We start from the raw sequence: 144,179 nt of genomic DNA on the forward strand, positions 1-144,179 counted from the left end.
TGCAGGGGACCTACGTTTGTCTTTACTAACCTTTTTCTCTTTACATATCGATAGAAACTTTTGCAATCCGCCTTAATGTTCCCTGCAAGCTTCTTCTCGGACTCCATTTTCCCTGCCCTAATCAAAACCTTTATCCTCCTCTGCTGAGTTCTAAATGTCTCCCAGTCCCCGGGTTCGCTGCTATTTCTGGCCAATTTGTATGCCACTTCCTTGGCTTTAATACTATCCCTGATTTCCCTTGATAGCCACAGTTGAGCCACCTTCCCTTTTTTATTTTTACGCCAGACAGGAATGTACAATTGTTGTAGTTCATCCATGCAGTCTCTAAATGTTTGCCATTGCCCATCCACAGTTAACCCTTAAGTATCATTCGCCAATCTATCCTAGCCAATTCACGCCTCATACCTTCAAAGTTACCCTTCTTTAAGTTCTGGACCATGGTCTATGAATTAACTGTTTCATTCTCCATCCTAATGCAGAATTCCACCATATTATGGTCACTCTTCCCCAAGGGGCCTCGCACAATGAGATTGCTAATTAATCCTCTCTCATTACACAACACCCAGTCTAAGATGGCCTCCCCCCTAGTTGGTTCCTCGACATATTGATCTAGAAAACCATCCCTTATGCACTCCAGGAAATCCTCCTCCACCGTATTGCTTCCAGTTTGGCTAGCCCAATCTATGTGCATATTAAAGTCACCCATTATAACTGCTGCACCTTTATTGCATGCACCCCTAATTTCCTGTTTGATGCCCTCCCCAACATCACTACTACTGTTTGGAGGTCTGTACACAACTCCCACTAATGTTTTTTGCCCTTTGGTGTTCTGCAGCTCTACCCATATAGATTCCACATCATCCAAGCTAATGTCTTTCCTAACTATTGCATTAATCTCCTCTTTAACCAGCAATGCTACCCCACCTCCTCTTCCTTTTATTCTATCCTTCCTGAATGTTGAATACCCCTGGATGTTGAGTTCCCAGCCCTGATCATCCTGGAGCCACGTCTCCGTAATCCCAATCACATCATATCTGTTAACATCTATTTGCACAATTAATTCATCCACCTTATTGCGGATACTCCTTGCATTAAGACACAAAGCCTTCAAGCTTGTTTTTTTTAACACCCTTTGTCCTTTTAGAATTTTGCTGTACAGTGGCCCTTTTTGTTCTTTGCCTTGGGTTTCTCTGCCCTCCACCCTTCCCCATCTCCTTTCCGTCCCCTGCCCTTGCCTCCCTTTTGTTTCCCTCTGTCTCCCTGCATTGGTTCCCATCCCCCTGCCATATTAGTTTAACTCCTCCCCAACAGCACTAGCAAACACTCCCCCGAGGACATTAGTTCCGGTCCTGCCCAGGTGCAGACCATCCGGTTTGTACTGGTCCCACCTCCCCCAGAACCGGTTCCAATGCCCCAGGAATTTGAATCCCTCCCTGCTGCACCACTGCTCAAGCCACGTATTCATCTGAGCTATCCTGCGATTCCTACTCTGACTAGCTCGTGGCACTGGTAGCAATCCCGAGATTACTACTTTTGAGGTCCTACTTTTTAATTTAGCTCCTAGCTCCTTAAATTCGTTTCGTAGGACCTCATCCTTTTTTTGCCTATGTCGTTGGTACCAATGTGCACCACAACAACTGGCTGTTCTCCCTCCCTTTTTAGAATATCCTGCACCCGCGCCGAGACATCCTTGACCCTTGCACCAGGGAGGCAACATACCATCCTGGAGTCTCGGTTGCGGCCGCAGAAACGCCTATCTATTCCCCTCACTATTGAATCCCCTATCACTATCGCTCTCCCACTCTTTTTCCTGCCCTCCTGTGCAACAGAGCCAGCCATGGTGCCATGAACTTGGCTGTTGCTGTCCTCCCCTGATGAGACATCCCCCCCAACAGCACTCAAAGCAGTATATCTGTTTTGCAGGATGATGACCACAGGGGACCCCTGCACTACCTTCCTTGCACTACTCTTCCTGCTGGTCTTCCATTCCCTATCTGGCTGTGGACCCTTCTCCTGCGGTAAGACCAACTCGCTACACGTGCTACTCACGTCATTCTCAGCATCGTGGATGCTCCAGAGTGAATCCACCCTCAGCTCCAATTCCGCAACGCGGACCGTCAGGAGCTGGAGGCGGATACACTTCCCGCACATGTAGTCGTCAGGGACCCACATGGTACAGGAGGAGCATAACACCCGACCGAGCTCTCCTGCCATGACTTAACCCTTCGATACACTTAAATTGGCAACAACAATGTTAAAAGTTACTGACTGATATAAAAAAGAAAAAGAAAAGCTACTCACCAATCACCAGCCAATCACTTACCCCCTAGGCTGTGACGTCACCTTTCTGTTTCTTTCTACTTCTTTTTTGCCTTCTCCCTGTAGCTGCACAAGTACGCCTTTTATAGGCCTCTGCCGATCCCCAGACTCACCCCTCAGCGACCACGAACTCCCGCTTTAGGATGTCCTGTCATCATGAAAGAGGCTATATAAATTGGGAGTTAAACATTTTGAAATGGGAAACACGATCCCAACCCGCCCTTTTCCGGTTCTAACGAACGTGGGTCAGGCGGGGGGGTGGGGGCCGGTGTGGGAGTGGGTGGGGAGGCTGGTGACAAAACCGCTCTCAGGAGTGAATTTATTGCACTGCTTGTGGGCCATGAGAAGTGTGTCAGCTGTGGCTCAGTGGGTAGCACACTCCCCTCTGGGTCAGAAGGTTGTAGGTTCAAGCCCCACTTCAGGTGCTTAAGCACATAAATGTAGATTGACAATCCAGTGCAGTGCTGAGGGAGTGCTGCACTGTCAAAGGTACCGCCTTTTGGGTGAGACACTAAACCGAGGCCCTGCCTGCCCTCTCAGGGTAGACTCAAAATATCCCATGGTACTATTTAGGAGAAGAGCAGGGGAGTTATCCCCAATGTCCGAGCCAGCATTTATCCCGCAATCTAATCACTAAAAACAGATTATCTCGTCATTATCACATTGCTGTTTGTAGGAGTTTGCTGTGCACAAATTGGCTGCCGGGTTTCCTACATTACAATAGTTAAGTTTAAAAAAAAAAGTGCTTCATGGGCTGTAAATTGATTTGAGACATCTGGTGGTCGTGAAAGATGCTATATAAATGCAAGTCTTTCTTTTTTCCCCCTGGCCTGCAAAGCTTACCTTTTAAACACCCCGCGATGGGACCCCTCCTGATTTGCCAACCCCCATCCACCCCGCCTGACATTCAACTTCCCTCACCACTCCCCATGATGTTCCACCCACCCCATCGCGATGATCCATTCATACCCGTCGTGTTGTCCCATTCAGCCCTACGTGATGTCCCCTCACCGTCCATGATGTCCCCTCACCCCCCCTGATGTTCTATTCACCGCCTGTGATGTTGGACTTACCTGACATCCGCTCTCTGGCTACTTTCCAGTCTGACAGACTGCCACCTGTCAATATGGTTGCTTGTTGAACAGGAAACCTGTTGAAGGAATATAAAACTGTTCCTGCCATTAATTTTGGAGGACCCACAGGAAACCTTTACTTCCAAGTTTTCCATCCGAGTTATTATCGGATCTGTTATATATGTAAACTTGTATATACCTTGTACAGCCACCAGAGATCCCACAATCCCTTGGGAGCACAGGTACTTAAGGAGGCCTCACAGGCTGGAGAGGCACTCTGGAGACCTGCAATAAAAGACTACGGTCACATTTTACTTTGAGCACACAGCATCCAGTCAGACTCTTTATTCATACATAACAACTGGCGACGAGATACAGATGATGAACCCAATGATGCAGAGAACAGTGGGCATCCTGGAGAAATTCTCGGAGGGAGATGATTGGGAAACTTCGTGCAGCGACTCGACCAATACTTCGTGGCCAAGGAGAAGCGAACACTGCCAAATGAAGGGCGATTCTCCTCACTGTCTGTGGGGCACCAATGTATGGCCTCATGAAAAATCTGCTTGCTCCAGCGAAACGCACGGAGAAATCATACGATGATTTGTGCACACTGGTCCGAGACCATTTGAGCACGAAGGAAAGCGTTCTGATGGCGAGGTACCAGTTCTACACCTACAAATGGTCTGAAGGCCAGGAAGTGGCAAGTTATGTCGCCGAGCTAAGACACCTTGCAGGGCATTGCGAATTTGAAGGACAGTTGGATCACATGCTCAGAGATTTTTTCGTACTTGGCATTGGCCATGAAATGATACTTCGCAAATTTTTGACTGTAGAGACCTCAGACTTGAGTAAGGCCATAGCGATAGCCCAGGCGTTCATTGCCACCAGTGACAATACCAAGCAAATCTCTCAGCACACTCGTGCTGCTACAAGTACTGTGAACAAAGTGATGTTGTTTTCAAATCACAACGTACGGGGCAGGCCCCACATGCCTGCAGCTGTACGTCCGCAGATGTCTCAGAGTCGACCATCAAGGGTGATGAATGCAAGGCCATTAACACCTTGTTGGCGCTGCGAGGGTGATCATCGTTTCCATTCACGCAGCTTCAAAGGGTATGTTTGCAAGGGCTGTGGAACAAGGGGACACCTCCAATGTATGTGCAGGCAAGCTGCAAATCCTGTTAATCCTGCAAACGACCATGTTGCAGAGGAGGACAGATCCATGGTGGATCACGACAAACCAGAGCCTCAGACCGAGGAGGCAAAAGTATATGGGGTGCACACATTTACCATAAAGTGTCTCCCAATAATGCTGAAGGTTGAACTAAATGAACTCTCGGTGTCAATGGAGCTGGACACGGGCATGAGCCAGTCCACCATGGGCAAAAAGACTTTCAAAAAATTGTGGCGCAGCAAGGTCTCAAGTCTTGGAGTCTTGACTCCAATTCGCACGAAACTAAGAACTTACACAAAGGAACTGATTCCCGTAATCAGCAGTGCTACTGTAAAGGTCTCCTAGGATGGAGTGGTGCACAAGCTACCACTTCTGGGTTGTACCAGGCGATAGTCCCACGCTGCTCGGCAGGAACTGGCTCGGAAAGATACGCTGGAACTGGGACGACGTCCGAGCGCTCTCGTCCGCTGATGACACTTCGTGTACCCAGGTCTTAAACAAGTTCCCTTCGCTGTTCGAACCAGGCATCGAGAAGTTCCAAGGAGCAAAAGTGCAGATCCACCTAATTCCGGGGGCGTAACCCATCCATCACAAGGTGAGAGCAGTACCATACATGATGAAAGGGTAGAGATCAAGCTAGACCGGCTGCAAAGAGGGGCATAATTTCGCCGATCGAATTCAACGAGTGGGCCAGTACAATCATTCCAGTCTTCAAGATAGACAGCACCGTCAGAATCTGTGGTGATTACAAAGTAACTATCAATCGTTTCTCCCTGCAGGATCAATACCCACTACCAAGGGCCGACGACCTTTTTGCTACGCTGGCAGGAGGAAAGACATTCACGAAGCTGGACTTGACCTCAGCCTACATGACGCAGGAACTGGAGGAATCATCGAAGGGCCTCACCTGCATCAACACACACAAAGGTCTCTTCATTTATAACAGATACTTGTTTGGAATTCGATCAGCCGCGGCAATATTCCAGAGAAACATGGAAAGCTTACTAGAGTCGGTCCAAGGCACGGTAGTCTTCCGGGATGACATTTTAGGGCGCAGTCGAGCATCTGCAGAACCTGGAGGAGCTTCTTAGTTGACTCAACCGCGTGGGGCTCAGGTTAAAATGCTCGAAGTGCATTTTCCTGGTACCGGAACTGGAGTTCCTGGGGAGGAGAATCATGGCGGACAGCATCAGGCCCACCGATTCAAAAACGGAGGCAAGCAAGAACGCACCGAGGCCACAGAACGTGACGGAGCTGCGGTCGTTTCTAAGACTCCTGAACAATTTTGGTAATTTCTTACCGGGTCTCAGCACACTGCTGGAACTACTGCAGTCTTACTACATAAACAGGACAAATGGGCATGGGGCAGAAGCCAACAAAATGCCTTTGTAAGAGCTAGAAAATTGTTATGCTCAAACAAATTGCTTGTGTTGTATGATCCATGTAAACGTTTGGTACTAGCATGTGATTTGTTGTCGTACGGCGTCGGGTGTGTATTGCAACAAGCTAATGACTTTGTGAAATTGCAACCGGTTGCTTATGCATCCAGAAGTCTGTCTATGGCTGAAACAGCCTACAGAATGATTGAAAAAGAAGCTTTAGCATGTGTCTATGGGGTAAAATGCATCAATATCTGTTTGGGCTAAAATTTGAATTGGAAACTGACCATAAGCCACTAATATCCCTGTTTTCCGAGAGTAAGGAGATATATACCGTATATACTCGCGTATCATGCGACTTTTGAAGACATAAATTGTAACCTAAATTTGGGGGGTCGCATGATACGCGAGATACAAAATTTGCGGGTGTGAAGTGCTGGCCAAGATTAGGCTGTTAGGCTGTTAAGCAGACTGTATCCACGCTGAATCTCGGCATGCTCCAACAATCCTCTATGTAAAGACATTTCTCTTGGTTTCTCCTCTCACTCTCCATGATGGTTGTAAATCGAATATCCCTGGTTGATATTAGTTCCTCGATACTCATGACCAAATCATTAGTTTATGTGGAAAACAAGCCAAGTTCCTGCAGCACACCACTAACTACATCCTCCCAATGCAAAAAAAAATCCATTTGACTCCTGCTGAAATTCTTCTCTTCAGGGGAGAGAGTGTCGCGGAGGTCGGGGGGAGAGAGAGTCGCGGAGGTCGGGGGGGAGAGAGTGTCGCGGAGGTCGGGGGGGGAGAGAGAGTCGCGGAGGTCGGGGGGGGAGAGAGAGTCGCGGAGGTCGGGGGGGGAGAGAGAGTCGCGGAGGTCGGGGGGGGAGAGAGTCGCGGAGGTCGGGGGGGAGGGAGAGTCGGGGGGGGGGAGAGAGTCGCGGAGGTCGGGGGGGGAGAGAGAGTCGCGGAGGTCGGGGGGGGAGAGAGAGTCGCGGAGGTCGGGGGGGAGAGAGAGTCGTGGAGGTCGGGGGGGGAGAGAGAGTCGCGGAGGTCGGGGGGGGAGAGAGTCGCGGAGGTCGGGGGGGAGAGAGAGTCGGGGGGGGGGAGAGAGTCGCGGAGGTCGGGGGGGGAGAGAGAGTCGCGGAGGTCGGGGGGGGAGAGAGTCGCGGAGGTCGGGGGGGGGAGAGAGAGTCGCGGAGGTCGGGGGGGGAGAGAGAGTCGCGGAGGTCGGGGGCGGAGAGAGTCGCGGAGGTCGGGGGGGAGAGAGAGTCGGGGAGGTCGGGGGGAGAGAGAGTCGCGGAGGTCGGGGGGGGAGAGAGTCGCGGAGGTCGGGGGGGAGAGAGAGTCGGGGAGGTCGGGGGGGAGAGAGAGTCGGGGAGGTCGGGGGGAGAGAGAGTCGCGGAGGTCGGGGGGGAGAGAGAGTCGGGGAGGTCGGGGGGGGAGAGAGTCGCGGAGGTCGGGGGGGAGAGAGAGTCGGGGGGGAGAGAGAGTCGCGGAGGTCGGGGGGGGAGAGAGAGTCGCGGAGGTCGGGGGGGGAGAGAGTCGCGGAGGTCGGGGGGAGAGAGAGTCGCGGAGGTCGGGGGGGAGAGAGAGTCGGGGAGGGGGGGGGAGAGGGTCGGGGGGGGGAGAGAGAGTCGCGGAGGTCGGGGGGGAGAGAGAGTCGGGGAGGGGGGGGAGAGGGTCGGGGGGGAGAGAGAGTCGCGGAGGTCGGGGGGGGAGAGAGAGTCGCGGAGGTCGGGGGGGGAGAGTACGGAGAGAGAGCACGGAGAGAGAGCACTGAGAGAGAGCAGAATCCACTCGATGTTTCATGTTAAGGTCTGTATTCGATCTCAAAAAAGTGACTCGCATGATACATGAGATATATGGTAAAATCATGTTTTGGGGACGAAAATTTAGGGGTCGCATGATACGCGAGATCGCAGGATACGCGAGTATATACGGTACTAATGCATCGGCCCGCATCCAGAGATGGACGCTCACGTTGTCCGCATACAACTATGCCATCCGCTACAGGCCAGGCACAGAAAAGTGTGCCCATGCTCTCAGTAAGCTGCCATTGCCCACCACGGGGGTGGAAATGGCGCAGCCCGCAGATTTAGTCATGGTTATGGAAGCATTTGAGAGTGAGCAATCACCCGTCACAGCCCGACAGATTAGAACCTGGAAAAGCCAGGACCCCTCACTGTCCCTAGTTAAAAAGTGTGTGCTTCACGGGAGCTAGTCCAGTGCCCCAGTGGAAATGCAGGAAGCGATAAAGCCGTACCAGCGGCGCAAAGAAGAAATGTCTATGCAGGCAGAATGTCTTCTGTGGGGTAATCGGGTAGTGGGCCCCAAGAAGGGCAGAGACACCTTCATCAGTGACCTCCACAGTATCCACCCAGGCATCATAATGATGAAAGTGATAGCTAGATCCCACGTGTGGTGGCCCGGTATCGATGCGGACTTAGAGTCCTGCATTCATAGATGCAACACATGCTCGCAGTTAAGCAATGCACCGAGGGAGGCGCCACTAAGTTTATGGTCTTGGACCTCCAAACCGTGGTCTAGGATCCATGTTGACTATGCAGGCCCGTTCTTGGGTAAAATGTTCCTAGTGGTTGTAGATGCGTACTCCAATGGATTGAATGTGAGATAATGTCGGCAAGCACGTCCGCTGCCACTACTGAAAGCCTGCGGGCCATGATTGCCATGCACGGACTACCTGATGTCCTTGTGAGCGACAACAGGCCATGTTTTACCAGTGCCGAGTTCAAAGAATTCATGACCCGGAACGGGATCAAATCTGGTACATCTGCCCCGTTCAAACCAGCATCCAATGATCAGGCAGAGAGAGCAGTGCAAACTATCAAGCAAGGCTTGAAGAGGGTAACTGAAGGCTCACTGCAGACTCGCCGAGTCCTGCTTAGTTACCGCATGAGACCCCACTCGCTCACTGGGATGCCACCTGCTGAACTGCTCATGAAAAGGGCACTTCAGACAAGGCTCTCGTTAGTTCAACCTGATCTACATGAGCAGGTAGAGAGCAGGTGGCTTCAACAAAGTACATATCATGATCGCGCAAATGTGTCACGTGAAATTGAAATCAATGATCCTGTATTTGTGTTGAATTATGGACAAGGTCCCAAGTGGCTTCCTGGCACTATTGTGGCCAAAGAGGGGAGCAGGGTGTTTCGGGTCAAACTTTCAAATGGACTCATTCACTTGGACCAAATCAAACTCAGATTCATGGACTATCCTGAGCATCCCATTTTGGACCCTACCTTTTTTGACCCCCAACATACACACCAGTGGCAACCGACACCGCGGTTGGCCACGAAGCAGAACCCATCATCTGCAGCAGCCCAGCAGGATTCACCACACCAGGAAGCCCAGCAAGGCCAGCTGCACAACAGCCCAGCGAGGATCCAACAGACGATTCACCAAAACCAGCAAAACGATCAACCAGGGAAAGAAGGGCCCCAGATCGACTCACATTGTAAATAGTTACACTGTTGACTTTGTAGGGGAGTGTTGTTATATATGTAAACTTTTATAGACCTTGTACAGCCACCAGAGGGCTCATCCCCTGGAGTCCCAAGGGATCCCACAATCCCTTGGGAGCACAGGTACTTAAGGAGGCCTCACAGGTTGGAGAGGCACTCTGGAGACCTGAAATAAAATACTAAGGTCACACTTTACTTTGAGCTCACAGCATCCAGTCAGACTCTGTATTCATACATAACAGGATCCAATATACCTCAGTTCAAAAACCTTCCTTCTCCCTTCTGCCTTAGTTCTTCCAGTGAGAATTCTCAGTCTCAATCGCCTTGTTGATCAGCAGCTTTGCACACATCCCATTTGAAGGTTGTTGGCGGAGACATAAAGATGGTTGGAGAGATGGAAATTGTTCGATTTCACAGAGGTCTGTGTGGATCATGGAGTCACACCGACAAAAGGCTGCAGCCAGGTTCACTGATTACTCCCTGGAAGTCCTGGTCCAGGGAGTCAGTCCATGCAGGGACATCCTGTTGCCTGGAGATGGGCGCAAAAGAGCAGCCAGAGACACTAAGAGGGCATGGTTGGAGATAGTGGAGGAGATCAGCTGCAGGGATGTAGTAAGGTGGTCCTGGATCCAGTGCTGGAAAAGATTTAATGATCTCCTGAGATCAGGAAAGGTAAGCGCAATGCCACATTCAACTCCATCCTGATGTATAAGCCATCCCAACCCCATCTCTCTGCCTTCCCAAGCCTACACCTGCACATCACTCCTCACACAAACCTATCTTGCAGGTACACACATCCCTCATTCTCAGTGCACTTATTCACATCCCCATCTGACTAACCACCACGGACACTCACTCTCATCCTAATGCAATCATAGGAAGTAACACCACAGAAAGAGATCATTTGGAAATGTCAGACCACTCGCTCATAGTCACCCTCGATAGATGTAGCTCATTCATTCCTTACACTCATTCCAGCACTCTCACTCAAAGTTCTGTTCTTTCCCTTCTTGCCGGAGAAGAGAGCTCAGGACAACAGGGAGAGGCAGCGTGCCAGAGGTGGCCGTCCAATGTTCACCAATGTGACTCCAGCAGAGGAGCAAGTGCTACAAATCCCTGGAGTTGCAGAGCTGCTGGTGATGGGAGATGGAGTGAGGGGGACCTCCCAATAACCTGGTGATAGAATTAAATGTCATACAGCCAAATGGCATACAACAATCACTCATACGGTAACTGATGTCAGCAGCCAGTGAAATGTCATTATGTGCATAATGGTAAAGTTGCACATTCTTATCATGACTTCTAATCGATCTCTTTACTCTCCCATAGGTCCATCAAGTACCATCCCCCCCCACCCCGCAAGCCAGAGGATGGCGATAACTCCTCAGAGGAAGCTCCAAACTCTGAGGGTGCTCTGTCACTAGTCTCACCAGCACTGGTACGTGCACCTCGGTGGGCACAGCTCGACATAGAGACAGCGAAACATCAAAATCCATGGCGCGGCCTTGGACAACGTGGATCACTTTCCATACTTCAGGAGCCTATTATCAGCGAGGACAGACATCGACAAAGAGGTCCAACACCACCTCCAGTGCACCAGCACAGCCTTTGGTCGCCTGAGGAAGAGAATGTTCGAAGATCAGGCCCTCAAATCTTGCACCAAGCGTATGGTCTACAGGGCTGTGGTTATACCTGCCCTCCTGTATGGCTCAGAGACGTGGACCATATATAGTAGACACCTCAAATCGCTGGAGAAATACCACCAACGATGTCTCTGCAAGATACTGCAAATCCCCTGGGAGGATAGATGCACCAACATCAGTGTTCTCGATCAGGTCAACATCCCCAGCATCGAAGCACTGACCACACTCGACCAGCTCCGTTAGGTGGGTCACATTGTCCGCATGCCCGACACAAGACTCCCAAAGCAAGCGCTCTACTCGGAACTCCTACACGGCAAGGGAGCCCAGGTGGGCAGAGGAAACATTTCAAGGACACCCGCAAAGCTTCCTTGATAAAGTGCAACATCCCCACCGACACCTGGAATCCCTGGCCAAGGACCGCCCTAAGTGGAGGAAGAGCATCCGGGAGGGCGCTGAACACCTCGAGTCTCGTGGCCGAGAACATGCAGAAAACAAGCACAGGCAGTGGAAGGAGCATGCTGCAAACCAGGCTCCCCACCCACCCTTTCCTTCAACGACTGTCTGTCCCACCTGTGACAGAGACTGTAATTCTTGTATTGGACTGTACAGACACCTGAGAAGTCACTGTTAGAGTAGAAGCAAGTCTTCCTTGATTTTGAGGGACTGCCTATGATGATATGATGATGAGTGTTGTTGCCTGGTGTCTCACAGAACACAAGTGAGCAAGAGCAGATGGTGGAGACAGGGCCAGCAGTGGAGAGTTCTCACCGGAGGGCACAGGATGCTCCCAGCTCTGCGCAGCTACATGCAGATGCTGAGCCTCGGGGGCCATCGCGAAAGAGGGTGATCTTGGAGGAACAGTAACAAATGTGTGAGGTTCTGGCAGCTTATGCAACCGCAATGTGTGCGACTGTGCAGAGAATGGAGGAGTCCATCTCCAACATGAGCACCACCATCTTGCAGGCAATGGCGATGATGAGCTGTTCCATAGAAAGGATGGCCACCTGCATGGAGCAACAAATGCACCAGTTGAATGAGAACATGCTTACTGTGAACAACAGAGTGCAGACACTCATTGACCTCATTTCGAGGAGGAATAGCAATGTAGACTTGGCGCAGTCATTGCCCCACTTTTGTGAAGCTCAGTGCTCTCCAGCTCCTTGCTAGCAGGGAAGTGCGGGCGGCCCATGAGAGGGATGATGGTGAGAGGAGACATGGAAGTGGGGACTCTTCTCAAAGCGCTCCCATTTCTCCCCCTGTTGCCTCCCCCTCAGTCAGAGCCACACATGCCGCCTCGGATCCCGATGGCCGAGTCTGCCCCTGCACAATTGCAGGAGGAGCAGTGTTTGGTGGGGCCATCATATTCTCCAAAACCCAGAGGATGTCCACCAAAAGTGTCGAAGCAGTTGCAGCAGGGAAGTGAGCAGCCTGCCTCCACCTCTGCTGAAGCCACAGGGGTAGCTCCTCGTAGAAGCCAGCGGAAAGGAAAAAGGACACAATCGTAGATGCACAAGGGTATGCACATGGGTGTTTGTCAAAAATGTTAGTGATAAGTTTCAGTTATGTTTATGATGCACATAAAGGAATTTCTTTTCACTACTTTCCTATCTTGTCCATTTTTGCCTGTGTTGTCTATGGAGAAAAAGTCAGACTGAACACTGTGAGCTCAAAGACCGTAGTCTTTTATTGCAGGTCTTCCCACCAGTTCCTCCTCCTCCTCTGAAGAGGCTGTGCGCTTTTGCGCCTGCTCCTCCTGCAGCTCCAATTCTCGCTGCTGCGCTGTACTGAAGGGCTCCTCCGGATCTGTCAAGGTATCTGAAGTGCATTATCAGCATGCCAATTGCTTGCCCTATTACACATAGAATCACAAAATAGAATCATAGAAATTTACAGCATGGAAGGAGGCCATTTTGGCCCATCATGTCCGCGCCGGCTGACAAAGAGCTATCCAGCCTAATCCCACTTTCTAGCTCTTGGTCTTAAAGCACGTCAAGTGCACATCCAAGTACTTTTTAAATGTTGTGTGGGTTTCTGCCTCCACCATACTTTCAGGTAGTGAGTTCCAGATCCTCACCACCCTCTGGGTGAAGAAATCTCCCCTCAAATCCCCTCTAAACCTCCTAACAATTATTTTAAATCTTTGCCCCCTAGTTGTTGACCTGTCTGCTAAGAGAAATAGGTCCTTCCTATCCACTCTATCTAGGCCTCTCCTAATTTTATACACCTCAATAAGTTCTCCCCTCAGCCTCCTTTGTTCCAAAGAAAACATACCCAGCCTATCAAATCTTTCTTCATGGCTAAAATTCTACAGTCCGGGCAACATCCTCGTAAATCTCCTCTGTACCCTCTCTAGTGCAATCATATCTTTCCTGTAATGTGGTGACCAGAACTGCACGCAGTACACCAGCTATGGCCGAACTAGTGTTTTATACAGTTCAAGCATAACCTTCCTGCTCTTGTATTCTATGTCTCGGCTAATAAAGGCAAGCATTCCGTATGCCTTCTTACCACCTTATCTACCTGGCCTGCTACCTTCAGGGATCGGTGGACAAGCACTCCAAGGTCCCTTTGTTCCTCTACACTTCCCAGTGTCCTACCATTTAATGTGTATTCCCTTGCCTTGTTAGCCCTCCCCAATGCTTCTCTGGTGGACAGGTGGCTGTCATTGTAGCGCTCCTCGGCCTCGTTGCATGGCCTCCTCAACGGTGTCATCAACCAGGTCTTCAGTGGATAACCCTTGTCTCCAAGCAGCCAGCTGGTAAGTCTGTTTGGAGGTGCGAAGAGCTGAGTGAGGATGGACTGGTGCAGTTTGGAAGAGTCATGACAGCTGCCTCGGAATCCGACGCACACATGCATGATGATCTTTTTATTGTTGTAGACGAGCTGCACATTGAGGAAGTGGAAGCCTTTGTGGTTCACAAACACTCCTGGGTGATGTGGGGTGCCTTGATGGCCCCATGTGTACAGTCGATGATGCCCTGCACCAGTGGGAAGATAGCCGGAGCCACAAAACCAAGCAGCCGCTCAGGAACACTGACTTCATCAGTGGCAAAGTTCAGATAATTGGCTGACTTGTGAAACATAGAGTGATGCGTCCATGGGTGGCCGCCTGCGAGATCTTGCAAACGTCTGCTGCAGATCTCTGGAAGGAGCCTGAGATGAAGACGTTGAGGGCAGTGGTAACTTTGACAACCACTGGTAAAGTGTGTCCACCTCGTCCTCTGGGCAACAGGTTTTGTTCCAGCAAGCTACAAATGTCCGTGATGGCCTGGCATGATAGTCTGAGCCTCCTGAAGCACTGCTGCTCAGTCATGGTGAGGAAGCTCATCCTCTGCCTGTATACCCTGTGTTGGGGATATCACCTCCGGCACGGTGCACCCCTGTGCTGATCCCCTCTCTCCTGTGGAGCATCAGGTCGGTGAGGAGAAGGCTGCTGTTGTGGTTGATGCTGCTGCTGTTGTTGCTGTTGTTATTGGTGCTGGGGCTCATCTGGGTCTGATTCTGAGGTCTAAGGTGAGACAGCATACACGGCACCCATGCTGATCGACTAGATTCTAGGTAGAGATCAGAGATACAATCCTCCAATGCAGTGAGAGTAACTTGCAGTGTGGTGAGAGTGGCTTCCGAGGTTGCAGAAATCACCTGCAAACTCCTGAAAGCAAAATCTCTGCACAAAATAGTGTCAGCAAGAGCCTTTCCATTCGGCAAGGAAGCAGGTGCAAGCTGTGTGTATTTATGTGCTTTTTCCAGCTGTCACGTAATGAAGTAACATAATGGCCACTGAGCTCCTGCCTCCCCTTCACAGGTGAGGTTCCCAAGGTCCATGAATCCCGTGTGCAACACGTTAAAGTTGAAATCTGGCAATAAAAAGGCTGTCAAATGTCTGTTAACGAGCAGTTAAGTACCTCAATGAGGTCGCCCGCCTCTCCCGAGCGGATCCATGGTGTGCCTCAAAATGCGCCCGAGTTAAAGGTGGAAGGCGGCAGGTTGTCGATGGGTTTGCAACGCGCTGTCAATTTCAGCGCTTTTAACTACTGCCCCGCCTGGCAATGTGAAAACTCTGACCATTGATTTAAAAATCCTCATCCACTTTTACAATTCTCTGACTGCCTCACCCCACTTACCTCTGCAATTTCCTCCGGCCTTTCTCTCTGACCATGCAATTCTCCAGCTCTGGCCTCCTGTGTATTCCCACCCTCTCCCCTTCCACTTCGCATCCAATCCTGCTGCACCATCAGCACCAGTCTCTTCAGCCACCTCGGCTCTGCTCTTACAAACTCCTTCTTGGAACCCCAGACCTCTTTGTTCTTCTCTCCGAACGTTTAAGAATCTCTTCAAATTCTATCTTATGTTTTCCCTCATCTCTCGTAATCCTGCCAGTGTTAGTGGGTCTTAGCACCTCTGCAAAATGCTTTGGGATGCTTACTACATTCTTCTTCTTCGGCAGTCCCTCGGAGTCAAGGATGACTTGCTAACATGAGCTCTCAGGTGTCCCGTCCGTCGCTGTTGGGGTTGCCCATGAGGGTCCTGACATTCCAGGTCCCAAACTTCATTTTAAAGGATGAAAGATGCCTGTGCGTGAATACAGTGCTGTATAAAAAAATGTACATTGATGCTGCTGTTCATCAGGAAGTGTACCGCCTCACCCCAGAGCAATGCTGACAATATTCCCTCCTTCTACTGCTATTCCTGGCCTGTTCCCAACACCAGGCACTGCCTTCGGGCAAGAAAAGTAAAATTGGTGTAGGGACTAGTTGTTCAGCTCCTTCCACTTGAAAAGAACAAGGCTTTAGGCTCATATTGCATTAAGGCTACAACGCATGGAAGTCCCTCAGGGGTTCTGATTGCATCGTTGGAGTCACCAATTCTTAAGGTTTGTGTTTCTCTCTCTCAGCCGACAACTTGAAATTAAGCAAAACATCAACAGGAACAGAGTGAACAGTATATCTTTAGTTGTGAATAATTCAGAAACCTGCAAATCTTGAACAGAGTGGGTGTATGTGTGTATACGTGTCTGTATATGTATGTACATACAATTTATTACAGCTGCAATATTAATGATAATCCTGTTAAAATGCCAGATATGCCAGGCGGCAGTCACGTGACATAAATCGCTCCACCTGAAACTACAAAGTTCGGATGAAGGTTTGCCAACTTTCTTTTCAACTCACAAGCACCAAGTTGTATAGCGGGAGGTGAGCCCAATGTTGGAATAGTGTGGGCTCCCAGCACAGGGGCAACATTCGGCGGCGGAGTCAATGTCGAGCAGCTATTGGTGGATTTAGCTCCGAACTGCAACCGTCAATGCAAAGCACTTTTCTCGCGAGCTGCGAACGGACGGGAGATCAATCCTCAGTTCCGGGAGACTCCCGGCCAATCCGGGAGGGATGGTAACCATAAAATACATCATTGTGAAAATAAAAAACTGATCATCTAACTCCATTCCCAATCAGTAAATGTTTTGCTGAACATTTTTTCCTATGAAGGAAAATCTTTTTAATTATTTAAAATAATAATTTCAAACTCTCATTCCATTTCATGATGTTGCATTAGGAGCTAATATTCATAATGCTACAAATATTTTAAGTCAAGTATTTTCCCTAATGACTAATCTTGTCCATGCAGAGAGAGAAGCAGTTTCAATGTTTTTAATAGTGGGCTTTTGATTCAGCATCTACTGTATAAGTGGCAATTTTTTTCTTATCTAATATAGATGCAAATTACACATAATAGTTTGATATTTTAGCTTTTGTGAGATGTGTTGAGAAGCAGGAGGTGATTCCTCCCCATAGGCCATGAGGTCAAGCTACGCTGCATTCATTTTGCAAGGTCTCTTTCTAATGGGTAATGAGCAGAGCCATTTATTTTCATTTGCTCGTCCTTAATTACATGGATCTTATTTGGAATATTAACTCAATGGACAGGTGGTTAAAATTCCAAGGATAGGCGATGTAGCTGTTCCAGGAAAGATATCCTAGTCTTAACTAGGACAAGGCAGGAGCTGCAGCCAATCACTGTTGGCAAAAGCGTTTTTAATAAAAACGAATCTTGGAATTGACCAAACTTAGTCAAAGAAGGGCAACATACTTTTCTAAACGGGGGTTAAAGTGAATAATTTACTTGGAGTGATGGAAATTTTTCACTTGAATCGGGATCATTAAACAGATAAAGTTTCAAAAATAAAGAGCTACTGTATGTGTGGGTGGGTTGCCTGTGAGCTGATTTTCGCTTTATTTAGTTTAATTTAGCAATGAACTGATTTTAATTGATTGTTTTCACTCGGTTTTCGCAGTTTGCTTGCACGTACTCACTCACCGGGGTTTGTGAGTGATCGGGGATTAACCCTGATGGGAAAGTGTTATGGATCGACTGGAGTTGTTTATTCTGTAAATTTGTGAAGACTGTTCACATTGATCCCCTGATAAAGATGCTGTGGGTGTGATTTATAACATGCGTATTTGGATGTGTTTACATCTATGTGCTTCTGTGATCATTTGTACAATCGCTTGATCACTTTGTTCAAAAATAAGACTTGCGAAATGCAATTCCGATTGGTCTGAACTAGGAACTGGGATTCGAGTGGGGATGGGAGCAAGAATGAGACTGAATCTGTAGAAGTAAACTGGTTTATTATGGGCTGGTAGATACAAAGTAATCTTTGGTAGGTGTACACTGAGCCTCTGTGTGTGTGTGTGTGTGTATAGTGGCAGCTGCTCTTGGTGGGAGTGGTGAGCATTACTGGGAGTGGCTCATTATGAAGCTTTCTGTGCTGCCTTTCAGAGCCTTTACTTATTCATTATTCTCAGGGAGCACTGCCAGTAGCAGCTTCAGAGCTCTTCAACGCTTTAGACTACAAGCTGTGACCGTTGGGTGGAAGACTTGCACTCCTGTTAGTAACCCCTGGTTTTAAATTCTACAAGGGCAGCTTTTTAATCTTGCCAGCCAGCTGGCTGTGCGTGCGTGAGTAGATATGGACGGCTGAAAGTACTGTTTTAAGAGTTAACAGGAAAGTGTGTGGACCCTCCTCCGTTTACTATAAGGGACCCAGTTGCTGTTCTAGTCTTTATCAGCACCCCAGATCAGAGTCTGCAGTGGGTGAAGCTGGAAAGCATCAGCTTATCAGTGCTGGTCGCGTGGCTTCTTTGTGTACAGCAGCTGCTCTTGAATGCATGGGCAAATACTGAGGCTCAGCACTGGGCAGTTAAACACAGACCTAAGGAACACAGGAAATACATGTACCTCTACCTTTTCTAAACAACAGATTTAAACCACTTTATACACAATCCCCAGGGTTACATCTGTGTATTGTTTATCCTCAATTGAGTTAACACTAAGTGGATGTTAAAAAAAACATAATACTCAAAGTGGTTCATTTACTAAGGGTTGTTACACATATATATATATATATATATATATAAAACCATGGATGTACGTTTTTATCCAGCTGCTGCTGGCAACACTATTCCTGGAGATCCATCCAACCTGGACCTTTCCCAATGCTTGGGCTACTACAGCTACAACAAGGTGAAAACATTTCTTTATCTTCATTGTGTCATTCTTTACTCTTAATACTTTGTAAAGCTGATTGAATGATCTAGTATTAAATTATTTCCAGTATAGACGCTGACTGCTAATGTTTTATTTATTGTAAGCGACTCTAGCTTTTTTTTTGCTTTTATGATTTCAAATGTATTACGTGCACTTAAAGCCATCAGAAACTAACTCCAAATGGCATGATCATTATCCGCCTTTTTAGATTTCTGAAATCAATAGAAACACTGATGGGATTGGCAGCATAATCAGTGAGCCAGAAAACTGATTGCTAACCATCTTCTGAAGAAAAAAGGCATATTTAGACTCATAAAGATTACAGAGGTGTTGTTGCAATATTCTATATACACACTGAACAGTAGCAGAATATTTATTTTGAAGTGTTATTTGCTTCAAGGTATAAACTAAAATTAAACAATTCGCTCTGAATATTTAACTGCCTTTTTTATTTCATTTGTCATTTTTACTGTGACCACTCACCAGTGCACAAAATCTTTAAAAAAAAATCTGATTTTCTTTTTGGATGTTAATTTGTTAATCTTCACTATTTACTTAAAATCATATCCAAAATAGTTGGAAATGAACTTTTTTTCAAACTGCTGGACTTCACTATTTGAGCTGCTGGACTGCCATAGATAAATACAATACCAGTGAGATTTTCAGATTCAAGCAGTGTAAAAATGTTTTGTCAACTAAAAGTTTAAAACCATTTGAAATGAACTAATGTGCTATAGAATGTAGCATTTCATTGTGCTGGTATCATGCTCCCCTTGTCTCAATACAGCAGCTGTATTTGACTTTATTAGTTAGGGATACTGGATTGTTTACTGGATGCTTTACTGTCTCTGAGTAACACATTGCTCCATCATTTGCTGCTGTAGGCTTAGGGGACATCAGGTCTAATTATTGGCTAATTACTGTGAGAAAGTTTTGTGTTTTTTCTCTCCCTGCTTTCATGCATCCCATGGCAGCATTATCTCCTGATTCTCTTGTCCTGTGTATTAGAAGAGTAATCCTTTTGTGTTGTCGAAGCAAGTGTTGTTTCAACTTACTCACATGGCAGATACAGGCTGTTCCCGTAATCAATATAACAAGTTCCTTTTCATACAGTTAACACAGCACTGTTGATCTTTGTTGTTGTTGTTGATAACTACATCATCAATACTAATGGTTCGCATTTAGTTTAGTAAAGAGTATGATGGACTCCTATAGAGTTTGGCAAATCTGAAATGATTTTATTTGTGTCAGTAATGTTCTTCTGTGCCCTACTTTAGATCTGTTGAGATCTGGCATTCCACTTCATTGTGTTATTTAGCATACAGTTGTGACTCTGCTGAGGAAAAGCTTGCACATGCCCCCAGCTTCATTAGAAGGCTGGTTAATGTGTGTATGCTACCCCCCCCCCCCAGTTTTATTAATTTTTAATTGAGTTCATGAATCTTTTTTCTGAAGAGTTAATTTTTGAGCGTACATAACATAACTTTCTGAATATTGTACTTTATTGATGCCACTAGATTTTTAAGTGCTGAAACTTTGTCGAAAGTGCTATATGGTGATGTGGGAAAAGGCTTTGCCATGCAGAATAGTTCGAGCACTGTTAAAGCTTCTTTTTGAATAACTCGAAGCACCTGTCATTTTAAAGCAGCAATACTATCTTACTCCCCCATTTAAAGCAAATGTATAACTTCATACACCGAGTATTAGAAAATGAAAATATTTGGGATGAATATTACTCAACCTTGTCTTAGACTCCTCCTCCTCCTTGTTATTCCATCTTTAGTACATCATTATCATAGTATGTCATATAGTATTTGATCTGAGCAGGGTTAGCTCAGTAAGCATTATTTTGCAGAGATCATTGTCTGAAATGGCTAAAGATACATTTTCTTAATACATGAAAAGATCTGCATTTTCAATGATATAGTTTTAAAACATATTTGGAACATTCAGAATTTGCCTCAGTCTAAAAATATTGCTATTTTCACAAATGGTTCTGCAATTACAATTTTTTGAAATGTGCAAAAATGATTATACTCACAAATAGAAAATGACTAACAACTGAAATCACAGATGTTTTTAGGTATTTGGTGACTGGAGCCTGAGGTTTTTAGGTTTTGTAAGATCCACATTTTCATTGGCAATGTCTTTTATTTGAGTAATGCAGGTGCTACTGCCTTGTCAGAATTAAGAGAACTCCTTCCTTGTAACTAGAATTCCTAGCATGTTAAAGACTGTTGCTGTCTGGTACAAATCAGACAAGTTCTCCAGTTAATGACTTTAAAACATTATTATGATATTCCTAGTTTTTAAAGATAAAAACTGGTCATTAAGTCGATTAGTTTATACTGACAGACTGTGGGCCAGCTTACTCTCTCTAGCCCAAAGCAATGTTTTGTTGTACATGATTCAGCTATTAAGTGCAATCTTCTTATCGCCTTCATTTACCTACAGTTATATGTGCAAAACATTTCACAGGCAGTAAAGGTATAGGTAGTCGCAAATAGATATTAACCAAGAATCTTCCAGCTCCTGTGGATGTGAGAGTTTTAAGAAATGTTTGTAGAAGAATTAGTGCAGGAGGAAGAACACTGCAGCAGGAATGAGGGAAAGTCTAGTTGGGTACAGCACAGAAAAGTTACAGTGTAAATAGTTGTGTGTTATGCAAATAGTTGTGCAAAAGGTTCTGTAAATAGCTTTGTGTTTTACATTTGAAATTCAAAGTATATTCTGATTATTAATTGATCTGAAAGTGATCCAACTTAAAGAAAATGATGGAGTCAGGGGCAATAAGATCAGTTGCTGGTTCCATGCAAAGCCAATGGCATTTTGGTAGTTGAATGCTTCTGCCTTTCAGAAATTAGCTATATAGGAGTAAAGTAGTTTTTGTATTATATTTTGCATTTATTTTTGTCAGTGTTTGTTCCAACCAATTCATATCATTTACCTGGTGGCCCAGTGAGTATGTATCAAAGATGGTTTAGTAAGGGCACTGATTTTAACTCCAGGTGGATTCCCCGCTCATGCCTGAGATAAAATTACACTCGAGTGTCAATTATGTCATCGGGCCCCAAAATACATTTGTAAAGAAGGATCCTGTTGGCTCCGGGTGGGTGCCGGGCACATGACCTTGCTGCCTGCTCAGGAGAGCAGGTTAAAATTACAGATGCTGCGATCATGGCGGCTTTCAGACAGGGACGAGCCAAGGCAATTTTAACTACCCACCCACCAGACTTCTGCTGAGCGAGAGGGTTAAAATCGCCCCACAAAGCATTTGTCAATGGCTTTCATTCATGCTATTTGTTTCCCAGGCAATCATGAGAAGATTAGGGGTCCTCTGCAAAGACAGGTAAATGGAGTTGAGGCACAGATTAGTCATGATAGTGGTGAAACAGGCTCGAGGGACTAGATAGCCTGCTCCTGTTCCAACTTCATACCAACCCTGTGTTAATTTTTGGGGAGGAGGCTATGGGTTGAGTCAGAACTCATAAATCACATGAATGCCCATTCCTAGTATGCTTGTCAAAGTCTGCTGGGTTGAAAATTGAATCAAATTGCATGTGTGTAACTCTTGAAAAAATAAGACCCTAACTCTGATCATAGACTTTCTATAGGCTTTGCACCAACAAACAACAATGTGTATTTATACAGTACCTTTTTAACGTAGTGAAATGTTCCAAGGCGCTTCACAGGAGTATTATGAGATAGAAAATTGGACACCGAGCCACATAAGGAGAAATCAGTGCAGGTGACCAAAAGCTTGGTCAAAGAGGTAGGTGTAAGGAGCATCTTGAAGGAGGAAAGAGAGGCGGAGAGGTTTTGGCGAGAAATTCCAGAGTCACAAGCAACAGAAGGCACGGCCACCAATGGTTGAGCGATTATAATCAGGGATGCTCAAGAGGGCAGAATTAGAGGAGCGCAGACATCTCCCGGCGGGGGGGTGGGGGGTGTTGTGGGGCTGGAGGAGATTAGAGATAGGGAGGGGACGAGGCCGTGGAGGGATTTGAAAACAAGGAATTAATTTTGAAATCAAGGCGTTGCTTAACTAGGAATCAATGCAGGTCAGCGAGCACAGGGATAATGGGTGAGTGGGACTTGGTGCGAGCTAGGACACGGGAAGCCGAGTTTTGGATCACCTCTAGTTTACGTAGGGTTGAATGTGGGAGGCCTGCCAGGAGTGCGTTGGAATAATCAAGTCTGGAGGTATCAAAGGCTTCAGCAGTGGATGAGCTGAGGCAGGGGTGGAGACGGGCGATGTTATGGAGGTGGAAATAGGCGGTCTTAGATATGCTGCGGATATGTGGTTGAACGTTTATTTCAGGGTCAAATATGACACCAAGGTTGCCAACAGCCTGGTTCAGCCTCAGACAGAAGTTGGGGAGAGGGATGGATCAGTGGCTAGGGAACGGAGTTTGTGGCGGGGGCCGAAAACAATGGCTTCGGTCTTCCCAATATTCAATTGGAGAAAATTTCTGCTCGTCCAGAACTGGTTGTCGGACAAGCAGTCTGACAATTTAGAGACCATGGAGGGGTCAAGAGAAGTTGTAGTGAGGTAGAGCTAGGTGTCATCAGCGTACATGTGGAAACTGAAGCTGTGTTTTCAGATGATGTCGCAAAGGGGCAACATGTAGATGAAAAATAGGAGGTAGCCTAGGATAAATCCTTGGGGGACAGCAGAGGTAATGATGCTGGGGAGGGAAGAAAAGACTTTGCAGGTGATTCTCTGGCTACGATTAGATAGATAAGAATGGAACCAGGTGAGTGTAGTCCCACCCAGCTGGATGACGGTGGACAGGCGTTGGAGGAGGATGGAGTGGTGCAGGACTATTTCACAGTCTGAGATTTTTCTTGACATTATTATTGTTTAAGAGATCCTCTGAACACTAATGTGCAGGAGGAAGAGTTTGAAGGACTGTTTTCAGACTGGCATCACAACTGAAATTGTCATTCTTAATCAATGAAAGGATGGATTACAAAGCAATGAATAATGATGAATGAGTTGAGAATGTATCCCCAGGTTTTTTGTAGTTGGGCTGAGTTCATGCAGTATAAATAAGTTTTATCTGCATTTGAGACAACCCTGCTTTGTTATTTCACAAGAAGCTACTGAATGAATTCAGAAGCTAGTGCCTAGCAGCTGTGTTGAGTTAATCATCCAACCAGTCATTAGATATCTTCAGGGAAAGGATTTTTTTTTTATCTCTAGGTGTAATAATTCTGTTTTAATTTAATCAGTGTGGTTTAATTTGACATCAGAGGGCACGCTACATCATAAATACCGACAGGACTGAACACAATTTAACATTTCTGCTTACCATTCTTTCATATGGACCTTGCTCTGAGTTTATTTTCCTTTTCACTAGCAAAACTATTCCTGATTTTTTTTTTCTTCAAAACATCTCTGTGTATAACATTTTTAATGTTTCAGGCTGCAGTAAATTAAATTTGTTTCAACAAATTTGGTTCTGGCAGAGATTTGCTTAAAAATTTTTTTAAATAACTGAACATCTAGTTGCAGTAAGGGAATATTTAAATAATGCATGCATTAAATATGACTCCTGAGGAATGGAGCTGGGGGTTAATATAAATGCTGAGGAAACTGACAGAGAAAAAAATGCTGCTGTGCAGCAGTAGAAGGTTGTATTCTATTATTTGTAAGGACTGTGCTTTTATTGCAAAGTGCTTCAGATGTTATGATTTATTGTAGAAATGTTATAAAGCTATTGAGCAAAATGAATGTCGTAAATAAGTAGAATTGTAATGAAAAGCCACTTCACATTCATTTGGTCCAAGCCTGCTTTTGTATGCATAAAATAACAATATCCAGCCCCTGTTGGAGGGTGCAATCACAGAATAAATTAATATGTTTTATTTTCATAGTTTGCTATTTAACCAGCATGAGGTAATCAGCATCGTCTTCCAGCCACTTTCTGTGCTGCATATTTAAACAAAGAGGAAAGTGCTCAGCTGTGTCTGAGGGACAGTGTTGGAAAAACACAAGTGATTTATGTGCTCACAATCTTTTTAGTGTGTATTGATTTGACTGTTACGATCCATAAACTGCCTGTATCAACACACTCCTGTAAATTACTTCAGAAAATCTTATTCAGGGTTAAATTATATAAATGCTGTGGGAAAAGAACAGCAAAGTTGTACTGTGAAACAATATTCTCCAATATTAACTTTATCTTTTTCTGAAAAATGCTTCATAAAAAGCATGAAGGTTTAAGCTAAAGATTTTGCTCGTGGAACTCTTGAGTTTGACCAATCTGATAAAATTGTATTTCCTGTCTTTCACTCATCCCATAATATAGTCACAAATTGTGCTTGGTTCCCAAGTTCGAAATTAAAAAATTAAGTTTGTCCCATCTGCAGGGTTAAATACAATAGTGACCTGCCCCTGTAAGGAAAGAACCAATCCTATTTCAGGAAAGGTTGGATAAAATGAGGAACAAAGGTCAGCAGGTAGAATAATCAGATGATTCTACATCCTTTAACCTTATAAGGTCGCGATACAATTGGTGTAAAACGGCATGGAAAGACTGAGTAAACAATATTGGTTGAAATGGTGTGACAGAAAGAAGCTTGTAACTTGTATACAATTGAAGAGATACTTTTAAACATACTTAGATTGCACATAAGTTATATGCAAATTACAGAGCATGAAACCAGTGAAATCATTTATACATTTCAGATGTCGAGCATCTGTTTCTCACTGCCTGGAACCTAAAGTTGTTCAGTACACTTTTAGTACTCTCCAAATGCACTTGCACTGTTTCTTTGAGTATCCTATTATTGAATGTGAAGCCAGAAAAGTTTTGGAATAATTACTGTGTTGCTTTTTATGATGAAATACTTCTATTTGTAACTTGTAACGTTAAAATAAATATTAGCCAGAGGAAAAATAACCCACTGCCCAAAAGTATAAGGGGGCCTGACTTTGGAAAGTTTTATGATAATGCGCACGTTTCCCAAATTATGGAGGGGGAAGGGCCGATAGCAGTTTGATTTCTTTGTCCTGGCCCTTGGCATACCTTTTGGTAACCTTGGTAACAAAACAGTTTGCAAGAGAATGATTTGTCACAGCATGGTACTGTATTTGAAGCCACATATGCATAAGTGGTTTAAAATGGTATTTTTCTGCATCAGTTTCTCCACTGTGGTGACTGAAATGATTTTAATTACAGGCCAGTATGGAACAGTAGTAATAAAAGTACCTGACCCCAGTGTAATCTGACTCAGTGCTGGCTGTCAATGATAATGTTTACTATACTCTGTATAATTTAAGCATTAGTGGACCAAAGCAATTTCTGTAGTTGACAATTGCTTAGATTTTTTTATTCTAAAGTTCTTTTGGTTTTGCCAGGCGCTTTAGTATTTTGATCAATAATTGCACACTTGTTTAATTTTTATCATGAGTGCTTTCAGCAGTTAAGTGTGGCTATAGAAAAAGCAATTTGTTTTCAATAGGATATGACTAAAAGCATTATACTAGTAAGAAATAAATCTCACTAGAAGCCTGTGCTCTTTGAAATGGGACCCAAGATTGGTGCAACAAATAATTTTTACTGAAATCATTACTGCACAAATGAGTGGACCACAACATGGTAAACAGAGAAGGTGCAGCAATCTGTTGAAAGGACATTGTAAATTCACATACCTTGAAAACCTTCTTCGAATACACAGTAAAAGTGTTGACATGAACTGCGTCACTATTTTAACCCTAGTTCAGCGAATAACTTTCAACTTTGAATGCTGGAGTTAAAGGCTGTTGTGCATCAGGGGCTTTGCAAAAGGTTGGTTTAACTGGCTTGATATGATCTCCCGTCAGTTTTTGCCACAAAGGAAATTTCAGCACGTGCACTGGGCTGGTAACACCTTCCCACACGAGAACTGAGTCAAGGCAGAGGGTACTGTTAGTACAGACCAATGGCAAGATGGTGGTGTAAGCAGGTTTTGAAATGGTGCAGGAAGGTAGAGAGTGATTTGTCCTGCATAACAGAGACTTTGATAAATACTAAGCACTATTTGTGTCACAGCTTAACATCTGCATTTATTGGGAATTACAGTTGTATTGTGTAAAATGACTGTATACAACTGATGCAGAGTAATTTATTTCACATATTTCAGAGTAAAGGGAGGTAATTTTAACCTAACCTGCGCAGTGAGATACTGACTGGTTCAGGTCGAACACTGGCTTGACAGCCCATCCGATTTTACTCTCCACAGACTTCAATGGCGAGTAAAATGGGCTGGGCGTCAAAATGGCGTGCGGCCTGATCCCGTCCATTTCCCACTGGGCAGGTTAGGTTAAAATTATCTCCAAGGCTTCAGTTTGTTGTTCTCTGAGTGATTTGGATTGTATAAGGAGGTTCAAGTCAGGCTGGTATGAATGGCACCATTTTCTGCATGAAAGTAAGGTTCAGCACATGTGTTTGGCTGGTAATTTAATAATGCCCGGTACCTGAACGGCATCTGGGCAGCTGCCAGTATAAACGCTAGGATATTGTACACAGTTCAGATCATCCTGATTCAAACTGAATGTAGTCTCTATAGGGACCACAATATAAATAGGGCATTAGACAGGAAAATTACTGGTATTCTATCGAAAACATTTCTACAGAATTCAGTGGTTAATATGTTCAGCTATGTTGCAAAAATGTATGGAAAAATAGATAGTTATCTAATTAAAATGCCTTTGTATTTAGTTCCATGGTGAGTTTTGTTTGGTCAGAATACTGAGACTGTGTTCTACTGTTATGCTGTATGCATTAGAAAAGGTAATAAATGGACAAAGTACATTTAGATTGGTGCTGGCTGCTTTATTGTGTTGTCAGTTAATTGAAAAAAACACTACTGCCTTCTATAGTGACACTGAGCATAAATGCTTTGCTACCCAGAGTACAGAGCGGAACACAGCTTGTTTCTTTGTGATTGAAAGTACTTCAAATCCTCCTAGGCGACTGGCATTGACTTTTAAAGCCCTGGACATATGGTACAGTAAATGATTTGTATTTACAGTACTGCCAGGCCTAGGCATCATGTTTCATAAAGGCAGTATTTTGTAACAGTGCCCTGGTTTGTATTCCCAGTTCTCTTTTCAGTGTGCCATGTCTCGGTATCCAGCTATTCAGGCGGCCATTATCTTTTACAAATCATTGCATCTGTTATCTTCTCAGGTTACTATTGACAAAGGATTGAGCCTGAACCGCCTACAGACCCAGTTACCACCTTACTCGTTCGCACTACACTGGCTGTCTGACCAAATATGGCAAAAGATTTTTTTTCTAATAGTTACTGTATTCATATAATTTTAAACACAATGATAATTAAGGTTAATATACCATCTTTAAAAAAAAAAAATAATTCACATGGGTCAGCCGACATGTTTCCATTTGCTATAACTGATGTCGATTTAATTAACCCATTTAAATTTGATATTTAGGAATGAAGAAATTGGGTTGCCATGTCTAACAAAGTACTTGTGCTTTTGTGTGATTTAGTTTTCATTCCCATTTAATTCTTGTTAACCTAGATTTAGCTTTCTGCACTGGCGCAGTGCTAGAAATCTGAAGACAATACAGATTATGTTTTCTGAATTCTGAATGCTCCTGAGGAATGTCAACGTGACTATTGTTGCACTATTGGAGGCTTCTGGGCAGGAGTAGTAAATAAACTTTAATGCCAGTTGAACATCTTGACCTGTGTTTACTGGCTCCAAAGGCGGCAGCAACTATCATCATTCACCCTGCACTCTTTGAAAGACTAAATTTGAAATTACTTTATAGAACCTTATTCAGCAGTGTAAAAAAAATATAAATCCTAACTGTTATCCTGCAGTACACAATGACCTTCTTGAACAGGTTATCCTGCAGGACATTTTGTCATATGCTCATTCTAAAGAATATGGTATGTGTTTTAAATGTATTCTAAACACCCTGTTATCTTAATCTGCATAAAACCTTTTCATTTTTAATGTTAATTATTATTAGTTGCTTCCTATGAGGGAAATTTGCTTAACTTAAGATTTTTGAAACATGTAATGGTATTTAATAATAGTAAGGGCTAGAAATTGCTGTTGCAATAAAAGTGGTCGAACGAGTGACGCATTCATATAACATTCCTCAGTCTGCTATTTTAACGGAGGCATGACCCACTTAAAATAATTTAATAAATGGCTTAATGCCCGCGTTAAAATAACATGGAAAAGTGATATGAATGCATTAAGCACTGGTCTGCGAGTATTGCAAATAGTCTGCTTCTAGCCTAAAGTGTATGATCCATTCCCTCAGCATTTAAAAACAATACTGAAAAAAAAGTTCAACAGAAACGATATGAATTGCAGCACTTTGTTCATTTCATAATAGATTGAACAATCTAGAGAATTACATTTGCAGTCAGGCAAGTAATAGATATGCTATATTTTTTTTTATTGCAGACATCAAATCTAAGGACCATAATCAGTAAAAAGTGGCGTATCTGGAAATTTCTGTTCTGTAGGCGATATTGAGATTTAATTTCTGAAGGACTATGCTATTTTCACACATTAACCAGGGTTTTCAAAAATACTCTGCTTGTTGGTTTTACCATATTTAAAAAAAAAATGAAAAGTGACTTTTCTTCCAAAGGAAGATGAAGGTGCAAAGATCAGACAAACAAATTCATTAATAAAATTGATACATTTATGAAGTTTGCAGCTCTTTCAACTCAGAATCAATGTATATTAGAAATAACCATCATTATTTCAGCTAAGAATTAGCATTTTGAGCCATGCTGTAAGATCAAGAGGCTTTGGTGTGTTAAACACATCATAATATTAATAAAAAGATTTCACATGAATGCAGGTGTTTTGCATCAACTGTTGGATTTAGTGGGCATGGAAGCAACAGTTTAAATAAAGATGTTGTTACAAGATGCTTCAAATGCTAAGCACATACATTATTACTCTACATCTTAACTGATTACATATTACAAAACATCTTTGCAAATCCCTTAACTGTCTTTCTAAATGCACAAAACCAATCCTGTAGTTTATTGTTTTTATATAAACCCATAAACACATTGACAAACTGGTGCTAGTTTATTAGGGAATCCTAATAAAATATATCTTTCTAAAGCCGAAAGGCTGTCTTTTCAGTTGCCCCACCCCTCCCTTCTTTTTACATGATCTCTCTAGGAACTGCATTATTCTCAATTGTGAGGGTGCAAGCCTCTGCCAATGTTGTTCAGAATTTGGCCATGAAGAGATGCACAAGAATGGCTAGTGGAAGCTCTCCTTTGTTGTAGATATATGGTTGGAACCCCCTATGTTCATGACCAAGCATTATAGCAGTGATTAGGAACTCGCATAGTGGAGGATCACATGGTTGATGGACTTCAATAATTTTAACTGAATTAATGCTGAAAGAGAACATTTTTGCACTGGGGCCAACAATCTCCAGTCCTACCAGTGCACACCCACCATAAATCTGGTGCGAGAGAAGCAGAATAATCGCAAATTAGGCCAAGACGTAGATAACTCAGGTCCTGGTTTTCACTGACAGTTTCTGTAGGCTCTTGTTTGGAGGGAAGCCTCTGCCTGCCCAAGCATGGCCCATCATGTCATATGGAGCACGGCTGTGGGGTGGGACCAGCAGATCAGGATTTCCATGTGCCCAGCCAGTGATCCTGCCAAAGAGCCATGATGCCAAGAAAACAAAGGCATGCCGGCTTGCCCTGGCACAAGCAGAGCTCACCTAGGGGTCCAGGCCTGTGTCATGTTGTCATTTTCTTTGATCCCCTTATAAAGAGGGCCAATTGGCATTGCTGGCAGATCATTCCAGGGGGCCTCGGCAACCCCTTGCCTCTGGAGAAGTACTCCATGCCAGGATTCCTGGTCTTCCTTCTCCCTAAGATGCCCGAGATATGCCCCGAACGGCATTGGAAACCTCCATTGGTATTGTAACAAGCTGACCTGCCCCTGACCCCACATACTTCGTTGGGTTCAGTGCAGGAGGTCACTGGCACGCTGTTCCCGGCAACTAAGCTGGGAGCAAAGGATTATGGATTTTCAGGACTACTATATTTCTCACCCTCATAATAGGAAAAGAACCTCATACTTCTACAGCTCAACTAAGATGTTTCTAAAACCATGAGAATGTATCATTTAAAAAATCTCTTTATTGAACTGTAACTACACAACAACAGTTGATTTAAAGTTTGTAGTCTAGTGGGTTATTGTATGATGAAAATGAAGAACTTGGACTTTATTTGAAGGGTGACAGAAATTATGACATGCGTGGAGTTGACAATATTTATAAATTCAAGTTAAATCTAATCAAGAAAAATGAAAAGGTTTAGTGGCAACTATTGCTCTTTAGTGCTTATGGAGTTGAGAGAAAAAGAATAATCTATTTAAGTTCAGGTGCAGTTTTACACAGTGAGCTCTTAGATAATGAAGTTTTATCTATCCTGGCAAAATTTCACTATATCAGGAACTGGCTGATTGAGCTGCCTGTGGACATTAATTTACAGACAGACACAGAAGGCAAAACTAGATCAACATTTACAGAGTAAAGGCAACACATTACTCAAGGCAGCTGAAGAGAAAAGCACATTAGAAGAAGAATTATGTGTTGCAGAAAGTCAAATAAATGAGTTGTCTCAGAAACTCGATGTAATAATAAAATAAGCACTGCAAGAAGAATTGATGAAAAACAGCTTGAGAAACAAAAATCACATTTTGGCTTGGGAATGAAAAAAAACGAGTCTCCAACAGGATTGCAAATCTTGAAGTTGCCCAGAAATGATATTGGGATAAAGTTCACATGACATTTGGACATTTTGTGTGTCAGTAGTGTTCAGATGTTTTTTTAATGAATTGGGATAGAGCAATATTTTCACTCCGTTCCATAGCCACCGATTCCATCCCTTTCCCCGGCAACTGTCTGAGGCTGACCAAGTCTGTTCGCAACCTTGCTGTCATATTTGATCACGAGTTGAGTTTCCTACCTCATAATCATTCCAACACTAAGACAATCCATTTCCACCTCTGTAACATCACCCACCTCCACCCAGCTTATCTGCTGCCAACACTCTCATCCATGCCTTTGTTGCCTCTAGACTTGACTATTCCAATACACTCCTGGCCGGCCTCCCTAATCCTACCCTCCATAAACTTGTGGTCATCCAAAACTCGGCCGTCTGTTTCCTAACTCGCACCAAGTCTCGCTCACTCATCTCTCCTGTGCTCACTGATCTAAATTGGCTCCCAGTTAAGCAATGCCTTGATTTTAAAATTCTCATCCATGTTTTCAAATCCCTCCATGGCCTCGCCCCTCCCTATCTCTGTAATCTCCTCTAGCCCGATAATCTCCCAAGATCTCTGTGCTCGGCCAATTCCGGCCTCTTGAACATCCCTGATTTTAATTGTTCCATTATTAGCAGCGGTGCCTTCAGCTGCCTCGGTCCGAAGCTCTGGAATTTCCTCCTTAAATCTCTCCGCCTCTCTACCGCTCCTTAAAAACTACCTCTTTGACCAAGCTTTTGGTCATCTGCCCTAACATCTTATGTGTCTGTCAAATTTTGTTTATTGATGACGCTCTTGTGAAGTGCCATGGGACATTTCATTAATATTAAGGGAGCTGTATAAATGTAAGTTGTTCTAAACAAAGATTCACTCTCTTTTAATTCACTGAGAGTATCTCCACAACAGAACTATAAAAACACACTAATAGAGAGGATGAGTAGAATTTGATCATCTAATTCAGACAGTGACATTGATGAGATGAATTATATGTTTTGCGGCCACCAGCTAAATCCTGTTGTGCTGTAAATGTACATTTAAAGTTTGGGTGAGAGTTATGACCTGAGTGTGACTTTAGAATTTCTCCTGGGCTATAAAATTAATAAGTGTAAATAAAGGGGTTGTGGTTTAATTTTCATTTTTAAATTGTATATTCAATTATCATGCATGTTATGTTTATTGAAGATATCCATGCTGGAGAAAGGCAAATATTCCACTTGATTTAAATCCACTGTCAGCTGACACAACAATATCATATATCACTGCAGACCACCCACATCTGCCCCAGTGTATCATGCCCATTCTGTGAATTTATTAATTTAGTGCCAATTAATGAGCGATTCTATACTGTGGACTATAAGGATCTGGGCTTGGCCACTCAAAGTTACTTCAGTTTTGACATTTCTATCCAGCAGGAAAAAAACATTTTGGACTGGAGTCAAAACCAACCCTTGCAGGTAGCGCATTAGCGTTTGCAAATTTCAAGTATACTACAGACGGATTTTTGAAGTGGCTCCTGTAGATTTTCAGTTTTGTCCATTGGTTGAAATGCTGAATTTGTAGAATGGGCAATAGTGGATGTGGGAAGGGGAAGTCAGCATCAATGCAGCCAGGGTTTACCTTTTGACTTCACCTTCACTTTCACTCTGGCTCACAGCAGTGGTAAATCGAAAGCAAAGCTGTGTCTTGTGATGCAGATGTCTGGAATAGCCCCAAGAAGGTTAGCTTCAAGTCAGATTTTTAAGAATCATGTTTATTTGTAGTGAAAAAAAAGGAGCCAAATCGTACAAAGATTCCACTTCTTGTTGTTGCTCTAAATGAGAGACTGCTGTGTGCCGCACCGTATCCAAAGCAATTGCTTCTCAGACCGCACGTAATGCAATGTATAATGAATTAATGAGCTTCTGTCATCTCCATAAATTTTTTTGGGGATTTTCTGTTAAAATCTTTCAAAAATAAGAATTAGCAATGGCAGTACATCTCTGGAATTTTCCCCCAAAAGTAATGGTGATAGCCATTGTGTAATATTTTCAGATTTCTGTTGTTTACTACATTAACTGGTATATTCCTTTGCCATGACTAAGCTGTCCTGCTATGTGGTCAGATCCAGCAAATGATATTGAACGGTACTTTTATTCACCAGCAGCAGAATTCTATTCCTTGCTGCAGTACATGCTGAATAGGGGGTGAAGGGCACGTAGAAGGGGAGAAGTTGCAATATGTGTCTCACATATTTTCGGGGTCTAAAATGGGCTCAGCGAAGTCAGATTCAACAGTGCCATGTTTTGAGTGCTTGATAGGTGTCCATGATGGCTGCCTGCAATGAGTGCGGCCATCATTTAAATACAATGATAAGGGCCCTGTACCTGAATCAGAGCTCTTGTCTGAAATTGGTATCCATACACACCTGGAACATCACTTGCTAATCCCACCCAGCATGTCCTGATGGTAAAGCTGGCAAGCAGCTTTCAAAAGCGGTATTTAAAGGGATCCTCACCTCAATTAAGGTAAGTCTTTGATTTGGTGTTTTAAGCTTCTGGGGTGCTTTTGAGCCAACATTTTGGCTGGTGTGGCTACTGTTTGTCTGTTTTAACACTTTTGCAAAGTGAGTGTGCGGAGAGCAAAAGCTGTTTCACAGGATTTCCTTGCTCTGAATTACTGAACATGGGAAAGCTGCTGAGCTTAACATTGAGGCTCTCAAATCAGGAGCAGGAGCAGCAGCAAGGGACCAAAGACCTGCACAGGCTGCAGGAAGAAAGTAAAGGAGACCAGGCCGGGGGAGACATTATAGCATGTGGATATTCAAGAACCGATCATCATAGACTGCACACACGTGGCCTTGCTTGCTGCTCATCACGAACCAGCTCTGGCTTTGAACAGGAAAGGCTGTGTTCACCTTGTTTGTGACCTTAGGCAGTGACTCATGCAGGTCTGTGCCCGGCTTTCTGGCGGTATTCATGGCGCTTTCATACTGCGTCAGTCCTCAATACCCACTTTGTCCCACCCAGATCATCGGGTAGTAGGCTGGATACTGTGGGACAGCAGCTAGCCCCTCACCAACTGGCTCATGATTCTTGTCAGGAACCCGGGCACAGATGTGGAGCCGTACAGTGAGATCCGTGCAGCAACTGATGGAGCAAAACATTGGCATTCTGAAACAACGGTTCCGCTGTCTGGACAACTCAGGAAGAGACCTTTAATACAGCCGAGAGCAAGATTCGGCATTGTTTGCTGCATGTCCCACAGTCTTGTCATACAAAGGGGAGTTGCCTTGGGGCTGCCTCAGGTGGAAGAAATGGAAGAGAAAGATGGCGATGAGGAGCCTTACGATGCAGAAGAAGAGCACAGCAGTAGTACAGTGAGCTGTAAGGCTCTAAGTGGGTGGTGGAGGAAGATTGGAGTCCGGAGCTGGGGGAGATCTGGAAGGCTGGAGCAGGGCGGGGTGGTTGGTTAGGGAGATCGAAGTCCTGAGCCAGGCAATATCGGAGAGGCCGGAGCAGTGGGTGAGCGAAGTCTGGAGGCCACAAGAAAGATCAGAGGTCAGAGCAGCTGGGAGATCGGAAGGATTGGGGGGATGAGATTGGAGACCTTGTGGAGTGGATCGGGGGGGTGTCTGATTGCTTTTATTCCACCCCAGTTCGCTGCTCCATCAGTCTTTGAGCCACCGCGACAAACCAGAGGGTGGCTGCTAGGCAACAAGAACTAGCCGTTGACCCACCTGGCTCACGACTCCGCTCCGCAACCCAACCGCGAGCCATGCTGCCACCCGGAATCTGAGAGAGCACACCATTGGAGGCATCCTTAAACAATGCTTCCGCTGCCTGGACCGCTCGGGCAGAGCCCTACAGTACGCACCAGAGTGCGTCTCAAGATTCGTCGTGATCTGCTGTATGCTCCTCAACCTCGCTGTTATGAGGAAACAGACCTTGCCACTAGGCATACGGCGGACAGCGGAGGAGGAAGCCAAAGAAGAGGAAGCAGAAGGGAGGAGGCAAATCAGACCCCTTTCTGTCAGTGATCAAATCATCTGACTGTAGTACCAGTTAATGCAACCCCAATTCACCAATCAACAACGGTCCTACACTTTTCCTTCCCTCTGTTACTGACCATCACAGTGTCCTCTTGGCCACGCTGCTGAAATAAAAGCCACCACAAAAGAAACATTCAAATTCAACTTTATGCATCAATCCGTCCAACACTACATATCAACTAATCACCGTTGTGCATTCCCTTAGTGCCTGTATTGCATGTGCCTTTGGCTATCCTAGTGTTCCTAAGATGTGCTACCCCAGTGGCTGCAGCATGGCTGGTGGAAGCTGCTGACTTTGTGGGCAAGATTGCAGATGGCCTTGCAGGATGACCTCAAGCAGCTCTGGGCCTAGAAGGCCCAGCTGCGGACTGCAGTATCTCAGCATGTGCAGCAGCAGTCTGGGCTGGTTGGCTGACCGGCAACAGCAAGGGCACTGGCGGAGTGACAGTGGTGGGCAAATGCTATCATCCTGAGAGACCAGCAGCCTCTTGCTCCATGGAGCCACTGCTACTCTCCCGCGGTGATGCCTCAGCATTTCTAGTCATCTGTTGGAGCACAGATTGCTGGACTGCTGTGACACCCTGCAAGCCTCTTTCCATGCTGGTAAACCTAGTCATGATGGCAGCAGTCTGAGCCTGCATGACTTCAGTCTGATCTTCCACTGCAGCACTCAGATGTTGGGTGGCTTCTGCTTGTACTCCAATGGAAGCTGAGACATTGGCCATCAGATGCTGCATCATGGTTGGGTCCACAAGAGCGCGAGCGATCTGCACCCCTTCCAAGCTGGAAATCGTGGGCTCCAAGCTTTGCGCAAAGCCCTGTGCAAGGTTGGTGCCGGGCTCCTCCATGCACCCTGACGTTGCACTCAGGCTTTCTGGCAGGCCTGCCAATGCACCAAACATTTAATTGTGCATATCCATCTGCTGCCTTCTGTAGGACACCCCATCGAAGTCCTTGTCTGAGTCCTCTGCAGCAGAACCTGTTTCCACCTTGTCCTCCGGGGAGCTGGCACCTGTGGTACCCTTTTCCCCTGCCCTGGCTGCAGTCCACTCATGCCCAGTGATTCACTGTGTGAATATCCCACTTCTAAGATACCCTCTAAAATACATGCAATGCCATAAATTGTGGGGAACCAAGGGGCTAATGAGAGTGAGGAACTTAAAGTAATTAAGATCTGTAGAAGAAAATGTATTTGAGAAAATAATGGGACTGAAAGCTGGCAAATGCCCTGGACCTGATGACCTATATCCTAGAGTTCTTAAAAGAGGTGGCTGCAGAGATAGTGGATGCATTGGTTGTGTTCTTCCAAAATTCCCTAGATTCTAGAACGGTCCCAGCGGAGTGGAAGGCAGCAAATGTAATCTCAAAACAATAGAGATGGTGGGGTGAGGAGAAAGTGGGATGTGAGAAGGAGGATAACGTATGAGGATACTGGCATCTTGTATTCTATCAATTCTGTCGTTGGCCATGGGCTCAGCGATGTCCCTTCCATGAATGGCCAGTACCATCTTCTCCATAGGGGTGAGGTTATCAGGTGAACCTATCCCCTGCCAGTTAGGTAATGCTGGTGCTGGTTATAAGTCACCTTTTCCTGCAAGAGAAATTATAGTGTGTCATTGAGTGTGATGCAATGTGCAATTGCCTATCTACTCCCACTGCACTTTGCACTGTTCCCTGGAGGGACTCCTGGCCCCCTGTGGAAAGAAAACCCCTCTTCTCCTATTGACCTCCTGCACCAAGACTTCCAGTCTGCATCCGAGAACCTTGGTGCACGCTTTCTCCCCTGTTGTGCGATTATTAATTGTTTTTCACTGTCTATCCTTGTCAGTTCAATGAGCTGCTGCAGGCAGAATGCACCTCCCTTTTAAGAGGTGCAGACTGCCTTTAAGTAGTGGAGGCTAGCTTTAAGTGGTGCTAGCCTTGCACGAATCTGGGCCCCCAGCTGAGCATTCAGCCACTCAGCAGCACATTCAGAGTTGGGCTGAAAGCCACAATCCTGAAAATGAACAGGTGCTGCCTGCATTCCTCTGACCAGGCACGGGCTAATCATGCATCCCAATCCCGGCGACTGTTTTCGGTGGCAAACCAATTTCTCGGCCTTGCACTTACCTGTTGCTATTCCCCGTGATGCCAGTAGGTGGCATTTAATAGGATTTCCAATGTAACCTCTGCTGCCCATATCCTATCCTGCATCCCCCCCTGTCCTCGTTGACCTACATTGGCTTCTGGTACCCGACATCTCAAATTTAAAATTCTGGTCCTCATGCTCAAATCCATTTATGACCTCACCCCTGTATAAATCCAAACTGCTGTTCACTTAATCACTGACCTTTAATGCACCCTATAACACTAGAAATCATTAAAATTGCTTTGAGCTTTCAGCATACAATTGTAGGTCTCCCACCAATGATGGCGCTGTGGCATAAGTCACCCAGGTCCACCCTTTCCTGCAGATAAATTTTATTTTTAAAGTTATTTTCTCTAGTTATTTCTTTAAGTTTAATCATATATATATATATATATACCTTTTTTGAAAAAAAAATCTCTAGCTCCACTGGCCTTTTGCCTAGTCTGCTCACCTGGGGCCTTGCTTCTTTTTGGGCCCCGCTCCAGCTGTTCCTGCTCTCGCCCTGACTTCTCTCCCAGGCAGATGGCCTCCCTCAACCCAGCTCTTGCCCTTTCCCTCACCATCTGACCACCTCTGGCTCCAACATCACCCTGTACTCATCTTTTCCCTCTCACTCCTACCACTTCCTACCCGAAATACCCCAATCATCTGTTCCTTCCTGTCCTTTACCCTTTCGCTGTCCTCTCCTACCACCTCCCAGACAAAGACATTTTTAAAAAGTCTCTCAGAACAGTTTTTAAAAAAAACCATAATGGCAAAGAAGAGAGCAAACCAGCAGCGACATAGGCCAGGGTTTTCTCGTCCAGCAGGGCTGGTCTGCCCACCCTTCCAAATATGCCCCAATCCCAACCCGTTTTCCTGGAGCAGGGCTCGTTTGTGATGCTCGATGGGCTCCTGGCAGCGTTCCTGCCATAAGGAGGGAGCCCTCGGGCCAAGACCAGGGCCTTCAGCAGGTGTTTGTCGGGACCTTTACTGGCACATCCTGGGGCCTGCCGCTATCTTGCAGGGCTTTGTCACCTGAATATTCCCTCATTCTCTACCACAATCCCACCTGATTGTCGGGGGAGAAATCTCCTCCATGATCATAATCAGAAGAAGAGAGAAGCTGCAGTACAGAGACAAGTATGACCACAAACGTATGGTCTGACTTAAGGTGAGCAATGCCACGGGACACCCGCTAGTTTGCACATTATTCTTGCAACGGGTGTTACAATTGGTTGCATTATGTTGGAAGACAGTCACTAAATGTGCCAGCACGCAGCTGAATTAGACACACCATTTATTTCACTGAGTCAGCCTTTATTTAAAAAAACACTATTCTTGCTGAATTGTCCTCTGTAGGCATACAAATAGCAAACGGGACCAAAACTGAGACCCATGCATGGAGGCAGAAGGCATGGTCGAGGCACTCTACATTCACCTCCACCAAGGAAGAAAACGTCACCGTAAAGGAGGAGCCAGAGGAGACACTGGGTGGGACAAGAACCGAGAAAGATGAGGCACTAGGAAGGCTGGCCATGCCCAAAGTAGACAAGTCACCAGGACCGGATGGGACGCATCCCAGGACGCTGAGGGAAGCGAAGGAAGAAACTGCGGAGGCACCGGCCACAATCCTCCCCGGAAATGGGGAAGTGGCAGAGGATTGGAAAACCACAAACGCCACACCCCTGTTCACAAAAAGGTGCAAAGACAAACCCAGTGACCACGGGCCAGCCAGTCCAACCCTGGCAGTGGGGAAGCAAGTCCCCCAGAAACAACAACCAGGGACAAAACCAACAGCCACTAATCTTACAAAAGCAAAGTACTGCAGTTACTGGAAATCTGAAATAAAAACAGAAAATGCTGGAAATACTCAGCAGGTCAGGCAGCATCTGTAGAGCGAGAAACAGAGTTAAACTTTCGGGTCAACGACCCTTCATCAGAACTGGAAAAAGTTAGAAATGTAACAGGTTTTTAAGCAAGTGTAGGGACAGGGAAAGGGGGGAAGGGAGGAACGAACAAAAGGGAAGGTCAGTGATAGGGTGGAAGGCAGAAGAGATTAAGAGACAAAAGGGACGATGGTGTAAGGCAAGAGGAGATGGGAATGGGACAAGTGAAGAAACAAAAGATGAGTCTAGATAGGGTGTAAATGGAGATGGCAGAATCATCAACAGCTGCCATGGGAAAGAGGGGGAAAAAAATCAGTAAATAAATAAATAAAAATAGGGGTAGGAATTACGGTCTGAAATTGTTGAACTCCAGAAGACTGTAAAGTGCCTTAATGAAAGATGATGTGCTGTTCCTCGAGCTTATATTGAGCTTGATTGGAACAATGTAAGAGGCCAAGGATGGAGAGATCAGAATGGGAGTGGAGCGGAGAATTAAAATGACAGGCGACCGGAAATTCGGGTCACGCTTACAGACTTAATGGAGGTGATCTGCAAAGCGGTCACCCAATCTGCGTTTGGTTTCCCCAATATAGAGGAGACTACAGCGTGAGCAGCGAATACAGTATACTAAATTGAAAGGACAAGTAAATTGGTATTTCACCTGGAAGGAGTGTTTGGGGCCCTGAACAGTGGGAAGGAAGGAAGTGAAAGGTAAGGTATTGCATCTTCTGCACTTGCACGAGCAGGTGCCGTGGGAAGAGGAGGAGGTGCTGAGGGTGATTGAGGAGTGGACCAGGGTGTCGCAGAGAGAGCAGTCCCTTCAGAATCTTGAAAGGAGAGGGAATAGGAAGATGTGTTTGGTGGTGGGATCACGCTGGAGGTGGCGGAAATGTCGGAGGATGATCCATTGAACGTGGAGGTTGGTGGGGTGAAAGGTGAGGACAGGGGGAACCCTGTCGTGGTTCTGGAAGGGAGGGGAAGGGGTGAGAGCAAAAGTGTGGGAAATAGAATGGACATGGTCGAGGGCCATGTCAACCACGGTAGAGGAGAATCCTCGGTTGAGGAAAAATGAAGACATATCGGAAGCATTAGTATGGAAGGTGGTGTCGTCAGAACAGATGCGACGGAGACTGAGAAACTGGAAGAATAGAATGGGGTCCTTACAGGAAGGGTTGGGAGGAATTGCAGCCCAGGTAGCTGTGGGAGTCAATGAGCTTATAGTGAATGTTTGTCAATAGCCTATCCCCAGAAATGGAGACGGAGATGGAGAAGTCGAGGAAGGGAAGGGAAGGGAAGAGTCGGAGAGGGACCATGTGAAGGTAAGGAAAGGGTGGAAATTGGAGGCAAAGTGAATGAAATTTTCTAGTTCGGGGCGAGAGCAGGAAACGGCACCAAGGGTGGTGGTGGATGGAGACTGGTTTGGTCTCTGTTCAAGGAAGATCTCAAGCCACTAATCCTATTTTATCTTCTAATCTTATTACACTGAGAAGTGCTGAAATACCAACTTCAAACTGGTCTCTACTTATAGTACCTGCACCTGGGAATTTAGAGTGGCACTATGGGGGCGGAGGAAGGCCCCTAGGGGTCTTGTAGAAATGAAAAGGTTAATTGCATTCATTAATTATTCTAATGTTTTGCTTTATTTGAATAATGTCTGCTTTATTAATGAGCTGTAATTCTTTGGAGCGTGGCGTAGCCCTATAATCCAAGCAGGCAGGGCATGTAGTCATAATCCTCCAGCATGCATTGCCAGAAGGGATGGAAGTGGCCTAGCGGTGAAACAATGCCATGTTGCAAGCTGACTTTGATGCACAGCTTCCCTTGCTTTGCAGCACTAGACAGAAGTGAGCAAAGTAGAAACCTATTTTTGAAATGCGTGGCTCTTTAAATTCCTCAGCACATTTTCAATACTGGTATTGATGATGCCACGTATGATTTTCTCTGTTGTATTATTTGCAGTGTGACACACTTTAATTCTGTGGCTCAGTGGGTAGCACACTTGCCTCTGGGTCGGAAGGTTGTGGGTTCAAGGACTGACTCTCCAGTGCAATACCGAGGGAGTCTTTCGGATGAGATGCCCCGTCTGCTCTCTCAGGTGGACTTAAAAGATCCCATGGCACTATTTTGAAGAAGGGCTGGGGAGTTATCCCCGGTGTCCTGGCCAATATTTATCCCTCAATCAACATGACAAAAAAAATAAAGATTATCTGGTCTTTATCACATTGCTGTTTTTGGGAGCTTTCTGTGTGCAAATTGGCTGCCGCATTTCCCACATTACAATGGTGACTACACGCCAAAAAAGTACTTAATTGGCTGTAAAGCACTTTGAGATAACCGGTGGTCATGAAAGGAGTTATATAAATGTAAATTTTTATTTTTGAAAACAAAAATCATTTTTGGTAAAGATTTCTTTCATTTTTAACAATTTACTTCAATAACATGCTTCCTTAGGGAGGCTAGATTGAACACATCAGGGAGAAAGGAATAGAAGGTTATGTTGATAGGGTTAGAAGAAAAGGGATGGGAGGAGTCTTGTGTGGAGCATAAACACCTTCATGGAGCAGTTGGGCCGAATGGCCTCTTCCTGTGCTGTACATTCTATGTAAAAAGTCAAAGGTTATTTTGGTGGATTATTTCTATTTTAGCACATAAGAATTCAATAACAATAAGATGATTCTATCAAGCATCATTCAGCTTCAGGGCCCAGTCAAGTTGGTTTCTCGCAGGTCTGGGAGGATGGTAACTATCAGCAGCAGGTCGGGGCCATAAAAGGAGCGGCGTGCGGCCTGGTAGCAGCTAGAATGATCCAGCACAGAAGGAGGCCATTTGACCCAATTTTACTGTGCCGGCTCTGTGAAAGAGTTAACCAATTAGTCCTATTCCGCTGGTCTTTCCTGATAGTCCTACAAATTTTCCACTTCAAGTATTTATCCAATTCCCTTTTGAAAGTTATTATTGAATCTGCATCCACCACCCTTTCAGGCAGTGCATTCCAGATCATCATAAATCACTGCATAAAAAAATTCTCCTCACCTCTGGCTCTTTTGGCAATTACCTTCAATCTGTGTCCTCTGGTTACCAGCCCACCCTTCAGTGGAAACAGTCTCTCCTTATTTACTTTATCAAAACTCTTGATGATTTTGAACCCCTCAATTAAATTTCCCCTTAACCTGCTCTGCTCTAAGGAGAACAATCCCAGCTTCTCTCATCTCTCCACATAACTGAAATCCCTCATCCCTGGTAGTATTCTAATAAATCTCTTCTGCACCCTCTCCAAGGCCTTGACATCCTTCCTAAAGTATGGTGTTCAGAATTGGACACAATACTCCAGCTGAGGCCTAACCAGTGTTTTATAAAGTTTTAGCATAACTTCCTTGTTTTTGTACACTGTGGCCCTGTATATAAAGCCAAGATCTTGTATCCTTTTTTAACAGCCTTCTCAACTTGTCCATCAAGGATTATGTACATACACCCCCAGGTGTCTCTGTTCTTACTCTATTCGCACCTTTGCTTCCCTCAGCAACCTAGGATGCACCCATTCGGACCAGGTGATATTTCAACTTTGATAGCTACCAACCTTTTAAGTACCTCCTATTTATCTATTTTTATTCTATTCAATTTCTCTATTACTTCCTCCTTTACTGTGACATTAGTGAAGACCGATGCAAAGTACTCATTTAGTACCTTAGTCATGCTCTCTATATCTACAAGAAGATCTCTTTTTTTGGTCCCTAATTATTTATATGTTTATAGAAGACTTTTGGATCCCTTTTATGTCACTGCTAATCTATTAAGTAAGTTTGGCAGTGCAAGTCTCTCTTTCTATTTATAAAAAGAAAATAGTTACAGTAAGAAGTACAAGTAGCTACTGTACATAAGAAAACATTGTTCATAGAGGAAATCATTGCTTTGCTTATCAGGAGCAATTTTAGAGTTCATGTTGGTAACTGATATTGCTTTGCTATGTTTCTTTTCTAAATGGATTGAATATAAAATGCTTTTGTGATTTTAGTTAAAGCCAAAATGAGTTACTTGTACATCAACTGTTCTTGCTCTGTTACATGGAGTCAATGGATTATGTTAATTTTTCTGTGCAAGATTGATTTAATTCAATGCAACAAATCATACTGATCCCATCGTTGAGATCGAAAAAAATGAATGGGAGCAGTGTTCCCTGTTGGCCTAATCCTCAGAAGGATATGACTAACCAGGTCAAATGTCTGTCAAATGGACCTAACCTTGCCAAGAAACGTTACAGTGCTTTTGCCGACAGACACCTACCACTTGTAAAATATTATAGAGAAAAGCGATAACAAAGGAAACATGTGGGGAGCCATTTTCAACCTCCCCGCCTGGGCAATAACCTGGCTGTGAAGTATGACGTTCCATCTGTTACCTTGAGTATTGCAGAACCCGCCCAATTTTCATTCCATTGAAATTACCAATGATTCCAGTGGTCCCTTTGTCTCTGAACTACTCTTTATCTGAGCTAGCAAATCTTCATTGTTCATTTACCAATATTGGAAAATAAGATCTCGGTAAACCTAATTACCTCGGAGAGGATTAAATTAGTGAATGATTAAGTACGCAGTGCACTGTATTTTGTTCCTTTCCTTTTCATTATATTGTAATTATTATTGGCACTTCTTAAATATTTAACTTTTAAGACTTATTTGATTATTATTTGAAGCTTTTAGAACAGTAAATAATTTTACATGTAGCTCAACTGTCAGTCTTTTCACAATCACACTGCAATTCTGGAGGACCTCTTAGTTTGCGTTCAATTCTAATTATTGTGAATCTACCTATAACTTGCATCTTAAAATCCCAACAATACTGTTGCTAAAATTCTCATCACGTTCCATGTATTATTTAGATTTCATTCGTGGATTGGACATGAAAGCTGTTTAATTCTGCAGACAAAACATAAACAAAATTAAATATAATCTAATATGCATTCTCTTCAAGCCTAAATATAGATTTATTCTGGTGAACTATCAGCACATTTGTACAACATTTGTCACCTACATTGTCCTACAGTACACTTAAAGGGCCCAAGTTTCCACATGATTTGCGCCTGATTTTTAGGAGCAACTGGTGGAGAACGGACTATCTTAGAAATCGCAATTCTCCACATTTTTTTTTCTGCAGTTCTGGTCAGGTAGAACAGTTCTACTTTGGAACAGAATTTTTTCTTCAAAAGGGGGCGTGTCCGGCCACTGACGCCTGACTTGAAAGTTTCCACAGTGAAAACGTACTCCAAACTAAAGTAGAATGGAGCAAGTGAAGATTTTTGTAGAACTGAAAAAACCTGTTCTACACATTAAAAAATTAGGCGCAGGTTACAAATTAGGCGTCCAGAACGAGGTGGGGGGGGGGGGGAAGGGAAGTCATTAAATTCTATAATAAATCCTTATTTATACTTATACAAATATTATACAAATAAATCCAACCTGAATAAACATTTATAAGCAAAGAAAAGATTAAATAAACCATCTTCCTACCTGTGTGAAAGTGCTTCAGGCAGGCCTTTCCGGACCGAAGGCTGAATGGGCCGGCCCGAGACTTCGGGCAGGGCCCGTCCCCAGCACCAGATTTACAGGTAGGTGGATTTGGGTTGGGTCCGGTCGGGGAGGTTCGGTTTGGGTCGTGGGGAGAGAGAGAGAGAGAGAGAGGGAGAGGGAGAGGGAGGGGGGAAGGTCAGGTCGGATCCAGTCCGGGAGCGAGAGTCAGGTCGGGTCCAGTGGGGGGGGGGGGGGGCAGGAGCACGGGTCGGGTCCAGTCGGGGGGGGCGGGGAGCGGGAACAGGAGCGCGGGTCGAGTCGGGGAGGCGGGGAGCGGGAACAGGAGCTCGGATCGGGTCAGTCGGGGGGGAGGGGGGGGCGCGGGTGTCGGGTCTGGTCCGGAGGCGGGGGGGGGCAGCAGGAGCTGGCCGTGGGAGGAGCCTTATTCACGCAGCCCCAGTGAGGCCATTCAGCCAGGGCTAGGGGCTGCGTGCTTCGGGCCCCTCCCACACAGTTTGGCGCCTGGAGCTACTGCACTTGCGTGCCCACTGTAGCGCGCATGTGCAGAGGTCCTGGCACTGTTTTCAGCGCAGGGACCTGGCTCCCCCCCCCCCCACAGCTCGTGCTGGCTGCGCCGAGGGCCAGAGGACCTGCAAGTAGGTGGAGAATACCGAGGATTTTTTTAGGCGCACTTTGTGGCGCGAAAAACGGGCGTCCAGGTCGGGACTGCGCCGTTCTAGGCGCGTGTGGAAACTTGGGCCCAAAGAATGTACTGTTGTCAAAAAATTAGTATAGTATCCTCCTTAATCGAGGGATCGCCCATGATGATGATGATGATATGATGCCAGTTATCAAGTGAAATCTTTAAAGGACTATTTACAGTACGCACGATAGCAGTAGACTATGGTCACTGTTTACTGTTCAAGAATACCATTATTGAAATCATTTTGGAGATCCACAGGGTTTAGTTGGATGCCTCCATCCCTGTTGGTAACTGCTTAAGCTGTTCTAAGCTGTTACTATAATTACTCACCTTTTCACCCTTCCCGGTGGGACAACAATGTCCCTTTAATAGGCCACACACTGAAGGACATAACACTTCAATACTGTGCAGCAGTATGGTTTCTAAAAAGTACTAAATCAAGCCAATTAAATTGTCCATCTCCAAATAGTATATAATCTATATTGCATTGTGATTTTTATTAAAGCAAAAATCAGTTTCTTATATATAAACTGTTCTTGCTTTGTCGCTACGACATGGAGTCTTTGACTGTTCTAGTGGATTATGTTATTAATTTTCCTCGACTTTTTGGGCTGTGATATAAAATCGCACTGATCCCATCAGTGAGACCAAAAACATTGTTAGGAGGTGGACGAGGTCCCTGTTGGCCCAAACCTGATAAGGATGTTACCAGCCAGGTCAAATGTCTGCCTAATGAAGATGAATGAAGAAAATCTCAGTACGAGAGAGACATGGTGGGCATTCAGCCCAGGTTATTGAAAGTGTGATAGGAACTCTGACATAGCATCACGGCTTCATTCATCACTGTCAAGTTTGCACTCAAAGCATTCTTCCTGTAAAAATCAGTCAACTTGGTGCAACTCTGGTTTTAAAACAACACTTATGTCATGTCTTATTCACTTAGTTGTTTAGACACTTGAATATCAGTGCAAAGGATCAAGGTAACTGATGGAACTTCATACTTCAAAGCATATAAAAATGTAATCCTAGTAGTCATATTAAAGATCCACAGAAAATCCAAAGGATTTGGTAGCATGATGCTCGGTTATTTTTTTGGTGCTTGACATAATGTGTGATACCTATTCACAGTGCAAGTTATTTTCCATGACTGTATCACATTCTACCACGGGATAAAGAAGCCATCATACCTTGGAACAATATTCAGTGTTTCCAATTATGTAATCTTCAGAGGATTTAAGAGTAGATTTTTTTTTGTCCAAGTCCTACAAAATCAAATTTGTAATTGGCTATTCTCACCGGCGTTTAAAACAACTCATTAGCCAAGCAGTCCTAGACCGTGGTCTATTTCACAGTGGTTTCATCTTTGATAGTGTCAGGTCTCTTTCACCATTGCGACCTTAGAGGGACCTAAGGCCGATTCTTAGATCTTTTTAAAGTCTCTGTAATCATGTAGTACAGCAGACGTAATAAGTATTGCAGCCAACCCAGTTGGTGTATAGGGTTGCGTAATGGCTAATGCAGTAAAAACTATATTGCAATGTGGATAAGCACACTTCCAGCACTTATCTAAATGTATTTACATTAAACCAGCAAGCTGAATCAACATTGACTGACAGCTCGAAGCAATTGAGAAACAGGTGTATAGGGTTTTTAGAGCAAACATATAGGACAGATGTTTCAGTGGTTCAAATTAATTTGCTACAGTCATACAGTTAATCTTTAGCAACTTGTTGATTGGCATTTTGTAGACATATTTTTGGAAAACACCCAAAGCAGTTTCAGCACAGGCAGAGCATCACTGGCAGTAAAAGCAAGCAGCATGGGCACAAAGTGGAGTCTAATACTGGGAAAACAGCCAAGATTTAAATTAGACAATAACCTCTGATCTGTATATTGCTTCTGTTCTTCAGCTGTAGGCAAAGTGATTTGTTTTAATATAGTCAGCCCTGTAGCATATAATAGACTGATGTATGAGTCATTGCTCGACAATATGTGATTCTCAAATTTATATAGATTGAACAACTGGTTTGTAATGCTTAGTTACAGTTGTGCAAACATTAACCAGCAACAGGGTTGGAATGAACTTGGGAAAATCTGCCTTCGTGGAATATTTCTTGTTAAGACTGATGCATTACAGAGTGCACGAATAATTGAATTATTAAAGTAGAATGGCAGCATCTACTTGTATTTGGAAACTTTCCAAGTTTTTTTAATTATCTTTACTTGTAAAATATAATTGGTTCCAAGACCAATGTAATAATATTTGAATTATACAGATTTTATGCCATTATGTGACAAAATGTAAATTTGCCTATGATTAAATTTGATGTACTTTAAAGGAAAAATAATGCTATGGTGTGCACAGTTCAGGATTTTTTTTGCCCCCTGAGGAATTTTGTATGCATCGAGGTGAAGGATGCTAAAGTGGGCGTTGTAATATTGTTCCCCACTTTTGGTACTCAATGTTAGCATCAAGCATTTCTGAATGTAGTTGCCAACCTGCTAATGGATGAATACTAATTTTTCCCCATCAGTGGCAAGCCTGAGTTAAAATGAATGGGGTAATTTTCTGCGCTTGTGTTTACGACAAAGAGCCCTGCCTGCTGGCTCCGCAAATTGAGAGATCGTAAATGCACCGTAGTCTAATTTCCCAATATGTGCGGCCAATAGACGAGCCCTCAAGTTAATGCTGTTTCCCTCCATGTTGCAGGGTTAGAATAATAATTTCGCATTAAGGTGCGAACCACTGGCCGACATTAGCTTTTTCATAGTGACTCTCATCCTCATTAAATTCCTGCTCCTCCTTACATGTGCAAATCTGAAAGTCGTACATTATTCTTTTATTTTTCAACATCAAAGCCAGGTTTTACTACTTGCATGCTCACCAGCCAATGAATTTTCTCTCCATTAAAATGAAATTGGGCAAAATTGAAGGCTAATGAGCACACAAGCAGAAAACCCTGGCCCAAATATAGTGATTGATTTAAGTTTCAGGGCCCTTATTGCTGCACATTAAAATGTTGTTGCCTATTAAAATGGCTAAGGGTTAGTGCTGTGCACTTAGATCATTTTACAGATCACATCACTATTCAAGCAGAACAGAATTCTGTCCATTTGATCTTGATGTCGAAACCTTGCCAATGCTGGAGAAGATCCAAGCTGTGAAACATGACTTGCACAACGGCATTCCCTAAGTCAGTGTCTATGCATGGTTACCCAAAGAGAGACAGAGAGCAGCCCCATCCAGCACACCTGACTTCTCCCTATCCACTTTACTTGCCAGACTGCCCAGCGTAGGTTGCACTTTTATAGCTGTCACATGTCAATCAAACACGCCTTACAAAAAAAGCAGTACATTGACCAGCACTCTGGTCCTGAGGTCCTGCTTTGTCTACATTGCTGTACTAGGAGTCTGGAGTGAGCCACATTAAGCAACAAACTTGCAACAATCATTAGGTGATGAGGCTGCAACATGATGTCAGACCACAAGTTTTGGGGGTGCATTGAATCTTCAAGGTTACCATCGAGAAAACTATTGATCTTGGTCCCTTAAGCTAGCATTTGATTCCTGATTTGAGTATGATACAATTGCCTGCAAAGAAAGTCTCTCTTTACTCTGTCTCAACAACATGCCTTAACTCCAACTTAAGTAGTCATTTTCTGGCCGTGGAATTTGGAAGTTGGGGGGCGGTAACAGCCGCGAGGCAGGAGTTCCTGCGCCAGGCGCGGAAGTCTTGCCCCGCGACCTAAATTCAGGTAACTGTCCCCGAGAGGAAGTGGAGCGCAAAATATCGCACTCTACTTCCTCTGTGGGGGAAGTTCCTGGGAGTAGGTAGTAATGTCATGCCCGGGCAAAAAGTTTGTTTGTGTCTCGTTAGCGCCTAAGGTGCAAACTCCCCGAATTTCTTCCCATTCGTCAATACAAAAACAGAAAAATCGGGAAATACTCAGCAGGTCAGGCTGATGAATTAACATTTCAGGTTGTGGACCCTTTGTCAAAACTGCAGTCGTTCTGTTGATTGCGCTATAGATTTTTTTTTTCGAAGTATGCTATCTCTTGCAACAATTCCGCAATCCCACACTCCCTACATTGTTGTAACCCTATCCTTGGCTTGCATTTACTGTGAGCATGGTTGCCTTTGCTAGGTTTGGGCGATTTACGAATTTCCCCTCATACATCTCACAAATGAGATGTGCTCATTTTTTCTAGAAATTTTTTTTGTAATTTAAAATAAATGATAATGTAGCTCAGCAGCACAATCCTGTTTGCTTCGAATTCATTCTTTGACATTTGGATCAAGTATAAAGTTCCTTTTTAGAATCTCACTGATGAAAAATAATGCTGGATTTTCTTCTCCAGTAGCATCTTCCTGCCGATTTTTCCCATATTATCCACTGTAAAGTCTCCGGACAAAAGAAGGAGTTGAGAAGTTTGTTTAAGAGGGATTTACACAAAGCCGTGTGATTGATGGTTGAAATTTGCAATTCAGTCAGACAGTTTGCCAAAGAACAAAAAGTGGTTCTGACATGAAACAATGGTTATTAGCAAACAGCTGTGCAGACTTACTCTGCATTCAGACTACCCCTGAAAAAAAACATTCGCCTTTGGGCTCATGGTGAGTTACATTTATCAGTGTTCAGATTGACATGGAATGAAAGTGTTGTACCAAGCTGGATATCGAACCACATCACTCTGTTTTGGAAGTTTGAGCTCCTTACATTTTTAATATAGAAAGATGGTCCATGTAATCGAAATAAACCCACTCACAGAATGGGTATTCAGTCTCTTAAAATTGTCCTGTGGCATTTTAATGCTGATTGGGTGACACGGAACTGACTTCCATCTGAACTGAGGCAAGAATTTACAACTGTGTTGACCCACACCCACATCCAACTTGGAGCAGGTTCAGATGGCTGGTCCCAGCAGATCATGACAGCAGTTGTTGATCTGTTGTGTATAAATAGAGAATTATACAATATCAACTTTTTCGATCTGAAAACCTTTTGTTTGGGCCAACTAATCTACACACTTAGATTGTGTGAGGTTATGCAGTGTGTTGCAGCAGCCTGTCCCTGGCATAACAGTTGCTCGAAGAATAATGAAATACTTTGAGATGCACCCTGTTGTTTTATCACTCGGTTTTAGCGGTTGTGTCGCTTGCTGACGATATCTAAGTGACACTTGTGTCCGGCAGGCCAGGAATGAAACTTGTTAAGGTGTTGTACTGCAGTATGGATTGGTAAAATATATGTTTATATTGTACAGTGAGTCAGCCAGGGAATGTGTGGTACTTCCCAAAGGGAAGGTGGGAACATTCGAGTATATGAAAGCTGCACTGAAAACCTAAAATTAACAAAAAATGAAGATAGATTTTGCAATTGAATGGCATAGATCATTGTCATGATGTAACTTTACATAGTATACTTACACTTTCCACAACTCTGTGTTTATTTCAACCAAAGACAAGTGATAAAATGTAAATTGGTAACAACACAGAACACACAAGCTGATATAAAAGAAAGAGAGACGCATTTATATAGCACTTTACATGTCAAAAGTATTTCATTGGCTGTAGTCACTGTTGTAATGTGGGAAACGCGGCAGTCAATTTGTGCACAGCAAGCTCCCACAAACAGCAATGTGATATTGACCAGATAAACTGTTTTTGTTATGTTGATTGAGGGATAAATATTGGCCAGGACCCTGCTCTTCTTCGAAATAGTGCCTTGAGATCTTTTACATCCACTAAGAGAGCAGACAGGGCCTTGGTTTAACGTCTCATCAAAAAGACAGCACCAGCAACAGTGCAGCACTCCCTCCATACTGCACTGGAATGTCAGCCTAGACTGCCTGGACTGGGATTTGAACCCACAACCTTCTGACTCAGAGGTGAGTGTGCTAGCCACTGAGCCACAGCTGACACACTGAACCTTAGCATTTACTGACAGTAAAATCTGGTGTAGATTACAAGCCTGGTTTAAGTTACTTGGCCAACATACAACATTCTTTTTAGCATATAGCCAGTAGTATTTTACTCAAACTCAAGGTGATATGGCTGCTTGGCTTTTTGCCCCAGTGTAATAGAAATGCGATTGATACATAAACTATGCTGAGTATGATTGCTAAGTAACTGATTTGAAAAATTCTTTAAAAAAATTCCACATTTCAGCTGTCTGATGTAGCCTATCCAGACAAGGAGAAAGATATGATATAAATATATGGAGGGAGCTCAGACAGATAATCATAATCAGCATACGAGCAGGGACTAATCTGCTATTCTCATTTGCCTGCAGGTTTTCTTGACGTAATATAGGTTACTCTATCAGTTAGGAAGACCTGTCTGGGTAGAATCCTTCAATGCTATCAGGGAATACAGCATTGCTCTGCCAATGTCCAGAGCCTGCATTTTCTCCTCTTGGCTGCCAGCTGTAGTAACAGAAATAGGTTGACCTTTCACAAAGAACATGCACCACTTTCTTTCCGAGCTGTAATTCTAAACTCTTCTATACTAGTGATCTGAAGTGCTTGCCCCTACTTCACGCGCAAGCCTCTTTATGACCTCAAATTTGATGCAGAAATATTTAAATGAACATCACTCAGTGTACTGGGATTTGTGCCAGATTTACTCATTTTCTTTTGTCCACTTTGAATAGGCAGAAACAAAGGCCCATGGGTACTCCAACTCTTTGGAAGAGTTTTTTTTGTAATGTTTACAGTACTTTTTAGTGCAGTGTTTGTTTTCATATTTCTGAAGTTTTCAGTGGGGTAAATTTGCTTTTAAAGCACTTCCATCCCATGGTAGAGATGGTATTGGAGGAAAGCATGCCAGGGAGATCAGCAGGACCCCGTTCATTCTGCAGTCATCAGCACACCTACCTGCCAAGTACACAGAAGGCAACTGCCTCGTCTTGCTCCAGATCAACAGGACTGAGCTTTATTATTTGCAGCAAGGACACTCTCCTATACTACGATCTCTGAAATCCAGAGAGAGAGGACCTGAGGGAGGGGGTCAGTAGGAACATTGTGTGTGTGTGTGTGTGTGCGTGCGCTAGGCCCATGCAGCAGAGCCTGGTCTCCAATCGTCTTGGATCCCCTTGCCACCCCACATTAAAATAACTCACGCACAGGCATCTTCTACCCTTTAAAATGAAGTTCGGGACCTGGAACGTCAAGACCCTCATTTGGTCTCATCAGTCACCTTAGAACTCATTTTAGCGTGGAAGCAAGTCATCCTCAACTCCAGGGGACTGCCTAAGAAGAAAAAGGTGGTTGACAAGATAACCATACTCTCAGTTGTTGTGCCCATGTTGAGTCTTACCTAACAATGCAATATGCGGTACTTGCTGGCCACATACAAATCAAAAAGGTTACTGATGCATTGGTCAACCCAGCTAGCACTCTTACTTCCTTTTCTATTGAATACCATGACATGCATGCTCAATGTCACCGCACTGCTGCCTTCCCCAAAGATTAAGGGTCACTGATTGCAGCCATGTGCCCAACCTGAAGCCCTTAGAAGATGCAAGACTTTTATTGTGTGTTGCACCTTGACTGTGTGCTGTGCTGAGGTAAGAATATTCATGAGACACAAAGAGAGAGCTGTTCTGTTGTTTGAAGGTTTGGCCTTGGCAAACAGTAAATGTGGAATAGGTTGACAGGCTGTACATTGCAACCTGTGCCATTTAACTGGTACATACTTTTGTTGATTATTCTTAATTTGCCAGATCCCATGCCCTGGAGGTAAAAGGTATCCAAATGCACCAAGGGATCAGCCGGATCAGCAGCAAACTATAGTGTGTGTGCATATCTGTGCTTTCCCTTGGTGCCTAGTGTGTGAAGTATGTACTCTTGGCCCTAATCTTGTGCTCCGCTTTGTGAGGTGGACTAACTGCAGGCTGCATTTGTTGTGCTGCTGTATGGGAAGTTTGGTCCTACATCCTTTCTGCCACATGTGCAGACATCAGAAAGTATGGTACGATGTCCCCTGGTTAGACGGATAGAGAGAGTGCTGGCATTGCCAAAGGGTCTGCTTCTTTCTCTTCCTGAGAATTTGAGTTCACATTACTTTTAGTACACAGAGTAACATGATGGTTTCATACTATGGCTCATTGACAACTGGTGTAGAATATAACAGGAAGAGAAGCAGAATGCCATAAGAAACTGATTACCCTTGCGAATGGACTGTTTTGTCCTCGGGAAAAGAATGCAAAAAGTCAGAATTACCTTTTGTTCCAATGACATGCTGTAATACCCAGGTGTCAGCATGCAGTCCATGATGGATATGATATTAGGTGAATGGAATAATTAAATATATTCCATGTGAGGCTTTTGAGGGGGAATGTAGACAAGGATATGAGTGAAGGAACAGGTCCAGGTAAAGCCTAGGGTTGAGCCTTATGGGCTTTGATGGTAAGCAATTTAAGCACTTTAACAGAATGTGATGGGGAAGCCAATGTGTAAGTGGAAGTGATGCTTAAAACAGTGTATTCTTAGAAGATGTAGCTGACTCATCTTGCCTTGCTTGAATCTAGTAAGGCAATTAAACTTTCTCTGGCACTGAGATGGTTATGTTGGTACTCAATAACTCGTTGCCTTAATCACCATCTTCCAATAGCCCTGAGCATTTCTCCAACGGGTCCTTTCTCTCTCCATTCTAGAGTGGGCCTGGTCCTAATCCGCAAAGCCGGGGGTGGGGTTACGGTATGTGTCCTGTAGCTGACACTCTGAAATTTGGACAATAATAAATTGTTTTTGAAGCCGAAAAAACATTGATGATGTCTGGTCCTCTAAGCTGCTGCAGACTTTAAAAGCCTGCAGCAAGGTGCTATTTCCCTCCCCCACCCCACCAACACTCCCAGTTAAAAGCAGCCAGTCAGAGGCCCTTCTGCAGATTACTTTACTTATTAAAAGGAGCCTAACCCTGGAAATCCCAGTGGGGCCAGCACTCATGATGTCATTCTCACCCCACTCCACTTTACTTCTCATGGGGATCAAGCCCCATTGGAAAATCTAAACTTGGATCTCGAGAGAATGGCGAGGCAAAGCAGTGGTGGTGGGTGAATGAGTAGATACAGCTCCAATTGAAGACTTAATAGATATCCTCGAGGGGAACTGCTTGAAAAATAGTCCATAAACTAGCTGTCACCTTGATGAAGTGCCGTTCAATAGCAGCAGTGAATTGCGACATATATAACATTTTAATTTTATCCAGTTATTATAAATATATTACTATTGGACTAGCAACCAGGGAAACAAATATTAAATCATAATATTATAACATAAATATTATTAAAACTTAAATGGATATTGGATTGTAATTATTTTAATAAAGGGTAATAAAATATGAATAAATATCTCTTTGCTTTTAGTTTCTCTACAATCAGTGTATTGTTGAATGATCAAATTAGTGAATGTTTAAAGGAGTTTGTGGATGTGAACGTTTGTGGTTCACAGTGGATGGGTCCCAGTGAAAGTGCATGAAGCTTGGATAAAGTGTTTTTATCAATTTACCGTCCGCTCCAGTACAAGTCACCCTACTGTTACTTGCAAAACACAATGCTGTTACATTATAATTGCATACATAAAATAACTACAATTATGTTAATAAATCCAGTCATTGGTTTGAAATTGTAAATCTTTTTGGGTATCTAAAAACACTAAATAATAATAATGACATGTTTAAAACTTATTTGCAGAATGATAAATCTTGCATTTATATCGCAGCTTTCACATCCCCACGATATCCCAAGGTGCAGTTGCTGTTGAGTCAAACATAGCTGATTTATATACAGGAAGGTCTGACAAATAGCAATGAATGAATGACCTGTTAATCTGCTTTTGGCAGTGTTGGTTAAGCGATAAATGTTGGCCAGGAAAACTCCCATGCTTTTTTGTATGGTGCCATGGGATCTGACGGACCAGATATCGATTTAAGAAATCTTTGAAAGATGTCACCTACATAGTCTAACACTCCCTGAGTGCTCAAAATCCTGCATGCAATCTAGCCCTCCTCTTCAGTGCAATACTTCTGACTCCGAGACTAAAGTACTGGCACTCAGCCAAGTTGATGAGACGTGCAAATTATTTATCCCTTAGTTTTTTCCTTCAACAGAAGAGTTTCCCAACTATAAAATTGACCCTGATTCATTGTTATTTAAATGATCGGTTCTCAATCTCATCTGATACTGAGTCTGACCAGTGTAAACTTAGGTGCAAAAGAAAACCAAAAATATTTGAAATTTCATTATTGACTATATTAAACTATATTTGTATATAAAAATTCAGTATGTGATTAAAGTTGGGAAACTGACTCTTTTGCTAACATTAGCGATCAGAGGAAAATATAGCTCATTGTTGGGGAAGATTGGAGAGCTGCTTTAACCTGCGCATTTCCTGACCTGAGAATGTTTGGGTTATTGGATGGACTGTGGAAAAGGATGTTTCTTTTTTCAGTGTTTTATGCTGGATGAGTGCAGAAATGACCCAGAAGCAATGGAAAATTAAGTAAGTTTAAGGCATTAATCCACTTCTGTTTAGAAGATAGAAATCTGCTTTATGTTATAATGAAAGGTTTACAATTATCTTTAATTTTATTTGCTTGTCACATGCAATAATTATTATAATTAAAGTAGTTACTTAAGGTATATGGAGACATATGCTGCTTTGCTGCTCCGGAGTTGGGTTGTTGCGTGAGGCTCAGAAATGTCCTGCGCTTGCGATCTATTAGCTCTTGGATCTCCTAATCATTCTCATCAAACCAATCCTGGTGTTTCCTGGTCGAGTGACTGAGCGTCTCTTTGCAGGCACTGGTCATGGAGGCCTGGAGGGCAGACCAAGCGCCGTGGGCATTCTGCGTCTCGGGGTCATCAAGGCACGCCAGGTTAGCTGTGAGGCACTAACTGTATAGGGCTCTCTTAGCTGGGTCTTTAAGTGCCCCGGCATTGACTTTTTTTTGCGGCACTGCTTCTGCTGCCCCCTCCGCTTTGGGGCTAATGTACAGTAGACACCTCAAGTCACTGGAGAAAAACCACCAACGATGTCTGCGCAAGATCCTACAAATTCCCTGGGAGGACAGACGCAGCAACATTAGCGTCCTCGACCAGGCCAACATCTCCAGCATTGAAGCACTGACCACACTTGATCAGGTCCACTGGGCAGGCTACATAGTTCGCATACCAGACATGAGACTCCCAAAGCAAGCGCTTTACTCGAAACTCCTTCACAGCAAATGAGCCAAAGGTGGGCAGCGGAAACGTTACAAAGACACCCTCAAAGCCTCCCTGATAAAGTGCAACATTTCCACTGACACCTGGGACTCCCTGGCCAAAGACCATCCTAAGTGCAGGAAATGCATCCGGGAGGGCACTGAGCACCTCGAGTCTCGTCGCCGAGAGCATGCAGAAATCAAGCACAGGCAGCGGAAACCCCGTGCGGCAAACCAGTCCCACTCACCCCTTCCCTCAATGGCTATCTGTCCCACCTGTGACAAGAACTGTGGCTCTCATTTTGGACTATTCAACCACCTTAGAACTCATGTTAAGAGTGGAAGCAAGTCTTCTTTGATTCCGAGGGACTGCCTAGGATGATGATGATGATGGAGACATGAGGGAGGGTGAGAAAATGGAAATTATGTTATTGAAAGTACTGAGACAAGCAAATGTTAGCTACCAGATTAAGATTCCCAGTAGTAACAGAAGGGGTGCTTGCTTAAGACTGACTGACCCCACTATTTACCAGATTTTTACATTAAAGTTTAAGATACTAATTTGCATGTTTTGTTTACAAGTAGTGAATGCCACACCCAGCTCTTCACTAAATCCTACATATTTTATGATGCGTTCAATCTTCAAGTTTAGTGTTTGAATGAAGCAGTTTCTGTTTGGGCCATGTCACATAATTTAGTGTAAAATGAGTGTTAGCAAGTCGGCAGTCAATGGAAATTAAAGTCGGGAGAGATGTAAATTGGGCTGCCGACTCAGTATCACCTGTTTTACACTATCGCACAAATATTCATCCCGTTGAGTTTCAATTATGTGAGAAGGCCCAGACTGAAATGGCCCCTTACTCTGCATTCAGGCTGCGTTTATGCTATAACTGCTACTTTGGTATCGAGCAAAACCAGTTTCTACTGACATGACAATTAGACTGTGAATGCCTCCTTAGACTACAATGCTTGAGGAGAGATCAGTATCAAACAAAACACACAGTTCAATATCCTGCAAGAAAAATGTAAATTCTCCTAAATCAAGGATATTTTAAACATGCTATTTGGTGAGTAATGTATTAAATGGTAACGTCTTTTATTAAATCATTTTTAATAGAACATTGCAGCATTAAACATAACATTCAGTGTCTTTTCCATTAACAGCCACATAGTTCTATCAATTGTTTATAAATATTATCAGGAACTGCAATGACAGGAATGCAAATATTGATTTCCTTAGCATTTTAATCATGTTTATTACAATCTTAACTGCCTTTATGTTAATATGGAGTCTCAAGTGAAAGAATTCTTAAAGGTGAAAGTATTTGGATATTTCACCAACATTAAAATGCTTGCTGGGGTGAGCGAGTGCTGCAGCACATTGTTGCGACAAGCTTGGGCTGGATTTTCGAGAGGTTTGCGACTGGGTTTTTGTCGCGATTGGACCTCCGGGTATGATCCTCGGTTACCTGTTTGCGGTGGCGATGGGACGTACTGCCGGGGAGAGCTGCGTTGGACGTGTAAAAACCTGTCAGTGCAGCTCTGCAAAAAAGGTAAGTTAAAGTTTTTATTTTTTAATATTTTTGCAGCGATTAGACAGTTGAGGGTCTTGGTAATGTTTTTGGAATGTTTTTTGAAATGTTCTCCCTTCCCCCCCCCCCGCCCCCCCCCCCCCGCAAGGCCTCTCTCGCAGTGCAAACAACCCCACACTACAACCCCACACTAAAGTTGCCGCAACTCGCGTTTTGTGCAACGCCTCCCTTACCAATGCACCCCGGCGCAGACCCCAAAGGCCGAAAGTTTGGCCTAAAGTCAGTAGCGCAGCGAAAATGAACATTTTCACATATCACGACTGTTTGCACCCTAAAACCCGAAAATCCAGCCCAAGGGTTTGCACCTCTAGTTCCAAGTTTATTGAGCATTCAATCTCGGCTGAGCCATTGAGATAGAGAATGGAGGTAAGGGGCTACCCTACAAGCAGGCAGGGAAAATCAGAGGGTGAATTAACCTAGTTTGCTATCTAGCATCTAACAGTCAGTTAAAAATGGTGGCACTGGTGGAGTGCTGGGAGTAGGAGGCCTGAAGCTCTGCAGTGTAGTCCTAAAAGGGAATATAGCTTTTCTGAAATACACAGGATCACATTTATTTTTGATAAATACTTTGAATATAATATTACAGCATTTTTTTTGAAGCAAGTAAACTTTATTTTTTCTTATGATCAAAGCGTTTGACTTCTCTCCGATTCCTTGTAGATATTCAGCATCAGTAGAAAACAAAGGATTTACTCGTGTTCAATAATGTAAATTGCAAAGTGCCATATGTGTACTAAACCGACCTGCTGAGCTAAATCTTTCGTGTAATCCCTTTTTCTGTTTCCAGCTAGCTGATCAATTGTAGATGGACGTTACATTGTGTTTTACTACTAAATTTAATCTGCAAGTATAAAATGAGGCAACGTTTGACATTCATTATTGTATTAAGTCTCAATAGTACACCTGACGGCTGAACATGTGTTTCTGGATAATACTGATGCTTTGGACCTCCTGCCATTGCCAAAAGATTTTTTAGTGCATTTTGTGTTATTTGCACTAATCAGGCTGAAGTAGCATTAGTCAGTCTTCTCATCTTTTAATTACAGACAGTTTATTGTCTGCACTGACCCAGTTTCTGCACAGCTCCCCACCAGCACGCCAGGCTTAGCAATCTCTGTTAATTTAATTTGGCATTTCATTCAATCAGGCAGACTGTGAGCATGATGAAAAAATTATTTAAAAAAAATAACTCACTGTTCATCCTTAATTGATGTCCCTATCAGCCTTTGTCCTTGCCAGGGCTGCCAATTATTTGCCAGTCAGTCGAGCAGAATCTAACCAACTGTATTTTCTCCTGTGGAAACATTATAATTTAGAAGTCTGATTGTGCTTTCAAAAATAAATTAGTGCAGGTCTATAATTATGCCTGTTGGGAGTATATTTTCCCATCACCCATAGGTGGGGGTTAAACTAATCCCAGAAGCCTGGGTGTTTTTGTAGTGCTTCTGGGTCAGAGGTCATTTAGGGCTTGCAGAGCTTCTGCAGCTTGCTGGTTTAGATAATGACTATTTGTCCAAAGCAGACCTATCGTTTCAGGTGAGGGCTTTCCCGCAGATTCCTTGCATTAATGAAGCCACCTGTTTTAACAAATGGCATGAAGCCTTATTTTTACCCTTATCCGTGCACTGTAGTGTTAGCATTGTCACAGAGCTTCTTATTTCTCCAGGGGAAACAGTAATTAATGGATACCATTCACAGCTGATTAGCGGTAGTTCCTCTGCTAATTACATTCGCACACGAACTGTTCACAGATTTTAAACTTGCTTTTCATTTCACTGTCTTCTTTCTTACTCCTAAATTATTTCGTTTAGTGAGGTAATAGTACTATTATTGTATTTAGTTAACTAAAATCGTTGGGGTTGCCACCTCTGCTGAGCTGTCTAGAGACTTTAAAAAGGAATAAACCAAACAAGCAAAGTCTACTTTTTAAATAGAAAGCTGATTTTATTTTTCTCCCACTTTGCGACTCTGTTATGATTTTCATGCTTCACTTTTTAAGGCTATTCCAATTGATTTTCATCATTTGCAGCCGAAACATCCGAACGCAAGCCATGGTCCTACCTCCCGCACAGGCCACTTCAGCTTGGGAAAAGAGGGTGGCCCTTGAGTGCATGCAGTTCAGGAAATTAGCTTTTGAAGCCTTGGGTCTGTCATGCTAAAAGACCACCGAGTGAACCAATTTCCATGTAAAAAAAAATTCAAACCCAGTTTGTGATCATTGACTTTTGTTGGAATCAACCATTTGATGATTTATATATGTTTCAGTGCCTACAAGTCGAGTAAAAGACAGTCCTGACCAAATCTACACATCATGTCCATAACCAATAGGGTTGCCAACCCTCCAGTATTGTCCTGAAGTTTCCAGGAATTGAAGGTTAATCTCCAGGACAAACCAGGAGAAAGGTCATCGGGACATTAAACAAAATTGTGCTTTTTTCATATTCTGTCATGTATCTTACATTATTATATATAACTGTATCCTAACATGCTATACATGACTGTAATAAGATATGACCTGTAACCACCAGCATACCTTACCACCAGGGGTGCACTTGCAAGAGACAGGTATATAAGGACAGGTCTCAGGCAAGTGCAGCATTCCAGAGCTGTGAAATAAAGGTGCAGGTCCAGAGTGACCTTGACTTCACTACATGCCTCGTGTGAATCTGTACTGAGGGGACAGGACTTTACAGTGGCGACGAGTTACGGGATTACAGAATCCACAGAATGACGAACAACGGATCAGATGAAAAGTACAATGCGGGAGACAATTGGGAGGACTTTATAGAAAGACTCCAGCAAAACTTTGTAACCAAAGACTGATTAGGCGACGATAAGGCAGACAAGAGAAGAGCCCATCTCTTGACCAGCTGTGGCTCGAAAACATACGCTTTAATGAAGGATCTGTTGGCACCCGAGAAACCAGCAAGAAAGTCGTTTGAAGAATTGAGCACACTGGTAAGAGACCACCTGAAGCCAGCGAGCAGCCTACACATGGCAAGACACAGGTTCTACAGCTACAGACGCTGTGTGGGCCAGAGCATACCCGACTTTGTGGCGGAACTTCGGAGTTTGGCTAATTTATGTGAGTTCTCCGATGAACTGAGGAGAGAAATGCTGAGAGGCTTTTTCATTGAAGGAATAGGCCACGCAGGCATACTCCGAAAGTTCATAGAGACCAAGAACCTGACCTTAGAGGCAGCAGCACTGGTTGCACAGACATTCTTGGTAGGGGAAGAAGAAACGAGGTTGATTTACAATGCAGGTACGACAACTAACGAAATATTGGAACAAGAAGTTCACAGCACTAAACAAGCTGCTACCCCCACACACAGACAAAACCGGGAGAACAGATTCTCGACAGCAGGCAGAAGCCATCAAGGGCCACAGGAACGGCCGTTCACACCTCATCAACCCACAATGCGAGCAATCAACTACAAACTGAGAGAAGCTCAAGAGAGATCAGCCAGACGCAGCTCATTCTTTGGGGACACTTTAAACAATAGAACAGGTCTGTGCTGGAGGTGTGGGGGTGGGCACTCGTCAAGGGGATGTCGATTTCAGCAGGCTGTTTGCAGAAATTGTGAATATACAGGGCATTTGGCCTGCATGTGCAAAAAAACGTCAGCTCGGCTGGTATACGAATCGGATGGGTCGGAAAGCGGACCAGAGATGGTGGGGACAGTACCCGGGACACCGATGTACAGCGGGTCAACACGATCAATGGCCGCTGCTCCTACAACAGGACGCCTCCTATAATAATGAGGGTCCTACTCAACGGGATATCTGTCAACATGGAGCTGGATACGGGAGCGAGTCCATCTCTCATGGGCGCTCAACAATTTGAACAACTGTGGCCGCATAAAAGAGACAGACCAAAACTCACAAGGGTCGACACCAAACTAAGGACCTATACCAAAGAAATCGTACCAGTCCTCGGCAGCGCCATGCTCTCTGTCACACACAAAGGGACAGTGAACCGACTTCCTCTGTGGATTGTCCCCGGAGACCCCCCTAGCACTGCTGGGGAGAAGCTGGCTGGCAAAACTAAATTGGAAATGGGATGATGTCCATGCCATGTCATTAGAGGAACGGACCTCCTGCTCAACAGTTATAAAGCGATTTGAACATCTCTTTCAGCCAGATGTGGGCACTTTCAAAGGGGCCAAAGTCAAAATCTACATCACACAGGATACTAGATCGGTCCATCACAAGGCCAGAGCTGTGATGAGGGAAAAGAGCTGTGATGAGGGAAAAGATTGAACGCGAACTAGACAGGCTTCTGCGGGAAGGCATTATATCACCTGTGGAATTTAGCGACTGGGCAAGTCCCATCGTCCCAGTCATGAAGCCTGATGGATCTGTACGAATCTGTGGGGACTACAAATCTACTATAAACAGAGTCACCCGACAGGACCAGTACCCACTGCCCAGAGCGGAGGACTTAGTTGCCACATTGGCTGGAGGTAAACTTTTCTCAAAATTAGACCTCACATCTGTGTATATGACGCAAGAATTGACCGAGGAATCCAAGCTACTTACCACCATCAACACACATCGAGGCCTTTTCATGTACAATCGATGCCCATTCGGCATCAGGTCGGCAGCTGCCATTTTCCAGCGCAACATGGTGAGTCTGCTCAAGTCCATCCCGGGGACAGTTGTATTTCAAGACGACATACTTATCACGGGCAGGGACACCGACTCTCATCTCCGTAATTTGGAGGAAGTACTAAAGCGGTTGGATCGGGTAGGCCTACGAGTCAAGAAATCCAAGTGCCTGTTTCTCTCACCCGAGTTTGAATTTTTGGGCAGAAGGATTGCCGCTGATGGAATCCGCTCAAGAGAGTCCAAAGCCGAAGCAATTTGCCTGGCACCCAGGCCCTGGAATGTCTCAGAACTGCGCGCCTTTCTCGGGCTACTCAATTACTTTGGGAACTTTATGCAGAACTTAAGCACGCTGCTGGAGCCTCTCCATGTGCTACTCAGGAAGGGGTGCGATTGGTTTTGGGGGGAAGCCCAGGAACGCGCCTTCAATAAGGCATGCAACCTTCTGTGTTCCAACAGTGTTTTGACTTTATTTGACCCAGGTAAAAAGCTAGTTCTCACATGCGATGCGTCAGCGTGTGGGGTCGGGTGCGTTTTGCAACATGTCAATATTGCGGGCAAATTACAACCCATAGTTTATGCCTCCAGGTCACTTTCGCGGGCGGAGCGCGGGTACGGAATGGTAGAGAAGGAGGCGCTCGCGTGCATGTACGGTGTCAAAAAGATGCACCAATACCTTTTCGGGGCCAAGTTCGCGTTAGAAACTGACCACAAGCCCCTCACGTCCCTCCTATCCGAGAGCAAGACAATAAACGCCAATGCCTCGGCGCGTATTTAACGGTGGGCACTCATGATGGCGTCCTACGACTACACAGTTAGGCACAGACCAGGCACAGACAACTGTGCCGACATGCTCAGCAGGCTACCCCTGGCGACCACGGAAGGGTCTGATGAACAGGACTGTGAGATAGTCATGGCAATCAATACCTTTGAGTCCACAGGTTCGCCCATGACGGCTCGCCAAATCAGAGTCTGGACGGCCAGCGACCCCACGTTATCCTTAGTAAAAAGATGTGTCCTAACCGGTGACTGGGCAGAGGCTCGCGATGCCTGCTCTGAGGAATTAAAACCTTTTCACAGGCGCATGCATGAGCTATCACTACAAGCAGACTGTCTGATGTGGGGCAGCTGAGTAGTCATGCCTCTGCGAGGCAGAGAGGCTTTTGTCCGGAAGCTCCACCGCGAGCACCCGGGGATCGTTCTCATGAAGGCCATAGCCAGATCCCACATCTGGTGGCCTGGTATTGACGCGGGCTTGGAGCTCTGCGTCCGAAGGTGCACCATTTGTGCCCAACTCAGCAATGCCCCCAGGGAGGCTCCACTGAGCCCCTGGCCCTGGCCTACCAAACCATGGTCGCGGGTGCACGTAGACTATGCGGGCCCATTCATGGACAAAATGTTCCTCGTAGTTGTAGATGCATTTTCAAAGTGGATCGAATGCACCATTTTAAACTCTAGCACAACCTCCACCACTGTGGAGAGCCTCGCAACCATGTTTGCAATGCACGGAATCCCTGACATATTAGTCAGTGACAATGGTCCGTGCTTCACCAGCGCAGAATTCCAAGACTTTATAATTGACCACGGCATAAATCACGTCAAGACGGCACCATTCAAGCCGGCCTCCAACGGCCAGGCGGAGAGAGCAGTGCAAATCATTAAACAAGGCATGCTTAAAATCCAAGGTCCCACGCTGCAGGGTTGCCTGTTGCGACTGCTGCTGGCATACAGATCTCGTCCGCACTCACTGACTGGGATCCTCCCCGCGCAACTGTTGATGAAAAGGACTTTAAAAACAAGGCTCTCATTAATCCTCCCAGACATGCACAAAATCATTGAGGCAAAGTGCCGTAAGCTGACTGAGTACCATGACGGAAATTCGAGGGGGAGATGGAATGAGATAGGGGACAAAGTGTTTGTACTAAACTATGGCAGGGGTCCAAAATGGCTTGCAGGGACAGTAACGGGCAAGGAAGGAAACAGACTACTGGTAGTACAAATGGACAATGGCAAAACCTGCCGGAGGCATGTCGACCAAGTCAAAAGCAGATTTACCAACAACACTGCGGAACCAGAGGCAGACTACAATGTGGAACTCGCACCACACCTGGTGGACAGACAGAGGGAACAACCTGAGAAAAGGGCAATCCCAACAAACAGCCCAGGCGAGTCAACAACAATCACACCAATCGAAACAGACAGCCCAGGCAAGATACCAGCAACCACACCCAAAGAAAAACAGACACCAAGGCAAACAACTGAACCACAACTCAGACGCTCCACGCGAGAGCGTAGACCACCTGAGAGACTGAACCTATAAAGACAATAAGATCTTGGAGAGTGATGTCATGTATCTTACATTATTATATATAACTGTATCCTAACATGCTATACATGACTGTAATAAGATATGACCTGTAACCACCAGCATATCTTACCACCAGGGGTGCACTTGCAAGAGACAGGTATATAAGGACAGGTCTCAGGCAAGTGCAGCATTCCAGAGCTGTGAAATAAAGGTGCAGGTCCAGAGTGACCTTGACTTCACTATATGCTTTGTGTGAATCTGTACTGAGGGGACAGGACTTTACATATTCTTTGAACACTTATAAGTTCTAAAAATATTGGAGATGTGGGCTGTGTGGGGAGAGGGGAAAGTCTGTTTCTCTAAGTCAAGATTATTACAATTGGGCAACAAAAAATCTGTACCCTTTCCAATTTGCGTGGGAAGGCAGTGCGCCTGGAGGATGGACCAATGGCAGAGTATCGGGGCTGTGCACTCCCCAAAAATTAAAAGGAACTTTAGTTTGGCAACCCTAATAACCAAACACCTGTTATAGTTTTGAACTGCCAACTTCCATAGTATCCCAGAATTGTTTGCAGTGACTCTGTTTTCAGCTGTATTTGTACCCTTGATTTTTTTTTTATATCAGATACCTAAATACAGGGACTCATATAGCAATCTGCCAAGAGAGCTGGAAAACTAAGTAAATTTGTTTAAAATAGCACTGCTTCCTTCACTGGCGGCATCATTTTCTGCACAAGGTGCATGGCTTTGTTGTTGTTCGGGCTTGTTCTCTTGTGAAACCATGCTGTCAGAGAATGGGTTTAGGTTTTTATTTTCCTTCAAGTGCAACAAAATCAGAGAAGTGAGGATTACTGATTGTTTTTGTAAATTTACTGCCAACACTGTAATTCTTGCCACTTTCAGCATTGCTCCCATGGGCAAAGTGTTGAAAGGCAAATGACAAAAGCAAAGAGAGAAAATAAAATGGTTAAGGGTTTGCTAACGACTGTTGAAACCAGGTGGAGAGAAACACAGGCAGCTTTCCTCGGGGAGAATGCATTTGGAAAGGTAGTTATTTACATCCAGTCGTGTCTGGTGTCAATTTATGAACAGCAGGGCATACAGTGTATATGAGAAAAGAATGGCACACAGTTACTTACATAGCACCTTGGAAACATCTCAACATACAATTCATTACTTTGTTAGACCACAGTTGAGGTAGTGTGTGCAGTTTTGGGCTCCATCCTATAGGAACAAATTTAAAGGAATAAAGTGGATACAGTGCAGATTCACTGGTGGGGATTTGACCTCCAAGAGAAAGCAGGGGCATGGTGCCAGACTTCCCTCCCAGGAGTAGCCATAGGAAGCCTAGATGATTTTAACAACCAGGTCACATCAAGATTTTGCCGCCCAGCTGCCCGTTCAAAACGTGCGTGAACCCCATGAATATTGGACCGTCACTGGCGCTCAGATAACTCCGATAATTGAGTGATGGAGGGAAGCCCAGGGCAACAGAGGTGCACACTTTCCTTGTGGGGTCTGGACAAGCACTCCTGCTCCTCCTGCCCCACAAAGATAAGTTTTGTACTTGCCTTTTGGAACCTCCACTCCTGCCATGGCAGGTTTACTGGTCGGCGCGTCCGTGGCAGATGGTCCACTCAGAAGGCCGTTAAAACTACCTCAGAGTGCTATCTGAGCGATCGGATCCCGATGTGCATATATTTATGAGGTGCCATCTGAGTCAGGCTGATACCTCAACCACCCAATGTTGAAACAGTGGCAGCAAAGAGAATGGCAAGATTTTAACTCCTGTTCCGCTCGGTTTCCACCAGGTGGACAGAAGAGGTTACAGGGTGATTTGATAGAGGTGTTTAAAAAATATAACGAGATGGGATAGATCAGAGAGAAAACGACCATTTCCACTGATTGAGGAGTCCAGATAAAAGTGGACACAGATATAAGATTGAGTGTAAGATGTAGGAGACGGCAGGAGAAATTTTTTAAACAGGGCTGTGAGGCAGTGGCATGCACCATTGAAGCTGAGACCATGTTGACATTTAAGAATGGGTTAGACAGGTGGTTGACGGAAAATGGAATAAAAAGATATGGGAACAGAGTGAGCACGTGGGGCTGTTGTTCATATGGAGGATATGTACCAACACTGGCTGGTCTATTTCCAAGTTCTAGTTTTGATGTCATTGTATGTCATCTTTGTTCAAATACATATGTGATTGCATTATTATCATTTTCCTTCACAAATTGTACAATATCTTAAAATGCCAAATTCAAATATATTCCTGCAGTCCATATTAAGGAAGGCAGCATTTGCATACCCATGTTTACATTACCTTGCTTCAAATCAGGAAAGTTTTCCTGAAATCTTTACAAAATCTTGCAGTTTCTAAGTCGGAATTGACACACTCAGCAGTCCATATCCAGGCAATCCTATTACCAAATGAAAATACTGGAAATCTGAAATAAAAACAGAAAATGCTGGAAATACTCAGCAGAACAGGTAGCATCTGTGGAGAACTGACGAAAAGTCATCGACCGGAAATGTTAACTCTGTTTCCCCCCACCACAGATGCTGCCTGACCTTCTGAGTATTTCCAGCATTTTTTGCTTTTATTCCAGGCAATCCTATACTGTCCTTGATGAATAGATTACTCTCTTCCCCTGGAAAGGTCATTCTGCTTATCAAACATCAATAAGGGCATCAAGGTCACAGTCTGAAAACTTGTAGTTTACAAACAATGCACTCATCTATAGCTGAAGCATTCTGATTTCCTCCCAGCACGGCTGGATTTACGACCATTTCACAATAAATACGAGTTGAGCAATTTGTTAGCTGCTTGAGAAGACTGGATCTGGCCATCAGTGCAGGTACGTGCTGACTGGCCAGTTCCTCACAAGTGAGATTTATGAATTGAAGGAGCATGAAACCACCAAAGGGAATCATGGGAGCACCTGCCAACTTGATTGATGGGTGCTGAGCAAAATCAGCGTTCTTTGACTTCATACAGAAGGAGGAAAATATGTCCATTGATACCTAAATATTTAAGGAGTCCTAATTTATAATTTTGTGAGATGTGGTTTAACGTCTGAGCTGAGTAGCACAGGAACATTTCTGTATTAAAATCATAGTAAGACTACTTTCCAAAATTGTTCTTTGGTTGCAAACGTTCCCTCAATTCTACAATCTATGTTAATTGGATTCGGGACTCCTGTAATTTTCCAGGCTCCTGTCAGGGTGGGCACTACTGTTGTGACCTTATATGTGCCAGCTGCCTGCCCTGAACATGCAGAAGACTCTGTTCCCACAGTTGGCACGGAGCCCGGTCTCCGTGCATCAGTGGACTTGGGACTTGTTTTGCCACACTTTCACTAGCTAAGTGGTCCAGTCGGGATTTCAGGCCCCAGGGCTTGAACAGTTAATCTATGCTAACACTTCAGTGCAGTACTGATGGAGTTCTGTGCTGCTGGAGAAGCTAACCTTTAGATGAGACATTAAACTTCGACCCCATTTGCTTGTTCAAGTAACAATACCATGATTCTATTCAAGGAAGAATAGAAAGGTGTCCTGCCAATACACTTCCCTCAATTAACACCACCAAACATAGTTTAGTTGACCATTCAACTCATTACTGTTTGTGAGATCTTGCTATGCATAAGGTGCCAGACGTGGCTCAGTTTGAAGCGCTCAAAGCCTCCGAGTCAGAAGGTTGTAGGCTCAAGTGCCACTCCAGAGACTTGAGCACAAAAATCTAGGCAGCCACTCCAGTAGCGTGCTGAGAAAGCGCTGCATTGTCGGAGGAGAGTTCTTTCGGATGAGATGTTAAACCGAGGTCCCGTCTGCCCTCTCATGTAAACGTAAAATATCCCATGACACTATTTCAAAGAAGAGCAGGGGAGTTATCACCGGTGTCCTGGCCAATATTTATCCCTCAATCAACATCACTAAAACAGATTATCTGGTCATTATCACATTGCTGTTTGTGGGAGCTTGCTATGTGCAAATTGGCTGCAGTGTTTCCTACATTACAACAGTGACTACACTTCTAAAGTATTTCATTCACTGTAGAGCACTTTGGGATGTGCTGAGGTTGTAAGAGGTGCTATATAAATGCAGACCTTTTTGACTGCTGTGTTCACCTACACCATAATAGTAATTCACTGTACATGAAGCACTTTGGGATATTCCCTGAAGTGATAAGGTGCTTTGTAAAATGCAAGTTTGTATTCTTGAGTGTTTTGTTCCGTTTAATCTTCAATTGAAAATACATTTATTGGTTCCTCTCTCAATTTTTTTCATTCAACTATGTAAATAAAATTACATTTCACAAAATATATTCTGAGCCATATTATTCTTGCCACTATGACTCCAATGATGTCACAACAAGCCATAAAAATGTCCCGTGTTGTCACAGTATTGCTTAATTACAAAGCTGCTTATCTTTCTCATTTACATATTACTGAAGTCATAATCCTGCTCTCATTACACCGATTTCATGGGTTCACTCATTAAATATTTCACAGGTGTCGTTGTATTGATTCCACATAGCGTGAAAATGGCAGTGCATGTTGGCGTAGTCCTAAAGGTACTATATTCCACCCTGCAGATGGTAACAGGAACGGTTTCGCCATTTTGTTGGTTTAAAAAGTAGTTTTAAAAACCAGTGTGAAAGTTGTTCACTGGGTGGCCATCCAATGAAACATTTCTCATGCCAATGTGTAAGCCACGTTGAATTTAATGGTACATGACTTGAGGCTACATTTCAACATCTAGACTAATTAAGTCATCATAAACTGTTAATCAGAAGCAGTGCCAAGGTCTGCTTCAATTTAAATGTTTTTAAAATATAGTATCCACAACTACAGGTCCAATTTTCACAAAAAGTATTGTCAATAACACAAATTCTGAGAGAGTTAAAACCTCTGATTTCATTTACATAGGATATACGGCACAGAAATAGGCCATTTGGCCCAACCAATCCATACCGGTGTTTATGCTCCACTCGAGTCTCCTCCCGTCTTTTCTCATCCAAATCTATCAGCGTAACCTTCTATTCCCTTCTCCCTCCTATGCTTATCTGGTCTCCCCTTAAATGCATTTATACTACTCGCTTCAACCACTCCCTGTGGTAGTAAGTTCCTCATTCTCACCACTATTTTGGGACAAGAAGTTTCTTCTGAATTCCCAATTGGATTTCTTGGTGACTATCTTATATTGATGACCTCTAGTTATGCTCTTCCCCACAAGTGGAAACATTCTCTCTCTATCCATTTAATGGTAATGCAAAGACCATTGGAACAAGTTTATCAACAGAAGTAGTGTCAGGCACAAATCTGAAATAGTACAAGGTGTTCATTCAGAATGCATTTATGTTGAAGTGCCAATTAAATTATAGAGTAAAAGAAAGGTGTAACTTCAAACTTAATGGCAACTAAACAAAATGGCGCACCGACTGGGACACATTTGTAATGTAACCATTTTAAGTGATTAGATGCCACTTTATAATAAATGAACCAGAATTCAAACTATATAATGAATGGTTGTGACTATTTGTTACAAAATATACAAAGTAAAGTTTATATATAAATCGTCCATTTCTAATCTTCAATATTTGTAAGCATCTTGAATTACTCAAATAAATTTAGGGGGAGAAATTTGCATAGTTTGCGTCTTCCGTTAATGCTTATGGGACGCAAATGATTTCTAGGCCGGGAGGGGGGGGGGGAAGGTGGGAGTGCTATGGCCTCTCGCGAAATTGCGCGAAGTCAGCAGAGACGCTAAACTGGCAGCACCCTGCTCCCGCTGGTAGCGCCCTGGCCTACTGTGCTGGCGATGATCAGATGCACAATGACCTGTTTTCGCCCCCAAACAGGGCAATACCGAATTTCGACCCCTTGGTGTTTTTTGATCCGAAATTATGCCAACAATGCAAAATCGTGTTTACAGTTCAACCTAGTAAGAAGGAGCATGGGGATTCTAGTGCTCTGTCAGCTTTTCTGAGTCAACCAGCTGTTTATGGAATGAATGTAAACCTATTTTTTCTCTCTCTATTCCAGTTTGCAGGGAACAATAACTACATGAATATGGCAGACCCAAGCCATGCTTTCTTGACGAGCAATGAGGCAAGTAGAACAATTATTCTCTCTTTTTATATTATCTCTGTTGTACATTGTCTTGCAGTGCCTTGCATTAATATTACAGACCTAGAAGTTGGATCATGCAGTGCCTGATTTACACGTGAAAAATGGGTGCTAAATGGCCCAATTTGGCAGGTGGTGTGCGCATGATCATTCTGCCTTGGGACTGGTCTGCATGCAGAACGGTTACAGTACCCTAGAGTTGTCCAGAGAGCACGCCTGAAACCAGAATTAGGTCCATTTCCTATGCAAATCTAGGCCCACTGCCGGCTTCAGGCCCCTTTCCCATACTAGATCGCGAATGACCTCAGCACGCATCGTTGTATGTTGCGGTTAGTTTTCTCAGGCCTAAAGCAACCAAATCGGTAGTTCTTTAAGGGACCACTGGAAGTTGTCACAAAAACATATTTTTTAATTTATTTATCTGAATGTAGAGCCAGGAGGAGCAGGAGTGCTCTGTCTAACACCACAGTGGAACTGTAAGCAGCTGCCAGCTACCACTCGCCCCCTCGCTCCCACCCCTCCCGCCCCAGACTCACCGTCAGCCCAGAGCCTCTTGAGGACGAGTGCTCTACATCCTGGGGTGCAATAAGTTTCCCAGCAATGCCGCTTGCATCCTAATGGCAAGTGGCTCTCTTGAGCATCAGTTTCAGTGTGTTACCACTGCTACATTCAGATGTAAACAACAGACCAAAAGACGCAAGTGTATTATTTCGAACATAGCTACATGATTTTCCCATATATAATTAGCTTAGTTTGTGTGTTTTATGTACTGTTACACGGCAGTATCATTGATTCCATTTTGAGATTTTGCCTTCAGCAAAATTAGTATTAAGAGTGAGATGAAAATGCCATAATCTGTTGTGAGGAATATTTAATTTAAAAACTAAAATGCTTGTTGCCTTGTGAGTGACAGTTGCAGTAAGTGCTGTGCAGGACATGTTTAGAGAGTTACTCTGACCCCACTTGGCTTGTGATAATTAATAAACAGTGATTTTTAGTGGGTCGCATCAGCCAGAATTTATGCAACAATTTTATCTTCAGTTAGTGATGGGAGGAAATGACCAATCTAAATCTTTTGAATAGAAAATAGGTTGTGTTAATGTCTAAAATAAAGATAAGCTGGGTGGTGTAAAAAAGTTAATCTTTCTGTGATCGTTTTTATGTAATTGAAGCAATTTTTGAAAAATCTTCACTGTGTTACTTTGGACCTTTTTATAAAATCCTTGTTCTTTGGCATTATGCGTTTTTTTTGGCCATCAATTGTGACCTTCTCCATCCACATCAAGTCAGGAATGCAAAGCAATTGGCTCCTCCACAAGTACAGATCTTTACAGTTATATTTGTGACTCTTGAGCAAATACACAGAGTTTTCCCAGCTGATTGAATTTACCCTGGAGACTAAATGGGAAAAATTCTTAAGTGGGATTTTATACTGGTTCGGGTTCTGAAATATAAATGGGCATTAAGCACACCAGTGGGGGCTAGTGGAACTTGTTGTCGAGGGATTTACTGGCACAGCATGTCGCCAGACACAACTTCATCTTCCTTTCAAGCTTTTGAATTCTTTTGACTGTTGAACTTGCAACAGAGTCCCATAAAATGAAAATGAGAGAATGCTTCTATTACATAGCGAGTTGTTACGATCTGGAATGCACTGCCTGAAAGGGTGGCGCCTGCTATTACTAGTTTTAAGCTATTGCACAAAGTCAAGATCTACCCTATTAAGTGAATACAGCCTTAGTCAGACCCAATCTGGAGTATTCTGCTCAGTTCTGGGCACCACACTTAAAATTGGGTTACATTTCATTGCCTTCAACTGGTTCAGAGGCGATCTAATTGAGTTGTTTAAAATGATAAAAGGATTTAATAGAGTAGATACAGAGAAACTATTTCCTCTGGTGGTGGAATCCAGAACAAGGGATCACAATCTTAAATTTAGAGCCAGGCCATTCAGGAGTGAAGTCAGGAAGCACTTTTTCACACTAAGGGAACTCGCTTCCCCCAAAAAGCTGGGACAAACGAAATTTTCAATACTGAGACTGACAGAGATTTTTATTACGTAAGGGGATCAAGGGATATGGATCAAATGGAGTTGAGGTACAGATCGGTTATGATCTAATTCAATGACGGAACATGCTCGAGGGATTGAATGGTCTACACCTGTTTGTATGATCTCTGTGAATTTCCTGTCAGCTGTGGCTCAATGGGTAGCATGCTCACCTCTGAGTCAGAAGGTTGTGGGTTCAAGTCCCACTCCAAAGATGTGAGCAGAAAAATCAGGGCTGACTCTCCAGTGAAGGAGTGCTGCACTGTTAGAGGTGCTGTCTTTTGGATGAGATGTTAAACTGAGGCCCCATCTACCCTCTCAGGTAGACGTAAAAGATCCTATGGCAGGGGAGTTATCACTGGTGTCCTGGCCAAATCAATCAACATCTTCAATCAACATCTAAAACTGATTATCTAATCATTATCACATTGCTATTTATGGGAGCTTGCTGTGCTCAAATTGGCTGCTGTGTTTCCTACCTTACATCAATGACTATATTTCACAAAAAAAAATACTTTATTGGCTGTAAAGTGCTTTGGACGTCCGGTGGTCGTGAAAGGCACTATAGAAATTCAAGTATTTTTTTCTTTCTCATTACACAATCCTTATTGTGGAATTAAAAGGAATCTTTACAGTATTTTGCATTTGCTTTTAATAATACAAGAATATGTATGTGGAATGTGCTTAACTTTACATGATGTGGAGTGGACCCCTAGTGTTACATGTTTGAGTATGCTGTATTCATTCTCCTCCTCCTTTATACTACTATGATTGTCTATTGCAAGGAATAGATGTGGAGACCTCCTGAGAAATGTTTCAAAAACGTGCTTTTGATTCCACAGACCATGGGTCTCGTCATGTTGCGGTTGCAATCAGATGATTCTGCCTTCTTCCAGGAATGCTAATCTGGCATGTTTTGGTGTGTTTCTCCTGTCGCAAAGTGAAAAGACTAGCAATGATTTCAGATTCTTCCACATGCATCGTGCTGTGGCGGTTGAGTCTTTAGGGTGGCCACAGATCTCTTTGATCAGAAAATGCTGCACTTCTTACAAAGTCTCTGAATCTGATGGTTGCCCCACTGTGTTTCCAAGCACGTCAAAGCTGAGCGTAATCTCCTTTTTGAAATTTGGATTCCAACATCATCATTAGGAGCATTCCTCAGAGATACTCAACTATCCTCACCCAATGTGTGTGTGTCCAATGCTTCTCCTACAGCTAACACTGGTGTTGCTTGCTCAATTACTTTAACAACCTTACTGTTTCTTCTGAGGAACTGTAAACGTTTTGGGGCCAATTTTCTTTGGCACAATTTGGGCCTGATGTGTTCCCTCTTGAAGACTGGCATTCTCCAAGTTGACAGTGGCTGGGATCATGGCGGGTCAGGTGGAAAATTATATATTTTTTGACAGCAGGTTGGTATCTGCCGCAACGCGCCTTTCCCAATGGCGTGTGTGTGATCACCGATCCGAACCGACCCGACCAGCAGAGGCGGGCGACCCAATTAAACCAATTCACCATCATCATCATAGACAGTCCCTCAAAATCAAGGAAGACTTGCTTCCACTCTAAAAGTGAGTTCGCAGGTAACTGTACAGTCCAATTATAGGTGGGACAGACAGTGGTTGACGGAAAGGATGGGTGGGTCATCTGGTTTTCCACACGCTCCTTTCGCTGTCTGCATTTGATTTCTGCATGCCCTCGGTGACAAGACTCGAGATGCTCAGCGCCCTCCTGGATGCTCTTCCTCCACTTAGGGCGGTCTTTGGCCAGGGATTCCTAGGTGCCGGTGGGGATGTTGCACTTTATCAAAGAGGCTTTGAGGGTGTCCTTGAAACATTTCCTCTGCCCAACTGGGGCTCGCTTACCATGTAGGAGTTCTGAGAAGGGCGCTTGCTTTGGGAGTCTCGTGTCGGGCATGCAGACGATGTGGCCCGCCCAACGGAGCTGGTCGAGTGTGGTCATGCTTTGATGCTGGGGATGTTGGCCTGAGCGAGAACACTGACGTTGGTGTGTCTATCCTCCCAGTGGATTTGCAGGATCTTGCAGAGGCAGCGCTGGTGGTACTTCTCCAGCACTTTGAGGTGTCTCCTGTATATGATCCACGTCTCTGAGCCATATAGGAAGGTGGGTATCACTACAGCCCTGTAGACCATAAGCTTGGTGCCAGATTTGAGGTCCTGGCCTTCAAACACTCTCTTCCTCAGGCGACTGAAAGCTGCACTGGCACACTGGAGGCGGTGTTGGACCTCATCATCGATGTCTGCCCTTGCTGATAGTAGGCTCCTGATGCCTGCCCTTGCTGATAATAGGCTTTGGAGCCACGTTGTCCAAGGCCATGCCATGGATTTTGATGATCAGGGGGGGGGAAATGCTGTGAGGTGGGGTCAGGTTGGTGGAGGACCTTTGTCTTACGGATGCTGATTCCGTCCACTAAGGGGTACAACGGACATGATCTTCAGCGCATGACAGCTACAAGAGAAATGCAGGGAACAGCACCAACCTTTGTACATAGCCTCCTTTGACCTCAAAAAGGCCTTTGACACTGTCAACCGTGAGGGACTATGGAGCGTCCTCTTCCGTTTCGGCTGGTCCCAAAAGTTTGTCACCATCCTCCGCCTGCTCCATGACGACATGCAAGCCATGATCCTGACCAACAGATCCATCATAGACCCAATCCACGCCCGGACCGAGGTCAAGCAGGATTGCGACATTGCGCCAAGGCTCTTCTCAATTTTCCTCGCTGCAATGCTCTATCTCACTCTCAACAAGCTCCTTGCTGGAGTGGAGCTAAACTACAGAACCAGTAGGAAATTGTTCAACCTTCGTCGCCTCCAGGTTAGATCGAAGGTCGTCCCATCCTCTGTCGTCGAGCTACAGTAAGCGGAAGATGCTTGCGTCTGCGCACATTCAGAGGCTGAACTCCAAACCATCGTCAACATCTTCACATCTTCACCGAGGCGTACCAAACCATGGGCCTTACACTAAACATCCGTAAGACAAAGGTCCTTCACCAACCTGACCCTGCCACACAGCACTGCGCCCCCCCCGCCCCCAGTCATCAATTAAACCAATTATTGGGTTGTGGGCAGACCTTTAATAATGGTTTATCCTTACCTTTTAACTTTAACTGCTCGCCCATGGAGTCCACGCTGCTCGGGAACCATCTCTGTGAACCTGAGGTGGGAGTTGAATGGCCATTGCACCAGCTGATTACTTGACAGCTTCAAATGTACAGTAAAAGCTCCTGACAGATCATCACTTCCCTCAGCCACAAGCTATTTTTAAATTCATTTCCAGCACAGATTCTGCAGGCTTTCCACTTTCATCCACTCTTGCCTCATTGGAAGAACTCTCTCTATTGACAGAATGCTTCTGCCCCCTCTATTTCACCTGGCAGCTATTCCATCAACATGGATGCCCTTTATACTGTTTCACCTTGGTCCTCAGAATTCGATCACAATCAGTCCCAAAAGCAGCAGCACCAGGAACACCAGCAGCACCGACCTTCTCCGCAATCCCCTGATGCAACACAGGACACAGGGCATCAGCACCCGACCACATTGCTGCCTAGGAGGCCAGTGATTACCTCACCATGGCCAGATTTACTTCATTTGATGCTGTGCACCCTGGCTGCCACATGATGCACCAGGTTGTCACCATCCCACACCAACACCATAAAGCATCCCTACAATATTCAAGCCCTTTGTTTTATACTCCTCACCATTGCGGAGGGTACCATTATGTCTCCCCATTCACTGCAACTCACTAAGCCACTTCCAAAGGTGCACACACATCTGTGCAAGAACGGAAAGTGTTCAAAATAAAGGTTTCAATACTTAACAGCACATTAAGAGAAACTTTACACGAACATTGGATAAAACACCCAAGTGCCTACCCTTGTGTGTTGTTAGTTGATATGATTGGACTAGGATGAGGGTGAGTGTGAGGGGTGGCTAGTGAGATGGGATGTGATAACATAGATAGGAAGAAAGGGATGGGGGGAGATGCAAGGTAACGGTGTGAGTAAGGATGTGCAGGAGTAGGTTAGGGAACACAGAGTGATGGGGATGGGATGAGAGGCACAGCAGGATGAATGTTTCGTGAGCTAATGAGATCATTGAAGGGTTTGTGCCACTGCAGTCCAGCCCTCCTGATGACATCCCTGCTTGTGTCCTCCTGTGCAATGTGCAACCAGGCTGTGTGGATCTTGTTGGGAGGTCTCTTCTGCCCATGGGAAGGGAAGAGGACCTTCCTGCGTGCTGTGACTCCATAAGCATATGGAGCAGCCCTGCAGTATTGTGCAGTAATTGTCAGTGTTTGCAACACCTCAATTCTGCAGAACACTGACAGCATAAACATTAAAAGAAAATTGGCCATGATCCTTTTAAGGAAACCGGCTGATGATGCGTCATGAATGATGTGACCAGACCCGTTTCCTCTAATTGACCAGAAAACGCACTGAGTGGGCTTAACCATCCCTATCAACCTAAATTATTTTAGGCAGCGAGATGGAGCAAGCAGTGGGGCAGCAACCCATGCCCGACATCACCCACCACGGACCCGCTGAGGTAAGGAAAATCCCGGACGAAGTGACATGGTGCCGCTCTGTATTCTCCTTCCTTAACAGGGTGGAAACCTTTGTTGCATTACTACAGTTGCCAGCATTTATCCCAACTATTCTAATGATCCTGTACCCAGATTTTGGGACAGGGTCAGGGACAGGCCAAAGTAGTAGGCAGAAGTCCCACCCTATCGCACTTTAGCACCATCGAAAGGGTCTGCAGAATTTCTACCCCATTCTCTCAACCTGAGCTAGGACCAATTTATTGCAATGACAGAGTTTGGTGTCATTACATTTATTGTGCAATGAATAGTTCATCATAAAACAACATTGCCAATGGGCTGAGGTTTTATGTGCACTCCACTGGGTAATACTTTGTATCGGAGAATTATAACAAAGCAGGTATTATAGCAAATTAATTTTAAAATTAAGGTACAGTAACAGGAACGCCGATTATATACACAATCTTTAAATTAAGTTTGAGATATATATTGAAATCATTGAATAAAGCAATAGTAAGGATCCCCGAGTGACTCAGGAGGCTTCTGCTACGTAGTTGAGCCTTGCAGGCCTGTGCTGAGTGAGCTGATTACGTCCATGACAGTAATTGGGTTACTACAAATGGCCTCATTGTCCTCAGGTTAGGTCGGAAAAAAATCAGTCAGGGTTTCCCCTCCTGTTCACTATCCAACAATCCCTCCTGAAGGTGCGTGTGTATGGGGGGGGGCAGGTGAGGATCGAATCGACCGTAGCTAGGATGTTCACTGCAGTCAAACAAAATTTTACGGTTCAGTGTCACATGGTGCCAGTGACCATTTGGTTGAAGTGCTGGATGGTAGCTGGAACCATATTTCAGCCAGGAGTCGTCAACTTCAGGAGAGAAATGAAAGGGGGAAAAAACTGGTAGAAAAATTAATAAGACACAGTTCACCATTTTTGCTATATGATATATTGCCCAAGGAATGATAATGGGGTTCTAATAGAAAAAAAGCAGATAATCATATGCTGTCATACTAAAATAAGAAGAGTTAAGTAAAGGTCTAAAAAGTTTATAGTTTAGTCTTTAATTTAACCAATAATAATAAGAGTAAAAAGCTATGATTAATCGCTAGGATTGAAAGTAACTACTAATATAGCTTAAATTGTAAGAGAACAAAAGACGTGGTTTGGCTTTGGTCCCAGAAGTCTTCATTATGATGTCCAGACCCTATCTGTAACTAGCAACATGATGTTTCTTCATTCTGTAGTTTTTTTGTGCATTTGAATTACTGAACACATTTCAAAGGTCTTCTTTCAGCAGCTGTTCAGAGACCATCCAGTTCCAGCTGTGATCATTTATTGTGTGAGACATTTGTGTTTTCTTCCCACACGACCCTTTCTCAGATTGGAAGGGTGGTGTTTTACTTCAGAGTTCAGATTAGCACATCTTAGTTTTCACAAAATGAATGAATAGGAATGACATTGCATTCCAGATTACCTTGGCAATGTCAATTTTATAACTCCTACCAATTGATGTCTCCACCCATCCACTATTGAATGAATCATCGAAATGACAATTGATACTTAGTCAAAGTAAACAGAAAATGTTAATTTCAGTTTAATTTATTGAGGTTTATGCAGCACTAAATGTAATCATTTAAAGATCAAAAAGTGCCACGGAGTCCATTTGTTGCCATAGTTTTATCGAAATTACAATGATTTTTTTTCGTGAAGTGAATAAAACTTTTATCATTTAAAATTCATCAAGAACTGTTGCTTTTGCAGTCAGTTAAACATTTACAACTTACCATTAAACTTTCATGAAAATTGTACCACTTCCTATTTGAGTGTACATTCAATACATTGTACAACTCATGTCAGGTCACACTGAACTAGCCTTAACTCATTCAAAGGACATTTTACAGTCAGTACATGCTGGGTCAGTAAATTGCTCCATGAAGGAGTATATTTTGCTCTTTAAACAAATAGAGTTAGTTGGTCTTAAATTGTAGAAAGAACTGAACTCAAATCAAAATGGTGGTTATGTACCATTTTGCTTCTAAAGTTTGTGAAAGGAATTTGCAAAGGCCAATTAGGAGCCACCTGTAACAATCATGCTTGCACATCTCTGAAGCACCTACATTGGTTTAAGAAACTAAGAATTAGGAGCAGGAGTAGCCCCCTCAAGCCTGCTCCATCATTCAATAAGATCATGGCTGATCTTTGACCTCAACTCCACTGTCCTGCCCAATCTCCATATCCCTTGATTCACATAGAGTCCAAAAATTGATCTGTTTCAACCTTGAATAATCAGTGATTCAGCATCCACAGCCATTTGGGCCAAAGATTCACAACCCTCTGAGTGAAGAGAATCCTCCTCCTCTCAGTCTTAAATGGCCGACCCCATATCCTGCGTCTATGACCTCTAGCTCTAGAGTCTCCAGCCAGGGGAAACAACTTCTCAGCATCTATCCTATCAATCCCCCTCAGAATCTTAAGTTTCAATGAGATCAACTATCATTCTTCTAAACTTCAGAGAGTATAAGCCCAACTACTCAATCTCTCCTCCTAGGACAACCCCCTCATCCCAGGAATCAATCGAGTGAAGGCGAGTATATCCTTCCTCAGATAAAGAGACCAAAAGCAAGACATCTTTAGTCTTGTACTCCAACCCGCTTGCAATAGAATCAACAACAACAACTTGTATTTATATAGCGCCTTTAACATAGTGAAATGTCCCAAGGCACTTCACAGGAGTATTATGAGATCAAACATTTGACACTGAGCTGCATAAGGAGAAATGATTGCAGGTGAAAGAGATGGGAAGGAGGAAAGAGAGGTAGAGAGACAGAGAGGTTTAGGCCGGGAATTTCAGAGCTTCGGGCCGAGGCAACAGGAGGCACGGCCACCAATTGTTGAGCGATTATAATCAGTGATGCTGAAAAGGACAGAATTAGAGGATGGTTACTGCACATTCAGCCCACCGAGCTCATGCCGGCTCTCTGCAAGAGCACTTCAGCTAATCCCACTTCCCCGGCTTTTCCCTGTAGCCCTGCAAATTTGTTTCCTTCGAGTACTTAGCCAATTCTCTTTTGAAAGCCACCACCCTTTCCAGCAGTGCATTCCAGATCATAACCACTTGCTGTGTAAAAGGTTTTTCCTCATGTTGCCTTTGGTTTTTCTGCCAATCACTTTAAATCTGTGTTCTCTGGTTCTTGACCCTTCCGCCAATGGGAACAGTTTATTTTCATCTACTCTGTCTAGACCCCTCATAATTTTGAACACTTCTATCAAATCTCCCCTCAACCTTCTCTGCTCTAAGGAAAATAACTCCAGCTTCTCCAGTCTATCCACTAACTGAAGTCCCTGATCCCTGGAACCATTGTTGTAAATCTTTTCTGCACCCTCCTTAAGGCCTTCACATCCTTCCTAAAGTGCGGTGCCCAGAATTGGACACCGTACTCCAGTTGAGGCCGAACTAGTGTTTGAAAAAGATTCTTCATAACTTCCATGCTTTTGTACTCTATGCCTCTATTAATGAAGCCCAAGGTCCCGTATGCTTTTTTAATTGCTTTTTCAACTTGCTCGGCCACCTTCAACAATTTTTGCACATGTGCCCCCAGGTCTCTCAGTTCATGCACCCCATTTAGAATCGGACCCTTTAGTTTATATTGCTTCTCCTCATTCTTCCTATCAAAATGTAACACTTCACACTTTCTGTGTTAAATTTCATCTGCCATGTTTCCGTCCATTCCACCAGCCTGTCTACGTCCTCTTGAAGTCTTATCACTATCCTCCTCACTGTTCACTATACTTCTAAGTTTTGTCAATAAAGGTCAACATGCCCATTTGCCTTCCTAATTGCTTGCCGTATCAGCATGCTAGCTCTCTCTGTTTCCTGTACGAGGACACCTAAATCACTGAACACCAACATTAAATAGTTTCTCACCATTTCAATAATACTCTGTTACCAAAGTGAATAACCTCACATTTCCCCACTTTTTAAAATCCATCTGCCACCTTATTGCCCACTCACGTAACCTGTCTATATCCCTTCACAGGCTCTTTGGGGGAGAAATAGCCCTCTTTTAAGAGTCGCATTAGCGCCTCTTGGGAACACTAACGGGTCAGAAAAAACTTTTTGCCCGGGTAGGAGGTGGGATGGGGGCACTACCAGCTGCCGGGAAAGTGCCTGGGAGTTTGCGGAGGCACTGCCACGGAAATTGCACTGCGAGCCCTGAGCCTGGCACGGGCAGGTGTCAACGCCAGCTTTTTGGGTAACGAAGCTGGCGGACATCCGCTGCCAGGGCACTGTTTAATGGGGAGTTCTGCAGCGCCCCGGGCTGCAGAACTCATAACTTCCATGCTTTGTTTCTCCGCTGACTCTTGGGTCGGCCTGACCATGGCGGCCCTAGCGTGGACTGTGGCCGCCATTGTGCAGCCTGCCACTCCATCTTGGGTGCCGGGCTGCTGGCCCAGTCTCACGTATTCCTGGTGGCCCAGTGGCGGCCAGCAAAGGACCTACAGAGTGCACAGCGGCCCTGCCCTTTTAATGGAAGGGGAGGGATGTTGTGGCCTGTCAGCACTGCAGTACCGCCCCGGGAACGCCCCTTCAAAGGAAGCAGAGCACCGGAGACAGCACTCCGCTTCCTCTGAGGGGCGTACATTCAAATTCCGCATCGATAAAAGTCCCGGCCCGGGAAGGTTACCGCCCTCAATCGGGATACGCGGCATTTTCGCCACCCCGGTATTCCCATCTCGTCAGATATCCCGCCTCTGTTGCACTTTGAGTGCCCGGTTTGCACTGAAAGACTGTTGGGGAAGGAGGTGGGTGGGGTGGCTTGACCCATCCACCTCCACGGAGGTGTGTGGGGGGCCTGACCCATCCACCTCCATGGCACGAACCTGGTATTGCAGTACTTCCAGGAACGGTGCAGTGGCTCTAGGCCTTTTGGCTAAGAGCATTGGCGCAGAGTGATCCTTGATGTGTGCAAGGTGACCTCTGGCGTTTGTGATTTGACAAAGAATTGGAACGATTGGCTACGAATTTAAATTAAAAAAAAAAAAGACTGTTGGGGAAGAGCCATTTTGCCCCCCTGCCCCCCACCAACCCATGAATTGGGATATTTGTTGTGAAAATATGACCGGGGATGGCTGTTCCACTAAACTCTCTTTGGAATTATGCCATTTACTTGGGACAGTAGATTGTCTTTTTCTAAAGCTGAATGAATTTCTCCCTCTAATTTTGATTCAGGCTGTCTTCACGATTCTGACTTGCCCTGAACACTTCACACACAATTTGAATCTTCATCGTTGAAGGGCTGATTTTAACCCACTGCACTCAACGGGAATGGGGTTTAATTTCTTGGTAGAGTTCTTACTGCTGCCTTCCTGACATGCTCCCATCTGCTGCCACCTAACTCTGTTTTCTAAGTCGGTTGAGGCACCTCCCAGAAGCAACACCATTATAATCAATGGGACGACCAGGATCAATAGGGAGTACATCATAGGGCTGCTTAAGCAGAGGGTTAGGTGTCTGGACAGCTCTGGGGGCTCCCTTCAATGAACCCCAAAAAGAGTCTCCATTTTGAGGAGACAGAGTTACAGTAGCAGTTCTCATTGGACGAGCAAGACGAGGGGGGAGACAAGAAAGCAGTAGAAGGAGGGCTACCTCAGTACCTTCGAGCTAAAGATATGAGGGATGAATGGCCACACTCTCCAAGGTAGACTACAGATTGTTGGTGCCATGCGCGATGCCACCACACATGCTGGAAGAAGACTCCTCCACACATTCATAGTGCTGAATCTCTGACAGGCCTTCTAAATACCACAATAACAACTTGTAATTATATAGCACCTTTAACATAGTGAAACATCCCAAGGCGCTTCAAATAAAATTTGACACCAAACTACATAAGGAGGTATTAGGACAGGTGACCAAAAGCTTGGTCAAAGACATAGATTTTAAGGAACATTTTAAAGAAGGAGAGAGGGATCGTGAGGCAGTGAGATTTAGGGAGGGAATCCCAGAGCATAGGGCCTAGGCCGCTGAAGGCAAGGCCACCAAGGGTGGAACGATGAAAATCGGGGATGCGTAAGAGACCATGGCCCCGAAATTCAGTACCACTGGAAAGCTGGTGCTGCCCCCCACCTTTTTGTGGCCATTAGCGCCGAAATTTTTTCATGGCTGGGCCATCCCATATTCAGCTCAAAGTGAACAAACGGGTTCTAGTGCTAATGAACCATCCTAGATAAGAACATAAGAATTAGGAACAGGAGTAGGCCATCTAGCCCCTCGATCCTGCTCCGCCATTTAATAAGATCATGGCTGATCTGGCCGTGGACTCAGCTCCACTTACCCGCCCGCTCCCCATAACCCTTAATTCCCTTATTGGTTAAAAATCTATCTATCTGTGACTTGAATACATTCAATGAGCTAGCCTCAACTGCTTCCTTGGGCAGAGAATTCCACAGATTCACAACCCTCTGGGAGAAGAAATTCCTTCTCAACTCGGTTTTAAATTGGCTCCCCTGTATTTTGAGGCTGTGCCCCCTAGTTCTAGTCTCCCCGACCAGTGGAAACAACCTCTCCGCCTCTATCTTGTCTATCCCTTTCATTATTTAAAATGTTTCTATAAGATCACCCCTCATCCTTCTGAACTCCAACGAGTAAAGACCCAGTCTACTCAATCTATCATCATAAGGTAACCCCCCTCATCTCCGGAATCAGCCTCGTGAATCGTCTCTGTACCCCCTCCAAAGCTAGTACATCCTTCCTTCAGTAAGGTGACCAAAACTGCATGCAGTACTCCAGGTGCGGCCTTACCAATACCCTATACAGTTGCAGCAGGACCTCCCTGCTTTTGTACTCCATCCCTCTCGCAATGAAGGCCAACATTCCATTCGCCTTCCTGATTACCTGCTGCACCTGCAAACTAACTTTTTGGGATTCATGCACAAGGACCCCCAGGTCCCTCTGCACCTCAGCATGTTGTAATTTCTCCCCATTCAAATAATATTTCCTTTTACTGTTTTTTTTTTCCCAAGGTGGATGACCTCACACTTTCCAACATTGTATTCCATCTGCCAAACCTTAGCCCATTCACTTAACCTATCCTAAAATGAATTTTTCAGCAGTGTGGCTGTCTTAATTTGAATGTTTTCACCACTGAGAAATTCAGTGTGCAGGTAAGGGTTTCTAATGGGCCAGCTGCAAGGCCAGGGTTTGCAGCAAGGCCCTGAGGGGGGAAGGAGTTTGGAAGGATGGCTGGTGTAAGAGGTGCAAGGAGAGCCAACAGATTCACTGATATGGAGCTGGAGACACTGATGGACGGTGTGGAGAACAGAAGAAGGAATACTGTTTCCTGACGTGGGGAAACCTGGCAGACCAGGAGGGTGCTGGCAACTCTGCACCCGGCCCTTCCAGGCTCAGAGGTGTTCCGTGGGCATCCTAGAAGGACAGCTGTAGGTCCCAGACAACAACCACAGCAGCCTTCCCAGACCCATGATGCAGCCACAAGGATGACAGTTAGGCATGGTATTAGGGTATTCACACAGAACAGGTGTTCTACTGAGATGCACCGGGGTAAAACATGATAACAGTATTATTATATTCTTTATGCTCTGTTTTTGCAGTGATTTGGATAATTGGATAAATCTTTATTTTTGGCACATATATATGGCCAGGTGTTTCGTCTGGGAGTGGACAATTCTGCGTTAAGGCACATTGCGATGGCCATTGAAAGTGGTAACTGAAGGGTCATGTGTGGATAGGATTATCGAGCGAGCAGCTATGAGACGCAGTTGCACCTCCTTTCCAGAGTTGCGAAGGGGACGATGCCTCCTAGCTCTGGGGCTACGGGGATCCTCCTCTTCCTCCTCCTCCTCCTCCTGCTGCGCTGCCTCTTCCTCCTCCTCCTCCTCCTCCTCCTCCTCCTCAGGTGGTGCTGCTGGCTCAGCCTCCAGCAGCTGTCCCCTCATGATGGCCAGGTTGTGCAGCATGCAGCAGACCACGACAATTATGGAGATCCATTGAGGAGAGTACTGCAAGGTGCCACCAGAGTGGTCCAGGCACCGGACCCTCTGCTTGAGGATGCCTATGCACTGCTCGATGATGCATTTGATGACACGATGAGCGTCATTGTATGCATGTTCTGGCGCTGTCCTGGGGTTCCACAGTGGAGTGAGCAACCAAGTGGACAGGGTATATCCCTTGGCCCAAGCAGCCAACCACAATCCTGATTCGGGCCGGTGAAGACGGCGGGCACACTGGTCTGGCGCAGAATTAACGAATCATGGCTGCTGCCTGGGTACCTCGCATCAACTGCCAGGATCCGACGCTGGTGGTCACACACGAGTTGGACGTTCAGAGAATGGAAGGTTTTGCGGTTGACAAAGATCTCTGGGTGATGTTGTGGCGCCCTCAGCCCAATGTGTGTGCAGTCAATGGCACCCTGCACGAATCATGGGAAGCCTGATGTTCGGGCAAATCCGGCCTGCTGCTCCACCTGTTTGACACTTGTCATCGGGAAGGAGATGTACTGGACCCTCTCCTGTGGGGAAGGAGATGCACCGATGTGCTGAGAATTGGGAGACGTTGCCAATGTCTGCAATGGCAGACTGGAAAGACCCCATCGCGTAAAAATTCAAGGCGATGGTGACCGTGGTCTCCACAGTGAGGGCGGTCCTGAGGCATGTTTGAGGCTGCAGATCTTCTCGCAGGACAGTGCAGAGCTCCCTCAGTACTTCCATCGAAATCGTAGCCTTCGCAGGCATTGCTCATCAGTGAGCTGGAAGAAGGAGAACGGAGGTCTGTATACCCTTTGAGGGTATGGCCCCCTTCCCCCACGTCTGCATTGGCCATCTCCCCGGCAGCTGCCTGCTGGCCATCTCCCTGGTCCGCCTCATTCTCGGGCCCCTGTGGAGGCTCTTGCTGGAAAGGCTCCTCTCCTAGCCCAACGTGTGTGCAGTCAATGGCACCCTGCACCCTTGGAGGGGCGGGGGGGGGGGGGGGGGGCGCAGAGGGCGGAGCAGCATCCCTCACCCTCCTCTTGATGCTATCTCCTTCCTGGCCACCCTCTCTAGCTGCAGGTCTGCGCACATCTACACACCCTTCTCTCGGTTGTGCAGCCATGGCTTCTGCCTCCCTTGCCCACTGCCTATCTGCACGGTGCTGATAGCGACGCCTTCTCCTGGCCACCACTGAGGGGGCGACGCAGCAAAGCGCTGAGATGGTCATGACCGTTGAGGCTTTTGACACCGCAGGCTCCCCCATCACAGCCCGCCAGATCAAAATCTGGACCAACAGGGATCCCCTCCTGTCCATGACAAAGAAATGTGTTCTGACTGGGGATTGGGCGCCCGCATACGGGCCGTGCCCCAAGGAGGTCAGACCGTTTCAGAGATGGATGGATGAGCTCTCCATCCAAGCCGACTGCCTGCTATGAGGCAGCTGGGTAGTCATGCTCCAGAAAGGAAGGGAGGCATTCATCAGGGAACTCCACAGCGAGCACCCTGGCATCATGCTAATGAAGGCCATTGCCCGGTCACATGTATGGTGGCCGGGAATTGACTCATCCCTGGAACACTGGGTTCGCAGGTGCACGACGTGTGCCCAGCTAGGTAATGCCCTCAGGGAGTCCCCCCTCAGTCCGTGGCCCTGGCCCACCAGGCCATGGTCACTCGTTCACATAGACTATGCGGGCCCATTCATGGGAAAAATGTTCCTGATCGTTGTCGATGCATACTCGAAATGGATCGAGTGCATCATATTAAACTCGTGCACGACATCCATCACAGTGGGGAGTCTGCGCACGGTTTTCGCGACCCACGGCTTGCCGGACATTCTGGTCAGCGACAATGGCCCGTGCTTCACCAGCCATGAATTCCTGGAGTTTATGTCGGGTAATGGCATCAAACATGTCCAGACAGCACCGTTCAAGCCGGCTTCCAATGGCCAGGTGGAACGTGCGGTCCAAGTCATAAAACGGCATGCTTCATATCCAAGGACCCTCCCTTCAGTACCGCCTATCACGCCTCCTGCTGGCCTACAGGTCCTGCCCGCATTCGCTCACTGGAGTTCTGCCAGTGGAACTACTCATGAAACGCACGCTTAAAACGCAGCTGTCCCTCATTCATCCAGCCCTGGCAGACATTGTTGAGGGCAAGCGCCAGTCCCAAACCAAGTTCCATGATCGAAACGCAAGGGGGAGGTGTATAGAAGTTGATGACCCGGTATTTGTTCTTAACCATGCTTTGGGACCCAAGTGGCTTGAGGGCACCGTAATTGGCAAAGAGAGGAATAGGGTCATAGTGGTCAGGCTCAACAATGGGCAGATATGCCGAAAACACTTGGACCAAGTAAAGAAAAGGTTCATAGACAGTGAGGAACCTGAGGAAGAGCATGAGATGTCACCCACACCACTGCCAGTGGACGAGCAACAAGGACATTCACCAACATGCACAGTCCCTGCGGCCAGCCCGGACAGGCCGGAATCACCTCAGGTGACAGAGATGTATGCCAAGGCTCAGCCACCAGAGTCCCAACTGCGCGCTCCACGAGAGAGTGTCGACCACCTGAAAGACTTAACCTTTGACACAAAAAGACATGGGGGGGGGGGGGGGGAGGTGATGTCATGTATGCAACCTTCATGTAACTGTAACCTTCATGCAACTGTAACCTTCATGCAACCACACTGTACACTGTATATGTGTCCTGGAAATGCACACCTTGACCACCTGGGCACTCAGGTATTTAAAGGGAGGTCCCACGCAGGGTCATCACTTCTTGGTCCTGGGAATAAAGAAAGGTCACGCAGTGACCATGTCTGCAGTAGATGCCTCGTGTGATTCAGTAGCAAGGTGCAGGGACACCACAATATGCAGACACCTTGTTCAGATAAGCCACCAATCTTGCCTTCCCTGATACCCATGGTTTTGTCCAAGCCACTAATCTCCAGAGCTTGGTGCTCTGCTTGAATGAGGACTGTGATGGTGGATAGTCCTCTCCAGGTCTTGGTCCTCTCCTCGGCATAATCTGCTGTTTTGTCCGACCGAAATAGAAGGCGGGAGTTCGTGAGTGGCTATTGAAAGGCTAAGTGGGGATGTGTACGGCTTGTGCATATAGTGCATGTGCTGAGAAGTGGAGAAGAAGCGAGATGGAATGAGTATGTGGAGGTGGTGAACGTAAAGCCAAGTGTGTGTAATATGAATTGAGGAAGCAGTCCTAGGAGTGGTTGGTGGTTATTTAATTGTGAGAAGAGGTGTTGGTGTTTGGCGTCAAGACAGCAAAGGAAGAGTTAATTGTTCTTGAAATGAGAAAGGCAGATGTTGCAGTGTTCCTTTGTATGTTTGTAAATTTGTACTTAGTTTGCACTGGTGCAATATTGGGTTGTCATCTTCAGATGAGGTTAAGGCACAATGTTGGGACAGGCCATAAGGCTGTATTTTACATCTAATCTATGTTATGTTATACCTTACATGGGGCAGCTGAAACCACCCAAAGTGGAAAAATGTTTCACTTACCAGCATGGTGACAACTCTCATTTGGATGGTGCAGTATTTTTTGATAAATGTTTGCTTATCAGTAGCGCGTTAGAAACGCTGTTTTGTTTGTGCAAGCGCTTCATCAGCTGGCCACCACTGCACAGCATCTCCAAACTGTTGATATATTCACTCACAGCATTGATTTTTGAATTTGACCAGTCCTCCTCCATCTGCCTTTACATAATGGTTATTCCATTTGTGTTACAAAGGTCATTCTGAGTTTAAAACCGTGTAGTAAGCATTTAGCTCTGTAGTTAAAGGTTTAGACAGGTTTGAATTTTTAACATTTGAAACAGTCACAATTTTTACCGACAGCTCAGTGAACAGGGTAGTGGGCGGACTGGTATTAACACATTTGAAGGTGTACAGACATTGGGATATTCACATTCTTCTTTGACATGCTTCAAAGCAATCATGAAATTTGTAAGGCCTCTGATAATCGAATGCTATCTTATTCATTATTGCCTACTTAATAATTATAATATATAGGCCACAAATGCCCTCATTATCTGATGCAGACTATCTCTCGGCAAACCTGTAATAATGACATGTCATTATTCTGAGTGTAAACTAAACTACACACCATCACATGGAACACATTGACTATCAAATGTAACGCCCCTATTTAAAAAAGGAGACAGACTGAAAGTAGGAAACTACAGACCAGTTCGCCTAACATCTGTCGTTGGGAAAATGCTGGTGTCAATTATTAAGGAAGCAGTAGCTGGATGTTTGGGAAAGCATGATTCAAACAAGCAGAGTCAGCATGCTTTTATGAAAGGGAAATCATGTTTGACAAATTTGCTGGAATTCTTTTGAGGATGTAATGAGCAGGATGGATAAGGGGGAAACAGTGGATGTGGTGTATTTGGATTTCCAGAAGGCATTCGATAAGGTGCACAAGATAAAAGTTCACGGGGTTGGGGGTAATATATTAGCATGGATAGAGGATTGGCTAACTAACAGAAAACAGAGAGTCAGGATAAATGGGTCGTTTTACGGTTGGCAAACAGCGACTAGTGGGGTGCCGCAGGGGATCGGTGCTGGGTCCTCAACTATTTACAAACTATATTAATGACTTGAATAAAGGGACAGAGTGTAATCCAAGTGTACACTTTATCCAAGTGTAATGTTGCCAAGTTTGCTGATGTTATGAAGATGGGTGGCAAAGCAAATTGTGAGGAGGACACACAAAATCTGCAAAGGGATATAGATAGGCTAAGTGAGCGGGCAAAAATTTGGCAGATGGAGTATAATGGGGAAAAGTGTGAGCTTATCCACTTTGGCAGACATAATAAAAAAGCAAATTATAATTTAAATGGAGAAAAATTGCAAAGTGCAGCAGTACAGAGAGACCTGGGGGGTCCTTGTGCATGAAACAGTATGCAGGTACAGCAAGTAATCAGGAAGGCAAATGGAATGTTGGCCTTTATTGCAAGGGGGACAGAGTATAAAAGCAGAGAAGTCCTGCTAAAACTGTACAGGGTATTGGCGAGGCCACACCTGGAGTACTGCGTACAGTTTTGGTCTCCGTATTTAAGGAAGGATATACTTGCATTAAGGCTGTTCAGAGAAGGTTCATTAGTTTGATTCCAGAGATGAGGGGGGTTGACTTATGAGAATAGGTTGAGTAAGTTAGGCCTATACACATTGGAGTTCAGACGAATGAGAGGTGATCTTATCGAAACATATAAGATAATGAGGGGGCTTGACAAGGTGGATGCAGAGAGGATATTTCCACTGATAGGGGAAACTAAAACTAGGGGGCATAGTCTCAGAAAAAGGGACCGCCCATTTAAAATGGAGATGAGAAGGAGTTTCTTCTCTAAGGGTTGTAAATCTGTGGAATTCTCTGCCCCAGAGAGCTGTGGAGGCTGGGTCATTGAATATATTTAAGGTGGAGATAGATTTTTGAATGATAAGGGAATAAAGGGTTATGGGGAGCAGGCAGGGAAGTGGAGCTGAGTCCATGATCAGATCAGCCATGACCTTATTGAATGGCGGAGCAGGCTCGAGGGGCCAAATGGCCTACTCCTGCTCCTATTTCTTATGTTCTTAGTGCTCAACACAATCAATTCATCAGTGCAACCCTACCTACACACCTTTCTGAGCTGCTGCCATTTCATATTCAGACTAGCATTGGTATTCTGGGCATGTTCTCTACCAGATTTTGAAGTCTACATATAATTTTGAAGAAAAGTTAACTAGTGATAGTATTTTGCTTTAATCCACACTGACAGTCAATTGGCTTATCTATGTAAAATCCTATTCAGTCACACTGTTCATTTTAATATCCATAAAACCCAGTACAATAAGTAGATTCAGTGGCACATTCTGGGTTGCAGATCTTAAATCAAACATTAGAGTTCATTTTAATACAGAACACCTTTGCAATAGGTTAAGGCTTTGCAAAATAATAATTGTCATTCCTGTATCAACAAGACGCATCTGCACTGTTTATATACAGCCATCAGAATCGAATGTCTGAGGTACATGCTCTTGTGTCTACATTATTAATTTAGAGCAATTAAACTTTAATCACAAGCAAATGTTTTCAAATGCAGATTTAAACAAGCCAAGCAGTTATTTTTTATGTGAAGTGACACTAATAGAAGCTACACTGTGCTGATATTTGTAGTGTGTTCTCGTAGACACTATCAGCCTGGCATCTTATCATTTTTGGTTTAGGAGAAATAATGACAGCTGACAGCTTCTGTATGCATGCAGAGCTTTCTTTTTCCTTCGTTGAATTTTTGTCACTTTTCAAGCAGTTATTAATTTCATATAATCATTAACAACTTGAGTGGTGATTATGTTTAGTCGGAGATAAGATTTTTCATTAACTGTGAATTGTCCAGTGTTATTATAAGAGATGCACAAAAAACTGCTTGCAGTAAATATAATTGCATTCTGTGCATGGATTATGTACAAAGGCAGTGTGCAAATGTACTTAATTTACTGCCAAGAATAGTATCAGATTCCAGATTTGAATGGGTGTATTTATACAGCACCAAGTGAATTGAGCTAATTGCTTCTGAGTTGATATTCCCTCCATCACAAAATCTACCTATTTGCACCTCCATAACAACATCCAGCTTCACTCCTATCTCAGACCATCTGCTGCTAAAACCCTAATCCGTGACTTTGTCACAGCCAAACATAACGATTCCAATGCTTCCCGAGTTAGCCTCCCATCCGGCTCCCATCCACCACCTTAAACATCCCATAAACCTCAGCTCAGCCAAAACTCTATTGCTGATATCCTATCCCACACCTGCTGATATCCTATCCCACACCAATTCCCACTCACCCATCGCCCTGTCCTTGCTGCCCTATATTGGCCCTTAGTCTTGCAATGCCTCAAATTTAAAATTCACAACATTAGCTTGGATTTTGCGGACCACGGTGAAGCAAAGGCATTCGCCACTGGCCCCAAAGAAAGCTGCTCCTGATCTCTGAGGCGAGAAGTTTGCCTTTTTCGGCATTCAATTGATTTCAGCACTCTGTAATGGGAATTCCTAGTGCGATGCTGTAATGATGTCAACAAGCTGTGTAAGCAGCCAATCACATTGAGGAATTCTCACAAACAGAAAACTAGGAAATGAGAAGCTGCTTTTATCCAGATATTTTAAGAAAAAGTTACAGGGAGCGAAATAAAGATTGGGAGTCTCACATGGGGATAAGGTACAAGCTGAAATATCATGAGCAAATTTTTAAATTATTTTAAAAGCTTTTTAAAAATGATCATAATGGAAACATTTAAATTGTTATCATAATGGGGTAATGGGGACATTTGACATTCTACACATATAAAAATGAGTTTTTCATGGCCAGAACATTTGTTTACCAGTCAATACGCTGTTAAAACCCCATGTGCACCTATTCGAACAAGGCTTAACATTTAATGGGATATTTAACAGTGATATTACCATGAAAAAGCCCAAGTTTTTGTCAGTTTCACTGATTACACTGATTTCCGGGGGGGGGGGGGGGTGGCTCTACAGCGCAGTCTGTGTTCGAGCAGTGACTGGCTGACCACAATTTCAGGATTTCCGCATGCCCTAAATCCCGAAGTTGCGGTCAGTTTCAGAGGGGTAATGGCAGCAAACACTGGTAGTTCACCATCATTACCCACTGCAGTTTCCGGATCCTTATGGTTAAAATCCCTCCATGGCTTCACCCTCTCTATTTTTGTACTCTTCTTCAGCATTACAGCCCCCTGGCAAGCCCTTCGTTCCTCTGACTCTGGCCCCTTGTACATCCCCACATCCCCGCATCCCCCCTTTCTTTCTCAAAAGTCTAACGTGTTTAGTCTGCGATCCCTACCTTCTGTTGTTTTATTCCTTACAAATCTCCGCACCAACGTCCCACCCTGTGTGCATTGCTATGGTTTTGTCTGATGCAATGGCACCATTGTTTGCTTCGATGCTTTGTGAATAACAAACAGTTTTCAGCAGTTGTGAACTCGAGTGACCAGGCCTAGTAAATGTATGACATGACAACAGAGCTGTTACATTTGATTGCATAAAGAGCAGCTGCAATCAAATATCAGCATTGCTAATCAGTGCAGGTAGAATGTGGGTCACCCATCACCAGAATATATAAACAGTGAATTTTACAGTACTGTTTTGTAAACTTCCTGAGTAGGATCAGAGATGTATGTTGTATTAATCTACAAAGGGCCACTAAGCACAAATAATAATAGTCTAGCTAATTTGGTAGCCACTAGAATGAAGCGTTAGTGTCATATCACTTGTATGTTCAAAAGCCTTGATAACCTAACATTGTGTTGAATAGTATCACTTAACAGGTATTTAAAGCTGCAGATAAGGAATCATGCTCATTTTGCTTGTCTAAATAGATCACTTGCCAACTGAAGAGCAGCCATTATATCATAGAGATTTTGTTCTGAGCTGTGTTAAGTCTCGATGCAGACAAGCGCACTTTGATGCAGCTTCTGATGTGCAATGATTTCAGTCAGCGATGAGAACTTTTATCTTTAACTAATTGATAGCGCTGCTGGAGTGGAAGTGTAACACTGTAACTGTGTTGTGTTGTGTAAGGGAATACTCAATATGCCTCGAGGCTTTACTTTTACCATATGTCTTTTAAATCTTGTACTGAACTATTGCATGCTGATTGTTTCCAATCTGTTTTCTCTTCAGACATTCCACACTCCAAGCCTTGGGGATGAGGAGTTTGAGATTCCACCCATAACCCCACCGCCAGAAACAGACCCCACTCTGGGACTAACAGATGTGGTGTCAGCTTTTCAAGGCCTTAATGATCCATTGCCCTCACAAGGAAATGAATTCACACCCCATTTCCCCCCACAAAGCCTGGACCTGCCTTCCATCACAATATCCAGAAGTATTATGGACCAAGATGGTGGACTCCTCAGTAACGGCTTGACTGTGGTAGGTGGAACTTAAGTACCATTGTCTAGAAACAGCCTTTTATTAGACATGGCTTTCAATGATGTTGACTACAACTTCTTGGACCAAAAGATGCAACCATACATAATATTAATAGATACCTTCATTAAATAATATATCCAATTCATTGACACACAAACTAATACCTGCATTTATTTTGAACAAATGCAGCTATTCAGTTTTAATGTTCATGTGTGGTTAATGCAGTTAGAGTCTTTAATAATGATTTCCTGATTGTAGAGAACTTGCCCCCATTTTTCTAATGATTGTGGCATTGCATGAACAAAATAAGTTTACATTTACTGAAATAGTCAAATTGTGGTTCCACGAGTGGCTTGGTGAGTTTAACCAACAACTAGCTGAGCCATACAGACCAGAAAGATTGCAGGTTCAATCCCCAATCTCTGCTGATCTCAGGGTGCTAGGATTGGCTTTTTGTTCCCACAGCAGATTGCTATCCAGCAACCCTTGCTGGAACTGCATGTGTGGACATCAAGTGAGGGACACAATCAAGCTCAGCTGTGATACCGCACAGTCACTTTGATTTCTGAAACTCACTATCAAAGCTCACACGTGAATACTGGAAACCCAACAAAGATTTCAAGCTTTAAGGAGAGGGAAGAAAATAGGTTAAATATAAAAGAATACTCCAGGCTAATTCATAATAGCCTGCCTTAATGTATTTGCTAAGAAATGTAAACTAAGCAGTAGTTGATTTACTCCAAGTTCTTTAATCAAAGATTTGGCTGACTTTATAAAAAGTTAATCTGAACTTGTGAATTCTAAATGTCCTGATCAATCCTCAACCCCCTACACTTAATGATCTTTTAAATGGTAAAGAGATTTTTATTGGCTTTAAGCCTGGTTAAGTTCTTACAGATGTCAAATGTCGACATACAATGGCTTACAGTTCTAAGTTGAAGATATGCAGTAGCAAATTGTACTGTGTCCAGTTTTGGTCTCCTTACCTAAGGAAGGATATACTCGCCTTCGAAAGTTCACCAAACTGATTCCTGGGATGGGGGATTGTCCTATGAGGAGAGCTTGAGAAGACTAGGTCTATATTCCCTAGAGTTTAGAAGAATGAGAGGTGATCTCATTGAAACATATTAAATTCTTAAGGGGCTTGACAGGGTAGATGCAGGGAGGATGTTTCCCCTGGCTGGCGAGTCCAGAACCTAGCATCACAGGGGTAGAATTTGCCCAGTACAGATTTCTGGCACACTCAACAGAGGTGCGCCGCTTTTGTCCGCCTCGAAGTGCTCCAGAAATCTTCGGTACGAGTTTGGCCGCTCCCCAGCCTCTCCTCGATGGTGGCATAGCATGGCCACTGGATTCGGGGGGCGGAGCCAGGTCCCAGTGCTGAAAACAGTGCCGGGACCTCTGCATATGCGCGCTAGCGTGTGCGCACATGCGCAATAGCTCCTCACCCCTAGAATCTGTGAGAGTGTGCTGCAGGCTGTGTGGGAGGGGCTGAAGCGTGTCGCCCCTATCCCTGGCCGAATGGGCTCTCTCATCGGCGGCCCGCTGCCTTCCCGGGCCATGTTTTGATAGGACTTCTATTTTTTATTTGTTATTGATTGATTGCTTATTACTTTGGTCTTGGTGCTTTAGGTGCAGGGTTCCTTCTATTTTTTATTAATTAATTGCTTATTACTTTTTGTGCTTTCTTTAGTGCTTTGTAAGTCTTGGTGCTTGGTGCAGGTCCTCTCAGCTTCCTTGTATTTTTTATTTGTTATTGAATGCTTATTTTTGTGCTTTGTTTAGAATGTACTTATCTGGGTGATTTCTTAACTCTCCACAAGGGTTTTTTTGTTCGGCCACAAATGGCCACATACGCTGGCCTAAGTTAGTTTGGAGCAACTATTAGCTGTCCAAACTGGCTTAAATGGCCAAAACAGGCGTAGGTGGCTGGATACGCCCCCTTTTGGAAAAAAAAAACGAAACTAAAAAAAATCCTAACTCACTCACTTACACTGGCGCAAATTAAATGTGTAGAATGGGGATTTTTAAAAAACTCCAGAAAAATCAAGTTGCTCCAAAAAAAAGGAGCAACACCTGGCCAAATTTGGGCCCACAGTCTCCGAATAAGGGGTTGGCCATTTAGGATTGAGATGAGGAGAAATGTCTTCACTCAAAGGGTTGTGCATCTTTGGAATTCTCTCCCCCAGTGGGCTGCAGCTTCTCAATCATTCAGTATGTTCAAGGCACAGATCGATAGATTTTTATGGATACTAAGGGAACCAAGGGATAAGGGGCCAGTACAGGAAGGTGGAGTTGAGGAAGAAGATTAGCCACAATCTTACTGCATGGCGGAGCAGGCTCGAAGTGCCGAATGGCCTACACCTACTCCTATTTATTATGTTCTTAAAATGTCTCTGGTATTCAAATGGGCATTGCAACAAAATAGATGTAGATTACAACCTTATTATTTTGAAACCTAATCGGTCACGCTAGCTTAGTTTTGATTTTTCTTTTTTCTTGCTACTGTATATCAACATCTTAATGGTGTAAAACCCATGTAAATAACTGATACATTATTCTACCATATTCATAATATATCAACTACTGCTCAGCAACTTATACTGTAAATTAAAATGTAATGTTGAAAACACAGATTTAATTTCTATGTTATGAGACAGTAAAGATCTGGGTGTTTTACATTTGCTTTGGATTGATATGTATGTGCGAGTACCTTTGACTTGCTTGGGGAGTTTAGCAGCATGGAAACTACATCTTTCAAATGCTAACTGTGCTGTATTAGTACTATACTTCATGGAGTCATCTGACTTCATCTAGGCTTTGCTTTATAAACTGGGCCCAGACTTGTTATTTTTCCTCAAACAGAATCATCTGCAAGCCATGGTTTCCCACTGTACTGCATTATGTGTTTTCAGCTGTCTGGTCAGTGTTTGCACAATGTAGTCATAGCTGGTGAGCGAGAGCTGAGAGACAGGTGTAGAACTAATGCTTACACTGGAGCAGGTGCTTCATATGGAGGTCTAGTTATTCAGGTAAAACGCAACACAGCTGCCCCAGGAATGTAGTATTCTTAGAAACTTATTATCTTTACATGTTCATGAAAAGTTTACACAGCATGCTTCAAATCATTTGGGATATTGAGGCCAATAATGAACTTTTGTTTCCAAGGTTTAATGGTAGCTGTTTGTGTTACTGCAGTATTACTGTTTTCAGTTTCTTGCATACAGCCTCGAATGAAAACGTTCAAAAATCTGAGCAGTCCCGTTGCTTCACAACTAACATCTCAATTATATTGGGAGTTGACAAACTGGAGCACTCCAACTTTCCAACTGACAATAAAAATGCTATTGAGTAAAAGACGACACCAGATTCTAGCAAGCCACCTTGCTTGCCAGTCTATCTTGAATCATGGAGGAACTGACTGCAGTGAAACTACTGGCCATTTTTCCAGCCTAGTTTGCCAGTCACATGAATTAACCATCACGCCAGAGATGCAACCGGTCATGGATGGGAGGGGAGGGGGTATAATTTTCACCTTCATCACTTGGACAGTAATCTGGCGGATTGGATTACCCACTACCTACCCATTGTAGAATCCATCCAATTTTCATCCTACTGATTTTCAACGTGTTACCGCCAGCTCGTCGGTACATGTTGAGCATGGGACTTGTTAAATCAGCATAATCCTGGATTACCCGAGTCCAATATAAATGGGACAAAATGTTTTGAACGGTCAACCAGTAGACCCAACTCCAAATCCCTTAATGCTATTAACATTTGCACTCCCATAAGAACATAAGAAATAAGAACAGGAATAGGCCAAACGGCTCCTTGAGCCTGCTCTGCCATTCAATAAGATCATGGCTGATCTGATCATGGACTCAGCTCCACTTCCCTGCCCGCTCCCCATAACCCCTTATCTCCTTATTGTTTAAGAAACTGTCTCTTTCTGTCTTAAATTTATTCAGTGTCCCAGCTTACACAGCTCCTTATTCTAAGATCATGCCCTCTAGTTCTAGTCTCCCCCATCAATGGAAACATCCTCTCTGCATCCACCTTGTCAAGCCCCCTCATAATCTTATACGTTTTGATAAGATCACCTCTCATTCTTCTATTTTGTTTGTAGTTTGGACCTGGTTCTCTGAGGAATAGATGGGGGTATAAATGGCCAGAAAATGGTTCTTATGGACATTGCTCAATTCTTCATGGGTTAACAGTGGCAGCTATGATTGTCCTGAGCAACACGAACAGTACGAGTGTTGAGGGGGGTGCAGGGGGAGAAAATCGGGAAAGTTGCACTTGCACATATCTATCTCCTTGCTTACCTCCTTTCAATAAAAGATATAAAACACTGGTGCTTTATGTTAAAATAGGCTGTGTTCCTATTTTTATTTCTCCCCAAAGAACAAGTTTGGTGGCTTTCAAATGTGCAGCACTGATCCATCACCTTTAAATTGCCCTTTGTTCCTGTACCAGAGATGCACAGTAAACCATTCCATGAAGCAGAACAATCTTTGGATTTCTTGTTCAAAAGAATGTGTCAGGTTGCTTAATGAGTTGCAAAATAGTGCAAACATTATCAGCACACATGGTTAGACGAAAAGTGGATGTAACAGAATTACTTCTGGGTCCTCAATTAAAAGAAATAATGGTGCTCCTTAGGGGCAAAGAACAGGACTATTCACTCATTTTTCTATTATGCGCCACAGTCATAGATATTTTTAGTTTATGGAGAGAGGCATTTTGTACCACAAGCATATAATTTACCTTTCAGACATTAAACACTTTTCCTCCTTTTTATATGAGATTTTCAGTATTTGCTCACAGCATGATTGACATTTTCTGCTCAGAGGAAGAATTTTGCTTTCATGACAGACAATGGAAGAAATTCAATCCTGTAGAAATAATCACTGCTGAGCAAATTTATTGCACACCAAAATAGGAGACTAATTTCTGTACATTGTGAATCAGACTTAGAATCTGATTGGAGGAATGAATAGGCAGAGTATCATTTTACAAGAATACCTCAAAATTGTACAAGTTAGTAGCAATGTATTTATTTTACTGGTTTCATTATTTCTTTAGCGTAAATATTATTTAAGATGAATTTTCAAAACTCTGATAGCTAACCTACAAGAAATAGTGTGAGAGCAGGGCTAGGTATTAGCATGGATAGAGAATTGGCTGGCGAACAGAAAGCAGAGAGTCGGGATAAATGGGTCCTTTTCGGGTTGGAAATCGGTGGTTAATGGTGTGCCACAGGGATCGGTGCTGGGACCACAACTGTTTACAATATACATGGATGACCTGGAAGAGGGGACAGAGTGTAGTGTAACAAAATTAGTGGGAAAGCGGGTTGTGTAGAGGACACAGAAAGGCTGCAAAGAGATTTAGATAGGTTAAGCGAATGGGCTAAGGTTTGGCAGATGGAATACAATGTCGGAAAGTGTGAGGTCATCCACCTTGGGGGAAAAAAAACAGTAAAAGGGAATATTATTTGAATGGGGAGAAATTACAACATGCTGCGGTGCAGAGGGACCTGGGGGTCCTTGTGCATGAATCCCAAAAAGTTAGTTTGCAGGTGCAGCAGGTAATCAGGAAGGCGAATGGAATGTTGGCCTTCATTGCGAGAGGGATGGTGTACAAAAGCAGGGAGGTCCTGCTGCAACTGTACAGGGTATTGGTGAGGCCGCACCTGGCGTGCAGTTTTGGGCACCTTACTTAAGAAAGGATATACTAGCTTTGGAGGAGGTACAGAGATAATTCACGAGGCTGATTCCGGAGATGAGGGGGTTACCTTATGATGATAGATTGAGTAGACTGGGTCTTTACTCGTTGGAGTTCAGAAGGATGAGGGGTGATCTTATAGAAACATTTTAAATAATGAAAGGGATAGACAAGATAGAGGTGGAGAGGTTGTTTCCACTGGTCGGGGAGACTAGAACTAGGGGACACCGCCTCAAAATACGGGGGAGCCAATTTAAAACCAAGTTGAGAAGGAATTTCTTCTCCCAGAGGGTTGTGAATCTGTGGAATTCTCTGCCCAAGGAAGCAGTTGAGGCTAGCTCATTGAATGTATTCAAGTCACAGATAGATAGATTTTTAACCAATAAGGGAATTAAGGGTTATGGAGAGCGGGTGGGTAAGTGGAGCTGAGTCCACGGCCAGATCAGCCATGATCTTGTTGAATGGCGGAGCAGGCTCGAGGGGCTAGATGGCCTACTCCTGTTCCTAATTCTTATGTTCTTATTAATCGAGTTAGTATACTGTCCTTTCACCTCTCGGTTCAGACCCAGTCTAGCTCAGAAAGATGGGATAAAAATGTCGTCTTTATGCCAGTTGGAAATGTAAAGAGCTTGGCACTCTTGACCAAGTTGCAGGTTGTCATGACGCTACAGTAGAAAACTGTTCAGAGTGACACCAAATTGCTGTCTCATTCAGAGGGGGCATAAGGATAGCTGGTGTGGAACGTGGAAAAATATATAGTGGTGCAATGCAGGGTGGTGCTCTTTGCAGAAATGTGTGTTCCATTTCCCAACACTGATATTGGTTACTTTGAGGAGCATATAAAAATGGCTATACATTGGATGTAGAAGAAGACTGTGCTGGTTTCACAGCCAGAGTTCACCCACTGCAGTTATGATGAGCCTAATTAGTTCTTGGCTGGGTAGCTCCATGGAGCACTTGTCCAAAGGAGAACATTTCACCTCAGGGGAGGAACTGAATGGTAGACTTGTGCTGCAACAAGCACATCTCTCATCAGCTGTTCACTAGGCAGCATTTACAATGATCATGGAGAAGATTGCCCTTTTTTGCCAGCTGATGGATGTGACATATAGAGGCCTTCTGAGATAAAATAAAGGATAAACCTTGATCAAATGGTTGTTGTACATTTACATCACTTAAGCTCTTCTATTTACAGTTTGAATTAATAAAATAATTCTAGTGTTAACATTGATTAAATTAAAAGAAATAGAAATAGGAATTTATGGCACGTCTCAATTGTTATGCAGCATGTATTATACGCCCAAATGAACTTTCATTTGATTTGCTATGGGGAAAAGTGATGGTGCTTTAGGCCTGCATCATCAAATTGTTAATATTTGCCCAATGTCACATGACGGTAATTTTCAATTCAAACACATCGGAAGACTTTCACATCTAAGTTTAATTGCAATTGTAAGAAGCAATCTTATTACCTGATTTATATTCCAAATAATAAAAGCAACCTGTAAATGAATTGAAGGCAGTAATCCAATCTTAAGAATTGTGATGTTGAACATAGACCACTCAAGCTTCACTTGTGGTTATGACATCATCCGAAGCCATTGATTGGATTATTATCTTGTAATACAATTACACACATCCCATTATCATATACGTACACTGTATTGGAGACCATAACTTGTAATTCCTTATGTTTGTGTCAAACAGGCATATTGGCCTTTTCTTACAATGGATTAAAAATATGTTTTTGACGTGTACAGTTCCATAAATCACAGATTTTTCACATTGAAGACAATTTAATTTAAATTTTTTTTAAATACTAAATTCAACTTTAATTAAACTGAGTCCATTGATAATTTCCTTTCAGCATTATTTTATTGCTATATAATAATTGTATAATTATCCCAAGGCATTTCCTTGAATCTATGGCTAGTGGTTCAGCATGTTCTTTTAACACCTCTCCATAATCTGTCCAGTCCACTGAGTAGCGACGACTTCTGTAGTACATCAGTTTCAGAAAGTGGAATTTTTACTAGACAGCTATTGTGACATATTGGGTCAGTCAGAAATGAAAGATATTCATGCAAGCATGCAATACTTGTAATGAAGTCTCACTCTGACCTTCTGTATGATTGATTCTGTAATTTAGTTTTCTCAGGCTGTGCCAGAAATGAAATGAAATCATGTTGAACAAGTTCTGAATACCCACAGTACACTACGAAAAATATTCAGCCCAAGAGGCTTGAGGGGCAACAGCTGAGCGATTTATCTCTGCACTATTATAGGCTTTGCTAGCATTCAGAATTTCATTTTTCTCATTTGGTTTAAGAGCTTAATTCTGCAGGTAGTTGTGAATGGGAAAAAAAAAATAAAACACAGTTCACATATAAATTGCCAGAATAGGAGTATGTGCAGAGGGCTGATAAAATGTCTGAATAGAGCTGACCTTTCATGTTGGTGAAAGTTGCTGGGGGATTCATCCTCATAATTACCATATAGATTATTTTATTCCTCTTCTGCAATGAAACATTTCAGAGAGCACTACTGCTGATTGAATGAAAATTGAACTTGTTAACGGTCTTTCTAGCTTTGACTTAGAAGTGCTAGGGGACTCTGCTGTATGTTATGTAAGGTTAGTTTTAATGAATTCTGATATTAACTCTGAAGGAACAATGAATGTCAGAGCGAAATGCATCATCCTATAGCCCTCATTTATTATTCTGTTAATGCAATAGATTTCACTAATTGTATATACTACACTATTGAATGTGCAATTTACTGAAGTGTATACAATATTTAAAACACCAGTTCATAGCTACATGTACTGGATTTATCCCAGTAAATTGTACATTTAGGAGTCTATATTCAGCCAGAATGTTACACTTTCCATGTTTACAGGCAAGACTATAGACAACATTGCAATCCCTGTTTTGATTGAAATTGTGAATTGGCGCAGCTAATAGCTCACTGCAAAGAAATTTGCTTAATCTATAAAACATATTGGAGCATAATTATACATGTATGCCAAATCCTGTTAGTGAATATTCAATTAGGCCTAAAAAGAAGGTGTTTTCACACAATCAATGTGGAGCAAGCATTTATCTGTATTTTACCTCACAGTAAACATTTTCATAACAGCTTTGTTTTTTTGTTGGTTTGATTTGTAGCTCATTTATATACAACTTAAAGGATATCTGTAGTGCTGCTTTAAGCACTACAGACATCCTTCAAGTTGTATATAAACATTGCACTTAACCTCTAAATCAATCCACGTTTTTAATCAGTTTAGTGAATTAGTAACCTTGTTTACAGAGCTGCATGTGAAGGAGTTATTTTATATATCATTAAAATGTTTAATGTCTCGAACATTTTGTTCTTTTGGACAAAGTGTTCACTGCATAGTTGTTTATCGTCTCTTGACTTATCAAATGAAACTGACCTATGGAATTTTCTTTACAGCATCATGACTTTAAGATGAAATAAAACAGCTTGCATGATTCTGAAATTCCAATTTTCCCACAATTCGACATTTAAAGAAGATAATCTCTATGATAAAAATGAATGAAGTTTTTATGCAGTGCAAAATCATCAGTGGGTAAAAGACACGACAACAGTGGCAAGAGAAACCGGAAATGGCGGCTTTAAGTGTCGCAAGCACGTAACCTAAATAGCAGAAGAGTTCCAGAATTTCTAGTTCCCTCCTCCTAAGAGTGGCTTAATTACAGCTGATTTTATCTGACAAAAATGGCATTCATTCTTCTCATTGACAATCCACGCTTTCCACATTTTGCTATCGGCTCAGAATCAAATTTTTTAAAAAGCAATTTATAATATCATTAACAGTCTTCAAGGAAACTGTCATATTTTATATTAGCTGTTTAAATTACAGCACCTTTGTGTTTAATTCCGAGAGCTAACCTATAGTGTGCTGCGGCTATCAGTTTGTTTTGTCACAGATACATAATTTGCGAGTTATGTCAACACATGTAATGATTTTCCCATTTTTTCCACATTTAGGTCAAAATTTATTTTCTAGGTTTATAGTAATATTATTCAAGACGTTCCATCAGAATATTACTAACTTTGAACTGCGCTGCATTTGAATATTTTTATGGTACCCATTGTGGAAAGTTTAATAGCGTCAGGACACTGGACATATTGTCACAGTACATGCTACCCACATTATTAAGCTCTCTGTTTTGAGGCGACAGGATTTAGGTTCCTGGTATTTTCATGCTTCATTAAATATTGTTTAATATTATGGAACATGACTGTAGTATGCATCTCATTACAAAGCACAAAATGATTTTCTCCCAAGAACTGTATTTTTATGAGGAAGCAGTTATACTAAGGAGCAAGATTATAAAGGCAAAAATTCCTCTGTTTCCACGCATGCAGAAATTAGCCAGGAACATAATAAAAATGAGTGACAGAGACACGCTTGAATAAAAATGCTGAGTCTTTAATTTTTTATTTTAATTTGTGCTCAAAAACTACAGTGGCACTCAGACTTATTAATAATCCACAAAAAAACAAATCTGCTGTTCAACTGAAGCAACGCCTGTAGATGGGGCCCAAAACAAGACACTAGCTTTGTGGTGACCTTTCTCACCAGGATTGAATTAGAAATTAAGGGGCCAAAATTGCCCCCCCACCCGAAACGGGGAGTACGCACCCCGTTTCTATGGTTTTTACCACCGCGGTGGTTGAGGTCACCACTTGAGCAAAATTCCGCTCTTTTTGTTTTTTTTCAACTCAGATGTGGAAGTCGCTCTTAATGGGGACGGATATGCGGTGGTGACGACACTAGTGGGGCGGAGGTTGGGAGGGGTGCAGAGTGGCCACCACGATGCCGTCATCACGGCGCCGCGTCACCATGGCTCTCCCCTTCACTTAAAGGGGTGAGCCTGTTCGATCTTTAAACTTCGGTTCACTGGGCCACCGGGGAGGGTTTCAGCTGGGCCAGCGGCCTGGCACCTAAGAGGGGGGTGGCAGGCGGCCTGTTGGTGGCCCGGCCAAACCCAGGGGCATAATTGTCGAGCCGACATGGTAGTCGGCTGACAAAGAAAAGAACATGGCGGCAGCGGCAGTAGGTCCTCCCCTTTAAAGGGAGCCGCGCCACCATTATAGAAGGCCTCAGCCTCACTAGACCGTCCTGAAAAAGCTTGTTTTGGCACCGCCCAGTGAGCCGAGGATTTTCACGGTGGAATTTTGACGTCGGGGGTAGATCAACGGTGCGCACTGTGATGGCGCACTTGGCACGGATCGTCATCAGCGGAGTGGTGGTTGGGGGGAAGGAGCAGGTCACTGCTAGGATAATGCAGAAGCGGAATTTTGATAATAGTAGCCATTACACGAATATTCGGCACTCCGCAACATGACTATCGCTTTCCAGTATTAAGAGACCTTAAGGAAACGGGCAATTTCAGCCCCGAAGTGTGTATTTGGATTATATTTACATTTTTCATTACTTTTTGTGGGCGGGGATGTGAAAGGAACAGTTTCCCACTTTTTACAGATAATCAAAATCAGGCACCTTCTGGTCCCAGAGGCCTGTGAAGCTCTTTCTGAGTAACATGTATTGGTAGCAACCTCCTGAAGAGCATCCTTTATTGCAGCAGTGTACTTGTTCAGCCATCTTTTGGGCTCTCCGAGTGAGATGGACAATTTAGTACCAATTAGTATGAGGCTACAGGCAGTTTTTCTTCTGCGGGCATGGGTTAAGCAGCACAGAAAGAAAGTTTCACTTAGTTCCCCTGGGTCTGATTCAAACTGTGGTGAACATACAGTGTGCTACCCCACTGGACTATCCAGTCCTTCCAGAAAGTGAATTTCCAGCCCTCGTGGAGAATTGTTATGGCAATAATAGAGGAGTCACAAAGCAACTTCAATTGATTTTATTCGGTTACTTATTCAAATTACATTATAGTTTTACAATTGAAAGCTTATTCTGTCAGAAATGTCATAATAGAACAAGCCAATAGTGGCGATGACATAAAATTTGTATTCATTAGTCAACTCTAACTAAAAATGGCTGTCTTGCTCACAAGTTATCAGGTCCGTCTCATTTCTGGGTTACAAGTGACACATGGGAGATATCTCCACCAGTGAGCCTGTTTATAATTCAGTTTTGTGAAGATATTTATTATAACCCCATTACCGATCATGGTATAGTTTCTATATTTAGCATGTAAGAAAGCCTGGAACAAGCAAAGGCCATTCAGGCCATCATATCCACTCTCCTCAGACCTTGCACAATATTGTCAATATTCAAACTTTTCAATATTTTTGCATCCCTGCATCTCTACTATTCAGTCGTGTTCCTCCACAACCTTCCCCTAACTGCAGCTGTGCAGGAACCATTGGGGATAGAATTTTATTTTCTGGCAGAGTGGAACTTGCCCAATTTTGATTCCATTAAAACCAAGACGAAAATCTACCCCATTGTGTCAAGGGAGTAGTTAATTATCTCAAATTGTACCTAACACTCCCAATCCCATTCCCATTCGATTATTATACAATTCCTTTATAGTGGCAAACAGGAATGACCTAATCATTTTGTCTTTAAGGTCTGTGTCTAGTTAACATATTTTGAATTGGTTTTATTTTTCTTCCAATGCAGGACCTGGGCCAGACACAAGTTTCCCAGTACCACCATGATCCGACCATGGGTATGAGGTCTGTTGTTCATATGGCAGATGTTAATCAAACAGGAATAATGCAACATAATCAGCTGACCACTATTAACCAATCACAGCTGAGTGCACAACTGGGATTGAATTTAGGAGGTGGTAATCTGCCACATAATTCGCCCTCACCCCCTGCCAGCAAGTCAGCAACTCCATCTCCTTCTAGCTCTGTAAATGACGATGATGCTGAGGAATTTAACAGGGTATGTTGTTTGATCACCTGCAATCAAAAATGCTTAGAACATGAATTTACTTCCAATTGTTCTTCTGGTATTTTACTCGTGTGTTTTAAATTTATAATACTATTTGCAGTATATAGCCGTATTATATTTTATGGGGATCATTCTTGCTGTTGTACTGAGGCACTTAATTATTCTTGTATAGTCTTTGTAATTGAGATAGATAGACATTGTTCAATGTAGTATGCTTGTATTTCTATTTTTTCCTGCTTGATTTATTTCTGGAAATAGTTTGGGTTCAATGCAGCCAAACTAAATTTCAAGGTCAGTAATTGCTAAGTCTCTTCTGGCTAATTCTAAAGAAAAAGCAAATGAACAGTTCCATCAAATGCCACTGTTAATTTTTATAAGATAATTGCAATTTTTAAGTTTGCTTTGAGAGAGTGATATTTGATTAACTAATCTGCCTTGATTTGCTTTTGTTCTGTCAAGCACTTTAGAGATTGTTTTAAAACCAGTTAGCTAATCCAGATCAAGAAAGGACTGCTACATATTTGATTGCCTAGAGCTTTGATCTGCTGTTGCTAAATCCTGCAAGATTCAAAAGTATACTGTACGTTTAATGCCTAAAGACATTTGATACATTGTCATTTTTTGATTTATCTAAGACTAAATGTACAAATATGTGTTCTTTCAATTTTACCCTTGTTTGGGGGCATTAGAGTCCTAAATGAACGATCATTTTTCAACATAATTTAATCAAAGGAATATGTTTCAGTCTTACAATTCTAATTGCCTTGAAGTGAGTACTTACTGTAACCCACTTTTTCTCATGACCTGTTTCAGGTGAGTGTTGAGAAACGAGCTGCAGTAGATTCAGGAAAAAAACCCAAGACACCAAAGAAGAAGAAGAAGAAAGATCCCAATGAGCCCCAGAAGCCCGTGTCAGCTTATGCTCTATTCTTCAGGGACACTCAAGCTGCCATTAAAGGACAAAACCCCAATGCTACGTTTGGAGAAGTTTCCAAAATTGTAGCATCCATGTGGGACAGTCTAGGAGAGGAACAAAAACAGGTGACTTGCAGATACTCTGTACAGACCATGGTGGGGTGACAACAATCAATCTGATTTTTTGCTGCCAAAATAGATTTTGATAATATGGCTGGATTGCATTAACATATATTACATAGGTAATGAAACTAATAGTAAGTCATTTTAACTGTTGACCATAGTGTAAAATGGGAGATATTGAATTGGCTGGTCATTATACACATCTTCCAATTTTCCATTCCATTAAAGCCATGGAAAGGAAAATCAGTTGAGGTGCATAACACGTGGCAAATCTGGTCTTGTCCATTTACATTATCATCAAAACTTTAAATTAACCCCAATACAATCCACACCATTTTGTATTTGCTTACTCAAATAGATAACAATGAGAAAAAAACACCAAATCACCTGATCCTTGTCAAACCAGATTTGTAACATAATCGTCTGCTTTTATTTGTTTTTTTAACTCTTTCATTCCCCACTTTTCTTTTTCTTTCTTTGTTTTCTTTTCATCTTTTTTTCTGTTTCCTTTCTCTTGTTCTGCCACATTCTCTCCCTCTGTCTTTTTTCCCTCTTAGTTTCTCTTCCTTGTTCCTAGCCTCTCCTCAGTGCCCATTCTGTGTTTTTAATCATTTCCCCCAGGAGCTATTTAAGGTGTCCAGCTCACAGTGCTGAGCCTTGCATTTGACTAAGTGCCAACAATTGCACTAAGATGAATTTTGTCCCCTCCCTATCTGACAGCAAGAACCTCTAGATTCAATGCCTTCCTTTCTCGTTTCCTATCCTCCACCATCCACAAACGCAACTTGTCTGTAACACAGTTAGCCTTGAGCTCTCCCATACTAAGTTCTACTTAACCGTCAACCCCCCAATGTCATTGACCTATACTGGCTTTTTGTCTGTGAACATATTGGGCTGAGTTTTCAGTCTCCTGCTGTCCCTGTTAGTGCCCCGTAGGGGCGACAATGGTGGTGGCGGACTTTCGGTGCCGGCTTCGACGGGACAGTAACGCCCGGAAGAGGCGAGCCAGTGTGCAATGCCCCTGGTTGCGACACTGGCTCGATTTCTGGCTGCCGCCCGATCCGTAATGTTCTGTAGAGCACTGTGCTGGGACCGCCTGTGAAAGCTGACAGTTCGAGCTGTAGCAGCTGCAGTGTGGTAAGTAATGTCGACCTCGGGTAAGTGTCTTTTTTTTTTGCGATTTATGTTGTGGTGGTGTGAGTTATTGGGAATATTTTTGGTGTATATTTTTTCCCTCCCGAGGCCTCTCTTACAGCGCACCGAGGTCAGCTGTTTAGCTCGGGATTTTCAGTTGCTCAGCCGGCCTAGCGCCCTAAAAGAGGTGTGTAATGCCTCCCTGAGCGCTCCGCTCCAAACTCTGGGCCCAGCTGATTAATTTTGCTGACTGAAGCGCAGACTTTACTGTTCCGCCGCCATTACCGACCCAAAGTGAGCAGAACCGAAAGTGCAGTCCAATAAATTCCCGGTCCTTAGCATCAAGTTTCTCCAGCCTTATACCATCCCCTGCCCCCCCCACACACACACATTTCGTCCTCTAACTCTGGAATTTTGTGTGCTTCCATTGCCCCACTAATGGCAGAGTCTGCAGCTCCACTCTCTCGAACTCCGTAACCTCATCATCTCTCCTCCTTTAAAAGCCTTCTCAAAAGCCATCTTTTTAATCAGGCATTTGGTCATCCCTCCTAATCTCTCCCTTCATGGTTTAATAACCATTTCCCTGTCTTATTTCCATTCCTTGGGACCTATTTTACATTAAAGATGCTATTATTGTTGAATATAGAGACTTTCTTTTAAAAATCCGAGTTACATAAGTAAAAGCCCTTCCATCACCAAATGTTATAAAATTGCATTTATAAGATAAAATTGTTACATTCTGCTGACTAAAATAATCTGCTCCATGGTTTTCTTGCAAAAGTCATAACTGTACAAGGTTAATAAATGTACAAGCATTTTAACCTTGAGAATATCTGTGTTTGAATATAGGTATACAAAAGAAAAACAGAAGCTGCTAAAAAAGAATATCTAAAAGCTCTTGCAGCATACCGAGCCAGCCTTGTTTCAAAGGTAATCTTCTGAAAATGCATGTTGAATATGGTTTGTTGGCTTATGCTGGGTTTTATAGTTCATGCTATGTAGTGAGTTACTGTTGGAGTCAAACTTAATTAAACCTTCACAAATCACATAACCGAGCTTGGTTTTATATCAACAACTTAAAGAGCATAAAGTGAGCGACAAAAATGTTGTGTGCAGCACATATTGGATTTATGGAAAAAAACCTATGTTTCATCATTTGTCAACTCTGTCAGAATAAGTTACTGCAATAACACATGTCTTTCACCATCTCTATAATCTGAGGGACAAAATATAATATACGTTTTTTAAACAAAATTGAGCACACCCATGATATGTGTCAGTCTTGGTTCAGATAGCACTTTTACATCTGAGTCAAAAGTTTGTGGTTTAAGCCTCATTGCAGATTTGAGCACATAATCTAGGCTGACACTTTGGTGCAGTACTGAGGGAATGCTACACTGTCTTTCAGATGAGACGTTAAACCGAGATGCCATCTGGCTTCTCAGGTGGACTTAAAAGATCCCACAACTCTATTCGAAGAAGAGCAAGGGAGATCTCCCATTGTCCTGGCTAGTATTTATTCCTCAATCAATTTCACTAAAACACATTATCTAGACATTATTTCATCGCTGTTTGTGGGACCTGGCTGTCTTCAAAATTGGCTAGCACATTTCCTACATTACAACAGTGACTACACTTCAAAATTACTTCAATGGCTGTACAGGGTTTAGAACATCTTGAGATTGTGAAAGGCGCTATATAAATGCAAGTTCTTTCTTTCCTTCTATTAAACAGATCAAGTTAAGGATGCTAATGTGGTACAGTTTACTGCTACATATTACACTTGTGTGGCATATTTGCATAACTCATTGTTATAAGGATCTCATCAATACCCACTGATCTAGGAACACTAGGAAGGGGACCTAGAGTCTGGCATGACTGAGATGGAGTTTTAGGGTCCAATAGTATTTTGAAGCTCTCTTGCATGATCTGGGTGGGAGAGTTCCAGGAATATTGGGAAATAAAGGTTGTAACAATTGACCAAGTCCTGGGAGCTATGATCACTGGGAGAGGGATCCTGAGATTTTGAGACATTATGGAGGGAGATATAACCTAAATGGTGGGTTAATGAGAGACCCTTGTTTTCATTTTTTTTTTAACATTCAAAATTCCCTGATTGGCCATCCCCTTACTATATAAATTATCTTCCTCGAAATCCATCTTACCCAAGATTTAACATGCTGGTTCAACTACTTATTTTTCAGTGTATAAAGTTTTTTCAATTTATTTGAGAGAGAGAAAAGAATTAATTGTTTGGGAAGTTAAAAAGAAAGAAAGTCTTGCATTTATATAGCGCCTTCACGACCACCAAACATCCCAAAGCGCTTTACTGCCAATGAAGTACTTTTTGAAGTGTAGTCACTGTTATAATGCAGGAACGCAGCAGCCAATTTGCGCACAGTAAGCTCCCACAAACAGCAATGTGATAATGACCAGATAATCTGTTTTAGTGATGTTGATTGAGGGATAAATATTGGCCAGGACACCAGGGATAACTCCCCTGCTCTTCTTCGAAATAGTGCCATGGGACCTTTTACGTTCACCTTGGTGTAACGTCTCAGCCGAAAGACAGCACCTCTGACAGTGCAGTGCTCCCTCTGGTATCTAGATCTCAGTACTCCTCACTGAGCCATCAGGAGCATTATTGGAGAAATAAGTTGCTATTTAATGTAAGTCTATGATTGGAGCGTGGGCAGGTACAGCAGGAGCAGCGAGGTCGGGGCGAAGGAGCAGCGAGAGAATGTAGAGGGATGTGATCAGGACCCGGGAGAGGCGTGAGTTCGGAGCCCAGAAGAGGCGAGGGTCCAGGGGCAGCACGGGCCAGCCCACACTGCGATATGTGTGTGCACTAGGTCCGTGCAGCAGAGCTGGTCTCCAGTCGTCTTGGTTAATCCTTGCCACTGGATCAAGACCTAGCTCTGTCAAGCCCGTGTGGTGGCTGGTGTGCAACAGCCACCACACGTTAAAAAAATCCACGCACAGGCATCTTCCACCCTTCAAGATGTAGTTCGGGATCTGGAATATTAGGCCCTTCATTGAAACACCTGTGAACTCATCCCTTTTTGGCGTGGAAGCAAGTCATCCTCGTTTCGAGGGACTGCCTATGATGATGATGACTCCCTCAGTACTGTACTGGAGTGACAGCCTAGATATTTTTGTGCTGATGTACCTGGAGTGGGACTTGAACCCACAACCTTCTGACTCAGAGGTGAGAATGAGCCACAGCTGACACTCCAATGGGAAGTTAGGAAAATGTTACTTATCATGAATACAAAGGTTGGAAGTGAATGCACTGGAGCAATAAGCAAGGAATGGAGAATCAACCTGAGTTCTTAAAAATCATTTGTCTTAAAAATTAAACCTTCTTATAATGGAAATATTACACATTTATATTACACAAAATGTATTAGTTTTTTTTCTCATGAATGAGCGCATAAAAATAAGGTCATTTCCAAATAGTTACCTCAATAACCTGACATTTTCTCACTATTGTTTCATCAGCACCTGACAATAGGAATACCTTTGTTGTTTAAAAACATGAATAAGCTGTTTGATTAACTACCACATCATTTATGTCCATGAAAGTTTGAAAAATATCATATTTGCCACAGGCATGTTTATGGGTTCATATTATTCCACTTCCTGATTAGTTTAAATTTGCTCTAATTGATACTTATCACAGCGTGCTATTGATATTATCTGATTTTCATTACTGCTTTTTATTACATGGATGGTTGAGGTATTTTTCCTTCACAGTTACATGATAATGATCAACAATATCAACTTACCAGATAACTAGCCGCATCCATAATGTGCCCGAGAACTGATTGAAACTGTTTCACTGCACAAGTATGATAACATATTTGTATTTAATCTTCCTGCATTGAAGGGAAAAGTGGTTAAATACTTTCAGGAGCATTTATCCATAGTGGATCCTTTTTTTAAATGAGTTGCTTTTACCAACCCCTTCTCCTCATTTATCTATCTGTTTTGTTTGATAAATACTACAGCAAATATAATAGGGTGATTTCAGTCGAGGAAATACCTTGAAACATGCCCACTGCTTCTCATTGGTGTCAGTGTAAACCAGCCATTTAAAATATTGGCCTTTCCTTTATTTTAAGTCTCTGGGAGAGAAATTCACATCATTTGCACCTCCCGGGGGGCGCAAACGATTTCTCACCTGGGGCGCAGGACCAGTACTGCCTCCTGCGAAATTCTGCAGGAGTTAGCGGAGGTGCAAACCGGCAGCACCCCACTCCTGCTGGTCGTGCCCCCGGCCACTTCGCTGGTGGTGATGATGCCATGTGCAGCGAGCCGTTTTCACCCCGGAACCGAACTTCGGTAGTGCCCCGTGAGACCGCCGTGAGCCTCGCAGGTCGTGAACCGGGCTACACTCCAAAAATTAAAGGGGAGGTGCAGCACGCAATTTGTTTTCAATGGCCAACTTACTAGTCGCGGCCTTGCTTTGTTGAATTCGTGGGGTCTGTGTCGCGATGTTGCAGCCCGGCACTCCTCTTGTGTGCCAGGCTGCTGCCACGGCACCCCGCTCCCCGGTGGTGAAGTGGTGGCCCTTTGCCCCATTGCAGAGTTTGCAGCGTGCGTGCCCCTTTAACGGAAGGGGAGGGCCCAATGCACCCACCAGCACTACACGGTCACACCGCATAATGCTGGTAAATTCCCGCGCTTAGTTCCCTAGTCCTGCCCTCGAGAGGAAGTGAAGCGCATGACATTGCGGTCCAATTCCTCTCGGGGCAGTGACCCCAATTTTGCTGCCGGGGCGGGACTTCCCCGCCTGCCGCAGGAAGTCTGGCCCCCTTGCTGCGGTTACCGCCACCAAATGGGGCACTACTGCCTTTTGCCCCCTCTGATTCTTATGTTAATTTGTTATGTACCATAACATAATATCATCAGAAATTAAACAGGAAAAGGCAGCCCATGACAATCTGACTGCACTACCACCAATGATGAGGAATATTTTTTAAGGTAGTAGGGAGAAACTGTAGCTAGACTGTACAGAATTGCACAGTTACTTTTCCTTGAATATTATTATTACACGTGAATATGGAATGTACGTTGCTTAGTTTAAGGTTACTACTTTCTTTTTCTCTCCGCAGGCTGCTGCAGAATCAGCTGAAGCACAGACCATGCGTTCTGTTCAGCAGACTTTGGCATCGACTAGTCTTTCAACTTCCCTTCTTATGAATCCATCACTTTCCCAGCATGCCTCTGTCTCAGCATCAAACCAGTCTCTGCAACAGACACTGCCAAGGGCAATAGCCCCCAAGCCAATGAGGTTGCCCTTGCAAGGCAATCAGCTGGTGGCATCTGTTACTATCGCACCAAACATGTCAACAAACATTGCCACACCCATGGGGACTTCTATGGGCACCACCATGGTCCCCACTCCACCTTCGCCCCAGCTAAGCCCTCCACTGCAGCCTCAGCAACACCAGTTACAGCAGATGCAACAGCATCAATTGCAACACTTTCAGCAGCATCAAATGCAGCAACAAATGCAACAGCAAATGCAGCATCAGCAAATACAGCAGCATCAGCATCAAATGCAACAGCATCAAATGCAGCAACAGCAGATGCATCATCAAATGCAGCAACAGCAAATTCAGCAGCACATGCAGCAGCAGTTACAGCAGCAGTTGCAACAGCAGCAGATTCAGCAGCAGTTACAGCAAATGCAGCTACAGCACATGCAGAAACAGCAAATCCAGCAGCTGCAACAGCAGCACCCGCCTCAGCACTCGCCACCTCAGCATTCCCCTGTTGCGTCGCAGTCAGTGGTGGCCTCACAGATCACTTCTCCAGTCCCTACACGGTCAAGTCCACAGCCAGCCCAGCAACAACAGCAATCTCCACTACAAACCCAGGCCCAGACCCAAGTATTGCCACAGGTCAGTAACTATTAGAAATGGAAAGTTCCCAGCGAAACAAGGTGACCTGTCATTTTATACTGACATGGGTAATATTCTTAAAGTGGGAGCTGGATGGTATTTGATAAATTGGTGAATCTGGTGTATTAATGATCTCAGACTGTTTGTTATAAATAAATAAAAATGTACTTCAAGATGCTCTTTGTCTTGTGGTAAACTGATCCCAACATGGCTTTTCAAAAATCAATCTTACACCCTTCGAGTTTATTGTTGATTAAAATCAGAAGCTGAGTATTTTAGCTCTGTTCTGTACTATGTATACAATACATTTTGTACAGTGACACATTTCCCTTATATTTCTTTGAAGAAAATGTAAAACATTAATCCAACAGATTGTTTAAATAAAAATCATAACATAAAGAAAATGTGTGGTAATTGGTATAGTCATATTTAAGTATTCAACATAGAAATAGATACATCTGTCAAAAATAACATTGCAGAATTAGATCAGTAAGGAAAGATTTACATTAACCAAAAAACTTCAGTTTAGTTGGTGACTTCTGGTAAATGATTCTATATAGTTACGGATTGTGAATTCAATGATATTAATTGCCGCATTCCGTATTTATTTTTTATTCTATAGACATTAATGTAATTTTCACAATTCTACCATGTCAATACACCACAGCACTGAAATTAAAACTGCCCTTGCTTAAATAGATAATCTAAACTCTCGATGATGGGCACATCACTTGAGGGATGTCAGCTAACACTCAGAAAGGGGACAGAATCCACGAGATGTATCATCCATGGGAACACTGATATTGATCTTTCCTTGTAGGGAAATCAGCATTACTGGGGGAAAAAAACTTTATTCAATTCTGTTTATTTTAAAGTCCTTGAATGAATAAATCTTACTGGATTTAGTTCACTCTTGAGAAAGGCCTTCATAATTTATTGATATTGATGGTCCTTTCACACCCCTAAAATGAACCCAGTAGATAACGCACCGATTATCTTATTCCACAATCGGGAAAGTGCAGTTACACTCTATGTACTGGTATGCTGTTTTGTAAATAAAATCTTTCTGCTTTCCTATTTCCAGTGACCATTGTTAATTAGAATAAAGAACCTGAAATGAGTTAAATTTGACTTGAAGCAGGAAATGAATCCGAATCTCTCGCTAATTGGAGTTGCATGTGCTGCACGTTTTACTGTGTATATTTTCCATTGAACTCCCTTGTGTAATATTGGAAGTCCTCCCCACATAGTTATCTACAAAACATCCGAGTGTAACATACTGCCTCTGCAACCCATCAAAATTGGAATTAAAGGACTTTCATAATGGATGCCTCATATAGAAATACTAACAAGAATCTAAGAAAATGTATTAAAGAAATAACATCCACTGCTTTGGATTGTGTGTTCTTGTAAATAGGTCGTAGTAGTAAAAGATCTTATCAGTTGTCTAATTTTTCACTGGTAAATGAATCCATAATTTGTATTAATAGCATTGAAAAGAAGGTACTGAGCACCTTTGTGCATACTGCCTGCACACAGATGGGATTAGCAGTTCACATTATTTCATTTCTCATCCAAGTGCTTCAGAAATGAGGCTGCCATCGTAATGTTTTCTGGAACAGCATGGCTGCCATCCCCAGCTGTCTGCGGTGATTAATTACAGCATCTGTCCTGTCAGAAGCTATAGTGAAGAAGTCTGGTTAAAATTGCAAATTAGCACTGGCAACAACCTTAAACTACTGATGATAAAATGAAAATTAAAAACAGCAAGTGTCATGCATGACTGGAATCCCAATACACACTGGGGTACATGCTAGAGTATGTGTCCATAGCTACCAGCTATTAGATGTAAACAGAAATTAAACTAATGAGCACTCCCGAATAGCAGGTATTGTGCTGAGCCTGGACTACATTGTTTCATTGATAAGGGAACACGGATTTCCCCTTTGCTGTGCAACTGTTCAGTATTTTGATCCTTGTGTACAAATATTTAATACTGTAGTGGTGTATATCTGATTAAATTCTTAAATCCGTTGCTTGGAATAAATTAGGTGGGAAGCGAAAGCTTTGTGTGTGGAAATTATCTCCTCCAATTAACATTTCATCTGCTATCAGAAAATTAATATGAATTAGGCAATGTTACAGTATAAAGATAATTCAGCACAACTCAGCTTTTATCTTTTGTCAGGTATAATTACATTTTTACTTTTGACAAAAGAGTAATATGATTCATATTTTAATTTATGTTTATTTTTGGCTACTTCAGAAATTAAAGTTTGCGTGACTCATTCTGCCCTAGGGAAATTAGCTGGCTCCAATGTAAAATTATGATGTGATATCTCACTCGCATGAACACAAATTTTCTAACCCTTCATTGCCTATTCATGGCACAAATATTTTAGACGTTAAAAATGTACAATCACGTAGAAGAAGATGAGTTTCAGATTTTTTTTTAACTCAATGAGGTTTAAATAATTCTATTTGTTTTCATCTAATGCAGCAATACAACACAACTAGGTTCTTTCCCATGTTGGTGGAGAGCTGTATCATCATTCCCATTAAACAGCTTTGACATTAGTTGAATGAACACAAAAAGTTTTAATTATAGTTGGCACTAGGTCATTAATCACTAAGTTAGAGTACAACAACCCTGATGACTGTATGCAGCATAATTTTAGTCAGCCATTATTACCTGACCCATTGATGTTTGCAGTATTTCTAGACAGATGGATTAAATATCTCAGGTTTAACCAGTGTCTTCTGCCTTGCTCCATTGAATAGTCTTTAAGCATTTGAAAGGCTTCTTTCTATTACCCACTTCATGGAGTAGTTTGCAGTACTGGACTTGAGTATAACCTTTCTTGCCCCTTTGTTTGGCTTTTGTTTTGTAACAGCTGTTATCATCATTTTTGGTCAGCTGTGATTGCTGGAGGGAAAATAGGACCAGATGGTGTTTTGCTATGCATGAATGGAGTGTTAGAGTAGTTTGGACTGAATAGGCCACGATTGAATGGTGTCTATGCACCACCTGCCCCTATGCAGCAGTGCTTGGATCAGAGTAGCATGATCTGTCTTGGACTTAGTAGGTTGGGATGGGAAAAAACAGAGAACTTTGTTGAATTTAGCCCATATTTATTGATCTGCCGTGTGGGCAGGAGCATAATGCAGTACACAGTCAATTTGACTTAATTGGATATGACACTACATGTACATGTAATCTATCATTGTTTTCTTTCAATACAGGTTATCTATTTGTTTCCATGGAAACGTGGTATTGTAGTCGTGTAGTTTCAGATAAAGGAAGGAGGCAGGAATATATTTAAGTGTGTGTTTTTCTTTTTGTTAGTCTTTTTGTAATTATGCTGCATGTAACAAAGATACATAGATTGTGATTCAAAAAGTGTCTCCACCCAGTTTTCCAGTGCAAACATTGCTCTATGAAAATGCAGAGGCAGTATAGCGTACTTGAACCACATACTGTTGATCCAATTAATTTCTAAGATTAAAGCGTGCAAAATGGCGTTTTTACTCATTTTTAATTTGAATTGTAATTACCAATTATTGTGCAGAATTTACAAGGACAAGCTCTCAGAATAGAATGCTTTTTTGAGACGGCAGTGCCTAAAATGACCCCTCTTTTGTTGCGGAGTGCTTTGCCTCTCTCATTTGTATGCAATCCTTGCTAGCCCTTGTCTGTTGGAAGCCAAAGTAAGTATAATTTTCTTCATTCCTGTATCCGCAAGTCAATCACTCCCTTGAAAAGAATGATTGTGAGTTCTGTTACTATGTATAAGGTTTAGTGCTTGACCTTAGACAGTATTCAGAACCTAGACTGGGTATTTTCATTATTCTCTCTTTTTATTGTGTATAGGCTGTGTTTAGCATGAGGCTGGAGCAAGGGTGCAGTTTCACATTCGGTATATGAAGGCAAGCTATTAGGACTGGAAACACCTTATAGGGACCCCTAGTTATTCACTGCAGGAAGAGTTAGTATCATTATTCCTTGCCAACTGTTGATACTTATTCTATGACATTTACATCTCGTTTGAGCACTACAGAGATTTTTTTTAACGTTCTCTGGCTCTTTGCCGTCCACAACAGAACCATTTAAACGTTGGATTAATTAGAAAACATTCACCTATTTAAATAGTTTTTAACTACTTCCAGACCTTTTCACCACCTCCGCCTGAAGTCCAGCCTATCATCAGCTCTCCCCCACCAGCTCCTGTGGGTGCTACCACTCCAATACGATGCATGAGGACTGGCTGCACAAATCCACCAATCCAGAGCGTGGAGTGGGATAATGAATACTGTAGCAGCGAGTGTGTAGTTAACCACTGCAGGTAACATTTCACATATACCTGTTTTATCAGCTTAGTTACATTATCTAAATCAAAATGTATTTTTCAAGACACAAAGCAAAAATGATTCCTGTGCAAGCAGTATGCCCAAATGTAAATAAAAAATCTCTCCCATTTGCAAAACATTAGTATCTGCAGTGGTAGATAATATTTAACAGATATTTTTGGTGGAAACTGGAAACAAGGGTTAGGCAATCCTTCTGATGTTGTTCTGACCATGACTATACATACCCGTCATGGTAAATCCATTTTCATTATGCTAAACTTGATCTCAGCCATCAATCACTGTCAATTTAGATCAGATCCAACACTGATTGTCCCATCAAGTGTAGTAATGTACAGGAAGATGAATTTTCTGAATGTAAAGACTGATATTCTTCATTGATGAAGCACGGATCATAGTGGCTAAACAGTGCTTTTTAAAGATGAAAGTGTACTGATCGGGACAGAGAGAATAGATGGAGGATGCTGTAGATATTCACAGCTGATATATAGGACACGTTGATGAGCACTGACCAATCTGATGGGTTTTGAAAATGTTAAAAATGTTTGCTTTACCCAATGCAGTAATACGAACAGTAAATCCTGATGCACTTGTGATACACTGCAGTACGCAGAGTCACTGCAGCTGTTTTTGAATCTAAAGGTGTGTCATTCTGTCTTGGTGTTAACATTAATTCCAACTATTAGTTCAGTGTGCCATTTAATTGTTCCTTTTTGTTGTAACTCTGAATAAAAATATATAAATATCTGACCTCTTGAGTGGCGTACGTGGTACTTAGAAATGTGTACATATTTAAAAATTATTTGGATGCTGATATTTTCCACATATCCTATTTCTAAGCAATGAAAATAGTGATACATATGCTGGTGTTCACAGTCTTTGCATTTCTTCCTGTCAGAGATAGAGTGTGAAATGTGGAAACAACAATCAGAAATAAAAATCAGGGCTGGATGTCATTATTTCCTGTTTTTAGCACCGCTAGTTTGCACGTTGCAATGTTTTATTGAACAGTGACTCCCAGTTAAAGCTTCAATGTATTTTGAAAAATGATACTGGAAGTGCTTATAGTATAAATCCTATATTACTACTGCTGTTTGAGTCTTATTTGCCAGTTGATTTACCATAAAACACCAACACGTGAACTGGGTATTAAAAAATTACAGAACATTTCACTGAAAGGAATGTCCGATGTATTTAGTCTGTGTTATTTCCTCAAGTTACAAATATCTTCTTTGCAGATTTGAAATCATAAGATGGGTAATGCGATTGCAGTGAGATCGAGAGGGAAATCTGCCAGCAGGCACCCTACCTATTACTTTTTTAACTGAAATATTTCTTGCAAGCTCTAATGAAATCAAAACACATAGCCATGATCTGATAAGGTTAAGATGCATGTTATCACTAAAATCTAATTTCAAACCTTTGCTCAAATGTCAGTTTCATTCTCCTGTCCAGATTGATTGGCAGAGAAAAAAACTGGAGTTTAATTATCTACCTGGCCTTAGAATACATATTACAATGCTGAGAATTTTTGTGTAATGTTGCTTCAGATGAAATGCAATAGCAGTGAGGTTAAAATCTTGTGTCTTCTGTAGGGATATCTTCATGGCGTGGGTTGCCACTCGTAATCAGAGCAGTACTGCTTCTGTGAAGTGAAGATTTGCCATCGATGTTTTGCAGCCAAAACTCGGCATTTGTCAGACAGACTGCCAAGAAGATGTTCTGAAAGGCAGGCTGACATGCTTTGTTTCCTTGTAACTACATGGGCACAGACTTCAGAAGGCTTTCCAGTGACAGGCTGTACAGACTTTCTTTAGGCCCACCTGCCATTTCTGCCAGTGCCTGGAGAGCTAGCCATTTTACATTGTGTAATGTAGCTTCAGATGATTATTTTGTTTGACATGAACTTAAAGGGCATGGCTTTTAGTAAATGACATGCCTCTGCATGATTGCTGAAGACTGTGAGAAGACTCAGATGGAAAACTACTTTTCTTCTGTGACAGTGATGTCATTGTGACCAGTCGAGACATAAGGTACTGAGTGAAGCGTAATACTTAAATGGAATGCTAACTACATTTGTTTTTTTTTTTACAATAGCTCGATTACTTTTTAATGGCTTAAAGGGGAGATTTGAATTTTGTTCAGAAATTGTTTCCATTTTACATATTGTACACAATGACCATGATTAAGAACGTTGGTTTCTCAGATGTAATTATTTTGTAAGTTCTTAAGAAACCAGGTTTGTCATGTAATCACGCAACCGTGTGGTACCCATATAATATCTTTTCCATTGTTAGTTTCATCTATTTGTTCGGCAACCAAAAAGAGTTATTTTATTATGTACTGTATTGTAGGAATTGCTGTTTGTATGGCAATTTCTTAGCATAGTGTGCTGAATTTAACTGTGCCTCCTTTAAAGGAGAGTTCTGTGTATAAGGCCAAATGCTTTAAAAAAGCTCCTCTTTAATGCAGTAGTTAAGTTAGGGGTGGCTAGTGAATAGCCTGTAAACCAAAATCAATAATGTTTAATATTTTTACTTTTGTTTGTATTTAAATTTTTTGTACTAAAATTTGTGGTCTTATTTAAGGTTTAATTATTGAAAATGATAGCTGACATATTACTGATTGACCTTTCAGTGCAACATATGTGTTTCTTCATTCAGAAACAAAAGTTTTCTTTCTCTATTGTAACTGATCTTTTAATTTCCTTATTTTGGCTGTAATAAAAAGTGACATGAAAATACTTCAGAGACTGTGTCATGAACCATGTGAAAGATAAATTTCCCATTGTGGATGGCAGTGCTGTGACATTTTTCCACATAATAAGCAAATGGTACTTCAGGGTATTACAATGACTGATGTGTCAGAACCCATGTAGGACAATTGAACCCACCAGAATACACAAGAGCTGGGCAAGCTAGACGTTTTCAAGGTCAAGAAAGTCACTGCCACATAACCAAGCACAATGAGTCAGTCTCCGAATTCAGCCAAAGTACAAATTTGTGAAACAATTTTGTTAATTAAAAGGCATAAAATATATTGGGGATGGGAGGATTCCTCGGAGCTGTGCCCACTCCACTCGTGTTACTTCGTAAATGGACTTTCTGGCGAAGTAACACCGGCGCGGAGCCTTGTTAGGCGAGTGCATTAAGGGTTACAGAACCAAGACGGGTAGATGGAGTTAAGACACAGATCAGTCGCGATCTAATTGAATGGTGGCACAGGTTCAAGAGGCTGAATGGCCTACTCCTGTTCTTATGAGCGGGAGCAGCTCCGTGAAATTTTCTGACCAATGTATGAGATTTCAGTTAATTGGCAGCGTGTATTGCCATCACAAAATGCTGCAGTAGAAAGGATTTATGTCTGTGGTTCTCTGTGTAAGGTAAATCCCCGATCCTGCTCGGCTGCAAGCAAAGGCAAACTGAAACAGGAGACAACTCAAGGAAGTATCCTGCACTTCTGAGCAGCTGGTTTCTGAATGCTATTGGTAGAAAGCCTGCTATCTGTCCTCATGATCCATGGATGGTGCACAGCACAAGGAAATCTAATTTGAATGGTAGAAAAATATAATTATTAATGGTTACAAATGAGGGTGCTTCGATGTTGGTTCTCAGCCGTCCACTCCTGTAGAACAGATCTCGGGCAGCTAGTGAGTATATTGGAATAAACCTTCCTTTAGGCCAGGAAGATCTGTTCTTTGTCAGATCTTCGTGAAGCCAGTGAATGAGCTGCTCTAGCAGCAGCAGCATCGTAGGAGTGATGGTCAACTGCCATTTCTCACCTCTTGTAGGATCCAGTTGGTGATTTTCGGGTAAAAATGGCTGCTGCATTCAGTTTGTACCAGGCAGAGTGCTCCAGAAAAGGCCCACACATTTTGCGGGTGGGGGGGGGGGGGATTTTCTGTAGGGAGCAGAGTGCACTTCCTGAGTCCGCACAAATACTGCGGCCCTCTGTCGGCCCATGCTTTCCCCCTCTAGGCCCAACCTGTCGACCAGCTCAGTGTAAGAGCTGCCAGATTTCCCAGCATCACACAATCAGCGAGCTGCAGTGGAGTACCCAATCTGCCGCCCCCGCCATGGTTACATGCCATTACCATCATTTCACCACAACAACTTACCGCAGCGTCATGAAGCCGGTTACACTGGCTTAAGGCAGCTAGAAGCTTTGAATACTTAGAAATTCAAAGTGGCGGACGATTGTCATAGAGGAGCTGGCATTAGAAATCTTGTGTTGGCACACGTGGGCATGCATAGCACTGGGACAATCGAGGGGGAATTAGTGGGATTTTTGTTGATGTCTGCACGGGGTTGGGAGGGGAGGCGGGCAGAAGAAGCACCTGTCCCGGCCAACAGCAGAAAAAAGGGGCATAGAACTGACAGAGCTGGGTACCGCCCCAGAGTCCAACCCAATTGCACTGCCCACCACCCATACCCCAGGCCTTGAATTATGGGACCTTGGGTTATAATTTCACCCTTCCCCTTCTCCATTTGACTCCTCCCTCTCCTTAAAGCACTGATTCTTCTCTGGTGTCTCACCCAGATAGCCACTTTCCATGTGTGAGCTGAGAAGGTGAATGTAGCAGCCTAGTCACCTATTAAAATTGTGAACAACAGCGATCGTTCTTGATTTCTGGTAAAACTATCCAAATGCTTGATGTGCATTGACGTACATCAATATTTTTTTCCGTTTTCTCATATTTAACTCTGCTAATTATGAATTTATTCCATTTTCATTTGGATACAGTAGCAAAATTAAGCTCTTATGAAATAACCAATGAAGGTGTGCAAGTATTAATGCACCTAAATAAAATTATTTAATTACATTGAACAGAATACAAAAACCAAGTTAGTATAGGTGAAAAGTGACGTGTGCAGGTACAATTTGTGTTATTATTAAAAATAACTTATTAAGAAAAGGAAATATTCTGCATAGATTTAAATCATGATCATAGTTCTCGATCTTTTTCTTATATGGTTTAAAGGCCTTGGTAAAAGTATCTCGTAGCAGACAAAGATTATATTATGCAGTAATTCACAACAAGGTTTGTCCTCTGATGCATGGCAGGCTTCTTTCTCCGATTATGTTTAGTGTGACAGCTTTAGAGATGAGCTCACTGCAAAGTTTAAACATATCTGGTTACGGTTAAAAGTATTATTTGGGAGGTAAAATACAATCAAGATTTAGATTTCTCACGCTTTTGGCTCCCACATAACTTAACGGCTTAAACTCCCACATGGTTTCAGTAGTTCAATACAGGATTAGTGGGAGTTCTGCTGTCTTATTCTACAGGGGGCAAGAGATAGGCCTGAACATAGGAGCCCATCACAGCACAAAATGTTTTGAACGGTTGATGACCAATCTTTACATGAAGCCTTCAAATGTTGACAATCATCTTGTCATGAAGACAGTGGTTGGGCTGGTAGTGCTTTTTTCTTTACTAGCAAAAGCCCACTGACAGTCCATATAATTTCCATGAAAGATGCAGACGCCATGGCAATTGTCAGTAGGTCTTTTGTCTATTAATTGTTGTTGCCATCTTCCAATGCTCGGATCATACCATTGCACCTGTAGTATTGAGACCTTGTGTATATAGATTTTCTATCGTGGCAGCTGGGTAGTGCCAACGACATGGAGCTGCCCATTCAGAGGGCTGTCAGTGGATGCTATCCCGCCGACTCTCAAAACTGACCCTTCACCAGTAGATAACCATAATCTTTGGGAAATATATCATTAAATAGGAAGCACTGATAGACGATCATACTACATAGCATTTTCTTTTATATATTAAGATGACTATTAGAACAGCTTAGCTAGTTAGATCTTCCACATAATTATTCAGCAGACTTGAAAAATGGACACGGGCAGAATTTACAGATGCCTGTAATATCAAGCTGTGCATGTATACATAATTTTTTTTAAAGTATTTGGCAGAATGTATAAGTAAAAAAGACACTGATTGTACATTTGGAAAATGTACAAAGTATACAACATACATGCAGACACTCTCAACTCTTAGGTCCAATCACACATTCAATAAACAAAATGCTACTTTCTGAAGACCGTTCTGAAGCAGGGTCCACATGTCCGTCTCCACAGATGCTGATGTCCCGTTGAGGATTTTCAGCACATTCTGTTTTTGTTTCAGATCTCCAGCACCTGCAGTATTTTGCGTTGTACTTGAATTCTACTTTAAACTGTTTCTACTCTTAACTTTAACATAGAAGTACCTTCAACTCTCCTGCTTTATTACCTGAGCAGTAGGCCTTTGCAATAAAACACTGTGACGATGTACACAAGGAGTCAAGACCAATGTAGTCTTCAGACGATGCAGTGTTCGAGGCCAAGGGGATAATAGGACCAGATATAATTCAGTCACCTTTTTAAAGTCATTCATGCTGTCCTTATTTTTGATGTGGGCAAGGGATGGAAAAGGAAGAGGCTGGGGGGTGGTTTGGTTTAGCTAGGCAAGCGGGAGGAAATGGAAGGGATTCTGTGTGGGATTTTTTCATTCTACGGAGTGGAGTCAGTTTGTGGGAATGTTTCAGTGGGGGCGGAATCTAGGGAGCGGATTTTTAAAATCTCCTATGTGGTGGGGTGCCAGAGTGAGAATTTTTCCTCAGCAGGTGCCAGGATGCTGTATCAGAATTGTATTTTGTCAGCGTGCGCTTTATTTGGCCCACGAAGGTGGAAGGGGTTAGGTGAATTTTACAACTTTGCAAAGGGGCTGCTGAGCAGTGAGATAGAGATTTGGGTGTGGGGCAGGGAGCATGGCTGGGATCAGTGTGGAGAGGGTGGTGATCTAGTTTGTGATTTTACTAGAGGAGGGGCAGACGTGACAGTTGAATTTTTGCCTCAGCAGGGGATGGGAGCCGAGCCAGTATACGATCTACATCCCAATTGGTGGTGGGGGCGGGGGCGGAGCACTGCTACTTTAGTAGGGTGTTTATTTGTTCCGCAAAGATGGAGTGGAATCCAAATAATTTCTGTCGTGGCTCAACTGGGTTGCTGAGGGCAGACAGTAATTTTACCAGGATGTGCAGATATAATTCAGTCCCCTTTTAAAGTCATACATTCTGTCTTTATTTTCAGAATCTGGGAAGCAGAGCCGTATAGTTGGTTGCAACATAGAAGTTCCTTTGATTTAGCAACATAGAAATTCAACTGTCACGTCTGCCCCCTCCTCCAGTAAAATCACAAACTAGATCACTAGGCTGAGGAGTTAGGAGACATAACATTGGTTTTCTACAGCACTACCACTGGTGGGGAGGTAATTACATGGTGCTAAGTCTACATAGTCAATTTCCATTATTAATATGGACATAAAAATTTATAACAGATGAACTCAACACAGGAAGCATGTGCAGATATATTGAGCCAAATTTTGTAGTATCAGGGCATCTAACGGCATTTTGTTAGACTCCCCCTTGCTGCACAAAAAATGTGAAAATCTAAACATGCAAGTTGCTGAAAGAGCAAACAAATAATGGCACAGCAAGGCAAATGGGGCATCCGGGAACCAAGCAACTGTGTATCTCCTTAACCAATGAGATTGAAGGATTGTGACATAAACAGCACAAGGACTGAGAAGGAAGTTAAATTAGAGTGGGTGAATTCAATGTCATATCCAGTACAGGAAGAGAAATAAAAAGAGTGAAAGAAAGATTGGATTAAGAGAGAAAGGAAAAAGAGCCAGAAAGGAAAAGTTAAAAAAATTATTAATTTTAAATTTTACATTTTTAAAATCTCCAATAATTAAAACTTGAAGGACTGAGACTCCACCCTTGTAATAGTTAATGTTCAGTGCCTGAAAGGTTGACTGGCAGTAGTCAACATAAGAATATAAGAAATAGGAGCAGGAGTAGGCCATTTGGCCTCTCGAGCCTGCTCCGCCATTCAATAAGATCATGGATGATCTGATGTTGGCCTCAACGCCATTTCCCTGTCTGTTCCCCATAACCCTTGGCTCCCTTATCGTTCAAAAATCTGTCTATCTCCACCTTTGAATATATTCAATGACCCAGCTTCCAGAGCTCTCTGGGGCAGAGAATTCCAAAGATTCACGACCCTCTGAGAGAAGAAATTCCTCCTCATCTCCGTTTTAAATGGCCGACCCCTTATTCTGAACTAATTAACACTTATCATGTTGTTAAAAGGGTACTTAGATTGGAATAGACAAGACTTAATATCTTGTGGTAAGGTTAGTTTGTATCTACCGTGCAAATATGGCAACTTCACGCGGGTCAATGCACTTCAAAGGTGAGGTAGACAGCGAGCTGCTGTTTTTGCGAATCTAACGGTGGAATGGCACAACTCGGACAGCAACTTTTGCGTTTACCACACATCTTTGCTGCACCATTTGCGCATAAGTAGCCTCAGCATTATTTTGACAGGAAAATCTGGACTAAGGTTTTAATATATACTTAATATATACTTATTACTAATGATATATATTTGCCTGCCCCTCCTTTACCCAGGCCCAGGAGCACTGGCATTTCCTGTCCAAGGGCACCACCAGTGCAGGGCTATCTCCTGGCAAGTCCTAGCATCATCAGTGGACAGAGGAAGTTGAAGTACAGCTACAAGCCTCTCAGGCCTGTATCCGTATGTCAGATCTCTGAGATTGGCACTTTCTGATTACTGACAGAGATAAGCAGCCAGAAGGCCCCATTTACTGTAGACAGGGCAGGGGGCAGAAGGTTAAAATGCAAAACTGACCTAGTAAGTGGTATTTTAACCCCCGTCCTCCAGCCCTATGCTCCCAACCATTTTAACTAACATAAATCAGGCACAGGAAAGCTGCCTACCCCAGAGGAGCGAGGTTCTAATTTAAATGGCAAAGTCACACCCTGAAGGCGTCATCGAGACCTGCACGCCATTTAAACCATGGGCCCTACTCAGGCCCACAAAGTCACAAACCCACCAGTAAAAACCAGCCACAGGGTGTCCAGGTAAGTGTTATTGGGGCCGAAATTCAGCCTCCCGAAAAGGCCTCTTACCGCCAGAAAGCGGTGGCCAAGTGGCGGAGTCCAGTGGCCACCGATTTGCGGTCGAATGGCCGCCGTCAGGAAAATTCACTTCTGTGGAGGGGGGTTTCTGGCGATCCCCACGTCCGCCCCGATGCTCCCGACCCCTCCTAAGTGTGTCATCAAAGAGCGCACCGCCGATCTCCCGCACTTCCAGTGAAATTTAGCTCCAAAAATCTTTGATCCGCCGCGCGGTGCCCCCGACAGCTTTTTCTGTCGGTGTGCCTTGCTTTCAGTGTGTGAGCCATGGCGGAGTGATGGCCCTTCAAGAGGAGGGATAGCACTGCCGCAGCTGCCATATTTTGTTTTGTCAACCGACTGCCAGGTCAGGCCGACAATTATGCCCCCAGCTTTGGCCAGGCAGTCTGTCACCCCCTCTTGGGTGCCAGGCCGCTGGCCCGGCCGAAACTCTCCCTGGTGGCCCAGTGGACCGAAGTTTTAACATGCCGAAGGTTCTCCCCTTTAAGTTAAGGGGAGAGCGTGGTGACGCACACGCATCATGATGTCATCACCGCTCCGCTGAAGATTGACTGCGCCGGTGACTCGGTCCTGCCTCCACTTCCGCCCCTCTTGTTGGCGATCTGCTGTTTACCACCTGACTTCCGCCCCCATTATTACGGACTTCCGGTCCACCTGGAAAAAAAAAGACAGAGAGCTGAATTATCAAAAGAGGCCACCTCATCCAACGTAGCGGAAAAAACATTTCAGGAGCGGAAGGTGTGACCTGTTTTGGGCGGATGTAAATTTCGCCCCCATTGTTTGTAATGTTTTCAGGAGCTGATAGCTGCCATTATAGAAGACATCCTACTGATGAGAGAACACACACATCTCAGGCCCGATGGAATGTTAATCTACCTGACACCCCTTAGGACATAGCAGGCTACCCACCTTCCCCCATAGAGCACTACATCGGTAGAACATAGGAGGCAACACGAGACTGGCCATCAGCAACAACAACAATAAAAACTTGCATTTAAAAACTTAACATCCAAAGGCACTTCACAGGAACGATTATCAGACAAAAAAATTGACACTGAGCCACATAAGGAGATATTAGGACAGGTGACCAAAAGCTTGGACAAAGTGGTAGGTTTTAAGGATCGTCTTAAAGGAGGAGAGAGAGGTGGAGAGATTTAAGGAGGGAGCTCCAGACCTTGGAGCCTTGGCAGCTGAAGGCACGGCTGTCAATGGTGGATTGATTACAATCGGGGATGGAAGATCCAGAGATGGAGCCAGTAGCTGCTGCTTGCCACCTCACACACATTACGTTGAGAAACCCTTTGATCTCTGTTTGAGACAAGGGTGATAAAAAAGAAAGCCACACGGGCACAGAAAATTAGACCTTTAAAACAGGAAGGTTGCCAGGAGGGTCAGATTTTTTTAAATGGAAAGCTGCAACAGCCTTTGCAAAGCAGAAGAGGTTAGAAGTGCTGGGGATTCATTAGAAGATATTTTGATTAAGCCAAGTAGGATGAATCACTGATGTGGGGATGTGTGGCATATTTGTTATTTTTTATCATTACACAAAGATAAATTGTACTGATTGGACTAACTGAATCTGATCATAACTGCTGCTCCCTTTGCTCACACTGTGAATTGAAGCAGCTTAATGATTCATATACAGCCTCACCTCACCAAATGTTTGCTTGATCCATTGGAGAGATTAAAAGAATACATGTGCAAGGGATACGAATATCCAATCCAGATCAAAGAGGAATGCTATTGGTACAAAGTTGAGTTACTCTATTGTATAAATAGATAAAAGTAAGCAGCTCAGTCTACGAACAAGCAATTGACGCCACTGAACCCGAGAAAGTATACATAGAATAGTGCTAGCCAGGTAAATTCACCACTGTACTTGAACTTCATCTTGGATGAATTTGCATCTGTACGGCCCAACTGATTTCCAATTTGGTTTTGTTGAGACTGGGGAGAATTCAGGGTTTGTTTCTCTGAAATGCTTCCATATTTATTTTTTAAAAAGCCATTATTATTTGAATGTGAATAATAAACACATTGGACTAGAACCTCCACTTTTGTGCTTATCGCCCAAAAATGGGCGTTATTTCCGGTGTGGGCGGTAAAAAAGGGTTTTCAGATCGCCGGCTTCTCGCCTATTCTCAAAACACCAAGTTTACATTTTTGAGAATGGGCGTTACCGTGAGCAATATCAAATGGGCGGTAGCGTTAAATTTTTTTGACCTTCTGCCGTAAAGTGTGGCCGTCCTTAGCAATGGCATGGCAATGCTCGATTCCCACGATTCTGGAGGGCAAGGGTCACCATGACATATGCAGAAAAGGAGACAGAGAGAGATGGAGCTCAGAGGGACTAAAGGTAAGGACCAACGAGGTGCGTGAGGGCAACCAATGCCGCAAACGATGGAACAACCTTGTAGGATCCGCAAGAGTAAGTATTACATTGATTTACATGTACTTATGTATTTATATAATTTTATTTGGAAGGGGAGAAGGAGGCATCACAGCACGCTGTGGAGACTGACGCTGGAGAAAGCAGTGAGGTGGGAGAGGAGCACATTGGAAGCCGCAAAAGAGCCAGGAGGCTCTCGGACGAGGCAAATGCCTCCCTCCTGCAGGAGGTCGAGTTATGCTGGGGTGATTTGACCCAGGGAGGGTGTGGGAGGCCCACCCCAAAAGCCTACCAGAAGATATGGACCAAGATAGCAGAGATGGTCTCGTCAGCGACCAACGAGGTGCGTGAGGGCAACCAATGCCGCAAACGATGGAACAACCTTGTGGGATCCGCAAGAGTAAGTATTACATTGATTTACATGTACTTATGTATTTATATAATTTTATTTGTAACAGTCATGAGTGACTATCAGCAGATGTGAGGTCTTGCACTGTTACCGGGAATGTTTTACTCAAAGCCTGCGGTCACGGTGTACGTCTTTAGGTAAAGAATGATAATAATCATCATAATCATGATTACATCTGTCGAAGCCTGCGGTCACGGTGTACGTCTTTAGGTAAAGAATGATAATAATCATCATAATCATGATTACATCTGTCGGTTATGTGTTGTATCAGTGTCTGTGACAGTACCTATCAATGATATCACGCAATGATCCCATGCCATGTCGTCCTGTCACCTTTTACAGAAGAAGCTATTGACGATGATGTCCGTGCAGCGGTGAACGGGTGGGGGGGCCACCAGTCCCCAGCGACATCACAGAGATGGAGGAGCGGGTGCACACACTCGTGGGGAAGCACCCCCAGACAGCCACGGACGCATCTGCAGACCCTGAAGTGATGCCACGTGAGTAAAGCTTACACCATTGCATGATGTAAAGTCAATAGATGCCACACCCACTCATATCTGAACAATCATATATGATAGATGACTTCTAAAAGTGTCATAGAAATAATGCTGGCCTAATGAAATTCATTGCAATGCACAATGTGTTAATGGTCATGAAATGTGATGTCTGCAATGATTTTGAGAGCGGTGGCGCTTTTGTCGTGCATATGCTGTGTGTAGTGTTGGACTCACCTTGTCGTCCTAGCACCCCCTTCTCCTCTAATAACCTCATTTGTGTCTTGCAGCTTAGCCAGCAGCGTGGCCCCAGGCAAGGCAACAGAGGCCAGAAGGTGGGGGCGTGGGGCAGGAGTAGGCGGTCTGTTCTCGATGGATGAGAGCGCGTACTTCGAAGAACCTGCATTGCCACGCTCCAGAACCCATTCCACCCCAAGGCCATCTACTGGTCCTCCAGTCATTCCCGCCTCCGCTCTGGAGGTACCGGCCCCAAGCACCTCTCCACAGGGCACCCCATTTGTCCCCAGGACGGCGCCGACCACGTGGAGGCCTCATGGACGCGGCAGATCGGTTCTATGAGCGCGACATGACAGCAGAAAGATGGTACAGGTGTCCAGGAAGACTGTAGACATTGGTGACCAGCTCATCGACCCTTTGGGGGGCATATCCTGACACCTGGCCACCATGACTGAGTACATTCCATGCATGGCGGAGTCCCTGGATGCGATAGCCAGGATCACTGCTGCCACAGGCCTCCCAGTGGTCTCTGGGCATGGCACTCCACCCCTAGGTTTCGCACAACCACTATGAATGACAGATGAGAGCAAGGACCAAGATCCTGCTACTGCATCAGAGAATGATTCCCCCTCAGCACCACTCCCCCCCCACCCTCCCAGCTCCCGTACCTGTCCAACCAACGCATCTGCCTTCACCCCCCAATGAGGCACCGCCTGAGGAGCTCCTCGACCAGGCGCTGTGGAGTGAGGAGGGGAAGGGGTAGAGATGGGGAGAAGAAGGAGATGGGGATAGAAAGTGAGGTGCATGTGCGCAGGTGATGGCTGTGTTATATCTCCATCTGGGTGTATGCAATTTGTTGCAATGTATGGGGGCTGGAGACCACACTCCTGCTGTATTCTGTGTTGGTGGACATGTTGAACATGTGATTTATGTCAATGGTGGAAAAAGTGGGGTATGGGCAGGGGTTGAGTGTTATTGGCTGTGATACTTATGATTTCAGATCAATGTTGGTATTAAACTTTTGTTATTAAATATAACCTTGTTACGCATTGTCTCAGATAGCTGGACCATTACACACTGGTGATTCCTTACCATGAAAGGGTTAAATACAACTTAACATCAATCAACCTAAACTTTAACTGGCACCAAGGTGATGGGCACCATTGATGTCAGAGCTGCACACACACAGCAGTGTGTCAGCATTGTCACTCACATCAGCACTCTTTCAGAAATCTTTCCGATATCAGCTCCTCACGTAAGAGTGGGATTTAACAAATGCCAGCCACACTGCTGGCGTTCATTCCGGTTAGTTCCACTTTTTGTGGGCGTTTTTTTGAGCAAGCGATATTGTGGGCAATATGTGCGCGAGGTGGTGAAATTGACGGTGGGCAATCTTGTGGCCGCTAGTTTGGGTAAATATGCTCTTTACGACAAAAAACAGTCACCGGGCGTTATTATTGAATCTCGGTGTTGATTCCTTGCGGAAAGTAACGCCGGGCGATATTATTGCCGTTGAATTCGCCCATTCTGCTGATTCCACCCAAAAAAGGTAGGTGGGCAGTAATATTTTTTCTCGCTATTAAGCCCATTGGGAAAATAAAGCTCAGTGATAAGTCTCCTAAAAAAGCCCGTCAGTTTCCATTTTGTGCTAGAATGGCCGATATATGGGCGTTGTACGTCATTTCAGCGCTTAAATGGGCGTTAAGTGGGCGTTAAGCATGAAAAAAAAGTGGAGGTTCTAGCCCATTGGGTCTGAAAATGTATGGTCCTTCTGGTACACTGCTGCTTTGGGGGTGTGGCAGAAGGGGAGCAAATTAGTTTGGGACTCAGACACACTAGCTCTCTGCCTTTGGAGATTTTGCGGGGCCTCTGCTCACCCCAAACAAGGTCTGTGGTGTTGAATGGGGCAAGACTTGAGGGCGGAGACACACTATGCTGGGTCTAGCCACATCCCCAGCCATGCAGGCCAAACATTAGAAGCCAGTATACTGAGTGAGAGCAAGTAAAACGGCTACTTCAGTGAAGCAAGTGCTTAAGAGAGCAGGGTAGATTCTGAGTACTCTAGCATGTCAGCCATGACTCAGTGGGTAGCACTCTGAGTCAGCAGGTTGTGGGTTCAAGTCCCATTCCAGAGACTTGAGCACAAAATCCTAGGCTAACTCTCCAGTGCAGTGTTGAGGAAGTGCTGCACTGTTGAAGGTGCCGTCTTTCAAATGAGACATTAAACCGAGGGCCTGTCTGCCCTGTCCGGTGGATGTAAAGCCCCATCCTATGGCCCGATTTCGAAGAAGAGCAGCGAAGTTATCCCCGGTGTCCTCGGCAATATTTATCCCTCAGTCAACATCACTAAAGGAGATTATTTGGTCATTATCACATTACTGTTTGTGGGAGCTTGCTGTGCGCAAATTGGCTGCCGTGTTTCCTACCTAACAACAATGTAAAGCGCTTTGGGATGTCCAGTGGTCATGAAAGGTGCTACATAAATACAAGTCTTTCTGACGATGAGTGGCTCATCTTCTAATCCCTCAATGACTCTCTTCAAATCTCAAGTAAGCAGTGTGACAAAATACTCACCACTCACCTGCAGCTGCCACAAAGCTCAAGGGGGTAATTTTGACTTTGAGTGTGTAAAATGATTCTGCTGCCCGTTATACATCTTCCTGGTTTTCATTTCCATTGACTCAATGGAAATTAAATATCGGCAGAAATATATAACTGGCGGCTGAATTGATGTTGCACGTTTTACACTATCGCCCAATCAAAATTTCCCCCATTAGGTTCAGTACCATCCATGGCAAAGCAGTTTGCTTCATTACAGTGCATTCAAAGCCTTTCAAAACTGAAAGGTCTTTTGTTCAGGTACAAATCAGTTGTCTGTTCTTTGTTATAGTGCAATGATATGAAAGGGACTTTCAAACAGATAATGCATAATAATAGTATAATAGCCAAGTTTCACATCGCTAGCAGAATATGAATATAGAACTGCCATTTAACATTTGCTTTTTAAGCAGAGTACATTAGGAAAAGGATCAATTGCACAAAGCATTTGTATTTCAAAATTAATTAATTGATATATACAATTGTGTGTTTCACTACTTCTCATTATTACCTAAAGAATGCAAAGTCAGACTTGTTTAAGAAGAAATTTGAGAAAGCTCCTTTACTGGAATGGTAATGATAAATAAGAATTCTTAGCGGTTGTCTCTATTGTTTATTGATTTATTACATTTTTATCAAGTTGTTACTGCTTTTAACAATGAAATATAAAAATAAGTAAACATTTAGCACATTAATTTCTGTTTTAATCCAAACTATTCCATTAAAAGTAAAATCTGTTTGAGGCAATGGTTGTAAATATGGAAGATTTGGAAAGCACTTGGTGAAAACAAAATGAAAACAGCCTTACTTTTATGGGTGGTATGAAATATCTCTCAATATCCAGACATTGTTCGGTAAGTAACAGCACCTGATATAATATTGAACATGTAGGTCTTTCACAATCTGGTGAAATGCGCAATCTTCCCAAATGAATAAACACAAGTACAGCAAGACTCCTTAATGCATTTGTTGACATTTACATTATTTTAACTGAATAAGTGTGTGACAATTTAATCACAAGAGTCAGTATGATAGTATGCAGTCTCGAAATACAAACACATTTTAACACCGAAACTTTATAAATATGTAAAATTTATGGTGCTGCATACCTTCTCACTCTTTTTAATTCCCCCACCAGTGTCGATGCCATTTGAAGATTTTTTTTCTTTTGATTTTACCACACACATCCTGAACAACAACTCCCGAACAAGGCAAGCAGCAAGGATTTTCTAACAATAATTAGAATGGATGCAATTGATATTTTCGGTAGATAGGTCATTCATGCATTCTACTGATACCGAGGCTACTTTCCAGGCACAATTTACAAATAATAAAAATTGATGCAATCTTTTGTGGTGTTTACAGATGCTTATTATACCGTTCACAGAGTACTCAAGACAATTTTCTCTTTCATTTCTATAGTTGCTTTGTTGTTCGCCTAGTTTTCCAAATAAGTATCTCATTGGTCTCCCGGGGGCTTGTCTGGCCAAGAACCACGCAATTACTGAAATGGATTAGACATCTGTGAATAACAAATCTACTCACACTATAAACTACACCATTTAATTGGACAAAACTGTTTGTGGTTACAATTAAAAGCTGACTTCTTCATTATACTGAGCTTTCAGCATCACACTAGAAAATTATGCACTTAATAGTGTGTTAATTCTGTGTAGTGCAGTGTTGTCTATTTAGATTTTGTATAATTTCCCAAATTAAACCGACCTATATTAAAGATTGAGGGCTGTATTCTGAAGGAGGAATGGAACATAATTAGAAACACATATGGTCCAAGGTTTTTGTGCTAGTTTGTTAGATATATAAAGCTGATCATTTTATATTAGCTTTATATTGTTATTATCTGGTTACACTCAGTAAGTGACATCCATTTTGAAAATTGTAAATGAAAACTCCAAGTCAAGGTTCTTCATAGTTTTATCCTAGACTATTCCTTAAAATTGCTTTTTAAATTGTTGTACTTATTTTCCTCATAGATTTTAATAAATGTGTTTGCTAAAACCTTGCCAGCTGATCAGGCCACCATTTTTGCAGCATTTCTCAGTTCTAGGTAGGATAACGGTGCTATTGTTCAATATCTCAAGTGCCTTGACTATTGCTTCAGCAACCCTCGCTCCTCATTTCTCAAGACATCTCTCAATGTTTCATTTTATATTAAAATTGCAATTCAGATCATCATTTTATAGAGTCCTCAAAGATAGGGATTCCCTCCGTAATTCATTGTGCTGTGCTGTGAAAAATGTGTTTGCCATATTTTGAGCATTACTTGTTCAATAAAGCAGGTCATGCACTGAGATAAAAAACATAAATGCTGTAAATCTGAAACAATTACTGGAAATGTAGTACTGCCGGGCACTCAATCTTTGATTTAAAAAAGAGATGAATGTTTTGAGTATGGCACTTCTTATGGACTCAGGAGGCCTGATGAAGGGCAACATTCAGAATTCAAATCAGCCTATTTCACTTTGGATATATTCTGATCCTCCCTAGATTTTTTTAAATTTATTTGTTCTCGGGATATGGGTGGTGCTGGCAAGGCCACATTTATTGTCCATCCCTAGTTGCCTTGAGAAGGTGGGAGTGCAGCTTCCGAAACTGTTGCAGCCCTGATGGTGATGGTACTGCCACAATGGTGTTAGGTACGGAATTTCAGAAAATCAACCCACTTATGGGTGAGGAGGACAGGCATGGGCAATACTTTGCGTATGAAATACTCTAGGATAAGGCTAAATTTAATTTATTTTGAAGGATTTATCATTGTTATCTGAAATCAATTAATTTTTTCCCTTTATAGTGTTCTCTTTATTGACCTTCCGATTTCTAATTTTGGTCGTTAAAACTATTGGGGGCGGAAATTGCCCCTTCCCATAAGGCATATTACCGGCCACATTGCAGAGTGCAATGGCGGCTGCTTTTTCGTGTAATGGCTGCCATTTTGAAAATTCTGCTCCTCCGGTATCCCGCTCCACTCCCCTCTGCTGCTCTGCTGCTGCCGATCCATCCTAAGTGTGTCACCAGAGCGTGCACCGCCAATGTTCCCCACCGATAGCAAAATTCCGCCGAAGAAATCTTGCTCCTACTGCGCAGTGCCAAAACCAGCTTTTTGTGCCGGTGCACTGAGCTTAGAGTCCTTCTAAAATGGCGGTGCGGCTCCCATTAAAGGGGAGGACCCACTGCCGCTGCTGCCATGTTGTTTTTTTTTTGTCAGCCAACTGCCAGGTCAGGCCGACAGTTATGTCCCCGGGTTCGGCTGGACTGCCAACAGGCAGCCTGGCACCCCTCTTGGGTGCCAGGCCGCTGGCCCAGCCGAAACCCTCCCTGGTGGCCCAGTGGACCGAACTTAAAGAGTCGTGCAGGCTCTCCCCTTTAATGTGATGACGTTATCAGCGCTACGCTGACACTGGCGGACACTGCACCTGCCCCCAACTTCCACCCCTCTAGACTACAAACTTCCGCTTACTGCAGCACATCTGCCCCCATTATCACCGACTTCTGATCCGCTGAAAAAAAAAGCCAAAGAGCGGAATTTCGCTCAAAAGACCACCGCAAGCATCATGCTGGTAAAAACAGACAAAACACAGTAGGTGTGCCCCGTTTCCTGCGGTGGGCAATTTCCACCCCTTGCTGTGTTAATAGAGTGTCAGAGAAATAATCTGCACCTCAGGTCTCATACAAGTCACATGATACTACTTTTAATAAATATTTAAACATAGATACAGAAACAATGCATTCAAATGTAAAAATTCTGACAACTCAAATACTTGGTCACAATCAAAAATATATCATATGATACATAAAGATGTTAATATGGCGTGCACAAATTATACAACAATTACAAACCACAATAACATGCAAGTTTGGACATCACTTGAGTAGACCTAAATGTTATCAACTGTTTAATTACCATTTCTTTTGGCCATTGTCCTTTCAGTTCTAGTCCCATCTCAGCAGCCTCTTGGTTCTGTACAGCACATCACATGACTTTGTTGCCGTCTTGCTTAGAATAACTCTGCCTTCTGACTAGAACTTCAATAGCAATGCTCAGTACTTGGTGAGACTTTTCCAGTTTCCACTACAGTTGGTGTAGCAACAGCTTGTACACCCATTTTCCCACTTCAATCAACATTCAGGCACGCCGTATATGGGTGTCCATCATTCCCAACCAAAGCAGGCAGGAGACTATTTAAATGTGCAAATTCTGAGTTTTAGACCTGTTTTAGGTTCCTGATTGCAATTTCCAAGCAGAAATGGGCAAAGTATGTAAGGCACATGCTAGACCCATTTTTTGCAGGCGTTCAGAAGCCTAACCATTGGTCCTTAAAGGGACCCTTGGCAGCCTCTCCCAAAATGTTAGTTTCTAGGTTTTGTTTCTATATTTGTGGGGCCAAGAGAAGCAGGCCTCACGAATATCTTCCGGCCTGCTGTCGACACATTCTCACTCCCTCTCTCTCCTATCCACTTCGCGCCTCCCCAACAGATCTTACCTACCGGCCGGCTGCATGCAGTAGTCGGACGATTTTACTCCTCACCAGACCATCAAGGCTGCAGTAGTTTGGCACATGCAGCTCAGGAGGCCCAAATCTGAAAATGGTTCAGGCCTCCCATCAGCCACATTGGGTGGGTGCCACAGGTGCACCGTCGATTTTGCGCCGAATTTGCGTTTAATCCATCAGCATCTCCCCATATTTCAAGTTTGTATAATCTCCTTTTCACTTAAGTCCTAAGTCCCCCCTTCCATGTTAGACCAGTCATTAACTTTGGAAATTATCTTCTTCTCCAACAAGGAGAGAGTAATGGATGTTAGTGCTGAGGAATTGAAGTTTGCATTCTAATTTTGAACTCTAAGGCTGGACAGAGAAATTCTTATGTTCCCATTTCAGATATCCCATGTCAGCTTCAAGCACATCCAGATCAGATAAAGCACAGCCCAATGCACTGTAAAGCTCTTGCTACCTGTATAGCCCACCTCCATCACAGGCACGATGGGCTGAATGATGTCCTGTCAGATTGCTGATTAGTGTTGAATTAGAGACAGTTTTGTGTTATAGGCCTGTGCCCAACTTTACTTCACATAGGGCCCTAGCAGCTTCATAGGGAGGAGAGGTGTATCCTAATAGCCGAGGCTAAATTTGAATCTAGGCCCCAGAGGTAAAAGTGCAGTGACTGACTCATTGCATGACACTGGGGCCGAAATTCAGGCCCGCCAGAATCGAAAGTCTGCCGATTTCTGGTTGAATGGCCATTGCAAGCTAAATTCAGCAGGGTTTTTATTCTGGTGGTCCCCACTTCCACCCCGCCACTGCCGAGCGGCTGTGTGTGCATCATCAGTGTGTGCATCACGGGAACCTCACCCCCCTTGAAATTCAACCCGATAAATCTTATGCCCGCCGAGTGGTGCTCCTGACAGCGTGCACCTTTCATTCCCTCTGTGAGCCCTGGCTGTGCGGCGGCCATTAAAGGCAAGGGCCCAATGCTGCGGCCACCATTTTATTTTTTTTGCTGGTCAACCTCCATGTCGGCCGGACTATTATGCCCCCGGGTTTGGCAGGGCCACCAGCAGGCAGCCTGACATGCACTCTTGGGTACTAGGCCACTGGCCTGGCTGAAACCCTCCCTGGTGGCCCAGTGGCCGATCCTAAGTAATCACCGATTTTCTCCCCTTTAAAGGAGGGGAGATACGTGATGACGCAGATGCGCAATGACATCACCACCGCTCCGCTGCTGAGTGACAGCGGCGGAGAATAAGTCCTGCCCCCACTTTCGCCACTCACCAGCATTTACCGCCGCATGTCCTCCCACATTCGGACCGACTTCCTGGCTGATTAAAAAAAACGGCAAAGAGCTGAATATCGATCAAGAGTCGACCTCATCCGACCCAGCAGTGAAAACACTTAAAAAATGGTATGTGCGCTAGGTTTGTAAGAACTTAAGAATATAAGAAATAGGAGCAGGTGTAGGCCATACAGCCCATCGAGCCTGCTCCTCCATTCAATAATGTCATGTATGCAACCTTTGTACAACTGTAACCTTCATGTAACTGTAGCCTTCATGCAACCACACTGTACACTGTATATATGTCCTGGAAATGCACACCTTGACCACAAGGGGTGAACTTGTGGGAGTCACTCCTCACCTGGGCACTCAGGTATTTAAAGGGAGGTCCCACGCAGGGTCATCACTTCTTGGTCCTGGGAATAAAGAAAGGTCATGCAGCGACCGTGTCTGCAGTACATGCCTCATGTGATTCAGTAGCAAGGTGCAGGGACACCACATTTGGCGATGAGAAACGGGAATCACAAACCACGAGGATGGCCACCGGCAGCACAGAGGAACGTTACTGTGTGGGTGAGGACTGGGACGACTTCATTGCGAGACTCCAGCGGAGTATCGTCATGAAGGACTGGCTGGGAGCGGCAGCGGCTGACAAGCGGAGGGCGCATCTACTGACCAGCTGCGGACCAAAGACGTATGCGCTGATGAAAGACCTACTCGCACCCGAGAAGCCGGCAGACAAGTCCTTCGAAGAGCTCAGCCAGCTGATCAGTGAGCATCTCAAACCGGCGAGTAGTGTACACATGGCCTGGCAGCGGTTCTACACACACCGGCGTCGGGAGGGACAAAACATCTCGGACTTTGTTGCGGACCTGCGGCGCTTGGCCAGTCTCTGTAAGTTCACAGACGCCTGCAGGGGGGAGATGTTAAGGGATTTCTTCATTGAGGGCATTAGTAATGCCGGGATTTTCAGGAAGCTCATCGAGACCAAGGATTTGACTTTAGAAAGGGCGGCATTGATAGCTCAGACCTTCATGGCAGGGGAAGAGGAGACCAAGCTAATTTACGCGTGCAGCTCTGGTTCCAACGTGGCGATGGACCAGGGAGTTAACATTGTGAACGCGGCTCAGGACCCCGCAGGCAGGCAAGGGCATTTTGAAACCGGCCAGGCAGCAGCAGACACTAGAGTGGGCCCGCAACAGGGACAATGGAAAGGGGATCGGCAATTCACGCCATCTCGAGGAACAATGCGTCCCGCGATGGGCCCATTAACACCTACCATCAGAGTGCTTAGAAACAACCAAATGGACAATCAGAGAGGAATGCCTGGTAACAGTCCTTTTGTTAACAACAACCTCAGCTCATGCTGGAGATGTGGGGGTAGAAATACTGCAAAAAGCTGCAGGTTCCAGCAATTTATCTGTAGGAATTGCAACATCAGTGGACACTTGGCCAGAATGTGCAGGAAGGCTGTAGTGAGGCTAATCTATGAGACAGAGGAACCAGGCCAGGGGTCTGCAATGCAGAATGATGCTTGGGGCAAAGTCATGGATGCTGAAGTTCAGCGGGTTCATGTGGCTGACATCCACAGCTCATATACCATCCCCAACAGTCCAGCCCAACCAGTCGTGCTGCAAGACAGCAGTGGTCCAACCAACTCACCCAGGCCAGAAGTGACACTCAGACGGTCAACCAGGGAGTGCAGGGCTCCGATTTGCCTTAACCCTTAATCAAGTCGCATCAAAGACTTTGGGGGGAATGATGTCATGTATGCAAACTCTTTGTATTCACTGTGTAATTATGTACGATGTACCACCTGAGGGCACTGCTGTTGGAGGACCAGGGGTTTCCTGCCCTGGTGTGCAGGGAGATATAAAAGGCAGCCAGCCATGCTGCCTCTCACTTTGCAGTCGTGTTAAATGGACTGAAGTCACACAGCTCTTACTCAGTACAAGGCCTCATGGAATTATTCAATGGTAATTGCAGGCATAATATAAACCATCTGTTTTTGGGACACAGGAAGTTTAGGAATTTTTTTTGCTTCAGTCATAAGCAAAAGATCTTTCTCTTTCTATGCACTTCCTCATATCTCCATCTATCCATTCACCACTGACACTCACCCTCATCCTTATACAATGTCATGCCTCTCCCTGATAGTCACCCTCATCTAATGCACTGCATCCATCAGGTTAACAACACATGCCATTACAGTCACTCATGGGTCTGTTCTTTCCCTTGTTGTACTAGAGGAGAGCACAGAACACGAGGGAAAGAAAGAGAATTGGACGTGGTATTCCACAGATTTCCCAGCTAACAACTGCAGAGGAAGAATCACTGGAAACTGGTGGCATTTCGGTGTCCTTGGCCATCAGAGATGGGGACCTCCCAGCTACCTGGTGACATAATTAAATATCATCAACCTACATGTCATACGACACTCAGTCATGTTGACTTGATTTCAACAGCGAGCGAGAAATTATCACCTTCATAATGATAATTTGCAACATTCTTATCTAACCAATACTAATTCAGATATTTTCTCTCTTGCAGCAGGAGTCCATTGACATGGCGGACGACAAATTCTCAGAGGAGCTGATTCCTTCTGAGGGTGCACCATCACTGGTCCCATGCTTGCCATGCACCAGCTCAGCTACTCACACTTCAGTGGAACCAGTTAGACAGTTGGTTGGGTTTTCACCTGGTGACTCACCCTTCACAAGTGAGCAAGAGCTGATGGTGGTGGCAGGGACAATTGTGGAAAGTCCACGTCGGAGGGTGCAGCCCTCTCCAAGCTCTGCTCAGCTGGACACAGGTGCTGTTCCCCAGGGGCCATCGATGAAAAGAAGAATCGTTCAGGAGCAGTAGAGAATCTGCAATGTAGTGATAGGCCTTCCAAGCATACGGATGATGATTGCAGAGAGAATGCAGGGTTCTGCCTCAAGCATGAGTGGGTTGATGTTGCAAGGCTTCGTGACAATGTCTGCTTGTATGGAAAGAGCAGCCATCTCTGTGGAACATCAAACACGGCAATCAAATGAGTTCATGCAGACCTTGACCATGGACATGCACACTCTGGATGCCAACATGTCTGCCACTTTAAATAGGATGACAGATATCTTAGCCTTGACCTTACAGCGCTGCACTGATCTGTGCCAA

At 43.7% G+C, this 144,179-nt stretch overlaps 1 protein-coding gene across 1 annotated transcript; it reads left to right on the plus strand.

Annotated features, from left to right (window-relative positions):
* Positions 1–18,153: 18,153 nt before the first annotated feature.
* Positions 18,154–115,851, plus strand: tox3 (TOX high mobility group box family member 3). Its single transcript, XM_070896934.1, has 7 exons — positions 18,154–18,594; positions 71,396–71,461; positions 94,776–95,027; positions 107,377–107,646; positions 108,469–108,696; positions 110,677–110,757; positions 114,945–115,851. The coding sequence occupies exons 1-7, from the start codon at positions 18,493–18,495 to the stop codon at positions 115,749–115,751; spliced, it is 1,806 nt and encodes a 601-aa protein (XP_070753035.1). The 5' UTR covers positions 18,154–18,492; the 3' UTR covers positions 115,752–115,851.
* Positions 115,852–144,179: the final 28,328 nt, after the last annotated feature.

The sequence above is a fragment of the Pristiophorus japonicus genome, chromosome 13 (assembly GCF_044704955.1).
Source record: "Pristiophorus japonicus isolate sPriJap1 chromosome 13, sPriJap1.hap1, whole genome shotgun sequence".
In the NCBI taxonomy this organism is placed as follows: domain Eukaryota; kingdom Metazoa; phylum Chordata; class Chondrichthyes; family Pristiophoridae; genus Pristiophorus; species Pristiophorus japonicus.

Bases quoted from the DNA above. Each gene is read 5' to 3' on its own strand.
- tox3 (XM_070896934.1), top strand. From the start codon at position 18,493: ATGGATGTACGTTTTTATCCAGCTGCTGCTGGCAACACTATTCCTGGA. The intron at 18,595-71,395 runs GTGAAAACATTT...TCTCTATTCCAG, and splicing joins GCTACTACAGCTACAACAAG to TTTGCAGGGAACAATAACTA. The intron at 110,758-114,944 runs GTAATCTTCTGA...TTCTCTCCGCAG, and splicing joins GAGCCAGCCTTGTTTCAAAG to GCTGCTGCAGAATCAGCTGA.